At 42.6% G+C, this 123,602-nt stretch overlaps 2 protein-coding genes across 4 annotated transcripts; one reads left to right on the plus strand and one right to left on the minus strand.

Annotated features, from left to right (window-relative positions):
• Window positions 1–11,476: 11,476 nt before the first annotated feature.
• Window positions 11,477–78,298, minus strand: KIAA0319L (KIAA0319 like). 2 transcript variants are annotated; one of them, XM_087727720.1, is made up of 21 exons: window positions 78,121–78,298; window positions 65,299–65,467; window positions 48,609–49,303; window positions 42,353–42,626; window positions 40,255–40,356; window positions 39,892–39,989; window positions 37,955–38,042; window positions 36,283–36,375; window positions 34,132–34,264; window positions 31,592–31,820; window positions 30,376–30,499; window positions 27,270–27,402; window positions 25,436–25,584; window positions 24,805–24,959; window positions 23,945–24,083; window positions 22,360–22,519; window positions 20,057–20,199; window positions 17,417–17,539; window positions 15,844–15,934; window positions 15,063–15,154; window positions 11,477–13,295 (listed from the first exon to the last, which is right to left on the minus strand). In XM_087727720.1, the coding sequence occupies exons 2-21, from the start codon at window positions 65,438–65,440 to the stop codon at window positions 13,108–13,110; spliced, it is 3,351 nt and encodes a 1,116-aa protein (XP_087583846.1). In that variant the 5' UTR covers window positions 65,441–65,467; window positions 78,121–78,298; the 3' UTR covers window positions 11,477–13,107. The 2 variants fall into 2 exon arrangements, with proteins under 2 accessions (XP_087583846.1, XP_087583847.1); XM_087727721.1 differs by lacking the exon at window positions 15,844–15,934 and having other exon boundaries at window positions 13,157–13,295.
• A 507-nt stretch (window positions 78,299–78,805) lies between these two features.
• Window positions 78,806–98,907, plus strand: NCDN (neurochondrin). Of its 2 annotated transcripts, none has more exons than XM_087728445.1 (8): window positions 78,806–78,930; window positions 85,893–85,997; window positions 86,413–86,552; window positions 86,869–87,843; window positions 89,006–89,250; window positions 91,938–92,162; window positions 93,867–94,009; window positions 96,559–98,907. In XM_087728445.1, exons 3-8 carry the CDS (start codon window positions 86,427–86,429, stop codon window positions 96,993–96,995), a joined length of 2,151 nt encoding a protein of 716 aa, XP_087584571.1. In that variant the 5' UTR covers window positions 78,806–78,930; window positions 85,893–85,997; window positions 86,413–86,426; the 3' UTR covers window positions 96,996–98,907. The 2 variants fall into 2 exon arrangements, with proteins under 2 accessions (XP_087584571.1, XP_087584572.1); XM_087728446.1 differs by having other exon boundaries at window positions 78,824–78,930; window positions 85,898–85,997.
• The last annotated feature ends 24,695 nt before the right edge of the window (window positions 98,908–123,602 follow it).

Consider the following 123,602-nt stretch of genomic DNA (forward strand, 5'->3'; position numbering starts at 1 on the left):
AAAGGACAGGATAGAGCAGGGGCCCAGCTGATCATCAGAGTGAACTGGTTCACTCCCAGCTGATCATCAGAGCTACCGGTTTGCCCAAAGTGGTCTGAACTGGTTGAATCCCACCCTTGGCATCAGCATAGTCATGCCGGCCACATGACCATGTGTCTTTGGACAATGATGGCTCCCACGGCTAAGAAATGGAGGTGAGCCCTGCCCCACCTAGAATGAGAAATGATTGGACCGCGGAATCCTTTATCTGTACCTTTAAAAGCACCAAAAGTCTCAGGTTTGATTTACCTAGAAGGCTAAACCTCAGAGACCAGACAGTGTGAAAAGGATTGTTTGGGGTCTATTGGCCCATCCTTAAATGCTCCATGGATTTACTCAACCTAATTTCCTGGATTTAAGAGTGTCATAAAACACAAGACAAAATGTGGTTGATCCGTTTGCATTCAATGCATTGTGTAAAGATAATTTAGTAGTAGTATAACCTTTATTGTCATTGTACATCATCATGTATACAATGACATTGGTTTCGGTCTCACTTTACAATCCATGACAAATAATACAAACAACATAAATAGCATAAAGAATAATCCTTATGCAAGTAATTAGGGGGGAAAGAAAGAAAAATAAAAACTAGTCGTAAGTTTCCGCGTCTGCGTGGAGTGATTGTGGTTGTGTTTAAGAGTCTGACAGCCCAAGGATAGAAACTATTTTAAAACCTATTTTTTCAGCTGGCTATGCTTTGATGTCTTCTACCCAATGGTAAAAGAGCAAAGAGACACTGACCAGGGTGTGAATCATCTGAGTATCTTCCTTACTCTGCTAAAGCAGCGAGTGACACCTGGCGATGTCACCCAGTGGTGTTAGAGGGCAACCAATGGCTTCTTGTGCCGAATTGATCACGCTCTGTAGTGCCTTCCTGTCTGCAGCAGTTAAACCAGCATACCATACTGTAATGCAATATGTGAGGATACTTTCTAAGTTTCTTAAGGAAAATTTAAATTCCTTAAATTAGGAATTTAATTAAGGAATTCCAAAATTAAGGAATCTTAATTTAAGATTCCTCAAATATTTTTCTATCTCTCCATTGGGTTTGGGTAGATCTGTCACCTAAACAGCTAAAAATAAAGAATATACAAAACAGTTGACCTGGCAAGTCAGTAAAAGACCTACAGGTTACGCAGTATAACAAGCCTGGATTAATTTTAACCTTGATTAGTTTGAGAGTAGCTTGCTGTGTTGTTATGAACCTAAGCTATGTGGTTAGTTCATGGATTATGCAACCAGGTGGTGGGATTCAATTTTTTTGCTACCGGTTCTGTGGGCGTGGCTTTGTGGGTGTGGTGTGGCTTTGTGGGTGTGGCAGGGGAAGGATACTACAAAATCCCGGCTCTCTCCCCACTCCACTAACCTGCTTTCCAGCTCTGTTCTCCTGTGTAGGGCAACAAAAGAAGATCTGCTGGGAGGCAGAAGGGGCGGGGCCAGCCTATTTGCCGGTTCCCTGAACTACTCAAAACTTCTGCTACCGGTTCTCCAGAGCCTGTCAGAACTGGCTGAATAACACTTCTGATGCAACCCCACCCCAAACTGGCTAATTTGGGGAAAGAGTTAAGCATGGAAGCTGCTGAAAGGATTTAATTTGACTCATATATTAATATATTTACATACTGCCTTTCTAAGTGAGTTGCTTTTAAACTTCATGAGTAAGTATTCAGTTAGTTTTTATTAAGTGTGGAACAGGAGAGGTGGAAACAATGAGTCATGTCCTTTCACACTGCTTGATTAAGAGACGTCTTTGTGCAGAGCTGTTTTCGCTTTGTAAAGATTTTTCAGGCAGACAAATGAATGTCATCTTACCTTTTACTGGGCCTAAAGCTGAGTGTTTGCAGTTTTACAACAGTTTTACAATTCATACATACCCAATGATCATGGTATTCCCTTCCAGACAAAGCCGTATTATACAAAATATAGAAAAGGAGTAAAGAAGGACTTAAAGCATGAGATAAGAAAGCATAGCGAAATCTTATGCACATAAGGCAGAAATCTTACTTATGCACATTAGACCTCTCTACTACAGCTTTTAGTCCTAGGACAGTGTTTCTCAACCTTAGCAACTTGAAGATGTCTGGACTTCAACTCCCAGAATTCCCCAGAATTCTGGGAGTTGAAGTCCGGACATCTTCAAGTTGCCAAGGTTGAGAAACACTGTCCTAGGGAAAAAATCCTTGCTTTCAGATTTATATACAGGTAGTCTTTGACATGTGACTACAATTAAGCTTAACATTTCCATTACTAAACTAGACAGTTGTTAAGGGAGTTTTGCCCCATTTTACGCCCTTTCTGGCCACAGTTGTTAAGTGAATCACTGCAGTTATTAAGATGGTAACTCAGCTGTTAACTGAATCCGGCTTCCCCATTGACTTTGCTTGTCAGAAGGTCGCAAAAGGGGATGACATGACCCTGGGACATGGCAAACGTCATAAATACGAGCCAGTTGCCAAGCATTTGAATTTTGATTCTGTGACCACAGGAATGCTACAAACAGTTGTGTGAAAAACAGCCATCGGTTGCTTTTTCAATGCTGTTGTAACTTTGAACGGTCACTAAATAAATTGTTGTAAATCAAGGACTACCTGCACCATTTTATACATTGCCTTTTGCTCCTTGATCAGCTCCATCTCAACCATGCTTGTTTTGGAGTTCTTGTTCTTCCCCTGACCTCTTACCCATTTGCTCTTCCTTCATTTATTTTTCAATTCCTCCTTCTTCTCCTTCTGCCATATCCATCATCGGAGGTTGGCGATCATGTTGATGATCCTATTTTTGTCAACAGCCGCATGAAAAAGTGCTGTTGAGTTTTGTCCAAACCAGTCCGTTAGATCTTGAAGCCATCATGTTCTTCTTCTGCCTGGACCTTGTTTGCATTCAGTTTTTCCCTGGAGGATTAAGTGAAGGATGCCGTATTTTTCTGGGGATCATATCACATGCCCAAAATAGTCTAACTTTCACTTTTTTAATGGCTTTGATGATTTCCTTTGGCTTTCCCAGGCGGCTTATCACATTTGTGATTTTGTCAACCCAGCTTATATGCAACAGCCGTCTGCAAATCCACATCTCAAATGCTTCTAGTCTCTTCAAGTGGCTTACTCCATAGAGCAGGATAGAATAGATGTAGCATCTGACAAGCCTCATTTTCAGTTTTAGGCTTATGTCGTGACTGCAGAAGACCTTTTTCATTTTGAAGAATGCTGTTCGAGCTTTCTCTGTCCTTGCCTTTTCTTCACTGATCATGTCCCAGCTTTCATGTAAATTAAAAACAAGGTACATGATCCTTTAAAATTTTTATAGTGGTATTCCTTCCAAATTTATCAGTGGTAAATTAATGGGTTGTTTGCTGACGACCATGATCTTGGTTTTTGAAGTATTAAGCTTCAAGCCATATTTTTCAGATATTTCTGAGACTCTGTTGATGAGCAGCTGAAGGTCTTCATGCTTACTGGCAAGCAGAACTGTATCATCAGCATATTGTAAGTTGTTGATCTGAACACAGTTTACTTTGAGGTGATTCTCCTTGTATGTATATAAATCTGTATATTCTTGTGGATTCTTTGTATTCATTCTTCTTCCTTTATCACCTGTAAAGACCCCATTTATATTCAAGTACTTTTCAGTTCCTCCTATTGTACCCAACTCTCATTTCCATATAAGTGGACCTACATACCCTTACCATATTTTTCAGAGTATAAGATGCACCTCCCCCCCTAAAAGAGGGTGAAAATTTGGGTGCATCTTATACACTAAATGTAGCCCCACCTACCCACCTGCCCCCACCCTTTGGCCTTTGCCTCTCAGCAATTTACCTCCTTGCAGCAAACGAATAAAATGGAGCTTGCGGAGGCGGCAGTAGGTTATAACAATCCCTGCAGCCTGAAACAGCTGATCATCAGGAGCTTAAACTAAATTTGAAAGTGAAACTTGCTGTTTGCTGCAACAAGGCAAATTGCTGGGAGGCAGAGTCAGATTTTTTTTCTTCTAATCCAATTAAACTGAAATAGGCTGTTCGCTACAAGGAGGTAAGTCAATAACTATAAGTGCCTATAGAATGTTCAAATTATTAGACTTATTTTTTAAAATCTACTTTATTATTGTTCTAGACAACTTAACAAAATGAAGCAGCTTTCTAAAATAAATGCTTGATCTGATTTATGACCAAGATTTTCAGCCTCTTTTTTGAGGAAAAAAGGTGCGTCTTATACGCCAAAAAATACAGTACTACCTTTCCACCCGATTTGCAACTTCTTAAAAATATCTCAATTTTTGTTGTTCTTAGTGAACATTCTACCAATGTACACAAATTCATCTGTTTACTTATTTTTTGCTATTTCCATATAACTTCAAACAGTTGATACCATTATTCTTATTGATTTCAACTGCCTTGGTCTTTCATACATTTATTTTCATGCTGTTTATTTTATTGTATAATCTAACATTCCTTGCTTATAATTTGAAACCTCAGCCAAGAATACAAAGTATACATCTTCAACTAATAGTCTTCTAACATCATCATAGGCATTCTTTATGTGTTTCTCTATCAATATATTAAGTAACTATGGGAACATCTCTTAATCCTTTTTCAATGTTAAACTGTTCAGCAACGTATTCATTTATTCTTACCCACTTAGTTACACTCTTAATGCATTCATCAATTAACCTTCAACTTCATACTTATGCAAAACTTCCATCATTCAAATCTATTCACTTAATCATACATTTCTACTAAATCAACAAATGCACAATAAACTTTCTCATATTCATATAGTTCTTCGTGACCTAAAGAGGAAAACATTATTCTCACTTTTCTAGCCTGGCAGTTCCCAAACTTTGCTTGTTGTCTGTTCTCATAGGTTTACCATCAAAATTCTACCAAATATTTCCCAGACACACATAAGAAACTAATCTTCTGCTACTTTTTGCATTTTTCTTGCTACCTTGACTAGGGTACAACATTCTTCTGATTCTCAAGCACCAGTAGTTTAAACTACAAACACAAGCACTTTATAAGCAAACTACCTTCTTAATTTCCTGTTATTCTAGTTATACTGTGTACCACTGCAATCTTAGGTTTTGTTTTTTTTAACATTTTCACATCAGTAATCTTCTTTTTTAGAAACCAATATTTCTAGCAATAAACTTTAAAGTTATGACTATAACTTTGTTGTTTGTATCTTACGATTTATACTGTTTACTTAGTATCCTAGTATGATTTACGTTGGTTTTTATTTAGTATCTATGACAATTACTAAGTGTTGTATCCAATGTTTTATGATGAATGTATTTTTACAATGATTATGATAATGATCTATCGCTATTGTTGTATGTACACTGAGAGCTTATTCACCAGATCACACTTGGCCAATACAGAATTCTAACTTCTATTGTTCTTTTCTTCCAGCATTCCCTTACTTCAGTTGCATCTCAAATACCTTTCTCCTTATGTGTTTAGTTTCTAGAAAATAAACTCTTATAAAAAGTAATCTTTCTATTTAGTGCATGTTAACTCTGCCTTTATCAGTACAGTGGTATCTTGGTACTCAACTGCTTTGAACCTCATCAAATTTGGCACTCAATGCATTTTGACACGAACATTTTGTCCCAGTATTTATCATTTGTTAGGTAGTCAATGCAAAAGCTAGAACTTATCGATATTGGCTGCCATGTGATTCACGACAATATTCCTTGTGGGGAAAATTATTTTTTATGCATCATTTTTGGTATTCATCATACCTCCTAGAACCAATTAAGGATGAATACCAAGGTACCACTGTAATTCTACTTGTTTTAACCCTTTTCACCTACTTCTAATTTGCATAAAAATTGCTCTGTGTTTGTTTCATATTTTTAGTCAAAATACCTATCTATATAATTTACGATTATTTTATCTCTATACATATCATATAGTCTTTTTCTCTTTTCTTTGCAGCTATCATTCTTTTATATACTTTCCCCCCACCCATAGCCTCTTTCACTTCATCATCCTACCAACCTTTGTGCTTCTTCTGATTAGCGTCATTTCACATACTTCTATGGGAGTGACACATTATTCTTTCACTCTGTTCTAGTAAGCTTCAGTGCCATCTTTTTATGATCATTTTGTTTACTCCATTAGGAGGTTAATTAATACAGGTAGTCTTCCACAATTGAGCTAATTGAGAATTAATAACATTTCTGTTATTAAGTGAAACATTTAACTCAATTTTGACCCATTTTACGACCTTTCTTGCTACAGTTGTTAAGTGAATCACTACAGTTGTTAGTAACATGATTGTTAAATGAATCTGGTTTCTGCATTGAGTTCACTTGTCAGAAGATGACTCCAGGACATTCATAAATATGAGTCAGTTGCCAAGCATCCAAATTTTGATCCTATGACCATGGGATGCAATAACGATTGTGAGAAAGATGGTCATAAATTAGTTTTTTCAGTGCCGTAACTTTGAATGGTCACTAAATGAACAGTTGTATCTCAAGGACTACTTGTATTTTAATATATTTTTTCAGAGAGGAGTTGGGCACATTTTGGTCAATTGCTCACAAATACTATTGAAGCCAAGTCTGATTCCAAGTATGTTTCACTATTTTCTCCAAGCTAAAATCGCTACTCTGGAGATTATCTTGCAAGGCAACACAGAGTTGATCACAATCCACTTCCTAGCACGTAAATGGAGCAGACTGATTATTGCTAGAACCAAATGTTGCATTATTACCTGTTTCATCTGAAAACTGCTGGTCAATAAACAATAAAACATACTTTGGATGGAATAGCTTTTAAAAATGCTTGGTATGCATGTTTGCTGTTTTATGTTTTCCTGATTATTGATCTGTGACAGCAATAAATTGGCAAAAATCTAACTTTTTAAATAATAGAGCAGATTCAGAGAAGAACCAAAGTCAAAACATTTTTTAACCGTATGGAATGTTCTTATGGGACACACTGGCCCTGTGTAGTAATTCCACCTTTTGTTTTCCCAATGGATTTTTTTAAAAGAAATATCAGAAATCAAAGCATTAGAGAAGCAAATTCATATTACATATTTAAGTTAGCAATATCTGAACCCTAAGTAGGTTTAGTAAGTAGGAATAATAAAAAAGTAAAACAGAGGCACATTAAGTCGCTGGCTTCCAGCAGACATTAAAAAAAATTGAAACCAGGTATCAATTTAAAATAGGATTGTAACCAAAGTTTAAATGTATGTATGGTCACAGACGCAAATACAAGGTGCAAGGAAATGATGAAATATGATTTCCGGCTAAGGATGGCCTGTCGTATTTCAAGCTTACTCATACAAGAAAGTTATACCCTTTGAATCTTTAATTGGGGAATCATAATGCATAACCATGCAGAGCAAAATTTCAAGGTCAACATAGACTCTGAATGCATAGCAAGCGCTTCACAATATTCAAGTGTACAAAGCAATGTACATTTGGATTGCAAATGTAGAGCTATGAAGATTATTACACTTTGGCAGTGACGTGCAGTCAGGGGAGGCAGAACCTCATCACTGTCATCATGAAAAGAAAAAAAATGTTAAGGAAAAAGGCTGAGCTAGTTGCTGCCAGAATCACAGTGGATGACTCTGCTTAGTGCTTAACTGTTTAAAAAAGCCTCTAAAAAGTGCCCTCTACAGGAGGAGGCAGGAGAACCACGTGCCTCATTTAGTCTGACTTTATGATCACTCAAGCAGAGTTAAGCAAGGGTTAAAAGCCGAAAAATTCCTTATGTAGATGAGGAATCTCAAATGCCTGAGCATTCTCTCCTCTCCCCTGACACTCCACTGCCTAAAGCACTTTCTTTCGCCTGCCTGAGCTCTGACAGGCAGGCGAAAGTGCTTTAGACAGTGGGATGTCGGGGGAGAAGACTGCCTCACCAGCCATAAACCTCACCGCACATCACTGCACTTTGGATATTGCTGTGTCATTTCTGACATGTATTGTGAAACTAGGATTAAATGGTTAAATATTACTTCTTTCATAACTAAACTCACACATTGTGAGTCATGAATGATTTGATATTGGCCTTCGAATATTGCGTGACTCCATTGCTCTCCTTGGAAAACTATGAACAAACTCGGGTAATATGGTCAATAAAAACCCACAGTATTGTGTGATGCCTGAATCCATTTGCCATTGAATGCCATTCCTCAAATTCAATATCACTCATATTTACATTACACGATGTAGCTATCGTATTTTTCTGAATATAAGATGCACCAAAATTTTGAAGAGGCAGATTAAAAAAAAATTTTTTTTGCACTTTGCAGACCTCCCCAGAATGTGACTGTTTTTTGTCAAAAAAAGGCACGCATAGCCTTTAGGAGGCTTGTAGAGTGCTCCTGGGGGCGGGGAGGGGGGTAAAACGAGAAAAAAATGCCCCATTTTTTGCTCATTTTTGCCCCCTCCAGCCCCCAGCAGCACTCTGGAAGCCTCCTAAAGGCTATGCACCACCATTTTTGCAAAGGGGGGGGGAGGGTTGGGAGGCCAAGAATGCTGTATTCAGTGTATAAGATGCACCCAGATTTTCACCTTCTTTTGAGGGGGAAAAAGGTGCATCTTATAGTCTGAAAAAATACGATACCTAGGAATATGTTTAGGGCCAGCATCTGCTTATTTTCTGGAATTGTTGTTTTTGACCTTTTTTTGTTATAAGAACTGATAAGTTATAATAGCTATATACTTATGGATGAGAAATACCATATATCTATTAGGGAACTTGGAATACTGAAAAGGATACAGAACTTTCTATCATCTCTTACCTTTCCCAAGACCAATGACTTTTTTTAAAATAATGTACCAATATTTGCACATAACAACTCAAACTCAGAGCTGGAAATTTCAGTTGAGACTCGAAAAAACTCACCAACAGGACATAATGAAAGACCTACTTATATTTATTTAGGATATCAATGTGGGTGTCCAAGAAGTCAAGATGGTGGACTCATTCATGTGACTGGAGCCTCGTCATTCTTACATTGGCTGTGGCCGCCTAGTTGGTTGTGGCTGCCATCTTGAGCCCTGTGCCAACACTCCAGCACTTAGTAGATCAGTGATGGTGAACCTTTTTGGCACTGAGTGCTGAAAAGGGAGCGTGCATGCATGTGTGTGGCACCAAGTGCAAAAAAAGGAGCACTTCACATGTATGTGTGTGCTATGCACATGTGCTCACACTCGCTTGGGCCATGACCAGGAAGAGGAGCTGCCCAGGGGGCATGCATGTGCCAGAAAATTAACTTTTGGTTTCTGGCACGCACATGCGTGGCTGCCAGCAACTCTTCCGGTTTCTGGTGCACATGTGAACATGCTGATCAGCTGGCTGGCGTGCATGCTCACACTGGAAAATGGAAGACCAGCTCTTCCAGTTTCCAGCACTGCCCCCCCCCCAAGGCCAGCTGATTGTCACATGCACATGTGCAGCATGAAACCCAGAAGAGGAACAGGAGACCAAGCTTCATGGCTCTGCATGTAAGTTCACCATCACAGTAGATCATCTAGAGCAGGGGTGTCAAATTCACTGCTCGCGAGGTGGATGCCTCACAAGCTGGCCACGCCTAGTTTAGCAAAGGAGGGAAATGTCGCAATATGTCACGTGATGATGCGAATCTGACACCCCCGATCTAGTCATCTTCCCCCACCATCCATTCACATAGGGGCTACTCCCCCCTCGCATACAATAAAACTAAAGACCCCACTGAATCAAGCTCAGTTCCTGTGACTTTATGAAGGCATCTAAAGGGGTGGAATGGAATTGGAAGATCTTCTCCCACTGACTCATCCAGTGCAGCCAGTTGTCCTGGAATTGTGGTTTGCCACCTGGGTACCAACTAGACCTGCTTAGTTTTGTTTAAGATTGCATATGTCAACTCCCTGTGTAAAATGTATGTTAATTTTATTTCAAAGCTATCTTTATTCATAGCCAAAGCCTACTGCTCATGAATATAAATTGTCCTTCTCAGAGCCCCCAAACGTGCTTCAGAACCTTCCTACCCACCAGTCTTGACCCAAAGGGCGGGGCAGGGCAGGGGCCTGTTCCACTTTCTTCATCGGCTACATTTGGAACATCACTATAATGTGCTATAGAACCTGCACATCGGCTTCGAGTTAGGAAAGGCACCCAGCTTTTGAAAGCCATAAGATGGCTGGGAATGTCATTGTTTTCAGCAAAAGGGCGCTGAGAGCTAATATGATTATTTATTGGATGCTTATCTCATCTTTATTACTTTATGAATAATGCAAGGCAATGAACATACCTACCCTATTTCCCTGAAAATAAGACCTCCCCGGATAATAAGCCCAATCAGGTTTTTGAGTGCATGTACTTAAAAGTCCTCCCCAAAAATAAGACCTCCCCCAAAATATTGCAACACAGCAGCAGCCATGAGGTGACTACGCTTGCCACCTCCTGAACCTCAAAAATAATAAAACGTCCCTGAAAATAAGGCCAAGCGCTTATTTGGGGGGGGGGGTGTCAAAAGAAAATAAGCCCCTGTCTTATTTTCAGGGAAACGCGGTTAATACTCCTTCCTCCTCCTTTTTTCTCCGTAATATTATGACCTATATTGGGCTGAGAGGAGCTGATTGGTCCAAAGTCACCCAGCCAGCTATCATGCCTAAGGTGGGACCAGAACTCAGAGTCTCCTGGTTTCTAAGCCAGCATCTTAACCACCATACCAAGCTGGCTGTTATCCACATTGGCCTAAAAGGAAGTACATTTCAATACAATAAAGGGAAAGAAACCACTCAAACAGGCTTCTAGCTCCTTTTCCTCAAGAATAATTTAAAGCTGTGGCTGTCCATGTGGGCTCTAGAGATCAAGGACCTTGACCTTTGAAAAGGCATTTGTTCTGGACAGAGATCTTTATGTCCAGGCCCCTAAAAGTCCTCAGTACTATCAAGGAATTTCTCTGTGCTCAGTGAGGAAGCAAATCTTCCTCATCCCCATGGCAACTTAGACCCCATTCCAACCTTTGGTTTGCTGGAAATAGAACACCCAGGAACCTTCCTTTGCCTAGGACAGGGGTCGACAACCATAAACACTCAAAGAGCCACAAAGGTCCCAACAGGAAGCCCCCCGTTCAATTCTGGAGCCGACCGGAAGTCCAGTTCCCCCACCATAAAGTCTCCTCCTAGCGAGGCATCCTTTTTCCTCTACCTTCCCTAACCAAAAGCCCTATAATTTTGGAGCTGACTGGAAAACCTGCCCCTTACATGAGTCTTCTACTGGCGCACCGTGCTTCCCCGCCCCAACCGGAAACTCCTCCCAAAATTGTGGCACCGACTAGCGACAGGGAGCCGCAGCAGAAGGATGAAAGAGCCGCAGTTTGATGACTGCTGGCCAAGGAGAAGGTTGTTCATTTTCAGGGAACCATCAAATTCAAGAATTCCACCTCTGCTAGAAAGAAGGAAAAGAAGACAAGGACAACCATGATTCCAGTTGAAAGGGGTTAAGTGCCCCCACAGGCTGAGCAGCATATTTATTCTTCATCTTCGAAAAAATCAGTAGTGCAGCAATGTAAACAGGAAACAGGAGATCTTTAAAAACGATCCTTCACCAGAGACAAGCCTGGCCAACCTCAGTGTCCTCAGGGCCACATTTCCATTTATAATATTTTGGGGCCTACATAACATTATCAACTTTTTCTCCCTTACTTTCAAAGACTTTATTAAAAGAACAGAATATCGTAAACCATTCACCTGTGGCCTACTAACCTCCAAAGGACCACATGATTCTTCAGGGAGATATCTGGCTCCTAGGCCACAGACTGGCCATCCTAAACCTAAAAAAACCACCTGAACTTGCACAATTTTAAAATTAGGACCCCTCTCATAACAGTGTAAGCACTTAGAATGGTTTGCCCCTTGCAATTCATCAGTGATAGGACTAAGAGGAGGGAATTGGGGGAAGGGGGAGAGGAAGGGATAGTCAATTAAGAGTTCTTTTTTTAAGAGGGAAAAAGGATATTTGCCAAGTGTGAAACAGGGAGCATGGAAATGAATAAAGCATGTAATAATAGGAGGGAAAAAGAAAAATGAGCGAGAGTAAATCACATACCCCTAATTAAACTAGGAAGCATTTCCCATTATCTTAGAAGAAGAAAAGGGAGCTGGTTCTGACATGGGATAATCAACATTTTCATTGGGAAGCACACAATGTGTATGGGATTAACAACAAATAGAGGAGAGGCCTTGATCTATTGGGCAGTATCGGAATCAATTTGTCTTCATTTGTCTTTTGACCCTCTTCCTCCTCATTTTCCACTTGTGCAAAGGTGGGTTTGGGTGGGTTTTTTTTTTTTTTGCGCAAAAGGACTCATCAGTGTTTTTCACAGGCAAAGAAGCCTGTTGTTCTACAGTGTGACTGACTACCAGTGAGAAAAAACTTTCAGGGTTGATGCAGAGCCAGAGGAGGAAAAGAGCCAGAAGCAACCAGTGTTCTGGAGGCTACATCTCAATTCTCACCACTGGCAAAAACTTAAAAAGGGAATTTACCATCCTAGTCAAAAATGTCGTTTCTTCGCTTGCCATGGAGACAATTCCTTGGCTTCTTCCATTTCTGTAAAACGAAGCTCATAAATGATGGTGAATCAGGTAAGTTTTCCTAGGAGTGAAATAGGGAAAAAACAAACAAACATAGTTCGAGGCATCTCAGCTTTCAAGACAAACTACAGAGAGTGTTCTCACAAAAAATACAGAAGAGTGTGTGAAGAAGGTTGCCAACTCTGTAGCCAACAGACGCTGGCACAAGTAGCCTCAGATTTGTACTGTAGCCCTATGCCAATAGATGCCTTTCACAGGAGTGGCTGGGAAGTTCTGCATTGTTTTCAGAAACGCACCTGCCTTTCACAGTCTTTGTTTCACAGCTTCTTTTGCAAAATTAAATTTCCCTTTTGAGTCCAAATTCAAGTACTGGCAGTTTGACTCCACATTTTCTTAAAGATCATCGGTAAAGAGAGAAGGACTCTCCAAATAGTGGTACTCCCCAAGATTCCTCGTGCAACCGAGGAGGGAGAGAGCGGTCTTTCATGTCATTTGCCAACGCTTTGTGACACAGGCCTGCCGCTATAGAATCTCCTCCCGCTGGTTTTTCGGCTTCAGTATCACCTGCCCATTTCTCAGAAAGCCATTCTGGCCATGGAGGAGCTTTCCCTTCTCCCGGTCAGGCCAAGTGAAGATGGCTTCGTCGCTGTCCAGTTCAGACTCCGAATGCATCAGGCTGGTGTTCTGTGCTTGGGATTTCTGCTTGCTGCCTTTAAAAACAAAGAAACATAAAGAAACAAAAGATGGTTGCCTATGGAACCGTCTTCATTCTGTGACATCAGCACATCCGACCTGGGAAGGCATACTGCGGAGCCCATTGGTCAAAGAATTCTGACCAGCAGGGTCCAGGATGGGAGCCTTCCCTCCCACTGCCTCGTCCTGTGGAATATTCGCCCCTTCCCCGGAAGTGAGGCAGGCCCCCAGCCTTCTGGCCTTTTGGAAAGGAGCGAAGACCTGGCTTTGTGGCCTTGTGTGGGCAGCCCAGAGAAGCATGCAGCCGTGGGGCTGGTTAGCACTCTGAAAGCTCCCCCTTCACCTTTCAGTTAATTTTAAACAGTGTTTTAATCATCCTTGCCTCACCTCAATGTTTACTTTTATGTATAGCAATAGCAATAGCACTTAGACTTATATACCACTTCACAGTGCTTTTACTATCTTAAGTGATTTACAGCCTCTTGCTCCCAACAATCTGCATCCTCATTTTACCCACCTCGGAAGGATGGAAGGCTGAGTCAACCTTGAGCCTGGTAAGATTTGAACTGCCGAACTGCAGCTAGCAGTCAGCTGAAGTAGCCTGCAGTACTGCACTCTAACCATTGCGCCACCTCGACTCTTATATATTGTTTTTATATTTTAATATTTTATTGTGCATTAGCCGGAAGTGCTCTGTGAGGGAGATGGGCGATTTTAAAATGAGATAAATAAACAAAAACAAACAAACATGCAAATAGAAGAGACTCCAAGCCCTTTCTTTCTTTTCTATTCCTCTCCCAGAATAAATATTTCTTTGCAAAGACAAGAAAAGCATTCCATCTCCATCTCCACTTCACAAACTACGATGTATTTAGAGGAAAGGCGGCAAAGGAATCGCATGCTTGGTCCTCTATTTCACACACCAGCAGGAATGAGGAACTACATCATGGGGCTTTCACAACTATTTTTACTGCAGTCGTTAAGTGAATCACACAGCAGTCATTAAGGAATCTGGCTTCCCCAACTGACTGCTTGTTGGGACCCAGCAGATAAGGTCATAGGTCACAATCATATGACTGCAGGATACTGAAACCATCATAAATGTGAGTCAGTTGCTAAGTGCCCAAATTGCGAACATGTGACCTTGGAGGGGTATGACAGCCATAACTTCGAGGACTGGTCATAAGTCATTTTTTGAGGCCGTTGTAGCTTCAAACTGTCATTAAATAGTCATAAGTGAAAGATTACCTATAACAGGGGGTTCCAACCTTGGCAAATTTAAGACCTGGAACGAACTCCCCATGGAGATTCAAACCCTCACCACCCTCCAGACCTTCCGCAAAGCCCTTAAAACCTGGCTGTTCCGACAGACCTGGGGCTAAAGAACTGTTGCCCCCGTCTCGAATTGGTATGACTGTTGTGTTTTAATTATGCATTGTTGTTTATGTCGTTTTAAATTCTTGTTTGTATCCCCCTTCCCTGGTTGAATTGTGAGCCGCCCTGAGTCCCCTTCGGGGGGAAAGGGCGGCATATAAATAAAATCAACAACAACAACAACAAGACCTGTGGACTTTAACTCCCAGAATACCTCAGCCAGCTTTGCTTTGCTGGCTGAGGAATTCTGGGAGTTGAAGTTCACAAGTCTTAAAGTTGTCAAGGTTGGAAACCTCTGACCTATAAAGACCTAAACTGTGGTTAACACAGATGTTTAAAATCCCTTGGGAATAAAAAAAACAAGCTGCCTCAGTCTTCAGTCATGACTAACCTCTGCTCTCATGTCTCACCTGCTTTGGAATTTGGCTTCAGCTCCAGACTCTCTTGATCCGTGGCATCCAAGATCTTATACTTACTCTTCCTTTTGGGTTTCCCTTTTTTCCTTCAGGAGACAAACAAACAGGTTGGGACTCAGGGAAGGCAGAAGCAGATTAACAGCTCAGTTAGGGAACAGCAGCATCAGCACTTAGACTTATATGCCACTTCACAGTGCTTTCCAGCCCGCTCTAAGCAGTTTACAGAGTCAGGCTCTTGCCCCCAACAAGCTGGGTCCTCATTTCACCCACCTCGGAAGGATGGGAGGCTGAGTCAACCTTGAGCCAGTAAGGATTGAACTGCTGGCAACTGGCAGAGTTAGCCTGCAATACTGCATTCTAACCACTGGGAAGGAACGAAGGAAGAAGGAAGGAAGGAAGGAAGGAAGGAAGGAAGGAAGGAAGGAAGGAAGGGCAATAGCTCTTAGACTTATATACCACTTCACAATGCTTTTTAGCCATCTCTAAACGGTTTACAGAATCAGCCTCTTGCCCCCAACAATCTGGATCTTCATTTTACCAACCATGGAAGGCTGAGTCAACCTTGAGCCAGTCAGGATTGAACTGCTGGCAATTCTAACCACTGGGAGAGAGGGTGGGAAGGAAGGGAAGGAAGGACGGAAGGAAGGGCAATAGTCCTTAAACATATATATCGCTTCACAGTGCTTTCCAGCCCTCTATAACCAGTTTACAGAGTCAGCCTATTTCCCCCCAACAATCTGGGAATGCTGGCCAAGGGCAGGGGGAGTGTACTCACTTCTTGCAGCAACAGACCACCACCCAGGAAAAGATCCCAAGGGAGACCAGAATCACGAAGGATGCAATCACGACGTAGAGCACGCTCCATTCTGGAAGGACAGAAACGTTCTCAGATTGTCTGACTTTTGAGACTAACAGAAGAAATTTCACATGTCCTTCGGGCAAAACAAGGAGAAGATGAGAATGCACTGAAGGGTTCTCAGTGAGCAGGAAAAATGGAACTTTTGGATTTACCAGGATTAGGATCCTGAATTCCTGCCCTTGCTTGGCCATTCTTCTCAATTCCCTACTATACTTCTGACTCCGGATCAAAACCAGCCTTACGTATCCACCTTTTAGCAATCACACAAGAGAGCCTGCACTTTACCTCTGTCTTTAGGTAAGGTCTCTTTAGCTAACCACAGATAATTTTTAACTCTGGTTTAAATTCAGGAACTGTTTTAGGCATAGAGAGAAGTATGGATGTGGAAATTAAAAAGCAACCCAACTCTCTTGACTTCACCCATTCTCCTTGCGATTTCAGGCAAGAATGGTACACACAGGAATATTATGAAATTTGGCAACCTAGTGAATTTTTTTCCTTTTAAAAAAATAAAGAAGCCCCACTTCCCCCCCCCCCCGCCCAAAGATCAGACAGAAAAAGTTGGGGTATTCTGCTATTGTGCTATTTTTTAAATGCCCTTCTATGTTTGGGAGAAGCTTCAGCTGCCCTTTTGGATAAATACTGTAAACGAATTGGCTGAACTAAGGGAATAGCAGCAGACTCACAACCCCAGAGAAATTGTCCAGGGTATTTTAGCAGGAGACTGGACTAGAAGATCTCCAAAGTCCCTTCCAGTTCTGTTCTATTCTAAGGTAGTAGCTACTGTGGCTACTCTCCCACCTCCTTTTGGAAGGGTTATCCCTATTGACTTACCAGGATGTGCTGCTACTGACAGATTGTAGGTTAAACAAGGTGCAATTATTGTGGTCTTCCCTGAACATTCTTGTGGAACTGAACTGCCCCATTGACCCTTCCTCTCTTAGACAGCACTTAAAACATGAGATACACAATCTGAGAGGTCAACAGCAGGGCTCTAGGCCAACCATTAACCCTCCTCTCCCTATAACAGAGTGTAAGATTTAACATGTAAATGGAATCTAAGGTAAAGGTAAAGGTTTTCCTTGCACATATATGCTAGTCGTTCCTGACTCTAGGGGGCTGTGCTCATTCCATTTCAAAGCCGAAGAGTCAGCGCTGTCCAAAGACGTCTCCATGGTCATGTGGCCGGCATGACTAAATGCCAAAGGTGCACAGAACGCTGTTACCTTCCACCAAAGGTGCTTTCTATTTTTTCTACTTGCATTTTTAATGTGCTTTTGAACTGCTAGGTCGGCAGAATCTGGGACAAGTAGCGGGAGCTCCCTCCATTACAAGGCGCTAGGGATTCGAACCACCAACTGCCGACCTTTCTGATTGACAAGCTCATTGTCTTAGCCACTGAGCCAAACTGTAAGCAGCATCCTGACACAGCCTCTAGCAAAACTCACTCTATGTCCAACAGAGTCATGAAACTGGGATATCCACCTACCACAATTGCTTTCGCCATCACCAATCTGCACTTTGATGAAGTTCTCCATCCAAAAAGGATCACAAATGCAACGCTTGGTGAAAGAGTCGCAGAGACCGTGATCTGAACAGTTGAGCTGGCAGGCTGAGGAGGAGGAAAATCTAGTCAATATTTAGGCAGACACCGCCAGGGACAGGCACAGAGTACGAATTCTGTCTTTAGGTATATTTCTCATGGCTGTTTGTCCATATAGCACGAATGTATAAATAAAACACAAGTGCTGCCTGGCTGTTTGCAGTCTGTAATGATTTAGATGAAGGATAAGAAACTGTATCCAGCTTATATAAAAGAACTCAATCGGAAGGATCAAATTTCCAGTGAGATGATGCTTCTGCTAATTGTGAATAGGGTTATACTCTAACAGAAAACAAACAGATATGCAGTTTGAAGCAAATACTCATTTTTTCTGGTTTTGCAGATGGAGGCAATCATTTTGATCAACTTTGGTTGATGTACAATTCTTATCACTTCCCTATATATGCATTATGGGGATTTGATGGCTTCCATTTCATATGGGTATCTGATGTTTCAGAAACTTCAACTGGTCCAGAACTCAGCAACCAGGTTGGTCTCAGCCATAACTAAAAGATCACATTATATCTAAGCTGAAGAAATAGGCTGGCTTCCAGATTATTTCCAGATAATAGCCAGCATTGATTATTATTAACAATATAGTTTTAGTCCAGACTTTAAGATCTAGGATCATGATGACAAGCCTATGGCACGCATGCCACAGGTGGCACGCAGAGCCATTTGTTAGGCCACACGAGGTGTTGTGTTCTTTTAAAGCCATTTTTCACCCTCTGGAGCCTTCAGGGAAGCCTCCTGAAGGGTCCGGAAGGCCCTACGAGCGAACTGGAAGTTTGTTCCTGGTTTTTCGCAGTCGGGAGGCTTTAGGGAAGCTCCGGAGGGCCTCCGGGGGGGGGGCTGTTTTCGCCCTTCCCAGGCTCCTAGAAAGCCTCTGGAGCCCGAGGAGGGTGAAAAAAGTGTGCCAAAAGCAGGGGGGGGGGAGAGCACTGGTTGTATGCTTTATGGGTGTGGGCACGCCTCCCTGCGCTCCCCCTGCTTTTGGCACGTGATCCAAAAAAGGTTAGCCATCACTGATCTAGGACGTTCTGCTGACTCCCTTGTTCACAGAGTTCAACTGAGGAGTTTAACTAGAGTTACAGTGGGCTCATCTTGTGGTAATCCTTGTAGCTGGATTTCTGGAATCCAGTCACACAAACCAAACATCATAAAAACAAAAAGCAAAAAAACCAAAACTCAAAACCTGGAGCCATAATTAATCTCCTTCAATGCAGCCAATAGCAACATCTTCAAACTCTAACCTCACCCTACCCAGTGCTTGGAGGAAGAACCTTTATGGCTCCCTGGAGTTGGAGCCTGCTGGATCTCTAGAGGAATGGCATGCACAGGGCAGAGGCTGCCATGGAGAAGAGCCCTGTCCAAGGTCCTGCTAGGAAGCAAAGTGATTTCTGGGTGTGATAGACCAGTGGTCCCCAACCCCCGGTCCGCGGACCGGTGCCGGGCCGTGGAGTACCTGGCACCGGGCCGCGGAAGCCGGGTGTTCGCTGTCCCAGGCGGCCCCGCTGCGGGGAAACGGAAGCCCCGAGAACAAAACAGGCGTCAACGCAGAGAACGGGAGCCTCGCAGAAACAACCCTTCAGGCGCTTCCTCTGCAGCCGGAAGCTTCAGCGGCCAAGGCGGCTCCGCTTGAAGAGGCTCTTCGAAGCTTTTTCCGGCGCCGAGAGGAGGGCTAACCCGCCCTCCCTAGCCAGGGCTCCGGCTTCGCCACATGCGATGCTCGGCGCATCCCCCGCTGCTGCATGGCCTGCGAACCCCGGCAGCTCCGCTTTCCGGCTGCAGCGAAAGCGACAAGGCACCTGCTGAGCGGCCCCAGCCCAGTTGGCAGCGGGCATACGGTCCCACCCCAGCCAGCCTCATCGCAGCGAGGGGCTCTTGGGGAAGCCGCCTTGCTCGTCCCCCGACCGGCTAATTTGCAGGGCGAGGCTTCCCCGGATGCAGTCCCGGCGACTTCCCTTCGGCTCGTCGGAGCTGCCCCGCGGCCAAGAAGTAGCAGGGAGGGCGGCCGCGGGGCAGTGGGTTTCAGTGGGATCGCCGAGAGGCCGAGGGCAGAGCCGCTCCCTTCCTCCCCATGGAGCCCACCGTGGGGAGGGGGCGAGGAGGGAACCGCCGCCCGTCCCGGCAGGTGGGGGCGGCGGTTCACCGGGGAGACGATCCGGAGGTAAGCACGGCTGACGACCACGCCCGCCCACCCACCTCCTTGCGGGCCACTTTGGCCTCGGCGTGCCGGAACTTGGACACCCTGAACAGGCTCATGCACCTTTCCCCGCACCTCTGAAGGACGCCGACCAATGACCGCCCTCTGGGCTAGTGCCCAGAACCACTTCGCGGGAGCCCTGTGGGCGGAGGGGGTGGGCAGGCAGGGGTGCAGTGTCGCGAACAATGCCCCCCCACCCCTGCGCGCGCTCAGCAGGCCACGGTAAAATTATCAAAGGCTGACTGGTCCGCGGCGATAAAAAGGTTGGGGACCACTGTGATAGACTAAAAGCGAATCTCCTAAAATATCCTCTGACTTACTGACTGTATTGATCTCCAGTGCACGGAAGATAAGGAAATCTGATTGCTGCTTCCGCAATTCACTCTTCAGGGTCCATGCAATATCGCGTCCTTTGAAGATCTGGTGAGGAGGCTGATTCCGCACGTAGAACACCAACTTTGTGCTGCCCAAAGGACGTTGGGAATGGAAAAAGGTAAAGAGAAAATGGTTGACCAGAATTGCAATTCAAGAGAGGTAGAAAGGATCCAGGGAAGTATTTCCTTAATACACAATCTACAACAACTTGCCCAATGTTTCTTGCCCTATGACCACGTGGTCCCTGTGCTTAAGATAATCCTCTTTCCCCTGAAACCTAATGAAGAGCAAATGTATAGATGATCAAACTCCAATCTTACAAAACATACATTATGCATGTACAAAAGCCCACCTGCCATTCTGAGCTATTAAAACTATTTATATAAAACAAAAAGCTATTTAGCAATAGTAATAGCAGTTAGACTTATATACCGCTTCATAGGGCTTTCAGCCCTCTCTAAGCAGTTTACAGAGTCAGCATATTGCCCCTAACAACAATCCGGGTCCTCATTTTACCCACCTCGGAAGGATGGAAGGCTGAGTCAACCCTGAGCCGGTGAGATTTGAACAGCCGAACTGCAGAACTGCAGTCAGCTGAAGTAGCCTGCAGTGCTGCACTCTAACCACTGCGCCACTTCGGCTCTAAATTTAGAACTATTAAAAAAAAAAAGACTCAAACTGCAGACATGTGAAAACTCGCTATGTCTACTGAGGGCTGGACCCTTATTTATCAAGCCTGGGTAGGCGAGGCTGCAGATAACGAGAGCTACCTGTATATATGAAAGGAAGGTGAGGCTTTTTGTTAGCTAACTACCGTTTCCTCTGCCACCATATTGCTCAACAGAATCAGGCAGCTGATGCTGGACTGCGGCCCCCTTACCATGCCGCAGAGAGACCATCCCACATTGCTGTTGCTTCTTCTGTTTTAAAAGAGGAACCAAACAGATTATAGGCTTAAATATTTGATGTTCCTATATTTTTAAAGTTATTAAAAATCTGCTTGAAGGAAGCAAAGGTAATTTGAGAAAAGCACTTTAGGAGTGGATTCATCAAAACTATATCATGGAGGGTTTTTTTTACCATGTTTATTACATAAAACAAAATTGGCTGTGTTTAAAAAACACACTTACAAACTAGGCAGGCTGGAAACTATACAATATCCTAAACTACAAACTTCCAAAATACATTTTGGCTGGTAGCATCTATAAGCCCAATAGGCCTGTAGCCCTCTAACTTTCTCTGTATTCTCACAGTGCGAATGGCTGGGGGTAAAGGCATTAGATACAGATATAAGTGTGCATACACAATTGTGCCCACACAATACAGAACACCTGGGCCACCTCTGTTCCAAGAAACCCTTAACGCCCAATACTACATCACAGCCTTAAAAACAACTCAGCTGGAGCATGTCAAAAGAAAATGTTGCTTTGTATCACTTTATTTTGATGAAAAGGAACCAGGCTGGTGCCTGTCGGGATGGGCAATCATTAGCCATCTCGGAACGAGTCCCTTGCAGGGACCCTCCTAACCTAACTGGTGTCTGCATTCATCTCTAACCTCTTCTCATGAGATCTCAAAGAAGCAGGTATGGGGACATCCTCACATTTACTTCCCAAGACAAACCACCATAGAATAGAATAGAATAGAATAGAATAGAATAACAGAGTTGGAAGAGACCTTGAAGGTCTTCTAGTCCAACCCCGCCTAGGCAGGAAACCCTACATGACTTCAGACAAATGGTTATCCAACATCTTCTTAAAAACTTCCAGTGTTGGAGCATTCACAACTTCTGGAGACAAGTTGTTCCACTGATTAATTGTTCTACCTATCAGGAAATTACTCCTTAGTTCTAAGTTGCTTCTCTCCTTGATTAGTTTCCACCCATTGCTTCCTGTCCTACCCTCAGGTGCTTTGGAGAATAGCTTGACTCCCTCTTCTTTGTGGCAACCCCTGAGATATTGGAACACTGCTATCATGTCTCCCCTAGTCTTTCTTTTCATTAAACTAGATATACCCAGTCCCTGCAACTGTTTTTCATGTTTTAGCTTTCAGTCCCCCAATCGTCCTTGTTGCTCTTCTCTGAACTCTTTCTAGTCTCCACATCTTTTTTACATTGTGGAGACCAAAACTGGGTGAAGTATTTCAAGTGTGGCCTTACCAAGGCATTATAAAGTGGTATTAACACTTCATGTGATCTTGATTCTATGGAAAGGAAACTGGGTTGAAAGTGTGACTCTTCTCTTCTTACCTCTTCTCAGTGTACGCCTGGATCTTCTGAACGGTGATGTCTGAATCCAGGACCCCGAGCAGAACCCCAATCTGACGGATGAACATGCCCTTCTGCCGCTCCGTCAGGTGGCTGACATTCACATCTAGGATCATTTCCACGAGGTTGTTCTTCCTGGGATCTGGAAGAATGCTGGCGTTAAGTGCTAGAATGCATCGTGTGAATTGGTGAGCTTGGAACGTAACCTTGCTCGCTCCCAGAGATAAGGGTGGATCTCATTTAAAACAGGACAAGGAAAAATAAAATAAGATGCTGAGGTCATCTTTGTGTTATCTCAGTTTATTCTTTGGAAGATCTCAAGAGAAGGACATGAAGGGTGGCTCCTGAGAGGCGGCTGCTCCATTCCGGATGGAACCAACTTGGAGAACCTTTGTGTTGTTTAGAACAGGAGGCAAAGCTTTGATTTGGGGTGGGATGGTGGTGGAGATACTTAAACATTTCAGGAGGGATAGGGGAGTGGCTCTGTCATGTGTGTGTGTGTGTGTGTGTGTGTGTGTGTGTGTGTGTGTGTGTGTGTGTTTAGTTTCCACTTTTTCCTGGATTTGGAAAATGGTAGAGGCTTTTTTGCAGGGTTCCTTTGTTGGAGTAACTGCATGCGAGTTGGACAGCCATATACATCCATTTAATTAATACATATAATTTTGTGTGTTTCTCCAGCTTAAAAGGTAGCAGCCATGCAACATTTCAGCAGTAAAATTGAGTATCGCAGTTGGGAGAAAGATTTGTGGGTTGCATAAAACGATGGAAGAAAAGGGGTGCATGTCGATTGTACACTGTGTGCTGAGAAACAAGATCTGAGTAATGTAAACTTACAGAGTACTAACCCTACCATGTCACATATAGGTAATCCTCATTTAGTGATCACAGTTGGCACTAACAACTATATTCTTAAGTGAAGCTGTCGTGAAACTGCAGCTGTGCTTAGGATGTTCCTTCAGCTTTCTTTTCCTTTAATAGCACTTAGCAATAGCACTTAGACTTATATACCATTTCACAGTGCTTTACAACCATACCTAAGTGGTTTACAGAGTCAGCATATTGCCCCCAACAATGTGGGTCCTTTAAAGACATGCAAAGGTCATAAACTGTGAGGATTGGTCATAAAATTACTTTTTCATCGCTGTCATTACTATAAATGGTCGTGAAATGAGGCAGTCAGTAAACAAGGACTACTAGAAGTGAAACCCAATGTTAGGCTCTTAGATTTTAAAATGAATAAAGCATAGCAGCTGAGACCAGAGATTGTGCATCTTGAAGTTGTGATTTCATCACATACATGAAGGTCCATTTTTGCAATTGGAAGAGATGAATTTATCTCTTCTAATGATTATTAACATTGTGGGAGGAATAGTATGCTGAAGTATACTTCTTACTATCAAGCTTGCTCCTTCATTAGTCATTTATATTATTGTTACTTGTTATTAGCACATAATAATAAGATCCTAACCACAGTGTTTGCATTGCTTTCCCCTTTCCACATATAAGCTTCATGTGGACCCAATTATTTTCTGAAAGGAGACAGGAGGAAGGAAATGGATGCACTCACCAGCTTTTACTTCCACAGTGGCTCGGTCCACATCACTCTCCCCTTTGGCATCAATCACTTTTAGATGGAAGGTGTACGTTCCCTCCACCAGGTTGGAGAGAAATAGAATAGGATGATGATCCGAATTATTTAGCACCTCCTGTATGTCACACAAACACCCAAAAGCAGAAATTCAAGATCCAGCAAAGATCTTGAGGATCCTTCAAATTCTTAGAAGCATTGCACACAAACACATGAGCAAAATGGATTCTCTCTTTCATGTGGAGGAAAAATTGGAAGCAACCCAGGTATCCTTATGTGTTTTTGATCAACAACATAACCGGTAAAGCACCAGAAATGAATTTTATAGCATTCTGAATGCTTAAAAAAAAAAACACCCGAGAAGGAAGCACATGAAGTCATTCTGATTAAATACAGGCAATTGCAGGCAAGGTGAGCAAATATCAAAAGCCAATTAACACTGAAATAGATTTAAAAATTAAGGACAGAGCAAGGGTATTTCATAGATACAGCAACCATTATGCAGAGATAATGCTGTGTAGCTTCAGGATATGCTGTTTCCTTTCTGGTTATCTTCTGTTAAGAGAGCTCCAAAAGGCCCCTGGGGTTAATTAGTTTTATACAGATTTTACAGACTTCTCCTGTACAATATTTATGGGAGTTGTTTCCAACCCATTTAGAGGGCAACTGACTGAGGAAAATTGCTCTAAAGGAAAACAAAATTCAATATACTGGATTGTCCCTAGCTCATGAGCTGCTGTTATCTTTCATGCAGCTGTGCAAAATATTGCTAAACGTTCATGAGTCTCACATATAGGCATAAACACTGAAAACGTGGTAGCAGATCTCTCATTACCCACCCCAGCTGCAGGGCTGCTCTCATCCCGAGTCCACAGGAAGGTGACAATTCCTTTGTCATCCGTCGATTGGGACCCATCAAGCTCTGCCGTGTTTGTAGGGAGAGTGACGGTGACAGTGTTCCCCATAATTTTTGCCACAGGAGGCTGATTCATCTCTGGGCAACAAAGGAAGACGGAAAGATCAGAAGGCAAATGAGTCCAAAAGGTCCAGTAGGTGAAGATACTCCAGGAGAGGGATATTGGGAACATTCATTCCAACACAGAGTCCATCATTAGCCGTAACACCCAACTAAATTAACCATATACTTTACAGAGCTAGCCAGAATATGGTTAATCAGTCCCCTCAAACTAATCAATTCATTAATAAGGAAGGTGAGATAATCCAGAAATATGCTTTTTAAAAATTCCCATTAATTCTCTTAGAAGAAAGTAATTACAGAATACAGTAACAGCCAGGGTGTTGGTTTAGTTCAGTGTTTCTCAAACTCAACAACTTTAAGATGTGTAAACTTAATTCTCAGAAGTCCCCAACCAGCATGCGTGGACTTCCAACTCCCAGAATTCCTCTGCCAGCGTGGTCCATCTGATTTGATGGCCATTAAAATATTATGACTTTCTACCTGCTACTCACCTTCTTTCACAATGACAGTAACTGAACTTTGTCCTTGTAAGTTCCGTTCATCTTTGACTGTTAGCGTGAATTTGTACACTCCTACTTTAAGCCCAGAGACTGTGGCTATGCTGCTGTTGGCATTTTCCAGTTTCACACCATCTGGGCCCCTGGCACAGAAGAAATAAGTTGAACTTGACAGAATTGCTTGCACAGGGAAGGAAGAGAGGCGGTTAATAATCCTTTTGATACCTGAGGAAGAGCTAGTCTTCAGGTGATGCAAGGAAAATTATTTGGTGGGCTCAGGAAGAAAGAAAAATGCATTGAATAGTGTTTCTCTCTCTATGGTAGTCTTGATCATAATTCTTTTTTCCTTGTTCTATATAAGCGAATGGAGTAAAATCAAAATAATTTTATTCTTGGTGACATAGATTTCTCCAACCAAAAAAGACTGAATATCAATTTGTGAAAATGTGTGAGGAATTACAGAATTTCCTGATTTTCTAGAATCTTTGGCATTTTGCAACTCTAGGAAGCTACTTCTAGGCTAGGTCGAAGGACAGCATAGTTCTTCAAATACACAGGAGCAACGAGTGGCCTGAGACAAGCTTTTGTCCCAATCTGAGATCAGGTTCTTGTCAGGACTGCCAGGAAAACTTCCCAACGACTCCAGAAAAATGCCTGCCCCCATCAACATCTTATAACCCAAGGATTTGTTTCTCAATGTAGGTTTCAGGGAGCCAGAAGTCAACACAAATTATGTATAATCCCATGAAAGTTTTTAAAAAGATTATTTATCCTGTCCCCAAGATGATTGTCCTTAATTTTAGTCAGAAAAAAATTCTACCAGAGGATTCTCAACCCCGGTCAGTGGCCCAGTACTGGTCCATGACCCATTGGGAACTGGCCTGCACAAGCATGTGAAGCTCTGTTTGTGCAAGTGGCGGTCCCATACACAAAACCATCCCCCCCCCCACTGCCACTGCCAGTCTGCAGACCCAGAAAGGTTGGGGATTGCTGTTCTACTACATAGGTAAAGGTAAAGGTTCCCCTCGCACATATATGATAGTCGTTCTCAACTCTAGGGGGCGGTGCTCATATCCGTTTCAAAGCCGAAGAGCCAGCGCTGTCCGAAGACATCTCCGTAGTCATGTGGCTGGCATGGCTAAACGCCGAAGGTGCATGGAACAATGTTACCTTCCTACCAAAGGTGGTCCCTATTTTTCTACTTGCATTTTTTACATGCTTTTGAACTGCTAGATTAGCAGAAGCTGGGACAGGTAATGGGATCTCACTCCATTACATGGCGCTAGGGATTTGAACCGCCAAACAACTGACTTTTCTGATCGACAGCTCAGCATCTTAGCCACTGAGCCACCGCGTCCCCTGTTCTACTACATATTTTAGGTCTTATGGAAGGAGATCTTGACTGCTCCAGAGAAAGGTGCCTTGGTGGGAATACAAACTGATCCAAGGTTAGCAGCTTAGATACTGAACATCATACTCAAAATAATCTACAACAGGGGCGGGTTGCTGTCGGCATTACTGCCGGTTCGGTCCACACACAATTTTGCGTGCACAAACCAGTTCAGAGACGTGGCAGGCCTGGGTCACTTCCAGTTCCGGTGACCCATGCTGGCAAACCATTATTGGTTTGGCCGAACGGGTCCAAACCGGTAGGAACCCACCTCTGATCTACAACAGTTCAGTCTGGGAGGTGCCAAGTAACTTATGGATTCTCAGGCCTATCTCAAGATCCTAATGCAGAAGATCTTACTTAAGTAAGCGGAGCAGAGTAAACATCTACTCAATACAAAAGAACAACCATCAAGCGTGCGACAAAAGAGAGACATACTGTGTTTTCTCCCAAAGGAAGGAAGCAATCTTCTGGTCATCTGAGCTCTTGCTGCCATCCAGAGTGGTGCTGTCCACTGGTAGGATGAGTTCTTTGTCTGGGCCAGCATCTGCCCTGGGAGGCTTATTGTTCTCTGAAATGGAAAAGAACAAGAATGTAGCAGAATGCTTGCTGTAATGAGAGGTATACAGATGAATAAATACAGATGAAATTGATTTATAGGAAGCCAGACCATTATCTAACCCACTGGAATCTATCCTGGCAATGCCCCTCATCCCAATGTTCAAATATGACTCTTTTCTGTCCCTGCTAAGTCAAGATGCTTTAAGCAGAAAGGCTTGGAATCAAACAGGGTCCCTTTTACATGCAAGGCGCATTCAATGTCCTGAATTATGGATTTTTCATAAACAGTCTTAAAATGTAAAGTTAAGTTGCACATTATAAATTTATTCGGGTGCTGCCATATCTTATTTCACTCACTTTTTATGGGATTTATACATTTATTTAACATAATCAGCTTCTACTGTGTGAACAAGGAAGCATTCTGTAAATCCAACTGAGAAATTGTAAGTGGCCTAGACAACAGTGAGAACTTAAATCTAGATCTCCTTTTTTGGCGTTAGCAGAATAATAATATCCCACAAGACAGGCATTTATTTTGTTGGTAGGAGCTGCAACACACAGGCACACACACACACACACAGAGCTCCTGAGGGCCAAAGGGAAAAGGGTATGACATAATTCTGAGTTCCCTAGAAAGTACATGATCAATGTTTTTGGCATGTCTGTTGTTGGTTTATTTTTATTTTTTGAGGATTTGAACTGTTTTAAAAATAAAAATAGGTATGTTTTGTCTGTTCAGATACTTACTCATGTTCTTTTTTGTCAAAATATATATGCCATATTTTTCGGAGTATAAGACGCACCTTTTTTCCTCAAAAAAGAGGCTGAAAATCTGGGTGCATCTTATACATCGAATATAGCATTTGTGACCTCCTGAAGCCCTGCCGTCACCAAAATGGCCGTGCAGAGCCTTATGGAGGCTTTCAGAGAGCTCTTGGGGGCTGGGGAGGGCAGAAATGAGCAAAAAATGGGACATTTTTTGCCCCCCCAGCCCGCAGCAGCACTCTATAAGCCTCCATAAGGCCTCACCACCGTCCAGGCCTTCCGCACAGCCTTGAAGAACTGGCTAGCCCGTCAGGCCTGGGGATGAAGATAGTTGCCCCTCCCGAATGATGAATGCATGTTGGTTACTGTTTTTTTATTACATGTGTCTTTGTTATTGTCTGTATTTCCCCTTCCCCGATTTTATGTGAGCCGCCCTGAGTCCCCTCAGGGAAAAGGGCGGCCTACAAATGTCAATAAAATCACTAAAAATCACTAAAATCACTGTTTTTTGCTTGTTTTTGCCCCCTCCCCAGAGCACTCTGCAAGCCCCCTATTCATGCCTTTAAAAAAAACAGGCCCGTTTTTGTGAAAAAAGGGCAGTTTTTGGGAAGTTTGCAGAGTGCAAAAACTCCCCCCCCCCCCCGCTTTTGGAAAGCTCTTTAACTGATTGATGAGATTGATCAAGTGCTGTGCCAGCAGAAACAAAGTCTTAGGTGCTGCAGATTGTCAGCGATTTCCTTCTCCAGCACATGGATAAATACACCTGGAAACATCTACCTACCTACCTACTCTCTCTCCCTCCCTCCCTATTGTATTTCTCCTTCTCTCTCTCTCTCTCTCTCTCTCTACCTACCTACCTACCTACCTACCCTCTCCCTCTCCCTACCTATCTACTGTATTTCTCTCTTTCTCTTTCTCTCTATCCCTCTACCTACCTACCTACTGTATTTCTCTCTCTCTCCCCCTCTACCTATCTATCTCTCCCTATCTATTTCTATCTATCTATCTATCTATCTATCTATCTATCTATCTATCTATCTATCTATCTATCTATCTATTTCTCTCTCTATCCCTCTATCTACCTACTTACTTTTGTTTTTTATTTGCCTCTTCAAAACCTTGGTGCATCTTATACTCCGGTGCGTCTTATATTCCGAAAAATATGGTATATAAAAATCAAAATGTGCCATCAAAAATAGATAATATCCTGCTCAGGTTTGGGATAATGATCATAAATGAGGTGTGGCATATGTCCTATGAACTGCTCAGCCTTCTAATTCTCTATATATGTGAGATAAGATCTTGACCTAGAGAGTGGCATATCCGGCAAATGATACCCATTGTCTCATAGTATAGAGCAGTGATGACGAACCTTTTTGGTGCCGAGTGCACTAACCGGAACGTGTGTGCATGCGCATGCGTGTATGCATGCCGGAGCACTGGAAACATGATGACCAGCTGGATGTTGCACGCATGGCCATTTTTCAGGCTGTTTTGCGGGCTGTTTTTGGGCTGTTTTTGGCCTGGAAACATCCTGTTTGGGGGGCATTTTCTGGACTGTTTTCAGGCCATTTTCCAGCACCCGTGAAGACCAGCTGGCCATTGTACATGTGCATGCCAGAAACCAGAAGAGCAGCAGGCCAGTGCGTGTGCCCACAGAGAGAGCTCTGCATGCCACCCCTGGTATGTGTGCCATAGGTTCGCCATCACAGGTATAGAGTTTTCCATTCCACATCAGCGCTATATTTCAACCTAAGGTATAGCACCATAGCGAGCCCATAAAGTAGGTTAGCAGAGTTTTAACAGATTTCCATTACAGATCTCAATATACAGCATAGAAACTACTGTAGAGGCTTAGCTCTCCAACAAATGTTTAGGGTTTTTTTCTGGACAGTAATTCTTTGTGCTATGCAACGTGTCATTTCTAAAGCCCAAGGGTGTTTGAAATGCTACTTTTTATTCTTTAAGAGTGTGTGCATTTATTTGGGGGAAATGTTTTTTAAAAGAAGTGAAGGACTTTTAAGTTCCACTGGTTGCCCCAATAGCATTTTGAAAACATACACCCCTGTAGGATGATACCCAAGAAGTCTCCCAGTACTAACATCCCCGCTCTACATCTGGTCCATAACTATCTTCATAACTAGGTTTCTGGGATGTAACAGGGATTTGCATTTTGCATTCCCTGATGCAAAGCGGTTTGTTTTGAAAGGATACCTACCAGGTTGTACAATCACGGTGACCTCAGCAGTGGACTGATGGCCAGCAGAATCTGTCACTGTCAGTTGATAGGTGTAGTCACCTTCACGCATGGCTGAGAGCTGCAGAGTTGAAGTCCTTACCCCCTATAAATAGGAGGAGGAGGAGGAGGAGGAGGAGGAGGAGGAGGAGGAGGAGGAGGAGGAGGAGGAGGAGGAGGAGAGCAGCATTCAATATATTGTTAAGCATTTCTTTATTTTGAATCAACATCCTGGGGCAAGAAATAACAAGGTATGGCCTCCTTTTCAAGTTTCCGAAGGCAGCATATTGCAGAGGAGATGGACATCACCAAAGTGGAACTTGCCTACCTCAAATAGGGAACTGTTGTCATTGCTACCATCAAGCAAGAAATGATAGATTGCAGCTCCAATATCTCCAGCCAGTCTGTAGTCCACGAACAAAGAACATGTAATTCTCCAGATGTTGCTGAACTTCAATTCCCAACCACTAGCTGAGGGATGTCACAAGTTATGGTTCAGGATCTGGAGAACTACAAGTTGCTTATCCCTGCTTTGATTCCTCATCTCAATAGAGCAGAGAGATAAGGAATTAGAGATGAAAAGATTAAACTTTTAATCTTAGATGGCCAGAATGAATCCAAGGGTTTCACCTCAGATAAGCACAATTTTAGTTCTTATTTCAAAAGTATGGAATACTCATAAATGAAAGCTAATCTGGGAGACTTAGATATCATGCAGGTTTGGTGAAAAAAGCTAGCCTTGGGCACTTATATGCGTGCCAATTCTGATCTGGGAGAGGAACAGGAACCAATGCAGCCAGAAATGCAATGACATTGGCAGGAGAGAACCTAACCATCTACTCATCTTTTCTATAGATTGAACCAAATGTCTGCTATTTGAGAGAGTGCATGAGAAAGGAGTTCCCACATTTACTTTCATTACATTTATCAAAAAGCAGAGGGAGATGGATATTCACTAGGCCATAAAATTCCTTGAAAATAAAAGGGCCAATTTAAAGCCTGCCCACTAGGGTGCCTTGAACACAAATGTTAACATTAAGAACCATATTATTTCTTAATATTGTAGAATCATATGGACACTAATTGACAGCTGTTTACAAAGATTAGTGCTTTTTTTTTTCCTTTTTTTTTTTGAACTGCCAAGTGTATTAAGAAAAGATTTAGGGCCTCACTGAAACGGGAGTCCTGGCGATCTTACCTGCATTTCTGCTACCTTCACTTTGCTGTTGGGGCTGAGGGACCATTCGTAGCTGATGATGCCGTGGTCATCTGTGCTCTGATTTCCATAAAGGGTGATGGAATTTTGAGGCAGAGTGATCACTTGGTTGGGGCCTGCATTTGCCACAGGGGGATAATCCACCGCTTTGTTTACCGTCAGGCTAGCGGTGGTGGAGTTGGTAGCCCCATCAGAATCTACCACAGTGAGGCTAAAGTGGGAGAGATAATGAGGAAATGTAAAGATCAAGCCTGAAAGGGAACAATTTCAGAGGCGGCGATCAGAGATGAACCTGGCAATCAGAAGCATGCTACCTCTGACGTCTTTCACTTGCATCTATTAGCTCCTGACAGAATTGACTGAAATGTTGAGGCAGTGTTTATCTGAACATGTGCGGCAGCAACATCCCTAGCTATAATGGTTATTTATTTCCCATACTGCATGAAACTGAAATTTAAGTAAATATTAGTGCTTCTGGGAGCAGCTCTAACTGCTGGCCAGTTGCATGACACACAGTTTCAGAGTGACTCTGAAGCCCAGCATTTCTATTCACAGGAAAGTTAGGACCTGCCTAACAAGCAGTATGAAATTTTCCACTCTTTGCATTGAAGATACATCATTTGTGATTCCACAATGCACCAAGAAATTCTACAAGGCACCAAGCCTCAATTAGCGAAGTCTGGCTGGCCTGCAGGGACTCGGGGGACTTCTTAACAGTGGCCGCTATTGAACAGGTCTCTTCCCTAATGGATATGCAGTTGGCTAGTTCAAAAACCTATCTCTACCAATGATCTTTTAATCAAAGCTTTTATTGCACTTTCTTGCTATGATCTGGGAGATTGCCTTGTACTGGCAGAATTATATCGAATGCACTGCTATTTTTTAAATGTTATTATATTAATACCAAGCTTCATAATGGTAATTTTTAAATCATCTGTAGCACTGGATATTATATTAATAAATCTGTTAAAATATTAATGCCATAAATCATTTTTAAAAAATATCAGAATTCACTGCCAGAGGGCATAAGGCTTGTGTGATGTGGCGGTTTTATAGCATTAAGCATTTGCCGATGCACTATAAATAAGGTGAAATTAAAGGAACAATTTGGATAAGGTGGGTAGAAGAAGTGACCGAAAAGGTTTTGTGAATAATTTGGTTTTAGCTCTGTGGCAGCCTAGTGTGGGCACTTCTGTGTATATGAGTCTCATGAATAATAAGGCTTCGTTGCAATTACCAGTTTCAAGCTAGTATTCACTGCCAAAGTAAATACATTTTTAAAGTGTTCCTCAAAAGTGCCAAAGAAATCCTTTCAGAAACAGCTGAAAAGCCTTGCTAAGCATGAAAAAAAGAAACATAAAGGAACAACTTGGCAATTAAGGCCAGCACACGATCCAAGATTCACTGCTGGTTTCAAATGCACAGATGAAATCTAAGCCGTCACATTGTATAGGCTATTTGCTATTTGATAATCTGTCTGTTCACTTATAGAGGGCTCTGTAACAGAGCCACGCAAACAGTTCATTATTTAAAATCATTGGCAAAGCAACCCAGGAAACAGCTTTTGAGAAGAGAACATCTGAAGCATATCATCCTACCACTGATCAAAAGGGGAAAAGGCTTTTTAAGCTTAAAACATTTCTTCTACAAAGCAAATAACAGCTATACCAATGAGTAACCCTTAACCTTTAGCTATTAAATTGAAGCCAGCTAGACTAAATACAAAGAAAATTGAATAATAGTATTTATTTATTTATTTCTATTTATGACCCAGTAATCCCTTTTATTGGGGTACGGGCCGGACAACTGAATGGAGCTTAGAGTTCATTAGCCGGATGCCCTTCCTGATGCCTCATTTATTTAAATTTATTACAGCTGCCCACAACCGATGGACACTGAGTGGTGTGCAATTCCCCCATCCATAAAAACAGATAAACCTAGAACTGTAGATAGCCCAAACAACAGAGAATTGCTGCAGAATATCTCTAGAAAACTTGACCCTTTTACAAAAGAAGCTAATTGAAAGATATCCTCATTGTTTTATTATTCATTTGCTGTGTCTTGATAACCCTTAAGAATATCCATCTGAAACTTCAGTTAAACAAACAGGCATGTAAACACTATTTTTTAAGAAAATAGAAGCCAGCCAGGTAGAGGAGAGGAAGGATGGGAGAAATTTAGAAAGAAATAATGAGGGCTGATGAGCCATTGGATATGCTTTCACTAATGTTCATAATTGGCTGATAACAACATAATGTGGGACCCAACTGTTTTATGAATGCAGCAACAGCCTCCTGCATCCAGAATGATGCTAGTAGCAGCTTTGCCAGATTATGTTGTGAACTGAGGTGTATATGCTTATATAAGCAGACCACCTACACAGGCTAACAAAAATAAAATTACATTGTGGGTAAAAACAGCGCTGCTGTTCTTAAAACTGATTTAGTTGCTAAGCTTATTATGCAATTTCAAGTAACACTGTATTTTGGACTCACAATTAGAGGTAGGATTCCTTGACTTACCGGAATGTGTAATTTCCTGGTACCAGGTTGGTTAGTTCCAGAATATCTGTATCAGCAGGTAGTTTCTCTTCTCGAAGAGGCCCCTTTAGTTCTTCCCAGTGATAGCTGACTATTTTGTCATCATCCGTACTTTCTGGTCCAGTGAACACAGATAATATGTGTCTTATTTTACAAGCCATTTTCTCCGTAAACATGCAATAACAATAGTCAAATCTATTTAAAATTAATCCAAAGTTGATGTGTAGTTACAGATCCTTTCACAAGACACAATAATGTAATTTCCAAGAATGATGCTATAACAACCATTGGATTTTCAGGGGATGATCAAAAGCCCTTGGAGAGAAGCTGTGTTATAGATATATTTGATTCCAGTTTCAAACTCCAGAGTGTCATGAGGAGGGCAAGGAAAAAATGAAGATGAGACTCTGAATGGCCCAGCGATCATTGTAGCCAACATGTCCAACAGGCTACATCTTTGTAAAACAGCCTTCCCCAAACCAATGCCCTTTGGAAGTGCCGAAGAAGCAATCTCCAGAATTGTCTGTGGAGATTCTCAATCATCCAAGTCACAGTTGTCTCAAAGGAGCTTTTTCTCCCCCCAAAAAGCAACTGGACTGTTTTTTCCTTGAGGAAGAAAATGTTTCACTTCTTATCCAAGAAGCTTTATCAGTTCAGATGGCAGGGGAATGGAAGGATAGATACTGATAGTTGAAACTGGATGGTGGGGGATGGAAGGGAAGGTTCTGATAGAATGGTAGAGGGGATATCGAAGGCTTCTATTTCTTTACAGTCACCTGGTCATTAGCACTCTCCCTGAGTTGTGTGTGGCCACTTGGGGTTTTATCTGTGCTCTCAGGCTCATGTGAATCAGGGTGCAATTTGTTGTGGGAACTTCTTGGAACAGTTGCAAAGGCTGCATTGTAGACTAGAGATAAATGGTATCTTATTCCCCCCCACTCTGTTGAGGGAGGGGTGTTCAATTTTAACATAGATGGATTCTTTTACTCCTGCTTAATATTTTCTTCTTCTTCCTCAAGGAAAAAAAAGTCCAGTTGCCTTTTGGGGGGGGAAAGGCAGGTTTGGGACAATCGCCAGAATTCTTTTGTCTGAGCTGGTTGAAAAGGCTAGGAGATACAGTCCCAATATACAGGTTGTCCTTGACACATCACCACATTTGGTTTCTATTGAATTTGCTTGTCAGAAGCCAGCTGGGAAGGTAGCAAATGGTGATCACATGATCCTGGGATACTGCAACCAATGTAAATACATACCAGGTGCCAAGCCTCTGGAGTATGATCATGTGACCATGGGGGTGTGTTGCAATGATTGCAAGTGCAAGGAAAAAAGTATAAGTCACTTTTTTCAATGCTATTGCAACTTTGAATAATTGCTAAATGAATGTTGGTAAATCGAGAACTACTTGTGCTTAGGGGAGATAAGAGTATAGAAGACTGGCATAAAATACTTTGAGGAATTAAAGCCATTTAGTAGAAAGAGCCAACATACAAGTTGATGATCTTTTATATCCTCATCCTTTGCAACCATTTGAATACAGAAATCCTTTATGATGGCTTTCTTTGTTATTGAAAAGGGAAAGTAGTGCTTATTTTTGAACAGGTGTCGGAATCTCTTCCTGAAAATATGGGAGCATGAAGTTTAGGACTAGAACTGGAAAACTGAAAAGCAGTGTTTAATTTTGTGTGTGTGTGTGAAAGTAGCATAAAGCCTTGAGTCTTTCAGACATTAAGTTATGCATTTGGCATATGGCTTGTAGATAGGAAATCCAAGAAGTGAGTAGCACTTGAAGGGCTCCAAGGGATAACTCTCATGCTCCCTTTTTTAAATGAATCATTGTTTCCTTCCCTAGCTTTTCCAATGCTTTCAGGAGCAGATTGTAATGGTTTTGTTGATACTGGGAAACTGCCAGTTAGGCTGCAAGGAGGGGTCAAGAAAGGGCCTAGCTTGGAGTCATTGCACAGTTGCAAGTGGCATAAGGTTGACCTCCCCCAGGATTCATGAAGCCTTGTCTTGTTGTTCCCAGGGGAAGGGAAGCAGTCTGGAGAGATTCTTATAACACCAGTGGTAAACAATAAACTAAATAGCTATCCATGAGGTCTCTGGTTGCCTGTGTCTGACGTTTTGAGTACTTACGGCTGCCATCAATGACTGTTGAGGTAGTTGGAAGAGAGATCTCCAGGAATGGGGGTGACACAATGGCCACAGGTGGCTGATTTACTCGAGGCTCTGCAGTGAGAAAAGAAATATGACAATTTCCCTAGGAACATATTAGAAGATACTTGTGGCACATGCCGTCTCCTTTAGAAATCCACTTCATTCAATTGGAGCACAATGGTAGAAATAAGAACTACAAAAACTCAATGTTGCTTCTGGATTGTGCTTGCTAGACAACCTTAAGACAAACCCTTGGAGCTCCAAGACCCTTCCCTGTTGACTGTGCAATGTGCTATTCTATCTTTAAAGGCTATTGTAAGGATTAATTGAAGAATCTATTAAAAAGTCTGAATTATCTAGAAATGTTTGTAAAATGTAAAATCATTAGGTGGCTACAGCAACTTTTCAGCTTCAAAATCCTGGTGGCAAGGCAAACAGCCCCACCATTAAGTAAGGGTAGTATTATAACTGTAAAATTAATTCTCTACAGACTCTGGATGAAGCTTCTAACATTTCCCAAAGAGTGGACAGGGAAGCAAGAGTGTCCTCAATTTGCTGCATATATTTAACATGTTCTCATATTCATGTTTGTAGTATTCAGATGTTAAATTACTTTCTAAGTACAAAATAGGGATAATTTGAACATAATAAGTCCTAAATTCTGGATTAGCAATGTTGGCTGCCCACTGCAATTCATTAGAGATATCCACTCTGGTTGCCCTTATACTAAGAATCGTCTTTTGCAAGTAATGCCATGCAAGTACTCCGATGGATAATAGGGAGTATTTAAAATAAGACAGAAAAAAAGCTCTATAAAGCTTTTGCAGTTCATAACCAAGGCAACGCCATTTATTCAATGCTGTATTGCCTAACTGAAAATAATTAGTGGTAAACAGTAAACACTTCCAAAAGCAGGCAGTCTTATTAGACTGCTGGTATAAAAAAAACAGTCTGTTGCATCCTAGATAACTGATTTTCAGATAAGCTTTATGGAGCAAGCCCATTTCTTCAGACAGATGGAACAAAACCCCTGAGAGAGATTCTCTTGAGTACATGCAAAGGAAGGGAATAAGAATAATTCCTAAGAGGATCAGGACACAGAATAGTTAGATGTTGGCCATAAGAAGATTTCAGAGGCCTGTGTTTTGCCTCAAAGGGCACTAAATCCAGTATGATGTGAGTTTTGTGTTGTGAAAGTGGTGGCTTGTCAAAATTTAACCTGTCTCTTTTCAAAGAATTACATCACTGGATAAATCCAGGAGAGCAACTGCAGTTCAAGACAAGTCTACAGTGTTTTCAGAAGGGCAGAAAGTGGTTTATAGTTATTATTCATGCTCAAATTGCTCCCTGGGTATGATTTCACATCATGAAGAAGCATGCCAAAAAATTATATAACCACCACCAACAGAAACACTGCTGCTGCTCACACAAAGTACAGAAAGGGAAAAGAGGTGAAAAAAATGTGATAATGACACACTCCTTTTCCCTCTCTCAAAACTGAGTCAAACGTTTTGCTTAGAAAAATATTCAGGTCAGCGATAATTTGGGCCACCTAGCTTGCTTTTCAAATGTTTACAAAGACAGGAAACGGTAGGAATAAGACCTGGGAAAACAATGCAATACAGGAGTTTGATGCATTAATTGAGCATACCTGGTTTAACCGTCACATTCACCATCCCTTCTCCGTGGGCGTTATCACCATCGACTATCACATTGAATTCATATAGGCCAACTGTGAGCTGCCAAACAAAACGAGGAGGAATTGTTAAGAAAAGGGCAAGGCTATGATGATATGTTAAAAAGAAAATCTATCATAAGGAATATTGGCAGCATGTCTGAGGCAGGCCTTGTTACAACACTGTTCCCGTCTCTTTCCACCACTTCCAACAACTCTTCCATCATGAGCTGTAATCACCAAAAGATGTTGCCATCCACTCAGGGAACTTTTAGGAGCCAAGGAAAGGTTCAGATAAAATGGGATGAAAATATTGAAAAGCTTCAAACTCATGTTGTTTAAAAGCATTCTTCACATACACTAAAAAAATAATGCATGTTAAAACTAGACTGCATTTTCATTCTGCAATTTTTATATTCTCATGATCCTTAAATCTGTTGCTCTTGCATTCTTGTTTCATTCATTTAACCTTTTGCAGGTGGGGCTTCTACAATGAACAGATAAACACTTTAGATTAGCATTAGAATAATAGAGTTGAAAGGTGCCTTGTAGGTCATCTAGTCTAACCTGCCCCCCATCCAAGCAGGAGACCCTATACCATTTCTGACTGATGGCAGTCCAGTCTCTTCTTCAAAACTTCCAGGGATGAAGCTCCCACAACCTCTGAAGGCAACTTCTGTTGGCAACTTCTGTTGGCAACTTCTGTTGGCAACTTCTGTTCTGTTGATCAATTGTTCTGTCAGAAAATTTCTCCTTATTTCCAGGTTGAATCTCTCCTTGCTCAGTTTCCATCCATTATTCCTTGTCAGGCCTTCAGGTGCCTTGGAAAATAACTTGACCTCCTCCTCTCTTTGGCAGCCCCTCAAATATTGGAATCTGCTATCATGTCTCCTCTGGTTCTTTTTTTCATTAAACTAGACATACCAAATTCCAGCATCTATCCTTCATGTGTTTTAGCCTCTGTCTCTTTATCATTTTTGTTGATCTTCTCTGCACTCTTCCTAGAGTAGAATCTGTTAAAATTCTAAAGTCCCAGAGCAATTTAGCTTCTTCATTTTCTATTTCTTTCTCTGTTTTATGGTTCCCCACCCCCCACCCCAAGTTCTTGCTTGCAGGCAAGTGATATTTCTTGCAGATCTTTCAATACATCATTGTTGCTACTTTTTCATGCTGTTGTTTGGAGTCAGTCTGTATGATCTTCTTACAGCAGCTATCCAGGTGGTCCATTGTTTCTTCAGCTTCTTTGCAGAGGCGGCACTTGCCGCCTCCACAAGAGCCAAGGTGGCGCAGTGGTTAAATGCAGCACTGCAGGCTACTGCTAGATCAGCAGGTCAGCGGTTCAAATCTCACCGGCTCAGGGTTGACTCAGCCTTCCATCCTTCCGAGGTGGGTAAAATGAGGACCCAGATTGTTGGGGGCAATATGCTGACTCTCTGTAAACCGCTTAGAGAGGCCTGAAAGGCCTATGAAGCGGTATATAAGTCTACTGCTATCTACTGCTATTGCTGTCTTTTTAACAGAATTAACAGAATCACAGAGCTGGAAGGAACTTTTGAGGTCTTCTAGTCCAACCCACTGCTCAAGCAGGAGATCCTATACCATGTTGGACAAACAGCTGTCCAATATCTTCTTGATTTCAGTGGGGCACTCACAACTTCTGGAGCCAAACCATTCCACTGTTTAATTGTAATCCATTATTAATTGTATTTTTGCTACCCAGTTCACAGTTGCAGCAACTCTGAGTGGCTAGATCCACTGACAGAGAACTAAGTTGGCTTATTAGGATGGGAAGCACAAACAGACCAACATGATTCTAACGTTACTTGAACAGCAATGTTTTTATTTGTTGCCATATCCATCTAAACCTTATACAATGATACTTCCTACCTATAGTTCTTTCTAGAAAGACTCACCTTGGACAACTTTAGAATCTGTGAATGCTGTCCTTCCATCTCTCCGCTATAATCCTTTGGATGCGTAATCAATCTCCAATCATAGGAATAGCTACTTCCTGGTGGAACAGATGGAACAGATGGATCAGAGATTATGGGAAGGCCTTACATGTCAAAAATTATTCAAAATGTAATGCCAATGCGGAAGAAACTTATGCAAAACAATGGTTTTCTTTAAGCTGCCATATTTATGTGAATAAGTCTTGATTCCCAAAATAATTTGGCCAGGTTTCCCAGCTTCATCATCCATCTTGAACTTACATGCATTTATCAAACAAACTCGCAAGAGCTACCAAATTCTGAATAGGACTGTTCAGCTCCTACCTTTAGGTGATGGAGGTAGAGCATATGCATTCAATTCCACTTCATTCTTCGGCAGGGTCACCTGGACACTGTCTCCAGCAGAAACTGTCAATTTCTTAATAACTATGGAGGAAAATTAACATTCAACAGACCAGAACTGGGGATAATTCACATTTTATATTTTTTCATTATAATATGTACAATAGGTTGGATTAAAAGGGAAAACAGAGTGCACAGATGGTCATGTAGCACCTACTGGCAACTTCTAAAAGCAGCTGCATCTTTCTCTGAAAATACTTACCTTCCCTTTGCAGCTGCACAAGAGAAAGGGAAAAGGGTTGTTTGCTTTAAAGGGTTGCTAACAAGTGCTATGCTTCTGCTTTGACATCTGAAATTCTATGCAGGACTAATATATGAAGACTTCTGCAACAAATGATTAACAAACATGGTTTACAATGTACATATGAACCATTGAACATTTGGGCATGTATGTTCCCCCTCCTCCATCTCTTTAGGTAAAGGTAAAGGTTCCCCTTGCCCATATGTGCTCCCAACCCTAGGGGGCGGTGCTCATCTCCTTTCAAAGCCGAACAGCCAGCACTGTCCGAAGACGTCTCCATGGTCATGTGGCCAGCATGACTAAATGCCAGAGGTACACAGAGCGCTGTTACAAAATGCCCCAATTTAGGCATAGGTTTTACGAAGGGATCTAAAATGTATCTAAAATATCTTTTTGCTTTTATACAACTAGAACTGCTGGTTACAGATCACTTGTTATAGAGACTGGCTATTAAATTAGAATTTGATACTGGGTTGCTTGTCTTAAGCTTGCTAAGATTGCCACTCATTTTAAAAAATAAAATAATAAAAATAATAGGTAATTGTAGACACAACTGCTTCACAATTAATATGCTGCAATATTCTGGAACTGTACATTATGGTCTGAGATTTGTAGATAATACCAATCTCTCAAAACATTTTACTGCCCCACCCCAAGCTAATACTGAAGATTAAAAATTTTGCTCTTCTGGAGAAACTAGTTTGAACACTGTGCCCTGAACCAAGGAGGTTTATTAGGAAGTGTGTGACAAACAAGACTAGTTAAACTAGATACATTTCAGAAGAGAATATGAGTTTTATTTCTCAGACAAGGAAAGGCAGAAATCTTGATGCATTTAGTGTGAACTTATTTATTTAAAAGACTTGCATGGCTTATGTTAGAGAACAACTTAGTGTAGTTCTAAACAATAAAATCCCAAACACAGTAAAACACACAAAAAAGAAACAAAAAAATGGCACCTCAGTCACGTTTCTGGGATGCTCTCCCAAAACTACCCACAGGTTCTCATCCCTTTCTACCTTGGTGCCTGCATCTCAGACTTCTATAAATGTGCAAAGGGTCAGAATTCTGAGTTGGAAATTGAGAGGCATTTTAAAGTCCAAGTATGTAGTCAGAGCTCACAGAACCATGACTCTGTAGTATTTTGAATATTTGGGTAGAGACAGTTAGCACTGAAGCTGATAATCAAATCTTGTCCCAATTTAAGGAAAGCAATACAAGCCTCTTTAAATAGCTCCCTTGCAACAGCCAGATGAAGAAAACAAATAATAGCCAACATTTGCAAAGAAAGAAGAGCAAGACATATTAATAAGAATATATCTGGATTTTAAATAGCTTAGTCAGGCCACCATCTATATTCCTAGGAGTACTGAATAAATTCGTGGAGAAAGAGTTAATCTTTTTTTATTATTATTCAGTGTTTTTTAGGAGGCTAAAATGAGGATAATAGTTGCACACAAGACTTTTTAAAACATACTGGATCAGTAGAGACTGAAACTATAATTTAATCAAAACATTTCCCCCTTAATTTGTCGTCAGATCTGGTACAACAGAATCCAAAGATCTGTTTTTGAACTAAGATAACAAAATTTGCTGTTTTTTATAAAAATACTGGGAAAAAGTTATCTTCCAAATAGTTAGTTCAGTTAGTTTAGTTTATTGATTAGCTCATAGGCCATATCAAAATTATTTTCCAAGCATTGTTGACAATACCAATGTTAAGAGAATCCAGAATTTGGAACCTGGTTAAGAACATTTAAGGAGGAGGTTTGCTCTTACCTGGTGTTGGGGCAGGAGTACTAGGTACTATAGCAGGATCCGAAAGAACTGCAGTAACACTACCATTGATGGGAATGCCAGTTGGAACAGGGATAACTTGTGGCACCTCCCCCAAATCTTTTCCCAGAAGACTGCCAGAAGTTGGGATGGCTTTTTCTAAAGAGAAGGTCTGGATGGAAACATTGTTGGATGGTCTGGTTTTCTCAGAGTTCCCAACAGGACTGGGGAAGATGGTTGCTGAAGAGGGATATAGTGTGGAAACTCCTGTAGGGGCCTAGAATTTATATGAGAGAGACAGAAAGTTTGTAATAAATAACAATTCTCAATTCTTAAAAAGTAACTTAATTCTCATTGGTTATTTCAGAGGATTTCCTCAGTTTTGCTGCCCAGAAATTATATCCCATTCATGAATTATAGAAATACATATTGCCATTAGTCAGTAAAATTATTCCTAAATATTATCTAGTTAATAAATGTTTTGTTGCTGTTTATAAATCAGATTTCTAAAAACATTAATATTAAATTAAATTAAGCATACAATACAGCTATAACAGTGTATTGTGGGAATTGTAAGAGAATTTGGATTTTATTTTTTAGGACTACAGCAAGGATTAGGGTTAGGGTTTGTACTTTTATTTGTACTTTTGTACTAGAAATACTTAATATTTAAGCATATGGTATACAGTACATACAGTATCTTTTCAAGGACAGAGTTATAAAACTGAGGATCACCATTGAGAAATCCTATTTAGAAGACCTGCCAGTCAGCCTAATAGCGAATATTCAAATTGAGTATATATTATAGTATCATAGATGCAACACATTTCAAGAAATAGAATTGGGTCAAGTGATTGTTGATTGTTACACAACAGGTGAGTTACATAAAATTGAGGTCCTGTAGAGCACACTGGTTCTCAACTAGGATTCTTAAAGGAAGCTAAGTATATCAGATTGCAAATACTAATTGCTGATGTGAGAAAATGCACCAGGTATGTTCCATATCCATGTCCAGGCCCTGATGGGGGACATAGGAGAAAAAAATTTGAGAAACATTATTTTAGAGGATGGGGATCACTAGGATGATGATGATTAATGTTGGGATAGCAGAAGTATTGAGATTATGTTAGCTATCTAAAACATGACAAATAAAATTTTATTTTCTATTCACTCAACATTTATCTTGCTTGCAAGCAGGATTTCCATCTTCATGGTCAAGAATGTGAGTGAGGGGTTTGTTTTAGTAATATATAATATTATTTTACTCAGAAACTGATCAGACTGGTGTAAACAAATCTAAGGAACAGATGGAAACAATTTCCTTTCTTTCATCAGGAAATTCTTTCACGGACCTTCCCCATTCCAATAAGTTGCCTGGAGCAGCAAGAACCGGACATTTCAGTTTTAACTGGGCTTATCTGTATAATTGCATATTTTCTTGATCCTTTTTATATAGCATCAATCAAATTCTTAAACTGAAGTATCCAGAAATATCTACGATCTAGATCATGTTTATAAGGAAAAATGCAGCATATATTATTGCGGTAGAAATAAGTTATTTTTATTATTAAGTGTGTGATTTGGGAAGAGAGTTAGAAGATAAAATTCTGGGCCCCCGTCTCCTATGAAAAAGCTTGAAATAGCCAGAAATGGAGATTTGCTACAAATGTACTACAATTAGAACCAAAACACTGAGCACAAAACAGACATTCAGTTACAGATCATAGAGTAAAAAAAATAGCACTTGAAAGCTGCTAGCAGTTAGAACTGCCAGAATCTGATATGAGTTACTCCAATCTATAATACAGTCCTCAACTTAAAACAGTTCATTTAGTGACCATTCAAAGTTACAATTGCACTGAAAAAAGTGACATGATTGTTTTTCACACTTACAAGCATTGCAGCATCCCAATATTTATGCCATCAAAATTTGGATGCTTGGCAACTTTATGACGGTTGCAGTGTCCCGGGGTCATGTGATCGCCTTTTGCGAACTTCTGACAAGCAAAGTCAATAGGGAAGCCAGATTCACTTAACAATTGTGTTACTAACCTAACTATTGTAATGATTCACTTAACTGTGAGAAGAAAGGTTGCAAAATGGGGCAAAATTCGTTTAACAAATGTCTTGCTTAGCAACAGAAATTTTGGGTTCAATAGTGGTCATAATATTCACCACTAGCTTTAATATAGATTAGCCTGATTAGCTGGAGCAAAAATGGTTTCTAACTTCTCTAAGAGGCTATTTATCTCTCCTATCTGTTCTGCCCATCAATCCCTTGGAGAAATCAGAAATCATAGTATGCCCCTTGGTTTTTAGGTGTTTGATTTCTATCGTCAATTTTCATAAGCGAGTTTATGAAAACCAGTCTTAATATTTTTTTCCAGTCAAGTCTATTAAAACATTTCCAGCAAGATTGTCTCTATTTCTATAGAGGAAGCACCTTCTCCTAGTCAGAGCATCTCCTAGTTGGGGCATCAGAAGTGGTGCTGAAAGGGCTTTGTCTTTGAAATATATCCCAACTGTTACTGTGTGAGAATTGCACTTGCTTCCCCACAATCACCAAAGCAATTAGAGAAAATAGCACCAGGAAGACAAGTTGGATAATCTCTGGTATGTCAATACAATAGAACAAACACCTCTATAGATCCAGAGCTAGTGACAGAAATAGTCTATTTGGTGAATTAAATATTCAAACTGCTTTTTCGCAATTTTTCTGTAGCTTCTTATCAAGATATAAAAACCTTCTGTTGCTCCCAAATGGTTTTGGCGTTGAAAGCTATACCAGTATTATTCAAGAAACTGAGCAAAATAATCAAATTAAAGGGGTGTTTTATCCAGCTTTGATTTAGATAAAGTCACAGTGGTATCTTGGTACTCATCATTAATTAGTTCTGGGAAGTGCGATGAGTATTAAAAATGATGAGTACCAAACACTTCTTTCTCATAAGAAATAATGTAAGTGAGTCACAAGGCAGCCAACACCAACAAATTCTAGCTTGTGCGTTGAGTACCAAACAATGAGTACTGGGACAAATTTTTGTGTCAAAATGCACTGAGTACAAGGTACCACTGTACTGATAAAGTCACAGAGTTAACATACACTAAACAGAAATATTACTTTTTATAAGAGTTTACTTTCTAGAAACTATATTTTTCTAGCTCTCAAATTGCAGTATTTCATTACTGGTAAAACTCAATTCCCTTTCTTTTAATTTCTCAGCATTATCTTTTGGATGAACAGCGTTCCCTGTCATTTGTCATATCATCAGAGGTTCAATGCACATTCTAACGTACCCAGAAAAAGACAAATGCAGTGTAATTATGGCTTTTGAAAAATAGAAAAGGAAAACAGGATAAAATAGACGTGTTTTGGTTATCCCACAATATGGAGTCAGAAAAAACTAGTTGGTGAAGAGTAGAAGTGACGGCTGTAATAAATATTAGGAATAAAACTAAAGTTACTATTTTTCTATCTTAGCAACCATAGAATTTTAATAGGTTGCTTCTGCAGTCTTTCTGCAGTGAAACAGCAGTTACTTTGATCAGCAAGCTATGCTTCACTTTTCTCTTATTGAATCAGTTTCTACTGTCGAATTCAAGCTCGCATACTGATATTTAGACTTATTTTATTAATCCTGTTAGGTGCTTAATTTTTTTTTGTTAATTATACTGATGCAAGACCAATATTTTTAAAAATAGCAGTGTGGAAGTTGATATCTACAGAATCTCCTGAAATCTAAAATTATCTCTTGTAACACATGGTGAGATTGCTTCCTCAAATGTTTCTGTTGCAAAGATGTTTTATTTTCTCATCTCTGAAAATTCAGTTTTACACTATAGGCCAAAATGTGACACCTTCTGCCTCCCACCTCAAATGAATGTGTTTATTACACCATTTTGGACAATCGTTCTATTAAGGCCATGCAGAAGCTTTAACATGACTATGATAATTAGCTGCACATATTAAAGGTCTCCCTCCTTTCTTAGGCTCGTTATGTGAAGATTAATATCTGTGGAGTCCTTGGTATCTCTCCAATGATAACATAATAATAGTTTTAAATTTTCTTTATTTCTCTCAATTCAAAAGACAGAGAGGGAGGGAGGGAGGGAGGGAGGACTGGCCCAAGTTGACTTGGGCAGAACCAGAACTCACCGGGTTTCTAGTCTGATTCTACTATACCAAACTTGCACTTGAGAAAACATTACTATTATATGTATACGATTGGTTTTAAAATATATACATATTATTTTCTTCTCCCTCATTCTTCAGAATTACATTTCTTTTCCACCACTTCTACAGCTATAAGATGCTCAGTTTCAGACTAGCAGCTTCTATAGCAGCAGGGTAAAGTACAATGAGGAAAAGCAGGAACAGAAAGGTTTTTATAATCCTTCAATCACTTTTGAAAATGTTCTCTCCTGGCAACAGATCTAATTAACTGTGCAAGATGCTTTTTTCCAGGCTCATTGGAGCAATGAATCAGATAACTTTTCCTAGAACATAAAAATGGCACAATATTGTGCTATAAGGCCACACTTTTAAGTTACCCTGAGAAGCAAAATAGCAACCTTGCAAGACACTTAAAAAGTCAGGATCACAACTGACTCTTACATAAGGATAAGAAAGGCTGATTTCCACATTTTCACATTATAAAGGATTTTGCTTCTGAAAACCTTACATTCCTCCAAAGCCTAGCTTTCGATAACTTTGAAAGAGATAGAAATTTGCTATTAAAAAGGCATAAAGGAGCCTTTGCCAGAGTATCTTATGAACATGGGCTGGAATTGCAGCAAAGTCATTATCAGAATATTGAGAGAAAAGTGACAATTCAGGAAGCGGTTTTAAAAAAAGGATGCAGTATGCTTCAGTTGAATTCAGCTGAAATGTATATTTACTGCTTAGTTCAGGAAGGATTCAGCCCAGGGAAGATGGTGTTATTTTTCTGTCATACCAAAGTAACAAACTCTTGTGAGGGGCCAGATGTTTATAATTTAAGGGACATGTTGTTAAGACATTGCTAAGACAGAAAAGCTGAAAAGCTGGGTGACTAAAAAGTCAAGGGACAGCAAAGGGATAGAAGGGACAACTAAGGCAAGGCAATGCCACATAGCTATTTCCCATATAAAATGGGCCATTTCCAAATTTTCCGGAATGTCCTTTGGCTCTGGTCTATATCCTGTTCTACAAGTTTAGCAGTTCTCCTGTCACAGCTGCAAGGTGACCAAGGCCTGTAAATACTGCACCCAGCTATATGGGAAGATCAGATTTCAAGAGCTACATTCTTTTTGCAATAGGTTAATTAAGCAGGATATGACACTGATCCTACTGAGCTTCTCCATAGTTGCAAAACCTCACTTATTTTGTCATGTCCTGAGCTAGGAAAGAGACGCCTGCTCCTCAAAGAGAGTTTTTAGGAATATCTTTGAATGTTCTCCCAAATGTGCTATGGACCGTTTTGATTTTGTCTGTTGCTGGTTGTTACTGATCTGATGTTTTAATGCTGTGATATAAGCCAACTATGGTCATCCTGTGATTGAGGCCATGCAAGTTGACAAATAAGTAATTTTATTTCCCAATTCAGGAAACTTTTAGTGAAAGCTTTACTATAGAATGGTTAACACCAATACAATGGAAGAGTACCTCAAACATAATTTACAATAAGAAGCTATATTTTGACACAATCTGTTTCAGTAACAACTATCTGCAACATTTGAAGCAATATGCCAAAGAAAAGGAAACATATTTATAGCTTTTAATAGTTCTGTTTGCTATTATTGCTGTGTGAAGAGACACGTTGATAAGCAACAAGCTTTATTCTCAACCTTGCAACTGCAGAGGAGAGTGGAGAGCATTCTGATGGCTGCAAATTCATCCACACTTTCTCTTTACCCTAGAGTTGAAAATAAACTTGGTAAATGTGTAGCCAAGGGTCTGGGTTAGGATCAGCCTTAACTTTGGAGAGCCGTTGGGTCAAACCAGCACAGTCTTCCCTACTTCAGGACTTACTTATGTACTTAGATATATGTATGGTTTACCCAATTTTGTCAGGTTAAAAGAATACAGATGCTACTCTAAAAGTCTACTATTGAAAACAAACAATTCCCTATACATATATAGATCAACAGAATGTGGACTGATCGTTTAACGTCAAGTGAAAATTGTCAAGGTAGACAGGCAAGAAGAGAACAAGGTCATAGAAGTTCTGCACTGCCATTGGATTGAGTAGCATTACTGCCATTCCAGGGATTCACTTACCTCCAAGGAGCCACTCCCACCAAGGCCATGCTCTCTGTTCTTGGGATCACTGTTGGAAGATGGGTTTTGGGGTTTCAGTTCTTTTGAATCTTTATCATTTGTCAGGAGGATTTTTTCTACTTTAGTATGATTTCCTGAAAGGTTTGCTTCTGGCCTTGAAGACTGCGGTTCTGTAAGATCCTTGTGAGTAGGTATTCTATCCAAGGCTTCTGATGGAGCTGGATGGTTTATAGAGCTTCCAACACTGGAGTCCACATCTCGCTTCAGAGAAATTCCCCTGACATTTCCTAAATGCAATGTGTGAGCAGGCAGCTCTTTGAAGGATCTCTGTATCCTTGATTTACTCTGATGTCTCTCCTTCCAGTTCAACCACTTGGGAAGATGGGCTTGCCTCTCTTTGGCAGGTTGGGAATCAACATCATCAAGATCAGATTTTGTTACAAAGACCATGATGGGATCCACCATGTCAGTTCTGATCTCCTGACACTTGTGAGAGTTAGTACAGTTCACCTGGATGCAGAGAGTACCCATGAGCCAAAATGCATCACAGGCTGGAGTTTGACAACAAGCAGCTTGACAAGAGTGGATAGAGTGCAATCCTTCTAGCAGCTGGAGTTGGACACTATCTGATGACCTCAAATTGCCCTCTTCCAAAGGCTTTCCAGACTTGCAAGCACTTCTGCTCCAGCTTCCATCTGTGCAAAGAGAAATAAAATTACAACAATTTTAAAGAAGCAGTTAAAAACAAAGGCAAAATGATCACCAGTGGTTGGTTTTCTCATCTGTACAGCAACAGCAAAGGTAGTAAATCATTCAGTTACCATTTTCTTATCCAGAAACGTGATGGTTGTTGCCATCATTATATTTTTACCTGACCTTTTAATATATTTTGGCCAACTCAAGGTGGAGAACATACCTGGTACATCTGCCTCCTATTTTCCCCACAACAGCAACCCTATAAGTTGGGTTGGGCTGAGAGGGAGTGACTCACCCAATTGGTTTGATGCCTAAGGGAGACCTAGGACTCGCATCTCCTTGTTTTGAGGCCACAATGTAACCATTATACCAAATATGCTCTCTTATATTCAAATGTTTGTGTTTAAAATAAGAGGGAGAGAAAGGAAGCAGTATACCAGCTGCTCAATGAAAACAGCAAAATGGTAAAAGATAACAAAGAAAAGGCGGAACTATTCTTTTTTTAAAATATATTTTTATTATTTTTACATTTAAAACAATGCAGTACCGCAGAGTCGAAGTGACCATACATTCACATTATACATAATTAGTCTCAACCATTAACTATTAGCCTACTTAGTGCATTATCTATCCTCCTGTCCAATCACAATATATACAGTTTGTTCCAGTCTTGTCACCTTGTCTTATACCAATCATAAAATCTATCCAAGCTTCAAAATATTCTGATTCCCCCCTTTTTTTTAAGTTCAAGAGTGAGCCTATCTGCTTCCGCACAGGCCAACACTTTTCTGATTATAACTAGCTCTGATGGTGTATTTTCTTTTTTCCAATACTGCGCAAAAGTTACGCAGTTAGTACATGTATAATTAGATAGAATATGTTTTTCTTAAACCCCTCCAGTATTATGCCTAGGAGAAAAATGTCTGGTTCCACCATTTGTTCCAACCATGGTTGAATCATTTTCCAATATCTTTTGGCCTCATTGCATGTCCACCACATATGATAAAAAGTGTCTGGTGTTTTTTTACACTCCCAACAATTTGGGGCTAGATTTTTAAACATTTTGGAGAGCTGTCCTGGGGGGAGATGCCATCTGTAGAACATCTTATAAAGATTTTCTTTATACACCATAGTCAATGTTAGTTTCCGATTAAGTATCACAAGTTTTTCCCACTTAGCCAATTCCACATTGTAACCAAAAATTTTCGCCCAGGCAACCATAGTTTCTTTGACATGTTCTTCCTTGAGTTTATATTCCAATAAAAATCTATACAGCACTTTGATCAACTTGTTCTCTGTCTCTATGAAAAGTTTATCTAACACTGTGTAATCTTTAGCAATACCTTCCTTCTTCCTGTCCTGTGCAAACCTTGATTGTATCTGTAAATAAGACCATCATTCTACTTGTACCCCTTGTGATGTCAATTCTAATCTAGTTTTAATCTCCCCTGTCTGTTCAATAACTCTTTATATGTCACAATATTTTCTATTTTAATTAAATTTGTGTATATATGCTTCCATCGTAGATAGCCAAATGGGTGTTTTGGTATAGTGGTTGTGTTTAATTTTGCTCCATATTAATAACAGGGACTGTCTGATATAGTGTCTAATGAAATATTTATGTGCAGATCCTTTTTCATACCACAGGAAGGCATGCCATCCTGCTTGGAGGTCATGATCTTCCAATTTGACTAATCTTTTATTTCTCAACTTTATCCATTCTTTTAACCATGTTAGGGTGGCCGCAATATAATAAAATTTCCAATCTGGTACGCCAAATCCTCCTTTTTCCTTATATCTTGCATGGCTTTGAGTTTTATTCTTGGTTTTCTTCCCTGCCAAATAAAATTTGAAACTAATTGATTCAAATTCTTTAAAAAACCTTTTTCTAATTTAATTGGAATATTCTGAAATAGGAAAAGAAATTTTGGTAGTACATTCATTTTTATGACTGCGATCCTACCCATCAGGGACAATTGTAGGTTTCCCCACCTTTCTAGGTCTTTCTTAATTTTGTTGAACAGATTAGTATAGTTGTCTTCTTTGATGGACGCACACCTCGCAGATAAGTGTATACCTAGATATTTCACTTTTTTAACAATTTGGATACACAATTTTTTCATTACCTCCTCTTTCAATTTGGATGCCATATTTTTAACCAGCATTTTAGTCTTTGTCATATTTATCTTTAAACCCGCTACTTTCCCATATTCTGTCAATTCCTCGATAAGTTTCATACCAGACTTTATAGGATCGTCTGCAAAAGCCTGTAACTTAAATTGTTAGAGCCAAGGTGGCGCAGTGGTTAAATGCAGCACTGCAGGCTACTGCTAGATCAGCAGGTCAGCGGTTCAAATCTCACCGGCTCAGGGTTGACTCAGCCTTCCATCCTTCCGAGGTGGGTAAAATGAGGACCCAGATTGTTGGGGGCAATATGCTGACTCTCTGTAAACCGCTTAGAGAGGCCTGAAAGGCCTATGAAGCGGTATATAAGTCTACTGCTATTGCTATTGCTATTGTTCCTTTTTAATTTCTAATTCCTTTATCTGTTCCTCTTAACGTACATTCCTGGCTAAAACTTCTAAGGTTAATATAAACAGCAGCAGGGATGGGGACAACCTTGTCTTGTACCTTTCTGGATTGCTATACTTAGTGTTAATTCACCATGAATTATTACTTTGGCTTTTTGGTTTGCATATATTGCTCTAATTGTGTTTATGAATTTATCCCCAAATTCCATGTGTTCCAATTGTTGATGCAAGAATTCCCAGTTCACATTGTTGAATGCCTTTTGGGCATCGAGAAAAAATAGTGCAACCTGTTTTTCATTATGTACATAATATTCGAGAATGTCCAGCACAATTCTCATGTTTTTAATTTGTCTTCTGGGGAGGATCCATTTTGATCTGTGTGGATAAACGATGTGAGGAATTTTTTCAACTGTTCTGCTATTATCAGAACAAAAATCTTGTAAACTGCATTTAGCAGTGAGATTGGTCTGTAATTTTGTATGAACATCTGATCTGAGTCCCCCTTAGGTATTAATACAATGTTAGCCTCCGTCCATGATAGCAGTGTCTTTGCCTCTTTCAACACAGCATTATAAACTTCCAACAGAGTTGGAACAAGCATATCCTGGAATTCTTTATATATTTCCGCTGGCAGTCCATCCGGCCCTGCAGCTTTATTAGTCTTTTGTTTTTGTATGGCCTCAATTATCTCTGATGGTTTAATTTCTTCATTGAGCATATCTTTTATTTCCTCTGGAATCTTTGGCAGATCTGACTTTTCCAGATATTGTAGTATTCCTTCCTTTGTATAGTCTCAGTTTTTTCTATATAATTGTTCATAAAACTCTTGGGTAATCCTTTTCTTTTCCTCTAGTTGATAGCAAATCTCGCCTTTTTCATCTTGTAGTTTATTGATCCAGTTCTCTTGCTTCTGCTTCCTCAGCCTATAGGATAGCCACCGCCCCGGTTTATTTGTATACTCAAAGAAATTTGTTTTGCTTTTTTTATAGACTGTGCCAATTTTGCTTTTTCAAATATAGCCAATTCATGTTTAATCAGTTCCATACTTCCTTTTATACTTCTATTTTGTCATTTCTTTTGAAGTTCACTCTCTAAGTTTCTATACCTTTCTTTCAACTCTCTTATTTTTTGATTCTCAATTTTTTTCTTCCTAGCTGTAGCCGATATTATGACCCCTCTTATAAATGCCTTAGTTGTATCCCATAGGTTTTGTATGGATGTGTCTCCTGGCCAGTTTTTTTTGAAGAAAAATCTCAATTCCTGATTAACTCTTTTAATATATTCCTGATCCTTTAGGATTGTTCTATTGAATAACCAACGATAACTACCCTTTTGTTTTTTCCATGTAATCCTCATAGGATTATGGTCAGCTCATGAATTGGGTTCTATGTCTATCTCCTTCATTTCCAAGATTAACTCCATCGACATCCAGACCATATCTATCCTTGACCAGGATTCATGTCTATTCGAGTAAAAAGTGTATTGCTCTCCCTCTGGATATCTTTCTCGACATACATCATAGATATTTAATTCTTCGGCCATTTGGAAGAATGACCTGGGCAAAATTTTCCTAGCTCCTCTTCTCCTCTTTCCACTTTTATAGTCCCACTTCTGGTCAACTATAGCATTGAAATCACCCATTAGACAGACATTTTCGTTTCCCATCTCTTGAATAATGCTATGTAGTCTATAATAAAATTTCCCCTGACTTTCATTAGGTGCATATATTACAACTAATAACACCTTTTTTGGTTTAACATTATTTCTACAATTAATATTCTCCCCTCCTCAACATGATAAATTAATTTAGTCTGGATCATGTCAATAATATATAGTGCTATTCCTCTTTTCTTTTGATCAGCCACTGCTGTGTACAGTTTACCCAATCTAGGATATTCCAAGGTCTGGATTTGTCGTTTAGTTATATGAACCTCTTGCACTGCAATTATATCGTAATTCAAACGTTTTAGTTTATTAAAGGTTGTTTTCCTTTTCTGGGGCAGTTTAGACCATTGATATTCAATGATAAAATCTTGATTTCTCCTGACATGATTCTATGGGTATTTAGGTCATGTGCTTCTTATTGCCCTTATCTCTCTCACTTCTCTTGGTTCTTCCCTTTTCTCTAAAACAACTTTTCTCCTTTCTTGTCTCCTCTAGTTCTTTTTCTCTTCTTATTTGTGCCCTGAGACCTTGTATCCTTGTTTCCAACAGTTCTCCTTCGTCTTCCTCATCCTCCTGCCTAACCAGATTATTGTAGAAATCTTCTGCTTGTTCCACTGTGTCTATTCTGAATCGGTGGAACTATTCTTGAACATACTATTGTGGAGTCAGAACACCAACACCCACTAACAAATCTGCTGCCTCAAATATGATACTTTGTTATGAAGTTGGGCAGCCTAATCTGTCAAATAAAGAAATAATCAATAAGTCAATCTTGCCTAACAGTAATTGAATTTTTCCAATATAAAAAAAATGTTCCAGAAAGTTTATTCACTAGCTATATTCCTGAAGCTGCAACATAATGCCTCTCAAAACACCTTGTGCTTGCTGAAAATATTGTCAAATATATTACACTAATTATTGCAAATCTACTGAGGTATATAAGCTTATTTAGTTCCCAAATGAAACTTGCAATAACGGCAATATATCACTAGAATTATAATTAGTTCCTTTCTGAACCAAAAAAATGTCATTGCCACTGCCATTTTTAGGTGAGGTGATAAACTCCATCTATTTAGTGACAAACAAAATACCTCTTGATTTGGATTTTGTATCAGTGACAAAACTATGCTTCTCTTTCCTCATTACATTAAAAAATGATGAGCTCACACATGCACATTTTACACTCAGTAACACTGCTTTTTCTCACTGCACTACGATATTAAGAGGACTAGAATCCAAGAATAAAAACTAAACATAACTCTCCTACTCTTCAATATGAATCAATGGTGGCATTTCATTGGGATACATGATGTTAAATGATAAGTAGAAAGAAATGCAAGTTATCTAGGGAACTCTGACTAAACAGGGCTGGTTTGAAATATCTAATCTAGGCTCCATCAGAAGGCTCCTTATCTTCATGCCATCCCAGGGTTGTTATTGATTTTTTTTGCTTTTTTTTTTTTTGCAAGACCTCTAGTCTATACAATGATTATAAGGTCATTTTGCCCCAGGTCAGGAATACTATCAACTAATTCACCTATCTTCAACTGATTTTAGGATTCTGACTGTACTAGCATAAAGACTTGTTACTGTATTACATATTATTATTTAATATTCTATGTATATATAACTATATTACTACCATATAAAAGACTATTAAAGAAAAACATTTAAGCACTATGAATTTTGAGCTGGCATGTATCCAATTAATTGTCATGACACATCATGTCGAATTAATTAGCTTACTAATCAGAAAGTTATAAGATGCTTTGTCAAACCAAAATATAAATGTATTACATCCATAGCATTACAATAACTAACCCAAAAAATAGGTGTTAGCCTCATAAGATTTTGTCTTGACAATGGAAGCTGACTTCTGGTTTTTAATGCCTAGGGTATAGTTTCTTAGATCTTCCTTTCAGGATACAGATAATATTTGTCTTTTCCTAGTCCCTCAGAATTACTCAAAGAATAACATACCTAAAAGTTTGGCAATTTTTTTACTCCCGCTCAATTAATAAATCAGTTAACTACCGGTAGGTCCTGGAGATTTAAACCAAAAGGAAATAGAAGGTTTCTGACAGTCTCAAACTAAGCCCTTAATCCTGTTTTTTACAATTGCGTAAACTCTTCTAGAAAAACAAGCAAGAAGAGAAGTTGAGCAATTCCACATTTTCTTTCTTATCTTTTAGCATTTTGCCATTTTCACTAAGCAGCTGGTATACTGCTCATTTCTCTTCCTCTTCCATAAAATTTTGAACACAAAGGTATTTTGGTTATTTTTCTCTTCCTTTGTTAAACTCAACTGATTCTGCATTCTGGCTTTTCTAGCACCTTCTCTACAATTCGAAATGTCGTCATCTGTCACTCTTCTACCTTTTGCATGTAACTAACTCATTTATTTGCAGATTAGTGCTAAATTTGTCATTGGTTTTATTTGTATTTCTTCTTCCCTCTCCCCTTTTTTGCCACAGTGGAATTGGGCTTCTTAAGGCTTTCCTGTTCATATTATATTTGGCTTCAGATTTTTTTTTAAAATGTGAACATTCCTGTGTTATTTAGACAATATTCTGTAATGTTCATGCAACTTTTCCTCAGTTAAATCTTCCCTGAATAAAATGCAGTTAAGCTTGAGTTACGTACATAGAAGGAAGTTACATGTCAGGAATTGGAACAGTGGGCAGCCTATAAATTTTGGTAGAATATAATGAATTTTCTAAAAGGTCTGTATATGACAGATCTTCCTTTTAATATTTATCAGGGTAATAAAAATTACCCATCACTACTGCTTCATGTCCTTGAAAGATTTAGTTTGGAAAGCATCCTTCATCCTAGCAATAGTGTAAGCAACAGTCGCTAACAACAAACATGTAATTTGAACAGTACAGTACATGTTGAATAATTTATACATTTTTGAAAGTGTATTCACTGATTCTTTTGGGGACCATAAATATTTTTTAATGCACAGTGCAATTTCACCTCCCTTTCCATTGCTTTTGTTCTTTTTAACAGCTGTATCCTCCAACTGCGATTTTCACAAGCACTTTCATTGCTCTGAAATCATATTTACTTTCCTGTACTCAAGAGTTCAAGCTCATCCTGCTTACTTCTTGTATTCTGAACGTACAGAAAACAAAGGTATGAAGCTGGTGAGCCAATGTTATTCCTGATATATATTTTTATAGTTAAGTAGGTCATATTAAAAAAAAACCATATCCAAACCTTTCCTCTGTAAAGTGCAAGGCTTTATCCGAGTTCCTTACATCACTATTTTCTTTTTCACAACACTATAGAATTCAGTTTAATGCCCTCTTGATTAAGCCCAATTTATTTTTATCAGTCCTGTGAAATGCAACTCATTTTGTGCCAGCAGTCCATCGGGTGTCAGGCAGAAGGAATCAGAAGCAGAACGTGAGATGATGGAAAGTTATCACTTTATTGTTGCAATGTTCATTTACAAGAATCTCGCCAGGTTGACTGCATTCTCTTGGGAACAGTCAGATAAGGTGCCAGCCATGCTGATGCTTTCTGCGATGTACAGACTCTAAACTCAATGACCTCTTCATATCTCCCACCACTCTAGCTAGAGATTCCACCATATCAGAGTGTCTTCAGATCATAGTCCTGAAGTCAATTATCTTCCACTAACATCATTTGAATAGTTTCAATCTTTTACCTGCACCATACTTCTGTTGTTTCCCAATTCTCTACTATGGCCCAAAAGTTGAATAAGAACAGTAACTGGTTGAGTATCCTTCCTAGATTGTCTAAATCTACAGTGATAACACTATATCTGCTCTGGCAGTATCACTGGTATCACATCTATTACTTAGAACTGATAATTGATAGTGGAATATGTATGTATGTATGTATGTATGTATGTATGTATGTATGTATGTATGTATGTATGTATGTATGTATCTAACCCATGCTTTTGGCATGAGGTATCAGACATATTTGTTCCATAGCTCTTCTCCTTATCTTCCTATAGAATATCACTGCATCTCCTCTGTCTTTCAGGGATACATTAGCCAAGCCTATTTTTCTTTCCATGAAAACTCAAAAGACCCAGTTTCTTCTCTGAGGCCTCAGAGCTTTTCTGATTTCCAGCAGTACAGAATATTTATTAAATTATTTGTTTCTGGTTGTCACTTTTATTAGCTGGGCTTGTTCCTTGTTTGATTCTTGTTCAGATAATATTAGAGTTATTACTCGTATCAACTTATGTTGCAATATCTCCAGTGTTTGAGCTAGTAACTTCCAACCTCTCCTATAAGGTTGTGTGGCCATTCACTGCACCAGTCCCCCAATTTTTTTTTTCAGGTGCCCATTCTAAGTTGCACTTACTCAAATAAGTAATTTCTGGAGTCTGGAAACAAGACTCAGAAAAGAGTGCAGAGAAGAGCAACAAAGATGATTAAGGGACTGGAGGCTAAAACATATGAAAAATGGTTGCAGGAATTGGATATGTCTAATCTAGTGAAAGGTAGGATGCGGGGAGACATGATAGCAGTCTTTCAATATTTGAGGGGTTGCCACAAAGAAGGGGGGGGGGAATCTATTCTCCAAAGCAACTGAAAGCAAGACAAGAAATAACAGTTGGAAACTAACTAAGGAAGGAAGCAATCCTGATCTAAGGAGAAATTTCCTGACAATGAGAACAATAAGCCAGTGGAACGGCTTGCCTTCAGAAGTTGTGTGTACTCCATCACTGGAGGCTTTCAAAAAGAGACTGGACAGCCATTTGTCTGAAATGGTATAAGGCAGTGATGGCGAACCTTTTCGGCACCAATTGCTGAAAAGGTTGTGTGAAAATGTTGCGCGCACATGCACCGACTCGTCAGGACTGCACTCCAGAGAAGCTGAACTTCCGGGTTCTAGCACACATGCACCCCTGACGATCAGCTGTCCAGTGCACATGCGCAGACAGGTTTTTGGACTGCCATGCATGTGAAGAACAGCTGATCATCGCGTGTGCATGTGCGCCAGAAACCCAGAAGACAAACAGGCAAGGCCACATGTGCCAGGCAACATGGCTTCGCATGCCACTTTGGGTACACGTACCATAGGTTCGCCATCATTGGTATAAGGTATCCGGCTTGAGCAGGCATTGGACAAGAAAACCTCTAACTCTGTTATTCTGTTAAATATACAGGAAGGTTGGTTTCAGGCAAAAATATAAACACAGTGCAAACACTACAAGTCATGATTACAGAATCCTATTGATTCATCTTTGGAACACCTTTGAATTCTTATCACTAACAGGAGGACAGTTAGATCTTGTTTTCTACCCAGGTTCCCAGGATAGCCAATTACACACTGAATTTGGGAGTGGAGAGAAAGACTAAGTGATCTTATCTTGAACTTCATTGTACTGCCAAATCCCCACTGAACCATCCTGGGATCAGTTTTCACCTGACACTAAAAGAGAGGAAAGGGATTTTTTCCCCCTAGTTTAACAGAAATAGCAAGCACCTGAATGTTTTCTCTTCTCCTGTCTTGCAGTCTTTATTTCTGAATAACAGGCATTTTCCTTCTTTGCTACAGAAATAAGCATTATAGATTTTCCCTGCAGTTTTCAGTGTTGTGCTAATTATTTCACCATAAGTTAGCATCAGAAGATTTTGACTGCATCAAAATGAAAGGCAAAAATAGAAAGGCAAATATTAAATAGAAGGGCACAGTTTCTATGCTTTTCTTTCCCTTTCCTAATCTCAAATATCCCATTGTAATGAACTGGGAAATTCTTGTATCAAATGTCACTTCAATCAAGTTGTAATTGGGAAAATCTTTCAGTATCATCCTTTATCCTCATTATAACACTTAAGAATACGTATTTGTTTATATTTCACCTTTTGATAGACAAATCAAAGTGGCTAACACAGCAACAGCACTTAAGACTTATATACAGCTTCATAATGCTTTACAGCATTATCTAAGTACTTGACAGAGTCAACATATTTCCCCCAACAATCTGGTTCCTCATTTTACCAACCTTGGAAGGACGGAAGGCTATGTCAACCTTGAGTCAGTCAGGATCGAACTCCTGGCAGTGGGCAGTCAGCCTGAAATACGGCATTCTAACCACTACAACACCACAGACTCATAATACATATTTTCCCCTCCCATTTTATTCAGAACAACAACCTTTTCAGTTGAATTTGGCTGAGAGTGACTGATCCAAAGTCACCCAGCTGACTTTCCTGCCTAATGTTGGACTAGAACTCACCTAGTTTTTAGCCGGCGCCTTAACTACTACATTAAAGTGGCTATTATGACAATAAAAGTGAGAAAGTAATATAAAATGAAGTTAAAGTGCCCTGGGACTTGGAATTGCAACAGACAGGCATCTACCACATAACAGCCCAGACTTAACAATTGTTGATAAGAAAGGAAAAAAAGTCTGGATGATGGACGTGGCAGTATTTGGAGATGGTAAAAGAGAAGAGAAAGAATTGGAAAAGAGATCAAAATACAAAGACCTGCAAATAGAAACAGAACATCTGTGGCAAAAGGAAGCAAAGGTAGTACCAATAGTAATAGGTGCCTTGGGTACAATCCCAAAACAGCTGGGTTTGAACACCATTGGCATTGACAAATTTATCATCAGTCAATTGCAAAAGGCAGCTTTACACGAAGCAGCTTACATTCGGTGATAATATTTCTAACACCTTAAACGTCAACTTCTGTCTATTGTCCTTGGGAATGCCTATTTATCCTTGGGAAGGACTTCATAGGCAGACAAAAATGCCAAATCTAGTCTAACATCTGGTTGACTTCAATGAACCGTAAGAAGAAGATATTGATCATATCTTACAGGACTATTTTAAGGATGAAAGGAAATTAATGAAAAGCATTTGAATATAGCATGTTTACAATGTGTTTAAATATTGCAAAAGAGTACTGTGAAATTCACAAATTTATTATTAATATTCATTGGTCAATAAGTGCTCCATAACCTTTTTCAAAACAAGGAAAGGAAAGGAAAAGAAAAGAAAAGGAAAATAAGGCTGTCTTCAAAATTCACCTGAAAGACAATAGTAGAATAAAAGAATGCTCTTAACATTGGGGGAATGGACAGCCAGAATTTATTGCAAAGGCTCTTTTGAAATCTTTCACCCCAGGGCCCCAGCACACACAGGGGCAAATTTAACTTGCAGCAAAGAACAATTTAAATTCTTACAAGATGTTGTATTTGCCAATTGCATTGATTAATCCATCAAGCATCCTAACAATTCATTACTGCGTAATTAAAAAGAGGACACAATATTCTTGCCAGCTTGAAGAAGGAATGGTAGAGAGGAAATGAAAGGAAGAGCATTTAACTTCTGAATATAGTTAGGCAAAGCAAAATATTCCTAATTATATTTTCTTTGCCAGCTGCCTTATATTTAAAATGCTTAATTTTAAAGTTTTCAGTTTGCGGCCATTATCTCTTGTGCTTATGTTAGCATTTGTCTCATTAAGTTCCAGTTTGTTTTGCACTGTGCTCTCTGAGTAAAATTTATCAACGCATGAGGCAACAAGGGGGTTGTTCTTCAGCAGGCTTATTCCAGAGGAGAGAAAATGGCTGGCACAAGGTCACCCAGCTGGCTTCTGTACCTAATGCTGGACTGCAACCTGAGCTTCTATGCCCCTATTCCAGCATCTTAACTTTTAAACTATTTGGCCACAACAGAGAGTATTTTTTCTCTCTTGTGTTTTGGCTGAAACAGCATACTAAATTACAAACAATAAAACCATATTATAAAACAAATAAATTTTTGAAATTTGCTCCAGTTTTGAAAAAGATGTTAAACAAACACCAGAAAAAAATTCAACAATTTACAGAGTTGGTCTGTACAGAGGAGAGCATCAGGAGCATCTGTGAATTAATGTTCAACTATATCTCATCAGGATCTAATCTGGGTCAGTCACCAGGACCAGAGATTTTGTCTTCCGAGCTTTCTGACTCATGCTGGAGTCCATCTTCAGGGAACTTTGCTCTGCTAGAAGAACCCTCGAAGACAAAAGTTCTGATCCCAGTGACCGATCCAGATTGGAACCTCCAACATTATCCTGGGACATGTATATTTGCCTTATATTTCATCACTCCACCAATGATGTGCCTGATTTTCAAGCCTTATGCTTGAACTGTAATAGTATTTAATTTCTTACATAAACTCTCAATATGCTTTAAAAGCTTCTTAAACTAAAGCAGTTTTGATTGCTTTAATATGCTGCGATCACATAATGGTATGTTAGACGTCCTGAGTAACCACCAAGCAGGAAGTAAGCTTGTCTATTAAAGAGTCACATCATAATACTCTACAGATTACATGACAGCTTTAACAGAGTCCCTTAAAGGAGAGACACTGAGGAATCTTTTAGCACTGAAGTCTACATAAGCTATGGGGTCAGGTTTCAAGAGCCTCATCTGCCAGTATGAATGCACAACCTGCACACAAATGTATACTATCTATTTGAGGCTTCCTACTCATTTTCAATTATAATTATGATATACACCTCTGCTGGGATCAATTAAAAACCCAGCTCAATGCCTGCAGGAAAAGTCAGAGTTTTACAGCTGTCCAGAAGACCAACAGGATTGGGGCTATTGGGGCTATTCAGATCTCTGGGAGGAGGGCAGGCACTGCACAGAAAATAACATATCCACTGGGTCCTGCGAGATGGCACTGCTCTTCTGAAAAGACCCAGACCACACCAATCCTGCTAAATCTGATCAGATGGGCAGAAACAATTGGAGATAAGCAGTCCTTCAAGTATCTTGGCCTTATGCCACATAGAGTTTTAACAGGGTGAAAACCAGCATCTTGGAAGTATACCTATAAGCCTATTGGGAGCCAGTGCAGCACACAAAGCCAGGGTTTTACACAATCAAACTTCATTGCATCTAAAACTGTGCACATTGTGACATTCTAGAGCATTTGAAGCTTCTGAATGATCTTCAAGGGAAGCCCCAAGCAGAGGACATTGCGATCATCCAGATGGGAACTGACTGGGACATGAGTGACTAAGAGCAGTGTCTCCTGATCCAGGAACAGGCACAATTGGCACCCAAGATGGATCAGTGCAAAATCCCTCCTAGGTTGCCATCTACTCCTTTAGCAGAAGTTGTGAATCGAGGCTGACCCCCAGATCATGCACCAACTCTGTCGAGCTCGAGAACTAGAGGAATCAATCTTGTATCCAGTAGAGATCACAGCTGGATACTACTGGTATAATGATAATAGTTCACCCTGTGTTATTACTTTTGTATTAATTCTAGATTAAAATAAAATTCTAGATTAAAAGAAAAAGCAGTTGGGCACATTAACAAATTCCTCCTTCACATAAGTATATTTAATTTCAAGAGAGGAACCACCTGGAAAAATGCTGAGTTTAACAATGTAGAATCACATCACTGTTTGAAAACAATCAGGACTTTTTAATTTGCAATACACTAAGCGCCAGACAATATCCACTTGTCCAGGAAGGAACAGAAGTTTGTCTGTTGCAAGAATACATTTATTCATTTTGAAAGGAGAGAGGTTGAGACAGACTGTGCCAGTACAATCTGCTAGAAAAACCCTTCTCAAGTAATTTTTTTAAAAAACTGAAACTTTATTAAAGTTTCCTGGCTTAGCTTGTCAGAAAACTTTTGGTATATATTTTGAAATGTGCACAAAATTTGGAACATAGTAGTCTGGAATAAAAATTTCATTGTAAGAATTTTTTTTGTAAATATGAAACAGGGTCATAGTTGTGAACATTTTCCTCACAAAAGCTTAAATGTTTATAGAGAAAGGGGAAGAATTAAAGAAAACAAGGGAAAGGGGATTTGCAAGGTAAGAATTGTGACAACACTTTAGTACAAACAACATGCTTGAGAAGCAGGCAATAGCATTGTAGTATAGGGTATTTATTCCTTCAACTGTTTCTTAGTTCTGCATTTAGAATATTCCTGAAATATGGTACGATAATTGCTTTGCGTTTTAAAAAAACACCAAGAAAAAGACAGCACTTAAACATAATTTTGTGGAACTTGGGAAACAGAAAACAAATCTCGGAGAAACAAACAGAGGCATTCAAACTAAATAATTAGTGATTTCTACTTTTACTGTGTCTCTGTATCCCAACCAAAATAACGATAATAAATCCAAGAGACTTTAAAATCAACTGTTTTTGTACGTGAAATGCTAAAGATCAATGACTCACTTACTGCATATCAATTTAATCAATTTTACCAGTTAAAAAGAGACACCAAATAATTTACCAGAGGTACTATCTACTAACATAATGAGTTCAAGTATAAGTGTAAGTTTAAGAGCCTTCTCTAAAGATATCAGTTTTCCAGTTGATAAGATTGTTTTAGAAGAAATATTTCTGAAAAGCCAATTAATTGAGATAAAGTGCTGTACTATTTTGAGAAGGGTTTAACAAATTATCCTAGCAATTTTCCATAGGCCATAAAGTTGACTTATTCTCAAGAGTTCTCCTTGCAATACCTCTTTTTTTTTAACCCTGCAAATACCGGCTAAAATCTAAAGCTCCTTCTCTTCCCCCCCCCCCCCGAGTCCTTGATCTCACTTCTCTGACTGCTTCAAGAGAAAACTTTCTCCCACTGAGAAGTACCTGCTAACTCAATATCTAATACAAGCTCCTCCTTCCATTTTCAGAGCCACTTTGGGAGTCACAGTTTACAGATGAGTAAACCAATGGCATTATATAAGGAAGTTTGTATTAAGACTCTTGAACCAAACACAACTACTTGACCATTTTAACTCTATTCCTGAATCATATGATTGCAGTGCCTTAATAACTTAGTTAAGTCTTTGTACAATGTCCTTATCGTTACTAAAAGAACCTGTTAAAATTTTTCTTTATATATTTCATCTAATTTCCCAATATTTCCTATGTGCCTTAAAGCTTTTTAATCTCTTAGTTATATCAAAATTATTTACATGAGAACGTAGAGGTAGCAAGTGTCTATGGTATCTTTCTAAGATTCTGGAATTAATTTGAAAGTTAAATATTTCCTGTTAAGTATTTACCTTTTTTATTTCTCTCCAAAACAATCTTACATATCCTTATAGCCCCTCATCAGAGTCTTGTGTGGCACATTGTGTGGCACTGTCCTATTTAGAAATGGTGTGTATGTGTATTTATTTATTAGTGGAAATAAGTACCTGGAATAGAAAAGCACTACATATTAGTTACATACAGCATATATAATTGGCATCATATGCCATGTATTTTATATTGGAAGATGTGCACCCAAACGCTCACAAGAAGCAGACACACTCATTTAGAGTTTTGTATTTCAAAAGGAGAAAAAACACTGTGTGAAAACTCAGAGCACACAGATGGTCCGAAGGCGTAGGTAGATAAAGCGCCAACTTAACAAACCTTGGCTAAAAATCATATAATGTGGGAAGCTCTATGTCTAACTCCTGCTTAAAAGTAGCTCAAGAGACAATTTCCAAGATAATGATATTTAAGGTGCAGTCATATTTACAACATTTATTAAAAGGCAACACCTTTCAGGAACAACAGCTCACTTTAAAAAAACATATGAATATGCATTTAATAAAATTTCTTACTGTAACAAGATGTTAACAGATGCTTCTGATTTTTGACTACTAATAGACCAACATGGCTTTCCTCCTACAATGTCAATCTTAGCAATTAGGTGTTCATAAGCTTTACATTGATAACAATTCATAGAACATAGATCAAATATGTTTACATAGCACAGATTGATATATCCTTTTTCATTCACAATTGTAAGTATCTTGGAAAGAAGCATAGAGTCTCACCTGTACAGAAAGAGAGGGCACTGAGGCAGATAAATATGTAGATTAGAGGAAGATGGCCCAGACACTTGGCAGATTTTCTAAAGAAGAGTACCAGTGGATTCAAAAAGTTGATGCTGAAACTGCTTTCCAAACTCTTCTCCATGGCCTTTGCAGACAGACACAGAGCTCTCTAAATATAAAAGACATACAATTTCCTTTTAAATATTCTGATCTCCAACTACAATCACTTTTGGAAAACAATTGTATCTAGGTATTGAGATAATAAATACACACACCAAGTATATAAAACAGTTTCTACTATTTGTCATTAAGTTCTAACATTTGCTCCTGAATTTATCTTTAAAAATCCCATACCGCTGTCTTAACTAGTATATAGTTTAGAGGTTAAAGACAGGGTACCCTCTGGCCAGATGATGAGTTATAAAATCAGTTAATCTTCAAACATGAAACAAATACATGAAAGGAAAACTACATGTGGCAAATTCTATTTTTTTCAAAGTAGTTGCCTACGTAATTCTAAAGGCTGCCTGCTTGACATTTGTTTACTGATGGCCAGCTGTGTTCACATATCAAAATTCTCAGTACTGAAACCGGCCCACATTTGGGAACCATAGCATATTATGAAATTATGCAATGCAAGCAAAGCAAACTCAAAGCAAAGCACGTTAATTCAATGGCTTTTAAATGGAGGCTATAGCCACTGTTTGAAAGTTAAAAGCATCCATGCAGAGACTTCTAGTTCCACCTATGCTTCAAAAAATGCAGTCCATCTGCTAAACAGGTGGAACTAAATGTTACCACTTGCTTATTTGTACTTCCTAGCACCAGCCAGAAAACAAAATAGAAATTGGAGCGAGCAACCAGTTGAACTGCAATGAAAAAGTAATATTAGCCAAGTAAAACCTGAGTTTTCTTTCTACTAGTAAAATGAGAAACTGAAGGTTAGATAAAGTTGCAATCCTTCGCTTCCAAGTACAATTAGTCTTCAATATATGCCCATAATTGAGCCCAGAATTAATGTTGCTAAGTGAGAAATTTGTTAAGTAAGTTTTGCCCTATTTTATGACTTTTCTTTCAACATTTGTTAAATGAATCACTGTTGTTGTTAAATCAGGGTTGTTAAGTGAATCTGGCTCCCCAGTGAATTTGCTAGTCAAAAGGTCGCAAAAGATGATCATATGATCCCTGGGCAGTGATGGATTCGGACTGTAGCCTGGCGGCCTGGGTCGCTGGAACCTGCAGCGACCCAGGCCTGCCACGCCCCCAAACTGGATCTCTGATCATCTTGTTTTTTGCTTCTGTGCATGTGCAGAGCAATTTTAGTTGTACTGAGCATGCACGCACAGCACGCTTGCGCAGCGCATTCCTGAACAAACCAGCAGTAGTCTCTGCCAGAACCCACCCCTTCTCCTGGGGACACTGCAACTGTCATAAATATTAACCAGTTGTCAAGCATCTGAGGGTAAATCATATGACCATGGGGATGGTCATAAGTGTGAAAAATGATCATAAATCACTTTTTATCATTGTAATTTCGAACGGTCACTAAGTGAACTGTTGTAAGTGAATGACTACCTGTACTGTATAAATTGTACTGATTTCAGGCATATTCCCTTAATTTAATTTAAATGGAATTCTGCTTAGCCTGCACCTACATTTATCTCAGACTTACATTGGACATTTATATTTTGCCTTTTCTATGTATTCATTACAAGGGATCTGAAGAACAGAAAGAATAATTCTATCAAGAATGATTCTACTTTTATTTTAACTCTCAGTGAATTTCCCTAGTCTTATGCCTATACAAAAAATAACTTCAGTTAGTCCGCAACTTACAACAGTTCATTTAGTAACCGTTCAAATTTACAATGACATTGAAAATTGTAACTTAGGACCATTTTTCACAGTTATGACCTTTGTAGCATCTTCATGATCATGTGATCAAAATTCAGATGCTTGGCAACTGATTCATATTTATGACTATTGCTGTGCCCCAAGGTCACGTGATCACCTTTTGCAACCTTCTGACAAGCAAAGTCAATGGGGAAACAAGATTCATTAACAACTGGGTTACTAATTTAACAATTGCAGTGATTCACTTAACAACGGTGGCAAGTAAAGTTGTAAAATGGGGCAAAACTCACTTAACAAATGTTTCACTTAGCAACAGAAATTTGTGGCTCAATTGTAGTTGTAAGTCGAGGACTACCCATCCTGAAATAATGTACAGAAAACAGATTAACAAGCAGCAAACAATCAAGGAACTACCATCTCAATCAAGCAGTAAACAACTGCCCAACTAAGAAACAACCAAGGAGAAAGGGCGTTGGTACTTACCTGATACGCCTCTTCTCATAGTGGGGGGAGGAGTATCCAGGATGGGTGTTGACTTTGTCCTCTCATGATTGGATGAGTCAGATAAGCTCTTTGGGTAACGCCCCCTGGCCAGCAGGACTACCCATTCTTTTGACGAAGAGCTCCATCCGACTCGTTGCACATTCACTCCAGACTCTTAATTCAGTTCTTAGCTTTTATCGTCTTCAACATCAATATTTATATAACTTCATAAAACTGTGAACATAAAACTTAGTCATACAAACATAGTCAGGGAGGGACTGGATACTCCTCCCCCCACTATGAGAAGAGGCGTATCAGGTAAGTACCAACGCCCTTTCTCCATAGTGAGGGGGGAGGAGTATCCAGGATGGGACGTACCAAAGCCTGCACGTCCCTAGGGAGGGAGACCCCAGAGGCCCCATGTCCCCCGCTTGTGCCAGTTGAGGCGTGGGCTCCGCCCTGTGAACCACCTGCAACGCCCTGCGTCCAAGAGGCCCTGCGTCCAAGAGGCTTTTGCCCTGCGGGGTAAAAGAGTCCAGTTTATGGTTCCTAGCAAAGGGAGAGGGGGAAGCCCACGTGGCTGCCCTGCAGATTCCGGCCAGGGCTGTCTGCGTGGCCCAGGCCCTGGATGTGGCTGCGCTCCGCGTGGAGTGAGCTGTGATATGATTGGTGTCTGAAAGCCCTGTGATTGGTATGCAGTGGCAACTCAGGTTTGCAACCACCTACCTATTGTGGTGGAAGTCACCCTGTTACCCAGGCCCCTATTGGAAAGAAACAAACAGAGCTTCGGATTTCCTGACTGGCCTGGTTCTCCTGAGATAATCCTCAGGGCCCTCCTTATGCCCAGAGTGAGCCCCTTCTTTCCCCCCCGTCTGGACAGAAGTTGGGCAAATCAGTTCCTGGGTTTGATGGAAGCAGAAGCCCACCTTGGGATGAAGGGCGTAACCCCACTCTGTCTTAGTGGGGGAAGCAGAGACCCTCCCCGGTGGAGAGCTTGCAGTTCATATATCTGCCTGGCGGGGGGGGATGGCCACCAGAAAGGCCACCGTGAGAATCAGGAACTTAAGGGAAGCTGTTCGTAAAGGCTCAGATGGAGCACCTATTGTAGCGTCCCCTACCCTGTGTAAGTCCCAGGAATGGTACTTGAACGCTGCGTGCGGTTTGGGGTTGGAAGCCCCCTTGAGGAATTGTCTGACCACAGGAAGGTGAGTCAAGCTCTGGTTCCTGCCACGCAGGACAACTGGCGAGAAGTCTGGGACCTGTCTCCTAATTGTGTTAGAAGCTAACCCTCTGTCCCGGCCTGCCTGGAAGAGGTCCAGAATCTGAGGCACTGAGGCCTGGCTAGGATTGTGCCCCAGGGAATTACACCATGAGGCAGAGGCCTGCCACATGGAGCCATATATACGCTCTGTGGAAGGTGTGCGGGCAGTCTGGATAGTCTGCATCACCCTGGGGGGGGGGGGAGGGTCTTTCCCCAGGATGCTCCGTTCCAAGAGCTAAGCGGTCAGCTGGAGCCATTGACGGTCTGGGTGCTCCAGCGACCCCTGGTTAAGGGATATTCCCTCCAGGGGGAATCTCCATGGCCTCTCCGTTGAAGGCGACTGGAGCTCTGCAACCACAGTCTCCGGGGCCAGAGAGGCACCAAGAGAACCCCTTCTGCCCCCTCCCGAAGGGTTTCCCATATGACCCTGGGGATCAGGGGTAAGGGCGGAAGGCATACCGACAACCCCTGGTCCAGGGGCTTCGCAGATCGTCCGCCCCTTCTGCCCCCCCCCCCATGTCTGGTACCTGGAGATGACCCTCAGGAGCTGAGCGTTGAGGGCGTGGCGGATAAGTCGATCTCCGGGTGTCCGAAGCACTCTGCCATTTCCTTGAAGATTGCTGGCTGCAGCTTCCGCTCCAAACTGTCCCCTTGGTCCGGCTGAGCCAGTCGGCTCTGATGTATCGCACCCCTGCTATATGTTCTGCCCTCAGCGAAAGTTGTCTAAATTCATAGGCTATCTGAGGTGCTTCTGCGATCTCTCATAGTCGGGCATCCCATTCTGAGTTTGTGGTGGGTTCTGGCATGGGGACCAGCCTATCTGACCCTTTTTTCCCCCCCGGCCATAAGGGTGCTATGATTCTATGGCTAGGATTAGCGCAGAGATATTCTGAATGTAAACACCGATGGAGTTTAATGGGCGGCCACTAGAGTGTGTGTAACGATGAAGAGAGGGAAGCTAAGGCTCACAATAAAGGCCTGCCACAAAGGTAAAATAATAATAATAACAAGAATCACAACAACAACAATAATAATAAAATAAAATACAAAAAGGGGGGGCATCTTCCCGCCTGATAAAACCAAGAAAGATTAAGGAAACAATTGGTCCCTTGCTGGGAGAAAGTGGCCCGAAGGTGACAGGCAGCAGGGGTAGAGCCGAACTATTTAACTCGTGCTTGGCATCTGTCTTTACCAGCAGGGATAAACTATCCAACCTATCAAAAACAGCACCCCAAATTCAGATTAGGGACCCAAGATGAGATAGGGAAGAAATGGTAGCCTGTCTATCTTAGGCAAGGTCCAATTCCCAGGACCGGGTTACACCCCAGGGATCTGAAGGAGCTGGCGGATGAGATCTCCAAACAACTGAAACTATATCTATCAGAGCTCCTGGAGTACCGGAGAACCACTATAGAATTGCTGATGTGATTCCCCCCCTTCAGAAAGTGAGAAAACCGGCTCGAGAGCCCAAAGCCAACATGGGTTTGTCAAAAACAGATCATACTAGACTAGCCATAATGAATGTTGTGTTTTATAGTTAATTTTTTATTCACGTTTCTTTTATGTCTTGTTTTGCACTCCCTTCCCCCATTGTTGTAAGCCGCCCTGAGTCCCCTCAGGGAAAAGGGCGGCCTATAAATGTTCAATAAATCTAAATCTACAATCTTCTTAGATTACGGTGACAACCCTAGTGGACCATAGGAATGCCATTGATATAGTTAACTTGGACTTCAGCAAGTCCTGATAAGGTAGACCATAACCTACTACTAGCTAAAGTAGAAGACTGAGGATTAGACCTAGTCACACCAGGTGCCTTGGTAACTGGTGCACACACCTATACTCCTCAATGGGACTGCCTCTTCATGGAGGGAAGAGTGCAGTGAGTCCCCCAAGGCTCAGGTTGAGCCCAGTACTCTTCAACATCTTCATCAGTGATTTGAATGAGGGTGTTAGGTGTGTAAGCTAACATTTGGGATAGCAAAATAAATGCCATGATAGTAGTACTGTTTCTTTAAGAACTGCTGTTATCTCAAGCGGTCATGAGAAGGAGCCAGAATGACTGTTAGCTCTCTGTTTGTTAAATGCTGATGGGGGGGGGGTCATCAGGTTAGCAGGTGACCCCAAGCTGGCAGGAATAGCCAACACTTCAGAATACAGGCTAAAGATACAGAAGGATCTTGGTACCCTTGAACATTGGGCACTACCTAGGGAAATGGGATTCAAAGAGGTAAGGTTCTACCTTTAGGCAACGAAGGTGAAGTGCACAGGTACAGAATACCTTGCTCCACAGTAGTAACTGTGAAGGGGATCTAGGAGTCCTGGTGGACCACCCTTTAATATGAGCCAGCGGTGTGCAATAGCTGCCAGAAAACCTAACACAGTTTTTGGCTGCATAAACAGAGGAATAGAATCAAGCTCCCGTGAAGTGTTCATTCCACCTTATAAGGCCTTGGAAAGGCCAGATTGGAATTCTGCATTCAATTTGGTCACCATGATGTAGAAAGGATGTGGGGGTTCTAGGGAGAGTGCAGAGAAGAGCAACAGAGGGATCAGGCTGGAGGCTAAGGCCTATGAAGAACGGTTGCAGGAATTGGGCAGGTCTAGTTTACTGAAAGGAAGACTAGTGGAGACGTGATAGTAGTGTTCCAATATCTCAGGGGTTGCCACAGGGAAGAGGCAACCTGATTATCCTCCAAGGCATCTGAGTGCAGAATTAGAAGTAATGGGTGGAATCTAATAAGGAGAGAAGCAACTTAGAACTGGGAGAAATTTCCTGACAGTTAGACAATTAATCAGTGGAACAACCTGCCTCCGGACGTTGTGAATGCCCCAACAGTGGAAGATTTTTAAGCAGCTGTTGGATGGTAATAGCAATAGCAGTTAGAATTATATACTGCTTCATAGGTCTTTCAGCCCTCTCTAAGTGGTTTACAGAGTCAGCTGTTAACCATTGAGCTACAGGGCTGACTAGTAATGATAGCCATTTGTCTGAAATGGTGTAGGAATTTCTGCTTAGGCAAGGGGTTGGGCTAGAAGACCTACAAGGTTCCTGCCCCTTCTGCTATTGTATTGCATAGTATTGTATTGTATAGCATTTGCTCTTTGCCTATTCACCCCCACCCTTGGAAAGCCTTGGGGGAGGGGGGTAATCTCTAACCTGATTGGAGGTTCTTCTGTCTCTCCCTGGGGGCTGAATACTCTTCCTTGGCTTGGCCACGTGGGGCCCCTCCCCCCTTCTTTCCAAATGGTTTTGCAAGGCAATTGCCATCGCCCCGCCCTCAGAACTTAGCCACAAAAAACAGCTTTTGTTTTGCCTCCTACTCAGGGACTTCCCGCCCCTCCCCCCTCCTTCTCCTACTCAAGGAGAATTTTCTTAAGGGTGAAGGAGACTTAGCCCCCCCCAAAAAACGCAGCTCTTGCTGGAAGCCTTTTTCTGATGGCATTCTCGCCAAGTCTCTTTCTCCTCCTTAAAGGAGAGTGTCCTTAAGGGGGGGGGGGCTTTTCCTGTTACTATGCAGTTAGAAAGGGAGAGAACGGGCTTTTAGGCAGGATTTCTGAAGCACCAAGCCGAAGGGAATCCTCCTCTGGGAGGTGAGGAGTTCTCAGGTTGGGGGGGGGGGGTTTCGTGCAGTCTTGATTCATCTAGGAAGTAGGGGGGGGAGATCCACCGCCTGCCTCTAACTCCCTTAACAAGCCTCCTGTTGGCCCTTTGATGCATCCCCCGCCCTTGGCTAATGCCTCTGCGATGGTTTCTCACCTTTCAAGGGCTCCACAAGCCTCCGGTTGTGGCTGGAGGGCTGAGAGTTGAGGCTCTGAGCTGCTGGGGGCAGCCATCTTGGACCATGTGGTTTCAAGATGGCCCCGGCTCCAAATTCAAACGGCTCCTCCTTGCTGGAGCACATGGAAATGGCTTTTGCCTTTGCAGGCTTGCCATGGCTGCAGCTCTCTCCCCTGCCTCCCAGGCAGCTCTTTCTAAGCCTTTCCGGCTCTCACCTTGTCGGCTGCCAGCACAGGTGTTCCAGGGTATTTTAGCCAGCTTCGTGGCTCAACCCGAGGGGAGCAGAGGAGCGCTTCTGCTCCTGATTAGCCTCTGCATCAAGGGCTGCTTCTAGGAAGCATATTGCCCTCTCCTCCTGCCTGCCCGGCAATTGTCCTCCCTGAGTGACTCCGTCTCACTCAGTGGCCAGGGCAGCGTGCCGCCCCAGGGGGCTTGTGGCAGTCCAGTCCTTGCAGGAGGAGGCTGTGTTCGATGAAGGGAGGCAGGATTCGCCGGATCCAAGTTTATTTTCCTTACTCCTTTGTAAATTACTGGAGTTACTGAGTAGTGCAACTTTTCCTTGAGGAGATGAGTCAGAAGAATGGGTAGTCCTGCTGGCCAGGGGGCGTTACCCAAAGAGCTTATCTGACTCATCCAATCATGAGAGGACAAAGTCAACACCCATCCTGGATACTCCTCCCCCCTCACTATGGAGTAAACAACTGCCCAACTAAGAAACAACCAAGGAGAAAACAACAACCTCACTTACATTGTAAATAAATAGAGAGCAAATCCCACTCCCTTCTAGCACTGAGGATAGTTGGGTAACAAAAACGTAAATATGTAAAGGAAAACAACCAAACTCAAAGTTGAACTCTACAGTGCAACCATGAGCTATATTCTCTTCTATTGGTAAAATAACCACAGTACAGTCCATGGGTTACAAAAGTGTATACTTTGGTGAGGAGATCATAACATAGATGAAGAAATTATGCCTCCACAAAGGTTTGCATTGTCTGGTAGGGTCACTAGCAAAACATTGCATTTAGTTGCTGGAACCGAAAACCTGATGTAACTTGAAACTTTGGCTCTTTCCCAAAACAAAGCAAATTTTATAATCTGGTTATTGTATTTCACCATGGAAAATGAACAGTGGAGGGGAAAACAAGGCAAAATTATAATAAGAGGCAGCTACCATTTAGGTAACTTCATTACTGCATTTGAACTGCCTCACTAGTAAATTTTGCTGGTTCCAGAATCTAGTAGCAATTTAGCTCCGGATATTGTTAAATCAATTTAAATTCTGAAACATCATAAAATTCCCTTTTATTTCCTATATAGAATAACCTATCCACATGACAATAAGCACTGGGTTAGATTGGTATTATTATCCTAGAAAAACAGCATAGAAGTTTGTTCCTGATGACTTGGATAGCCTGTTCATCACATTATTGGATTACATAAGGGATCGGCCATGCCAGAATCAGTGTAAAGCTTCTGCAGTGGCTGCACATGAACAGAAAGTTCACCTGAAAAGCTCCTGAATACTGCAGAGGATTCTCGGGTACATTTTCAGCTTGAATTAGGAGTCAACAATGCTGGAAGACATATGACAGCCTGAACTCCCATGTATGGCAGGTAGTCATTAAATTATGACAGCGAGCTGTCTAGTCTACCTATATCACAACACTGTTGAATTCATCTATGCCTTTTTTACGTTTTGCTCTAGGATGACTAACAGAATTAGGTTACTACTGCTACTATGCTCACCTTTGTTAAAACACCTTGAGAACATAGGAAGAGATCAAAGTTCAGTTCTCTCTTCTGTAAATGTGGAAGTCTGCAGTATTTACGTGGCACTTTGTTGCGAAACCAGATATCCATCTGGTACAATAGCTCATATACTTAGGTTACATAAAAAGGCCAAATTTAAGTACAGTGTTTCCCCAAAAATAAGAGAGGGTCTTATTTTCTTTTGAACCCCCCCCCCCGAAATAAGCACTTGGCCTTATTTTCAGGGAGGTCTTATTATTTTTGAGGTGCAGGAGGCGGCTCATGGCTGCTGCTGTGTTGCAATATTTTCGGTGGAGGCTTATTTTCGGTGGACGGCTTATTTCAGCACAGGTGCTCAAAAGCCTGATTGCGCTTATTATCCGGGGAGGTCTTATTTTGGGGAAAACAGGGTATTAATTGCAATCATATATCTAGACCTTTACTGATTATAAACTTTAACTCCAGCTGTTTTTTAACTCTTTTTATTACTAATGAGACAACAGGCTGTTATTAAAAAATCAGTTGTTTGCTTCTTGTAATGAAACAGTTATAGCATGATTTAAAGATACATATAGGAGGACAAACTGCAAAAGAACTCTTGGAGGATTTTTTTTTTTTTTTGGCTGCTGGATGTTTTTAAGTATGGGCCATATTCTAAATTACTCAGTAGATTCAAAGTATGAATAACTTAACACCAATTTTTCTTTATTAAAATAATAGTATTTGGGATCTCTCAGTCATTTTTTTTCTTAGTCACTTCCCCCTACGCTACCTTGCTGGTGAAAAGCACCAGCAAAAAGAAATTGCTACTAGAACTAAAGTGAGGAGAGAATCACTGAGACTTTTTAACAAATAAGAAACAAACATGTTGCTAAGTGTATATATGCAACTATAGCCATAAAGTTTTGGCTTCTTTTAAAAAAATAAATGTAATAATGACCTTTCTGTGACACAAATGAATTAATGCATCATTGATCTACCAAGTACGAAACAAATACTTCAAGCATGGTCTTCTATTACAATTTGCTATCCAAGTAAAACTGGAACTATCATTTATGCTCACTGCTGATTCAAAGGAGATGTTAAATGTATTCACTGAAGATATATAAGATGTATAGTATTTCACAATGTAAAGGTATACTTTCATATATAGCATATGAATATGTTTATCAACACGCCAGATATTTTTAATAAATGAAAAGGACTCCTTCTTATGCACAGTTTAAAAGCTTCCCTCTGTGTCTATGAAAATGGATGCATATTCATTATTTATCAATATACCATTGCTCACTTGACTCAATTTAGGTTCATTACTGTTTTAGCAGAACACTCTATTTCACAATTGTAAAGCTCTTAATACAGCAAATATAATTTACTGTTCAAAAAAAAACCCTTCCAAGTTACCTCTTTTAACAAGCTTTTAACACTCTGAAATATTTAACCAAAAAAGATATTTGTATCCAGTAAAATATCCTTATTTGAAAGGTTTGTCTTAAACAGCTCAAAGTTAACAGTTGAGGGATGCTACTTTTGAAATTTCTAATATTCAAAGTGATTTTTCTCAGAATTTAAGATAAAAGGCTAACTTAAAACCAAGAAGTTCCTTTCTTCTCAAAGAAATTAAATCATTTAAAAAAAAATCTGATTTCTAAATTAGAGCTGGTCCTGTCTGTTACAGAATCTACTATTTGGGCAAGCTTTGATAGGATAAATGGAAAGTCCATAAAAGTAACTCATAAAGAATATCAAAATATAATCCCACTGGAAAACTCTACTGCAACAGAAGTGGATAAATATTTCCAGTAAAAATAGTACTATCCACCTCCGACAGATTGCTTGGACAAAAGCAAAGCAAAACCAACAGTCTACAGAGACATAGTCTCCTTTGATAGGTAGGTAGCTATCTAGCTAAATAAGTATCTACCTATCAAAATAACAGTAGACAGTATAAGTTATTTAGCTAAAAAAAAGCAGACTCAGATATTAAATCTGACAATTTTAAACCATAAAAATAAGGTCTCAGCTTCCAGCCAAAGTGAACCCTAGCACTTCTGAGGACATAGAGCATTTCTGTCTTCCTACTGATATTCAGCTAGTAACTACATAGATTGTATTAATCCACTCAAGATGAATACAGTCAGTGGCGGGTTCCGGATCCCGTTGCAACCAGTATGGTGCAATGGGGCCCAGCATCTCCCACATGCATGCGCGCAGCATGCGCACACACATGTGCAGCACCCGCATGCATCCTTACCTCTGCGACATTCCAGCTGCTTGGCGGAGAATCGCACAGGCGGCGTACACTCTGTGCACATGCGCAGAAGTGCCAAAGAGCTCAAATACAGGTCAGGAGCTCAGGCGTGCAGGTGGGCCCTCCGGAGCACCATACTGGAATGGTACCCAGTGCTCCCAGCAGGCACTGGTACGCCCGTAGCGGGGCGTACCGCCTGCAACCCACCACTAGTGTGAACAACACAATTTAAACAAATACTTAATTGCCCCATAGTCTATACATGGCACAATACCTTACTCTACTTTTACACACACACACACAGATTCTTAAACTGACCATTTTACTTGTATTGTTATATGATTTTATAAATGGTTTAGTCAATTTCTGCACTGAAGAGCAGGGGTTTTCAGACTTGGCCACTTTAAGACTTGGGACTTCAACTCCCAGAATTCCCCAGCCTGCTGACTGTGGAATTCTGGGAGTTGAAATCCCCAAGTCTTAAAGTGGCCATGTTTGAAAACCCCTGCTGTAGAGGCTTCTATTGATGGTTCAGTAAGCTAAATGTGGCAAAAAAAGCAAAAAAGTGGGGGGTCACTCCTGATTTGGGGCAGAAGCTGTTCCAATGAGGGGATCAGCCTCCCAGGACACCAGCTTCCACCTGCCCTGGTCCGGTCCCACAGCAGGCCGGTGAGAGAAGTACTCAACTCCTCCTCTCGCAATAAAATCCATTATACCACCAGGCTTGAAATTTTAGGCCTGGAGAACTTCGAAATTCGACGCCTACGTTCCGATCTAAGCAAAGTACACAAAATTGTCTGCTATAATGTCCTACCTGTCAACGACTACTTCAGCTTCATCCTCAATAATAGATGGGCAAACAGTCGATACAAACTCAAGGTAAACCACTTCAAACTCAGGTGCAGAAAATGTGACTTCAGCAACAGAGGTCAAGGCCTGGAATGCTCTACCTGACTCCATCGTTACATCCTCAAATCTCCATAACTTTAACCTTAAACTGTCTACCGTGGACCTCATCCATTCCCAAGAGGTCTGTAAAGGGGGGCGTGCATAAGAGCACCAAGGTTCCTACTGTCCCTGTCCTACTGTATGTATTTATTTTAGGCGTTCATGGTCATGTTATACTTTTTTATATCCATCTATTTGTACCAATCTCATGCGATAACATCCATGTCTATACTAATACCTGTTACAGGCCCACAAATAAATAAATAAAATAAAGTAGGCAGGCTCTGTTGACAGTCGGTCCTAGAGTTTGTGGGGTGGGGGTAGGGAACACACGTGAACCTGGACCGTCTCCCTCTGCGTCTCAGCCGCTCCGGGGACCCTGAATCCCCAGCGCTCCCAGCCACGGAGGCCCCAGGAGCTGCCCTGAGGGAGCCCACAAAATCTTGAAGGCGCCGAGGAAGCGCCAGGCCACCCAACCCATCAGGCGCTACTTACCAGGAGAGCATGGCGGGCCGCGCTGAGGGGACAGGTGTTCTTGGCGGACAGGTGAGAAGACGGGGAGCGGGCCCCTGAGGTAAACGGCCGGAGGGAAGAAGGGTCCTCCTGCCCATGGCCCTCCTCAGGGCTGAAGCTTTACCACCGCCATGACCGGGAGATAGGCCGCAGAAGCTTCTTCAACGCCCCCCCTCCCGTCCTCCACCAAGTTTTTTTAAAACAGCCCCCCCCCCACTCGCCTCTAAATCCTCCAATTTCGGAGGCTGAGCAACCTCAACGCCTCACGCTCTCTCCCCCTCCCTCCGCTTCCCTTTAGCCGGAAACGCAAAAAAAAAAAAACACGTACGACTTGGCCGGCCTCTCCACCAATCGGGACGAGAGGAGGCGGGGGCAGAAGAAGAAAAAAAACACCCTCCTCTCGCCGTTGCTACGGTTGCCCGAGCGAGCGCCTTTCCCCCCGCCCTTCGTTTCCTCAAAAGGGAAAGCGGAAAGAGTTGAGGCGGGGGAGGAGGCAGAAGAGCAGGGACCCCCCCCCCTGTCGTTGCCCTTAGATGGCATGGCGGCAGCGGCTTCGTGAAGAGGTCGCAGCAAGGCGAACGGGGATTGGGAGCCCGATTAGCAAGCCATCAAGGAATTGGCTAACGGGAGAAAGACAGGGGTGGGGGAAGTAGAGTTGGGGGGGGGGCGGAGAGGGGAAAGCCGACAGGCGTTGCGTTGGAGAGAGCGGCAGACGGCCCTTCGGCGCGCGCGCTCGCTCCTGGCAGATGCCATCCGGGAGAGCCGGAGGAGAAGCACGCTGTCGGCTGGGAGGTAATGAAGGGGAGCGAGCGGCCATTCGGAAGGCAGAGCCAAGCAGGAGAGAAGCCCAGAGGCATCGAAGCCGGGGGGGGGGAACAGGACGGGACCCCAGGCCACCCTCCCCCAAACTGGGCTGAGACGGGGGGGGGGGCTGAACCTCCCAAAGGGCGCCCTTTAGTCTCGCGCACGCGGTTGCCGCGGCGCGTTTCGGGGAGGAGGGGAGGGGGGGAAACGTGGCCTCTCTCCCACCTGATGTCGCAGTTGGGGAAGGCGTGCTGGGGCTGGGGAGGCCCCTTCGCAATCCCCCTCCATCCGTCCCCCCCACGATCGGCTCGGGCTGAGAGGCAGCCTCCGTCCCGTCCCGTAACCGGGGAGGGGCACAGCGAGTCCTGTGCGCGGACCTTCCCTCCCAACTATCTCGATGTCCCCTTTGGCAGCCTGGGGCGGCCGTGGGAAAAATTGAAAACCGCCCCCCACCCCCGCCTGGTGTATTGGATGGAAAGAGTTTTTGCGGTAGATTGCTGTCCTTTCAAGCGCTGGATGATGTCTCAGAGGGGAGGGCGGGGGGGGCAGCTGGGTGTCAGAGGGGCAGATCCCCCCCCCAAAAAAAACTCTCCACTGCTTCTTGGGCAGAGTGTGCCCTGAGCGGCATCTCTCTGTTGGCATCAGTTTTGACAGTGGTTAATCATCCTTGCTGGACATCTGTGGGCTGGGGGTTGTGGGCTCTGCAGGTGGGCTACTGGGGATCCATTTGGGACTGGTTGCCAAGGGGAAGGAAGGCAGCTTGGAAGGGTGGGTGGCTAACCCTCGCAGCATGCCATGGGTCGGGTTCTTGGATGGCATGAGCCCGCTGCCTGCAACATCATTTAAGAATCTCCTTGCGCCACTGATACACATCCCCCCCCCCCAACCTCAGATCATAACTGGGAGCGAAAAGGGAGCAACTAGGTTTTTTGTTTCTCCTGCAATTGCAATTAGCTGCATTCCTGCTGCGAAAAATTGGTGATTTTAATTAGGGTCACTGAGTGAAGGAAGCGAAGGCTCCCACCAGGCAAATCTGTTTTAAGATCCCTGATTGCCTGCTGGGTGAACAATGGGAATGCAGTGGTTTTGCATAGAGATGCTGGAAGGAAAATGATGGTTTTCTTCCTCTCTTTGCGGGCTTGCCTGTAGTTAATCTACCCATCATTAACCTATTTGTAACTCGCCACTGAACTAAAAGCGGTGGCTATATGAGTAGGTTAATACACAATTGCTAGTTTGTTGCTGGTAAGGATAATTACTGAGCCATCTTCCAAGCCATTTGGTACAAATTGCTGATTTTTCCCCCCAGCCCTTACCAACAGTAAAGCAGCAACCCAATTTTTGACTGCTCTGCAGAGCAACTATTTAGAAAAGTGAGCAGAGGCTCTGCACAAAGGAATTTTTTCCCCCGTCAAGTGCTGGATGTAAGCTATAAAATTATTCCTGTGTTGTTCTTACTTGAATTGTCCAGTCCCTAACATGGATCTCAGACCATCTTCCTCTTAGCCCACCAAAAATCTGATTAGAAACATCAGCACCATGGACAGCAACTCTTTGTGATGGTTTCACATTTGTGACATTCTGCTTGTCCTATTTTTACATGGGTATCTTAAATGCTTTCCCCAAAACACATAATTGTTCTTACTGTTGACCCTGTTGCTATATGTACGTGTGCATATGTATGTATGTTTGATTTTGCTTGTATTGAATAGTTTTTGTTTTTAAAACATTTGCCTTCTGAGGGCTTCCTTTAAAGAAGAGTAAAAATCCACTAAAAGCGAAGGGAGGCGAAGACATACTTATTAATTTATTACTGCAATTTATATGCTGATCAGTTCCAAGAAGGCTCTAAGTGGCTTAGAAATTATACAAAATTATATAGGGGAGAAAACACCAGGAAAAAAAACATTAACCCAATAACAATCAATCTTGCTTGCCATTAAGGCACCAAGTCAAACATTCATAGCCGTAATAATTGCATACTGCAAGGAAGACACACACTGTATCATAAATCTTCAAAGTATCTCTCCAGAATAGGTGATGATGACTTTCCTGAGCGGCAAATAGGGTTGGTGCTGACCTGACCCCCAGATAGAGCACTGTTCCAAGTCGGGGGACAGACACTTACATAAAAAGACTTCTGGTCCTTCAAAGATGGGGTCTCCCTACTAGATCTTGTTGGATGAGCAAACAGCTGGAAGAAAATGATTCTGTAAACATGCCAACCATGTACAGCTTTAATGGTGAAAACCAGCATCTTGAATTGCACCTAAAATCGAATTGATCACCAGTGCAGTTCTGACAGGTGTGCTGTGACTTGGGCACATCTGGAGATGCCCTTAATTACATGATACAAGAATGTTCCATTGGTTCCTGTTGGTAGAAGCAACCTAATTAGAAGAGGATGGTCCAAGGTTATATATCCTCAGCAATTCCAGTCTGAATCTGGGTTTGATTGTGGCCACGGATAGAAGACTTTCTGCCTTAATTACTCTCGCCATCCTTTTTAGAAGCCATCCTTCCCTCCAGAATCTGGATTCTAGTGTTAGAATAATAATAATGTTGGTGTTAATTTCTTCACATTTTGTCAGTCTTGGAGCTGCCAGGCAGCTTTTTAAAGATTCATATTTTTCCTGTCAGGAAGACCTGAATTGAAAACAGCCTACATTTCTGTCTTTTCTCATGGTAGAGAGCTGAGGCCAGAGCTACTATTTCTGCACAGATGAAGTCCTGGATATTTTTATCATCTCTTAAATGTGTCACATGATTATTTGTTCCGTTCTTTTCAATTAGAAACATCCAAGAATAAAGTGCGTGTGCTCTCACACCTGGATTGAGCAAATAACAACATTTCCATCTTCCAAGGGTGAACCCTATTTTTAAAATGGGCTGGAGTTTTACATTCCAAATTTGTCATTAAGCTAACAACAATTAAAAAAAGACCAAAAGATTTCCTTTCTTATCTATTTAGGATTTTATGCTTTAATAATAATGTTGATTCGTTATTGCTTAGACTTCCATTCAGTCTTTCCCTGAGCCTATCTAATACTCCCTCTCCAGTGTTTTAAAGTTATATTTCACAAATTTCATTCATAAAATTACAGGATTGGAAGGGACCTTGGAGGTCTTCTAGTCCAGCTCTCTATCCAAGACAGGAGTCCTCATACTACTTGGAACAAATGATTGTCGATGTAAGGGTTCCAAATAGCATCCAAAATAAAATAATAATCCAAGGCAAGAGATTCCTCAAAGTTTATTATTAAGAGAGCCATGTTGGCTCATCTGGGAAAACCAGAATCTGAAAGCTTCCAGGTTTTCCCACCCAGTTGAAGCTCCTGCCCCAACACCCACAATGGTCCAATCTTTCACTGTCACGAAGACAGATTCTTCCCATCTAGATCGGCCAGGTGCAGAGACAAAGTCGACCTTGACTTTCAGAGAAGAATGTTATTATGGCTACACATTACCCAACTCCACATAATCCCCCCTCCCAGTTTCCCATGATAGAAAGTGTGGCAGGCCTGAAGTCCAAAAAGAAAAGATGGCTTGCAGGCCTGACAGTCGAATCTTTTGAAAACCTCCAGTGATGGAGCAGTCACAACTTGCAGGAGGCAAGCTGTTCTGTTGCTTAATAGTTCTCACCGTCATGAAATTCCTCCTTATATCTAGGCTGGCTCATGAGCTGCCACAGCTTCCCTTCCACGCTCCGTTCTTAAGGGAGCTATTTCTATTTTAGTTGGTCTGCTGTGAAATATGCTGCAGAACCATTATACATTGTAGAATATTTTATAGCGTGCATTACAGCAAGGTTGAGAGAAGCAAAAGAGGAAAGAAGGACTTAAATATTAGAAAAAGAACATTTTTATGTTTCCGTCGACACTTTGCACAGCTTCATTCCTCATTTGAGCTATGTTAAAACATTTTGTCTTCGATGTTGACTTAATTTCCCACCTGATTAGCCAACAGCCATCCCTCAAATGTCTGAAATAAAACAGTTGATTGCAATTGTATATTGCTGAATTTTGCAATTTTCCAAATGGTGTTTGAAGGTTTTCGAACAATATAAATCAACTTGTTCTGAAGACGTTATAGTGGTTAAGGCCCAATATACTGGCAACATTTTATATGTAAAGGGAAATGAAGTAGAATCTGAATTCTACGTAGCAATAATGACAATCCTTAAATCTTAGGCTAGTTTTATTACACTGTTCAATGGTTCGCGTAGAACATCATTTTCAACAATCTTTTGCAGAGATTTCTAGGTGAGGAATGGGCAGGAGATCAGAAGTGGCAGATCAGGGTGTCATGCAGCCAGTGCAAAAGTTTATGACTCATGGTTGTCTAACAATAGAACCAGTTGAAAAGCGCTCGCTCTTCCTCCCCACCCCCCAATTATTCTCCTTGGATTAGTTTGCCGGAAAATAACTATTTGGGGTTGGGAAAGGAAACAGGTTTTCTGAATATAGCCTCATTCTGCTTCTTTTGATGAATTCCTGAGTTTCTGCATATATAAATATTTATTTATATATAAATATTTAAAAGGCCACCCACTTCTGAGAAGCCAAGGCCCTTTACAGCCAAATGAAACAGTAATGGACACAAACGTTATATGACTCTTATCTAACCAATAGAAGGCAACCAGTTTGCCTTTCGTGTCCAAGTGCCCTGTGGAATAGTAAGGTGGTTAGTGGCTTCTGAAAGACCAAGAGGCTGGGTGCCTTCTGTGTCTTGGCAGGCAAGAACTTTTAGAACAGTGATGGTGAACCTTTTAGACCCCAAGTGCCCAAACTGTACCTGCGTGCATGCCCAAACGTGTGTGCATGCGAATGCATGCATGTGCGGACATGCACATGTGTAGATATGTGCATACATGGACATGCGTATGCATGGACATGCAGCAGAGACCCAAACGCCAGCTGTCCGTTGGGAGGCGGGGCATCCCAACACCGGCAGCGTGGCAAAACGTAAGATCTTTTTCTTTCATGAGCTTCTGTGTCCTGTGCAGGGAAACAAGCTCACGAAAGAAACGGCACTGGGAGATCTGACCTGGGGCAACAGCATGCATGCCAGCAGAGCAGGCTCTACATGCCACCTCTGGCACGAGTGCCATAGATTCACCATCACGGTTTTAAAAAATGAAGAAAGCCACGAAGAATGTACCTTCCCACTTTCCACCACACGTTCATTTGGGTGGGAACCTTCCACTCGTGTGATGGGAGTGTGCGCTTACAACAGCATAGGGGAAGGATTTGACCAACTCGAGAGTTGTCCCAGGAAGAGACTCAGATGAAGACACTGGGCAGCCTGGAGTTGGATGGGAGAGGGGGGAAAGGCGTTCAGGTTAGCCACATCCTAGAATCTGTCAGGATATATTTAATAGCTTAGAAAGCTTATAGCTTTAGTTTGGCAAGATTCAGTCTACTAACTAAGTACATAAAAGATTGGACTCTACTGGATCTCTCTGTCTCTTCTCTGGGCTTGGACCTGACAACAGGCCCTGCTTTAAAGACAGTGTCAGAGAGACTAAATTAGGGCAAGAAACAGTCCTGCAAGTGTCAATGCATGAGGAGCTTTAAAGATGGTAACCAACAATTTGAACAGAACCCAGAAGTAAACCAATAGCCAGTGCAGCACAATAAATGTACACTACCTCTAATTGATAGACCAAGCCACTAGTTGAAGCATCTGAGTTACCTTCACAGGTGGTCCTACACCGAGCATCTATCTATAGACTATAGTCTACCTGCGTGGATGACCAGAGCTTTCTGGTTTAAAAAGGCCCACAAACCAAAGAAAGTCAATCTTAATAAATGAGGATGGGGATCTTTCTTCCGATTCATAGGTGGCCTTCCTGTCAGCCCTTTAAGGGAGACTAAACTAGGAAACCAATGCCATGTAGGTCAATGCTGCTTTTATTGGAAAGCTATAGTAATGGGACTGAACGCACCTCCCTCCCTTTTATCTTTCTCCGTGCCTTTCTTCATCTTCTAAAAGTTCCTGCCTGCACCCAATCTCTTGGTCTTTCTCCTTCTTCACATGTTTCCCTAATTTTCATGAAATCAACCCACATGCCCCGACCGGCTGCATGAATAGTCCAGTTGGATCATGAGTCAAACTTGCAGGGGGCAAAGCTTCTATTGCCACAGCCCCACTCCACATCCTTGGTCTGCACAAGCTCCAAATAATCCCTTGCCAGAATCTTTTGCCAATATTCTTTCCAAGAAGAAACCAGCTGAGGAGAATACAAGCAATTTTATCTGCCAAAATAATTTGTAAATATGTCACAGCAGCCTCCCAAATCAGAGGCTGAACAGAGTCACTGGATGCAACTCTGCAGACCCAGGAAGTTAAAACTTTCCCATTTTTATGGTGCATTCACAAATGTGTACCATGAGCCATCAGATTTAGTCTCTCCCCCCCCCCTGCAATTCCTCAGTAAACCAAGGAATTTACAGGGATCTGCAAGGAGAGGCCACTTGGGGCCATCCTTATCTACTGCTCTTGCCAGCACCATATTCCAGAGCTTGGTGAGGGGCATAGAGCTGCCTGCAAGAGTGCTGGGAAACTCCAATGAGACCTCTGAAATCGGCCTGGGGGTGGAGGCAGGGAGTTGGCACTGGGACGGACAGTTTAACTGGGCCATCACATCTCCAAAGGTCTGGTGAGCTGGCAATGTGTAGGTGATACAGAAAGTCACCTGGTATGATAAACGACTGGTCCTTCACCTTCAGTTCACATTGCAAACAAATAGTGTCATCGTGTTCCTTAATCCATAACATAAATCTGTCTGCACGATCTGCAGATCCCCAGATCTATTTGTAGACTCAACGCTGAAGGTTGGCTATCATAATCTACTCTATTTAATTGGACAGCACTCAATTCTGATAACCCAAAAATTCTTTGTCATTGTTTTTTAAAAACAAAACAAAACACGGGCCATTGTTTTCCAGAGCAGCTCACATCAAAGGAGAGAAAATCTCTACCATCAGGCCTGCAAGCAAAAATCTAAAAGGAAGAAGGAGGAAAAGAGCAAGTCTTCAAAGCCGGATATAGTGGTGAGCTATAGGTTGTTATTTCAGGCAATTTGGATTGGGGTGGGCTGCCCTGCTTTCGCTTGTGTTGTTCCTTAAATAACAATTGACAGTTCTCGTTCCTTTGGCAGATGGGTGAGAGACCAAAGTGCTCTTTACTTTGACAGTAGTAGGATGGTGGGGTGTTGGAGCTAAGTGTTCTTTCTGGCAGGATGGAAGAGGCAGGCTGCCTGCAGCTGCTCCTTCTCCTGATAATAGCTGGGCCAAACCTGTTGTTGGTTTGATGGCCATCCCAGGAGATGAAAAGGGCCACTTTCAGTTGGCACCCAGTTCCTTCCTGACAATGAAAGCCAGATTCATGATTGATTTTTCCAGTATTACTTTGGAGTGGAGCCTCCCTGTCTCAGTTATTCCTCTTTTTCTTTTTCTTTTTGGACAGTCAACATTGGCACCATGGCCTCAAACTCGGGAATTGTTGTTGATGATGGTGAGAGCAGCAAGAATTGTACCCTGGAGAGATGCCTGAATGTATTTCGCGATGCAAGCAATGATAGCGAACAGTTTGCAGCTCTGCTCCTGGTAAGTCCCTGACCTGGTAGGCGGAGGAAGGAAGGAAATCAATCCTTGTTTGTTTTAGCTACTCATTAGTAGTTGGCTAACTACTCACCTGGGTCCCATCTGTAAAATGTGGTGGTAGTGGTGATAATGATGATGTCCAGGAGTTTTTGAATGTTATTTAGGTCATTTATTGAATTATAGAGTTTAATCTTCTCATATAAATCAAAGATGGACAGCATGAGGGGAGAGTGTTAATCTAATTCATTTCTTAGCCCTGGCAAAAACTGGAATCTCTCTCCGCCCCCTCCCTTTTGATACCTCCTGCTACTTTTTTCAGGTGACCAAAGCCATCAAAGCAGGAGAAATCAATTCCAAAGCCCGTCGAAGGATTTTCGATGCCGTCGGTTTCACATTCCCAAACCGGCTCCTGACTTCCAAGGATCCCCCTGAGGGCTGCCCCCAGCACACTTTCCAAGCCCTGGGCCTCACTCTGCTGGCCTGTTTCTGTACAGATCCAGATTTAGCCCGGCATCCGCAGATGCTGAACAAGATTCCCATCTTAAGCGACGTGGTTTCTGCCAAGACCAGAGATGCTTCTTACAGTGCCATGATTGATGACGCCTACCAATGCCTCCGAGCCATCTTGGCTACCCCCAAGGGTCCCAGAGAGTTGATCAACAGGGGGGGCCTCTCCGCCCTCTGCCAGGCCTACGTGAACCACAGTTATGGCTACGACCAGGCCCTTCAACTGCTGGTGGGGCTCCTGACGTCGGCGGAAACCAAGTGTTGGCAGAGAGCTACTACTGACCTCATGGGCGTGCTTAGTGTCCTCAGCGCGGAGTTCCAGAAGGCCGAAGACATGACCAAATTCCAGCTGTGCGAAGTGCTGGCCCGCTTTGTGCCTCCTCTTCTCCCCCCGGGCTCCGAATGTCTCTTGCCCCTCTACCGAGGCCTGTCGAGCATCTTAACAAGCAAGCTAAGCGCCTCCCAGCGAGACCCTGCCTTGAAGCTTTCGGCCTGCCTCTCCCAAGCCTGCAGCTCAGCCTGGATCCCAACCGGCAGTTCCGGCAGCAAATTTTTTGCCCTCTTGGTCAACTTAGCTTGCGTGGAGGTCCGCCTGACCTTGGAGGAGCTGGACCTGACGGAAGTGGATAAGAAGCGGGAACTGATGGCCGCCTGCTACATCCTGATGGAGCTGGCCATTGTGGAGTGTACCCGTGAGAAAGGCTCTCTCCTGCAAGAGACCCAGAAAGTGCAGCTGGTGGGGATCCTGGAGGAAGCTTTGGGGGCTGTCATACATTACCTGAGACAGGTAAACAAAGAGCCTATTGCATGGGGCTGATTCATATCCTTTGAAGGTGGGAGGTTGAGGCTGGGGAGTGGATCAGATTAGTAAAGTCCTGTTCTGACCCAGGCTTTCCCAGCAGCATGAAGCCAAGTCCTCATCCTGACAAAAAAACCTTTTATTAATTGACTGTGAATTCTGCTCATTCACATCCAGCAAAGTCTTTTGAGGGAGGATTTACAGGCACAGATCTTATCTGGCTTGGAGAGCTGTCCGACAATATCTGCAAAATTTGGCAAGGAGTCTTGGAGAATCACGAACCAATTAAGCGAACTAATAGTCTCCTGCAAACTCCACTCGCCTTTTGCTCCTCTTATTTCCTCTGGGAGGGGCCATTCATCGTCCACCTGTGGCTTTACTCCCAAGTTGACCCCTGTTCTTTAGCTGTTCCCTTCATCTGGCAACTCTGCTTATGTGTTCACTGGGAACAGGCTCCAGCTGTTCATCTGCCTCACTGATGTCTGACTCTGAAGGCAGCTGATAACTGGCATACGGCCCTGGCCCCCTCTCTGCCTCCGACACAGAGCCCTCATCAGAGCCTTCCCCAGCCTCCAGGACTGGCCCATGTCCCTCTCCAACCTCTTCACTGAATCTGCTGCTAGTTCTACTAGCTGCTGGTGGGTCACAACAGCCCGATTTAGAAGAGGCCATTCTTTAGCATACAAGAGAAATAGAACATAGGACTGGTCGGGAAGGGGAATTTTAAGTGGCATTCCTTGGCAGTTTTTCCCAAACATGTGCTGTTAGGACTTCGGTTTCAGTTGAGTTGTCAGTTGGGGAGCCATTTTGGTCCTGAAAAATCACTTCAGTTAAAGCAGAAGGGTGGGAAAGTTCAGAGGTTTTTCTCAGCTGATCGCCTGAGCTGTCCATTCAAAAAAACCTTCGTTGCAACTGCTTAATTTTAGTAAAAGAACCTATCCCTTCAACCAAATGGCGTCAAGGGTCTTTCTTTTCTAAAGATCTAAGTTGGGGCAGGTCTGGCATTTATTGTCCGATAGGTGCCAGCTCTTTCACCCTCCTTGAGGCGGCCTTTCTCGCACTTCGGCTTCACAAGGCCTCTTGCCTCAGCCCTTTTCTGCCTTGTCAACGTGGGATTTGGAGATGTCTTTTTTCTTCTTCTGTTACTCAGGTGGGGCAGAAGAAGCTGGAGGATCCTTTCATCTTTGCTTCTGTTCGAATCCTGGGTGCCTGGTTGGCTGAGGAGACCTCTTTCCTCAAGCAGGAGATCTGCGACCTCCTCCCGTTCCTCATTTATTACGCCAAGGTGCAGTTCGAAGAAGAGAGGAGAAGCCGGAGAAGTGCTTCACAGTCTGAAAAGGAGCAGGCCGGACAAGGCCCCATCCCAGAGCCTCTTTGGCGGGGAGACGCTCTGAGGTGAAAAATACTGAAATACAAGAATTGATAGGATTTCTCTCCAACTGTACAGGGGTCTCCAACCTTGGCAGCTTTAAGATGTGTGGACTTCAACTCCCAGAGTTCCTCAGCCAGCAAAGCTGGCTGAGGAACTCTGGGAGTTGAAGTCTACACGTCTTAAAGCTGCCTGGCTGAGGAACTCTGGGAGTTGAAGTCCACACGTCTTAAAGCTGCCAAGGTTGGAAACCCCTGCTCCAACAGATCAATACACCTCCTGTCCTTTTGGCTCACAAACCTCTTGTTCCCAGTGTTAGAACTGAAACACAGGTAGTCCTCGATTTACGCCCACAGTTGAGCTAAGTGAGACACTTGTTCAGTGAATTTTGCCCCCATTTTATGAACTTTCTTGCTACAGTTCTTAAGTGAATCACTGTAGTTGTTCAGTTAGTAACATGGTTGTTAAGTGAATCTGGATTCCCCATTTATTTTGCTTGTCAGAAGTTCGCAAAAGGGGATCCCGTCACCCAGGGACAATTGAGGGCTGCCTGCAGTTCTGTCTTGTTTGCATTTGAAGATTAAATGGAGTATCTGAAAGTGTTCTGACCTAGGCTTCCCCCAAAAGGCACGAAGCAGAGTCCTGGTCCCAACAAAACCTCTTTTATTAAACGAATAATTCCTCTCATTCACATTCAGCAAAGGCCTGGCAAACAGTCTTTCAAAGGTAAATTTATGACCACAGACCTTATCTAGCTTGGAAAGCTGCCATGTAAATATTTTTCAAATGCAGTGCTGTGCAAGGAAAGAAATCTCTTGAGATTCACGGACAGATCTTCACACTCCTGGAACGAATGAACGAACGAATTGTTTCCTGCAAAAACCCACTCCCCTTTCTCTCCTCTTTTATTTCCTATGGGAAGGGCCATTCACCATCCATCTGTGGCTTTACTCCCTAGTCGACCCTGATTTCTCAGCTGTTCTTTTCTTCTGGCAGCTCTGTGCATGCGCACACTGGGAACAGGCTCCAGCTGTTCCTCTGCCTCACTGCTGTCTAGCTCCAAAGGCAGCTGAGAAGTGCCAGACGGCTCTGGCTCGCTCTCTGCCTCTGACACAGAGCCCTCATCAGAGCCTTCCCCAGACTCCAGGACTGGCCCATGTTCTTCCCCAACCTCCTCGCTGTCTGGCTCTGCTGCCAGCTCTGCTGGTGGGCCACAACAGAAAGGTAGAAAAGACTCTGGTTCAAATTTGCAGCCTAAACTTACAGCTTCCCAGCCTCGGATGCACCCTTTGTAGCACAATAAAGCTACTCGCTACTCTGTTTTTGAAAACTTTCCCAAATGTTTTGACCAAGTTTTGCTTCTTGAGGGCAGTAAAGTGAAGTTTCTTTTTAGAATTTTAATTATGGATGATTTGCCTCGCCTTGGCCTGGTTCCATCCTGTGCTTTTCAGGATGCCCAGAGTGGTGATCTGAGAGATTTGGCTGCCCTCCATGGAAGAGACAGGGCTGTCTTTTACATTTACGAGTTGTTTGCTTGAATCTCATGGGAGAGATGCTCTGGCATTTGGACACCATGGATATTGTGTTGGATGTCTGGTACTCAGATTTCTCATCCAATCCCAGGGCAGATTGTCTTCCTGATGTTGACTTCTATGGAGAGTCTTCCTTCTATTAATGTCGCAACTAGCATCTGTGTGCCTGGTTCCTCTTCTGAATATAGGATGAGGATTGCGTGTCCTTCCACCTCATGCCGACCTACAGCTCCCAATACTCCTTGTCATTGGCCTAATTTTGTTTTGCAAAACATTCAGAGTATTGCTTAATGATTTCTTCATACTTAAGCTATTGGGTTCCTTGTGTGAAGACAGCAAGACTGGCTAGGGAATTCTAGGAGCTGCCAAGATTGAGAAACGGTGTGTTTTAAGATATCTAATAGTCTTGCTTCTGTTAACTACCTTGTTTCTCTGAAAATAAGACCTCTCCAGAGAATAAGCCCAGTTGGGCTTTTGAGTGCATGCGCTAAAATAAGCCCTTCCCAAAAAATAAGCCCTCCCCGAAAATATTGCAACACAGCAGCAGCCATGAGGACCCTGCTCGCTGCCTCCTGCACCTCAAAAATAATAAGACCACCCCAAAAATAAGCCCAAGCGCTTATTTCGGGGGTCAAAAGAAAATAAGACCCTGTCTTGTTTTCGGGGAAACACGGTATAACAGCTTGTAATCACTAGCAGTGGTTGTATGATAAAGGCAGGAAACCTCCAGAGGATTGTGCAGAGCAATTTGTAATGATGATGCGAGACCCACAAATAAAGAAAAGGTCAAGGCATTTATTTCTGTACCCTCCATATAATTTCTTGCTGTCTCCCCGGCACTCTGCTAAGTGCTGGATTGGAGAAACCATGTCTGTAACGACTCCTCTAACTTTGGATGTGTTGAATTTCAACTCCTCCTAGTTTTCTGTTCTATTGCAGCTTGAGAAGTTCTCCAGTGCTGTATTATCCTCAAACCCCTGAGATGTAGGTAACCATAATTTGACTGAGCAGCTTACCAACACACCTTGCTTTGAAACACCCACAGGTCTTTTAGTTTTGCCTTTAAATCCGGAACGAAAGTCCATTGGGAAGGCCGTTTGCAGGCTTTCGGATCGAACCATTAATTCCAAACTCTCTGGCTTTAAAATTCACTCCCAGGGCCTTGTGTTTCCCCCTTCTAGATTCCTGTTACCTGGTCTGAGCCACCTGACTGCCGAAGATCGCCCCCGTGAGATCCTAATTTCGGAGGGGGCGCCTGTTCTCTTGTGCCAATATTTCCTGCACCGTTGGGAGATCTTTGTTTCGAACACCGAATCCCAGTCTGCTTCCAAAGTTATTGAAGCCAGCCTTCAAACCTCCTGCGAGATTTTCCTGAATTTCGTTGTCACCGCTCCCGATCTAATCAGGTAATGGACGTAGGTGGAGGTGTAAGCAACTGCTTTCCTTGTTAGAAAGGTCCGCTTCGGTTTGTTGCTTAAGCGAAGCACCCTGCAGGGAGTTGATGCTAATTGCTCCTGCGTAGGCGTTTGCCAGCAATCCGTGTGAGAGGGAGAGAGAGAGAGAGCTAGTGGGCACACGACTCCCCATGTGCCTGGGCTGCTCTTAGCGATCTTTGCACATTGAACACCGAGATCTAAAAAGCATTTGTAGCACATTCGGCTGCTGCGATTATGAAACTCTGTGTTTGGGGTCTGATGTTTTGCAGGCTTTCTGACAGCAGGCAGTTTTGCAAGCCCCATTGACTCCCTTTGCGCTGAAAGCATCTGGACGTGTTGCTGTGAACACCTCCATCCCCAGGCATAGAATCCTCAGGCCAGGAAAGAACATTGAGATCGACCTATCCAACTCCTTACCCAGAAAAAGATCTGGACTACAGAATTAGTTAGCCCTGACAGAACTGCTTTGAATATTTCCAGTGAAAGAGGAAACATCCCGCTGGGTAATTTGTTGTGGGGCCAAACGGCTCTTAACAATGGGAAGAAATTAGAAAGAGTGCCAAGAAGAGCAACAGAGGTTATTGGGGGGTTTGGAGACAAAAACTATGATGAACAGTTCCAGGAAGTGGGTATTTCTAGACTAACAAAGAGAAGGATTAGAGGTGGCATGATAGCAGGACTTGGGGGGGGGGGGTCAACCTATTCTCCAAAGTACCTGAAAGAAGGACAAGAAGCAATGGGTGGAAACTAATCAAGGAGAGAAGCAACTTATCCATATATAGAACAGTTGCTGGAACTGGGTATGGCTAGTCTGATGAAAAGAAGGACTAAGGGTGACATGATAGCAGTCTTCCAATATATTCGGGACTGCCACAAAAAAAAGGCAGCCAAGCTATTCTCCAAAGCACCTGAGGACAGGACTAGAAGCAATGAATGGAAACTAAATAAGGAGAAAAGCAACCTAGAACTAAGGAGAAATTTCCTGACAGGTAGAACAATTAATCAGTGGAACGACTTGCCTCTAGAAGTTGTGAATGCTCCAACACTGGAAGTTTTTAAGAAGGTGTTGGATAGCCATTTGTCTGGAATGGTACAGGGTCTCCTGCTCAGGCAGGGGGGTTGGACTAGAAGACCTCCAAGGTCTCTTCCAATTCTGTTACTCTGTATTCTGCATGATGGCTTTTAAAATATTTTAAACATTTGAAGGCTCCTCATGCCTGCCCCGTCTGTTATAGACCTTGGTTTCCACCCCAAATGTGTATCCTGGTGGTTTTTCCCTGGAAGTGTTTGACTTTGTGAGATTCTGTTGAAATGTGGTCTATTAGGAGAAATGCCAATGTATGTGGCTGCTTCTAAAAACCCATCTTCCCAATGTTTTTTCCTTGTCACTCTTGGCATGAATTGATCTATGTGCGGTCCAGAATTGGACAGGATTTCAATGTAAAGATAAAATACAAAGCATGAAAAACCAACTTACACTTTGGCTTTCAACTGATGAAATTCCAGGAAGAGCTGGCTTTGGGCCCGTCTTTCTTTTATTTTAACCCCTTCACCAAATCCTTCCAAGTGCTGCTGAATCAGAGAGCAAAATTTAGAAGTCCTAAGAATATCGCGTAAGGAGGGATTGCAAATAACTCAGGAAAACATCACCTCTTCTGCTCTCCCCTTCCACAGCCGAGAAGATTGTTTCTCAGCCTTGATGGATACAGTGCTGAAATCTCTTTCGTCTCTGCTGCCACAGAGGGAACATCTCATTTTGAGTGCCAACCTGGCCACGCTGGGGCTAATGATGGCCCGGAAACTGTTCGCTTATGCAGGCAAGTGTTGCTACTTCCGGTTCTATTGATTGAGCTAAATCATTTGAAGCAAAGGGGGGACCAGGGCAGTGGTGGTTTTAATCTTGTTTCAGTGCTTAGCTGGCTGGGCTCCCATTAATGTAGGTGGGTACTTGCATAACCAATACACATTCCTTGTATTTAAAACAGTGCGTAGATCACTAAAGCAGTGCCAAGTACAGTGCTGCCCTAGACTTCCTATTAACTAGTTGCATTTTTCCCCATGCCATCTGAAGCCTCCTGGGACCAAAAACGGGCCATGGGGGGCACCCCCTCACGTTCCCCCCGCAAGTGCGCATGCGACACCCTCACCCTTCACATGCATGCATGTTTCCCGCATGCGCGGCAGACCCCAAAATCAGCTGGCCGGCAGGAGGTGCATGCGCAGTGGAGCTGAGCTGGTTGACGGCTCGTGTCCCCACAGAGTGCCATAGGTTCTCCATCACAGGAACAGGGTTTCCTGCTTGAGCAGAGGGTTGGACTAGAAGACCTCCAAGGTCCCTTCCAACTCTTATTCAGTGCTCTGGAAAGGAAGCCAACCATGATCTGGGAAGTATTTTCCCGAAGCAGGAATAGAAAACTATTTCTTCTCTGCCTTGGATAGCAAAGGATCCAAAGTCTTCCCAGCCATCCAGATTTTAATTGGGGGACGTTCTTATTTCAAATCCTTTTCTTTTCTCCATCCTCACCTTTCCTCCTCAGTGCTCTGGAGAGCAGAAGGAAGGCTAAAAATGAGCGAAACGGATTGTGCTGGGAACAGTGTCGTTTCCCATATCCCACCCCCCACCCCACCCCCCGGACAGGCTAGAATCACCTGAGCATTTCAAAAGGTGATGGAAGTGGATGGTCTGGAGCGAAAAAAATCATTAACGATGTTCCAGAATTAGGCGTGCCAGTTATTTCCAGAAGGTTCAGACAGGCCAATTCAGGAGGGAGGTTCTGGGAGTTAGAAGTCCACACATCTGAAAGCTGCCAACATTGAGATTCAAATGAATGTTGAAAATGTAAAAAGTAAAGAAGGGACCTTTTACCACTTAGGGTGGATCTGTGACAAAGCAAAGAAAAATTGGAGTAGGATTCCCATCAGTGGTGGGTTTCAAAAACTCTTCGAACCTACTCTGTGGGTGTGGCCTTCTTTGTGGGAGTGGCTTGCCACCCATGTGACCGGATGGGAGTGGCTTGCCGCCCATGTGACCGGATATGAAGATGCCGACGACACTTGTCAGGATCACCTTAAATTACCTCACACACAGCACTGGCATGCATAGGAATATGATGTAAACTTGTTTTTTAAAAGGCATCTTTGGTTTGCATTAAAACAACTTCAACACACGCAATGTTCTGATTGCACCACAAACGCAGTAGTCATCCTTACCTTTCACAGAGGCACTGAGTTTTATAAATAGGAGCATGATAGTGTAGAATAATCATATCCAAGGACCAGTGGTGGGTTTCAAAACATTTTCGAACCTCTTCTGTAGGTGTGGCCTGCTTTCCGGGTCCACTGGTGGAACCTCTTCTAACCGGTTTGGTAGATTTGATGAACTGGTTCTACCAAATAGGTGCGAACTGGTAGGAACCCACCTCTGATTCCCATCCTAATACAGAAGATTCTCAAAGTGAATATAAAGATAAAACCAGAAACTTTTCTTTTGGGGAAAAAGAAATTTGGAACTTTGATAGTATATATGTTGACGGCAGCAAGATTTTATGCACAAAAATGAAAAGATACTTTGATTCCCACAATGGATGAACGAATGGCTGCAGAAGTTGGTGGAGTTAGCAGAGATGCTGAAACTGACTGCTTTGATTAAGGGAAAAAACACGATTATTATTTTTCATACTTGGAAACCACTTCTGGATTTTCTGCTTGAAGTGGGGAAAAATGAAACTTTGATTTTGGATTTTACTGATTAGATAAGCTTTTTGTTATAGAAGTGGCTAGTTTATAGTATTAAGTAAAAGTAAAGGTTCCTCTTGCACATTATGTGCTAGTCGTTCCCAACTCTAGGGGATGGTGCTCATCTCTGTTTCTAAGCCAAAGAGCCAGCGCTGTCCAAAGACGTCTCCGTAGTTATGTGGCCAGCATGACTAAATGCCGAAGGCCCATGGAACACTGTTACCTTCCCACCAAAGGTGGTCCCTATTTTTCTACTTGCATTTTTTATGTTCTTTTGAACTGCTAGGTTGGCAGAAGCTGGGACAAATAACGGGAGCTCACTCCATTACGTGGTGTTAGGGATTCGAACTGCTGAACAAGCTCATCGTCTTAGCCACTGAGCCACCACATCTCCTGTTTATAGTGTTATGTAAAAGTAAAAAATTGAGATTTGATGTTATTATCACCCTACTGCACCAAAGGAAGTCAAAAGTCAATGCTTTTTCTTTCTTTTTCCCCTTTCTCCTGCACTTTTCTCTTCCCTAACTTCCCTACTATTTTATTTTGTACTTTTATATATTTCTATTTTAAAGAGAGAAACACTGCCCTGGATCCATCTCATGTGCCTGCTTCTTGCATTTTCCCTCTCCAGGTCTCCAGGGGACTCCTGAAGCAGATAGTTTCTTCGGCGCTGCCATCCGTTTCCTCGGTGACGCTTACGTGGCCCAAGCCAGCACCGAAGGGGGGATCGTGACCCTTGGCGTTTCGCCCACCTACAAGGCCGCCTGGCCGGCCATCCGCGAGTTGTGGTTTCTGGGGATGCAGGCCTTTGCTAGCTGCGTGCCTCTCTTCCTGTGGCTGCCCCAGGACGTCCTGCGTTCTGGCTGGCTGCAGGACCTCCTGGCTTTGCTGGGCCGCGTTATCCCATCCTCCGTGGATATGGAGGTGGCGAGGGCTTACCAGGGGGTCTTGGTGGAGCTGGCCAGAGCCAGCCAGCCATGCTTGGAGAGAATCCAGCAGCACCGGGGTTTGGAGCTGGCCAGTCTGTACGGCATGGCCGCCTTAGAACAGTGTCTCTCCGAGCAGTGAGCGTGCTCGGGAATAGGTGGTGGGAGAAAAGTACGTTCTCCCGGAAGTTGCAGCTTCCTTCTGTGTCCTGCAGGGGGCAGCTTTGTGGTAGGGGGAGATAGTGTATGTCCGGCCTCTCTTCTTCCCTAAGTAGCTTGCACAAAGTTATACCGTGTAATAGGGGCTGGTTTATTTCTTTGCCATTCTTTGTATTTTATTTATTTATTTATTGGGGGGGGGGGTGTCATTCTGCCTTCTTTCCAGGTGGCAGAAGACTCCCAAGGCAGCTCAGATCTAACACACACACATACACACACACAAACAAGAGGCAAGCTTTTGCAAAGTTTAGAGATGATCACAAAGCAACTCAAAATCCATCAAAGGGCTGATGATGATGATCATGCAACGATTAAACTATCCAGCCCCCCACCAACATAGTGTTCATTAAAAGATTGGGGGGGAGATATGTGTGTGTGTGTTGGCAGGGTGGGTTGGGGGTGGGGGAGTCTTTAAAGCCCCCTTTTTTAAAGAGAAAAAGAATAAATAAATAGCTGAAGAGGTGCCAAATATTTGTCGCTCGGAGTTCCATGAAGACGGGACCACCACTTTTAAAAAAAAAGAGGAGGGGGGGAAAGGGCAAACGAGGTGTCTCCGTGCATGTTTTGTAGCTCTCTGTGATCTCGTAGAGTAATATGAAGCAAAAGTCTTAACTTGCTGGCAGTAAAAAAAAAAAAAAAAAAGCATCAAGCATAATGTATTGCAATGCACATTAGTGCTGCTCCGTTGACTCTTTTAACGCACTGTGAAATGAGATAGATGCTTCTCTGGAGAGAGATTCAACAGATGCTAAAGGAAGTCTGGATTATTATTGTTTTTTTTCTTTTCCTAGCGTGAAGATGTAAAGATGACCTCGGCATAATGTTTGAACCCCAAGTGTCCTTTGCTAACCTCCGTCCTATTTGGATAGGCTCCAAGAATTTCCTTAAGTGTGGGAAGTCCTCAAAAAGAAACCAATTCTTGTCTCAGGTCTCTGTCATGGTTGAAGCTTTCCTCTCAAAGGAAGAGGGGAAACGCGGCACACCTTTATTTGAATGTAATTACGTCTGTCCCACTTCGAATAGTACAAATCTTTCCAAAATAATCTGCAGGGGAAAAAAAAAAATCAAATGACCAAGAATGATACTTTTCTCAAAAGGCAGCTAGTGCCAAATTATATTTTCTTTGGGTTGTGGCAGGGGAGAGGGTAGGTGGGTGGGTGGGGAGTGATTTCTCGGATGTTTATAATAATAACTTGCACACAACAGCTTACACAAATTTAAACTTTGTGTGATTTTCAAACTTGAAGGTTGGGTGGACTTCAACTCCCAGAATCCCTCAGCCTATGCTGGCTAGGGAATTCTGGGAGTCGAAATCCGCTCGCCTTAAAAGTTGCCAAGTTTTGAAAAGCACCGATTTGAACCTAGAACAATCATGAAAATCTACGGAAAGCAATCCTGATTGGGACTGGTTTTATCAATGAAAAGCAGGATAAGAAGTTTTTTTTCGTTTTATTTCTTTTTTTAAAGAAATCATCCTACAAAGAAACGGTGAGCAGTCCGGGGGAAGGTGGGTGAAATACCTGTTTCCCCTCCCTCTCCTGCCCCACCCGTAAGGGGGCCGGGTGGAGGAGGGAGGTTGGCCACTAAAGCAGCCTTCCTGTGAAAAGAACACGATGGGTTCCCTAGGGCCAATATATCAAAGTGGGATGTAGACTCTCTGGATTGTGGTTGTTTGCTTCTTCGTGTTCTTCAGCATGTGAGCTCTTGCATGCAGCTGGTAACTATTGCAGTACCGTGTTCTTGAATTGGAGGATGGTTCAGCCTGTGAAGCTGTGGCCTTGAGTTGTTCTCCTGGTGTTTTCCGGTTCCGTAAATAAAAGTGGTTTGTCTTGTTATGAGCGCCTGGCTGTCCCTTCTCTTCTTCATCGGGGAGATGTCTCTGTGGAGCCAACACTCCAAACTTTTGAAAGTTTCAAGGGGTTTGTTAGATTTTTATCCCATTTGCAATTCAAGGGGTGGGGGAGGTGTGAACCAGTGGTGGGATTCAAATAATTTAACAGCTGGTTCTCTGCCCTAATGATTTCTTCCAACAACCAGTTCACCAAACTGCTCAGAAAGTTTAACAGTCAGTTCTCCCGAAGTGGTGCGAACTGGCTGAATCCCACCACTGGGGTGAATAGATGTAACGCAGATAGTCCTTGACTTACAACAGTTCACTTAAGTCTGTTCTGACCTAGGCTTCCCCAGCAGCACAAAGCCGAGTCATTGTCCCAATAAACCCCTTTTATTTAATTTACAGTGAATTCCTCTCTAGCAAAGTCTTTCCTCTCCCACAATCTTTCAAGATAGTTCATAATTACCAACCTTTATCAGGCTTGGAGAGTGGCCAGGCCGATATCTTTTAAATGCCGCAATACTTGGCAAGAATGCAGGAATGAACTAATTGTCTCCTGCAAACTCCACTCCCCTTTTGCTCCTCTTTTATTTCCTCTGGAAGGGGCCATTCATCATCCACCTGTGGCTTTAATCCCAAGTCGACCCCTGTTCTTTAGCTGTTCCCTGGCAACTCTGAGCATGCACACACTGGGAACAGGCTCTAGCTGTTCGTCTGCCTCACTGATGTCTGACTCTGAAGGCAGCTGATAACTGTCAGATGGCTCTGGCCCCCTCTCTGCCTCCAACGCACAGCCCTCGTCTGAGACTTCCCCAGACTCCAGGACTGGCCCATGTTCCTCCCCAACCGCCTCACTGTCTGAATCTGCTGCCAGCTCTCCTGGCCACTGGTGGGCCACAACATAGTGGCCGAAGTTACAATGGCACTGAAAAAAGTTACTTAATGGCCATTTTTCAGATGACCCTTGCAGCCTCCCTGTGGTCACGTAATTTACATTTGGATGTTGGACAACTGATTCACATTTATGACAATTGCCATGTCCTGGAGTCGCGTGTGATCCTCTTTTGCAACTTTCTGACAAGCAAAAGTCAATGCAAGAAACCAGATTCACTTAACAAATGTGGTAGGAAAAGTAAAATGGGGCAAGATTCACTCAACAAATTCCTCACATAACATAAATGTTGGGCTCAATTGTGGTCATACATTGACTTCTTTTTCCCCATAATAACAACCCTGTGAGATAGGTTGGGCTGAGAGAAGGACTGGCCCAATGCCACTCAGCCAGGATTCACACCAAAGGTGGGACTAGAACTCACAATCTGGTTTCTAGGCCTAAATCCCTACACTAAACTGGCTGTCTCTTAAAAAGAAGCAACTAAGGGGCCTGCCAACACAAGTGCGTATAGTCAAGGCTCTGGTTTTCCCAATTGCAATGGATGGCTGTGAAGGTTGGCTCATAAGGAAGGTTGAGGCCTTTGAACTCTGGTGCTAGAGAAGACTCCTGCGAGTCCCTTGGACTGCAAGGCAATCAAATTGGTCAGTCCTAGAGGTCATCAATCCTGACTGCTCTTTAGAAGGCCAGAGCCTGAAGATGAAACTCAAATACTTTGGCCACCTAATGAGAAGGGTTAGGGTTGTACCCACGGCAGTACTAGAACTCCCAGTCTCCCTGTTCTACCTTGATGCCTTCACCGTTAGTTAAACCTCTTCTCAGTTAGGACAGGAATTCAAGTACAGAGATAAAGTATGACCCCTGCCCCAAGCATTGCTTTTCCTTTCTCTCTTTATATTTTATATCCTGGACATGCCGCTTTATGGGTGCATTCTAGCATTGTCTTCTATTTACTTGCTTTTGGCCTTGTGCCGAGTTCTCTACCTTCCCTATAAAATAAATAAATCCATGCCCTTTGCAGAAACCCAGCCTCTCCCCATGGCTGGGCACTTCGCCCTGCCACACTCCAGACTGCAGCAAGGACCCAAGACAAAAGGCTGTTTGACAGCATGTATGGACTCATGGTAGAGGTAAATGCTCTGCCCTTAAACTGACAGACATGGGAACACTTTTTTAATCAGTTGGCATTCCTTGAATTGGGATGCCATAGATGCTTTTGCTAGACTAGAGGTGTCAAACTTGATTTCATTGACGGACACATCAGAGTTGTGTTTGACCTCGGCAGGCTGGGGTGGGCGTGGCCAGCTCAACGTCACTGGTGTCAGGGGCATCTGTGGTGGGCCGAGTGCTTTGCCAGCAAAAACGAGCTCCTGAGCTACTCACAGTAGAATTCCCTAGGCCACCAGGCTCAAAATTTTGAACTTGGGCAATCTGGAGCTGCGCCGCCTGAGGTATGATCTAAGCACAGTATGCAAAATTGTCTGCTACAACGTCCTACCTGTCAACAACCTCTTCAGCTTCAATCACAACAACACACGAGCACACAATAGATACAAACTCAAGGTAAACCGCTCCAAACTCAATTGCAGAAAATGTGACTTCAGCAACAGAGTGGTCAATGCCTGGAATGCCCTACCTGACTCCATTGTTACATCTTCAAACCCTCACAGCTTCAACCTTAAACTATCTAGTGTGGACCTCACCCCATTCCTAAGAGGTCCATAAAGGGGGTGCGCATAAGCGCACTAGCGTGCCTTCTGTCCCTGTCTTACTGTCGCCATTTACTTGCATTTATTTCTTTTGTTCATGTCCATGTTTATATTTAATCCTGCTATCTTGCACATGTTTGACAAACTAATAAATACAAAATAAATACAAATACAAAAATGGAGCTCGGGAGCCCTATTTCGCTAGCCAAGGCACCATGGGCCGGTCCTTCGCTGTTTCCAGGGCAGCCCCATGGGCCAGTTCCTCCCCTCCCCCCAGGCCTCGAGTTTAACACCCTGTGCTAGACCTGATTTATTTTTTAAAGAAATCACTGAGCTTATCTCGGCTGCTCTCAAAAGCTAGCAGGGGTAGCTCTGGTTAATTCGGATGGGCATGTATGTTGCAATTCCAGACTAGTCATCTAGAAGTCGTCTTAAAAGTCCTGAAAGAAATCCATCCTAGAATCAGAGAAACTAAGAGAAACTAAGCAGCATCTGCCTGGATGTGATGAAGAGTAAAAGGGGGAAATGCTGAAAAAAGATGGGAGGACTGTAGAAAAAGGATCAAGATGGATTTAAAGGCCACCCGGAAAAAAAACTCAGTTGGTACCCAACTGTTTGAACTTGGCAACAGGAGCTAAGCAACTTCCAGCCCAGAGTGGGAGAAAGGAAAATGCTTTTGGCTGTTCATGTGAGGATGGAGGTAAAAATAGGTTGCAAGTTGTCTTGGTTGCTGTATCCGTGAGATGGGCAGGAATTTGATTTTAAAAACAACAGATTATACCAAGAGACATGATGGCTTGGTGGCTAAGAAGCTGAGCTTGTCAATCAGAAAGGTCGGCAGTTCAATGGTTCGAATCCCTAGCGCCACGTAACGGAGTGAGCTCCTGTTACTTGTTCCAGCTTCTGCCTACCTAGCAGTTCAAAAGCATGTAAAAATGCAAGTAGAAAAATAGGAACCACCTTTGGTGGGAAGCTAACAGCATCCCGTGCGCCTTCGGCATTTAGTCATGCTGGCCACATGACCACAGAGACGTCTTCGGACAGCGCTGGCTCTTCAGCTTTGAAACAGAGATGAGCACCGCCCCCTAGAGTTGGGAACGATTAGCACATATGTGTGAGGGGAAACTTTACCTTTACCTTTTAAGATTATACCACAAAAGAGACCACAGATTTGGAAGCCTGTTCTCAGTTGCTAATCAAAGTCTCCAAGCTACAACTGCAGGAACCCACCTACCTGGCTAGAAATGAGAAGAGAAGCAATGATTCTGCAAACAACTTTATTTTATCTTTGACCAACTTGATAAAAGTGTAGGCTGGCTTCCCAAGTAGCAGCAGATTAACCAACCACGCGGGCTGTTCTTGGCCTCTAGTCTAAGCTATGTAGGCAGTAAGTACAACATTGCACAACAGTGGCATAGAACATAAAAACCATGGTTACTGTGGAGCACAAAACAACAACAGTTTATTAGGTGCCAATTATAGAAAATGAAAACTACTGTAAACCAACACTTAGTCTAAAACAATAACTGTAATGAAAACAACGAATAACAGGAATATCTCAAAGCTAAAAACAGTAGGATATACCATTAAGAACTATGACACTAATAAAGGACAGTATCAGATGACAGATATGGGATATATCAACTCTGATTAATACTTTCTATCATCCATTCCTGTTGGATTTTGCCTGAACCTATCCAGAAGTTAGCAACCTGGTGAAGACATTGTTCTCAAAAAGTAAATAATGTAGAATTTGTCTTTGTGGCCTGAAAAATAATAGGAAAATAAGAAAGCTATGAAGGATAGATCCATAGTTTTAACTGGTCCATTCTTGTAAGGGCACAGGACTATAGTCTCCCTCTTACCTTTATTTTATTTATATATTTATTAGCAGGGGTAAGATTCAGCCGGGTCAGACAAATCAGTAGCTCCGACGATCAGCTGAGAGCGAACCAGTTCACTCCGACCATCAGGTTGGCCAACCCATTGGCCCTTGTGCTTTACTTATCTATATCCTGTCAGCTGATTAGCACACAGAGTGGATTGCCGTGCACCAGCTGTGTTACTCCCCAAGAAGTAACATGGAAGGTTTGGTAAAACTCTGCACGTGATCACCTGCAGGATCCCATCACTGTTTATTAAGATTTTTATCCCACCTTTATTGCTTTCTAAGTAACCTAAAGGAGGCAAACGTACATAATACACCTTCCTCCTCTATTTTTCCCACAACAACAACCAACTCCCTGTAAGGTAGGCTGGTCTGAGAAAGATTGGCTCAAAGTCATTCAGCTGGCTTTCATGCCTAAGGCAGGACTAGCACTCACATTCTCCTGGTTACTAGGTCACCGCTAACCACTACACTACACTGCAGTGAGCCAGTAAAGACCTTCCTGGGATGAGATGCTTCTAGTCACACCAGGAATGCCACAGGTACCGTGTTTCCCCAAAAATAAGACTAGGTCTTATATTAATTTTTGCTCCAGAAAATTCATTGGAGTTTATTTTCTGGTTAGGTCTTGTTTTCTGGGAAATACAGTACTAAATGCATGTGTCTGGTTGACGATTTTTAACTGGGTCTTATTTTGGGGGTAGGGCTTATATACTGAGCATCCTGAAAAAATCATGCTAGGGCTTATTTTCCAGTTGGGTCTTATTTTGGGACACAGGGTATTATTAATCTACACCTTTGTCTTGCATTAATGGAAAGGATAAGAGTTCTGCCAAGTTTTGCTGGAGTAACTGAATTCAGAACCAGTGAATGCTCTCTGGTTATCAAATCTCTGTGGTTGGCCTTTGAGGCATCAGAATAGGAAAAATATTGACATTGTTGGATGTTCATATTGGAGAAGATTCCTGGGAACACCATGGATAGCCAAGAAAACATACAAGTGGTTCCCCAAACAAATCATCTAGATCAGGGGTCTCCAATCTTGGCAACTTTAAGCTTGGTGGGCTTCAATTCCCAGAATTCCCCAGCCAGCTGCCAGGCTTAAAGTTGCCAAGATTGGAGACCCCCGATCTAGAGTTTTCATTGGAGGCACAAATGACCAGGCACAATGTACTTCCTTGGGACACAAGACCCAGCTGTTTTAGGGAAGGCTCTAATGCAGGGAAAGGCTACCATGGTGCCTTTATGACCTGTGAACATCAACTCCCAGAATTCCTGAGCCAGCCAGGAGTCGAAGTCCAGGTCATAAAAGGGCCATAGCTGCTCACCCCTCTTTAAATGCTAGGAAAGCCAGAAGGAAAGAGAAGAGGCTGATCAGCAGCGAGAAGGAGGGACTTCGTTACAGCATGGATGGGAGCATTATTGGAAGACTTGTTAGGGACATTGATGGAGAAAATCTGCCAATTGCTAGAACAATCAGCCAGTGGAACGGCTTCCCTCCAAAAGATACGGGTTGTTCCAATGCTGGAGGTTTTAAAGAAGATATTTGTCTCAGACAGTATAGGGCCATGATGGTGAACCTGTGGCATGCGTGCCAGAGGTGGCATGCAGAGCCCTCTCTGCTGGCACACACGCCTTCACCCCAGCCCAGCTCTCTGTGGCATTTTTTTTTCGTGAGCTTCTGTTTCTCTGCAAATGACAAAACAGAAGATCTTACCTCTTGCCATGCTGCTAGTGTTGGGATGCCTCACCTCCCACCGACCAGCTGATTTTCGGGTCTCTGCTGCGCATGCACTCATGTCTGCACATGGGTGTGCGCATGTTCTCTCATGCATGCACATCTTTCCATTTGGGCATGCACGTGCGTGCACAGTTTGGGTATTCGGTGTCTAAAAGGTTCACCATCAGTGATATAGGGCCTCCTGATTGAGTAGGGGGTTGGACTAAAAGACCTCCAAGGTCCCTTCCAGCTCAGTTATTCTGTTACCTATGTGGAATCAGCACTGACTTGGCAATCACCAAGTCCAGGGCTAAGCTGGCAAAACAGTAGCTCAAAATAGCAGCCAAGCAAAATGTCAAACTCAGTACTGTCAGAATCTACAAAAAGTAGCATTGCCTCAGGGAAGGCATTGCAAGAAGCCACATTTTATTTTCTCATCGTTTGCTAAAGCAAGATCAATGGATGAGTTTGCATAATACCTGAACCAGTGGTGGGTTTCAATTTTTTTTAGAACCTCTTCTGTAGGTGTGGCCTGCTTTGTGGGAGTGGCTTGCTGGTCATGTGACTGGGTGGGAGTGGCCTGCCAGCCAGGTGACTGGGCGGGAGGGGCCAACTTGTAAAATTTGGTGAAACTCACTTAACAATGCTCTTGCTTAGCAATCAAAATGTTGGCTCAGAAACTCTGGCATTTGAAGCACGCAAGTCTTAAAGCTGTCAAGTTACAAGACCCTTGCACCCCTAACCCATAGAAAAAAACCCCCAGGGGTGTTCAAAGTTGACAGCTTTAAGACTTGTGGACTTCAACTCCCAGAATTCCTCCTCTCACTCTTCATCTTGATGATGTGTGGACGGTCGGGGGGAGGGAGCTGGAACCGGTTCTAAATGGCACTGTAGATTTGTGGAATTTCTTCTATAGAAGAGGTTAGAACTGGCAGGAACCCACCCCTGACCCGAACCCAAAGAAACCAGATTACAAATAATCTTCACCTTACAAATCGCAATCAGGACCAAAATTTCCAGTGTTAAGCACAGTGGTTGTTCAACAGCTCGTGCCTGATTTTATGACCTTTTCTGCCATGATTGTTCACTGTTCACAAATCACTGCAGTTGTTAAGTGAATCACACAGTCGTTAAACAAATCCGGCTTCCCCCATTGATTTTGCATGTCAAAAGCTGTCTGAGAAAGTTGCAAAAGACAATCACCTGTTGATGGGATGTTCCAAATACTTGCCAGTTGCCAAGGGCCCAAATTTGGATCCTGTGACCATGGGGATGCTGTAACAATTGTAAGTGTGAGGACTAATTATATAACTCACTTTTTTCAGTGCCACTGAGGTTGCTAAATGTATGCTTAGCTATACAACTTTCAGTGTGGGGGAAGCCAAAATCTGCACAGTTCCCCATCCCCTCTGTGAATTGATGCTAGTAACGAAGAACAAGAAGGAAAGAAAGAAAAGAAAAGAGGGAGGGAGGGAAAGAGAGAAAGAGGGAGGGAGGGAGAGAGAGAGAGGGAGAAAGAAAGAAAGAAAGAAAGAAAGAAAGAAAGAAAGAAAGAAAGAAAGAAAGAAAGAAAGAAAGAAAGAAAGAAAGAAAGAAGAAAGAAGGAAGGAAGGAAGGAAGTTTAGGGGACTCATGGTTAAGACCCCAGGCTAGAAACTGGGTGACTGTGAGTTCTAGTTCTTCTTTAGTCATAAAACCCAGCCTGGTGACCTTGGGCCAGTCCTCCTCTCTCAGCCAACCCACCTCACAGGCTTGTTGTTGAGGGGGAAATAGGAGGAGGAAGGAGCATTAAATACTTCCCCCTCCCCTTGAGTTATTTATAAAAATAAAAAGACAGGATAAATAAGTTACTTGCGAACATTTACCACAAGAGGTCACTCTTATGTTAAATAAAGGCAAAACCTTCCTTTTTAAGCCATTGGCCATTTCAGTCATGCAGGAGGAAGCTTCCCCAAACAATTTCCATAATTCACATCCTGTTGGGAAAGGCCACCCCCAACTTTTTGCAGATTTCCTTAGTTGCCACCTCTTCCCTATTCAGAGGTTTAGAGAGAAGGAAAGGGGAGAACTGTGAATGCTGCCCTGACATTTACCTATGGCACAGCTGAACTCTTTGATCTATGGTGGGTCCAGAGATGATATTCAGCAGGTTCTGATCAGTTCTGGAGAACCGGTAGCGGAAATTTTGAGTAGTTCGGAGAACCAGCAAATACCACCTTTGACTGGCCCCGCCCCCATCTATTCTCCGCCTCCCGAGTCCCAGCTGATTGGGAGGGAATGGGGATTTTGCAGTAACCTTCCCCTACCACACCCAGCAAGCCATGCCCGCCAAGCCCCACCCACAGACCCGGTAGTAAAAAATTTTGAATCCCACCACTGGGTGGGTCTGCTCAAAACTTTCTTTTGGCTGAGTAAGTTGTGTGAACCTAACCCCTGTGCTATATAAGCCATGGTTTCTGCCTAAGTAGGATATAGGAAGCCAACTGCTACATAGCTAACCCATCATACTTAAATAAACCATAGCTTAATCCAATCTGTGAACCAGGGCCCAAGCTGAAACCATACATGCCATCAGCCGCAACATGATTTATGGCTCAATATAGCAATAGTAATAGCACTTAAAACTTATAAACCACTTCATAGTGCTTTTACAACCCTCTCTAAGCAGTTTACAGAGTCAGCTTTTGCCCCCAACAATTTTGACTCCTCATTTTACCCACCTGGAAAGATGGAAGGCTGAGTCAACCTTAGTCAATATACTGCTGGCACCTTGGTATTGTGGTTTGCAAACTACAATTTGCACATTAGTTCACTGACTAACGTTTACTTAGACATTTAGGGAGAATTCAACAAACCTCCGTGAAGTTAAATCCATTGACTTGGTGCAATGGATAGGATGACAAGATCTAGTCCGCAAAAATCCAGAAGGTCATAAGATCACAGCAAAGAGAGAGGATTTAATTCCTTACTTGTTTGCCCATCAGGATATATAATTTTGTCTGTACAGAAAACAAAAATTTGAAGCCTATAGTTTTTGGATTTTAGCCCATGTGCTAGTACTATATAAGATTTTTTCTTCTGTTTGGGGCAAGTAAGGATATATAATTATATAAATATATTAATGAGAATAGCTGGGAATTGTAACCAGGTCTACATCTCGACCAAAATTAGGCTGGGTGGGAGGAATTAAAAGCACAATAACTATATATGTATACTTTTTTGTTCTATTTTTTTAAAAGGAGGAAGAGGAGGAAGAAATTAAATATGTATATTGAAAAGGAATTATAAACACCATAAACATAAAATGGAGCTTGCTCAGAAGCTGAAATACACCAAATAAATGAAAGGAAGAATGTGAAGTAGAGGAGAGAGGTAAGGAAAGAATAGAGGATAGGAGAGGGGGGAATATATATATATATATATATATATATATATATATATATATATATATATATATATATATATATATATATATATATATATATATATGTCTGTCTGTGTGTGTGTGTGTGTGTGTGTGTTTTATTTGTGCTGATAAATAAAATAAATAAAATAAAATAAAATAAAATAAAACACAAATATAACAAAAGGCAACAGTAAAAATATTGGGTTTCTGTCATGATGGACTCTTGTGACGAGCCGATTGACAGATGATGGAAGCAGTTAGCTTCCTCCCATAATTGGGGCTTACCAGGGGTTGTGACTCTAAATATATACTTTCTTCCCTGGCTTCAGCTGATAAGGAGGAGACCTGTGGCTTAATGGCTAAGACCTTCGCCTAAGATGCAATACAGCACAGGTTCGAATTCCAGTAAGGGTATGGCTAGCTGATGAGAGCTAAATAGCTTGAAATAGATCTATACTAGTCTCCCTTTATTTATTTATCAGCACAAATAAAAAACACAAATATAACAAAGGCAGCAGTAAAAATATTGGCTTTCTGTCGTGATGGACTCTTGTGACGAGCCGATTGACAGATGATGGAAGCAGTTAGCTTCCTCCCATAATTGGGGCTTACCAGGGGTTGTGACTCTAAATATATACTTTCTTCCCTGGCTTCAGCTGATAAGGAGGAGACCTGTGGCTTAATGGCTAAGACCTTCGCCTAAGATGCAATACAGCACAGGTTTGAATTCCAGTAAGGGTATGGCTAGCTGATGAGAGCTAAATAGCTTGAAATAGATCTATACTAGTCTCCCTTTATTTATTTATCAGCACAAATAAAACACACACACACACACACACACACACACACACACACACACACACACACACACATATATATATATATATATATATATATATATATATATATATACACACACACACACACACATACATACATATATACATATATACACACATACATATCTTCTGCAAATGGAAAGGCTCATGAGCAATAACTGAAAGAGGGATCTAGGAGTCCTCCAATGCAATCCTAGACTGCATTAACAGAGGGATAGAATCAAGATCACTTGAAGTGTTAACGTATCACTTTAGAATGCCTTAGTAAGCCCAAACTTAGAATATTGCATCCAGGTTTTGTATCACCATGATATAAAAAAGATGTTGAGACTCTGGAAAGAGTGCAGAAAAGAGCAACAAACATTATTAGGGAGCTGCAATTCCTGCATGGAATGGATGCAGGAATTGGGTATGACTGACGCTCCACCCATTCTAATTATTATTATTAGTGTATGGCCTTACATTAGCCAGGAGACCAGAGTGCCATTGCAGAGAAATAGTTTCAGAGGTGGTATTCAGCCGGTTCAGACCGATTCGGGTAAACCAGTAGCGGAATTTTTTTTTTTAAAAAAAATTATTTTAATGGAATAAACATTAAAAACATTGGATATAGAGCGACCTTTCTGGCTTTTGTCATTTCCATACATATTTTAACATAACGACAAATACAGTTTCTACTTATCATGCATAACATTCATCTTATTAACACATCCCTCATCCTCCTTTATATATTTATCTATGTATTATCCATTTCCAATTTTACAATCCTCATACTTCCTGTTCCGACTCCTTTTCCTCATTTCCAACCATTGATCCATTTTGTTCCAAATTTCATAATATTCTCTCTCGTCTCTATTTTTGATTTCTAGTGTCAGTCTGTCCATTTCTGCACAGACCAAAATTTTCTTTATTACCTCTTCTTCAGGGCATCTTTGTTTTTCCAATTTTGCGCATATCCCAATCTTGCTGTGGTTATCACATGCAGTGTTAATGTATGTCACTCCCTTACTATATTTTTCTTTTATTATTCCTAATAGGAATAGTTCTGGATTTAAATCTATCTTTTGAATAACATCTCTTCCAACCATGTCTTTGTCTGACACCAAAAATCCTTGGATTTGTACATAACCGCCACATTTGATAAAATTTCTGGTCACGGAAATTTTGAGTAGTTCGGAGAACCGGCAACTTACCTCTGGTTAGGCCCACCCTCCCCCCCCCATCCATCATTACCTGTCCTTTATTCCCTTGTTTTTTAGCTCAGTTGATTCGCATAGCAGAAAAGATTGCCGCACCTCAGCTGACCTAAAAAACAGCTCAGCTCACCAGTGCTGACACCGAGGGCGGTCTTTGAGTGCTGCGCATGTGTGTTGCGCATGCGAAGCGCTCTCTCATAGAACCGGTAGGAAAAGATTTGGAATCTCACCAGTGAATAGTTTGACTGCCAATTTACCAGCTCTGTTGTAGGAAAAGCTTGCATGCTTCCCAAGATGCGCCACAGGAGGGCGAGCTGGCTTAGCAGCAGAAAGAAAGATGAGTGGCTCTTCCTTCAACAGCATCCAAGGCCCCCTCCCTCCCCAGAGCCACCTGGCAAACAGGCGAAAGTTCAGAGCTTTCTCGTCACCCCACCAAAGTGATACCTATTTATTGACTTGCATAGAACAAGCTCTCGAACTGTTAGGTGGACAAAAGCTGCAGCGAGTGACAGGAGCTCACCCTGACAAACCGCGTCAGGGCTCAAACCACTGGAGCAGAGATCATTCCAGCATCATTAAGTCACTGAGCCACTGCACTGTTGTGGCCCGCCAGTGGCCAGTGGAGCTGCCAGCAGATTCTGACAGTTCCCATGGGGAAGAACATGGGCCAGTCCTGGAGTCTGGGGAAGGTTCTGATGAGGGCTCTGTGTCAGAGGCAGAGAGGGGGCCAGGGCTGTATGCCAGTTATCAGCTGTCTTCAGAGTCAGACATCAGTGAGGCAGATGAACAGCTGGAGCCTGTTCCCAGTGTGTGCACGCACAGAGTTGCCAGACAAAGGGAACAACTGAAGAACAGGGGTCAACTTGGGAGTAAGGCCACAGGTGGACGATGAATGGCCCCTCCCAGAGGAAATAAAAGAGGAGCGAAAGGAGAGTGGAGTTTGCAGGAGACTATTAGTTCGCTTAATTGGTTCGTGATTCTCCGAGACTCCTTGCCAAGTTTTGTAGATATTGGCCTGTCAGCTCTCCAAGCCAGATAAGGTCTGTGATGATCCTCTAAGACTTTGCTGGATGTAAGTGAGCAGAATTCACAGTAATTTAATAAAAGGAGTTTTTGTCAGGACAAGGAGTTGTTTCATGCTCTTGGGAAGCCTAGGTCAGAACACGCACCTTCCACTCATTCTAACATACCCTACATAACTGTGGTGGAATGCAGACTGGATTCCCAGGAGGGAGAGCCCGAATTCCAGAGGGCAAAGAGACAGCAAAGCTTAGATAATTTGCTCAGGAGGTAGAGACTTAAGGAGGTTGCTTCCTAGCAATGCTCAGTGTACACTTTAGTGATGCAAGTAGTTGCTTTTAGTTTGGCAAAATTTCTCTCTATAGGTTGGGAACGATAAATGGAAGTGCTCAGAAGTCATTCTACATGTCTTTCTTGATTCTCAGGGCCTGGTAATAACATACATAAAAAAACAGACAGAGCTTCAATCTTAGAGTCATTTTTTAAAAACCATGCCCTGCAGACCCCCCACCCCCTTGATTTGCACAGTTCAGGATCTGAGACATACACTCTTCCAGATGCTGTCAAACTATCATTCCCAATGTCCCCAGCTAGCATGGTCCATAGTTGAAGGATGCTGGGAGTTTTAGTTCAGCAACATGGACAGTCTCATTCTGACCAACAGAGGCGGCAATCTGAAAACACATCAAGGAATCCCTTCCCCTGGTATCCAATTGGAACAATTCCCTTGGAAACCACTGAAGTTGTATATAAATGGCTGCTGGTTTGGATAAAGGTAAAAGTAAAGGTTCCCTATGCACATATGTGCTAGCTGTTCCCGACTCTAGGGGGTGGTGCTCATCGCCATTTCAAAGCTGAAGAGCTAGCACTGTTCGAAGACGTCTCCGTGATCATGTGGCCGGCATGACTAAATGCCAAAGGGCCACGGAATGCTGCTACCTTCCCACCAAAGGTGGTTCCTATTTTTCTACTTGCATTTTTATGTGCTTTTGAATTGGCAGAAGCTGGGACAAGTAAGAGGAGCTCTCCGTTACATGGCACTAGGGATTCGAACCACCGAACTGCCAACATTTCTGATTGACAAGCTCAGTGTCATAGCCGCTGAGCCACTGTGTCCTGCTGGTTTGGATACAATCTCCCAATTGCTCTGCTCAGAGCCTGATATTTGGAGAGTACTCAGAGGTGGGTTTCACATAATTTTCCCACCAGTTTGCCACGCACTGAAAATGTGGGTGCGTGTGCCTTCCGCACAAGTGTGTGACGAGATTGTCGTCTTTTCTCTTTTTCAAGAGAAATCGTAGGGATGCCTCCTTTGTGGCTTAGCTTACGGAGGATGCCATCTTGACTTTTCCCGGGGACTCCTGTGTTAAAGCTCCTCCATCCCCTTTCAAGTTCATTTCAGCTCTTTCCCAGTCAATAAAGATCAGCCTTTATGCAGCCTAAATGGGCAACGGGTTTTAAGAACGATGTGGAAAATCACTGCAAAATACAGCATGCCTGATCCAATTTTAGCAAATGAAACGGGTCTGCTGGAAAATAGACTTCCAACGGCCTTCCGTGAAAAACTATTTCTTTGTCAGAGGAAGAGACAGGGGAGGGTGGTAGGAACAGAGCAAAGGCTCTTCTAAATGCCCCCCCTGGCCTGGTGAGGCTGTTTTCTCCCCCCCCCCCCCAATCTTTCCCTTCCCCCAGCATGCTTTTGTGGTTCCTTACACCATATTTAATAGAAATAAATTAGAATAAACAGCCAGCCCTCCATGTCTAAAGACAGGTGGCAGAGTAATATTAAAAGAAAGGAATAAAATTCATTTAATGAGCATTGTTAATTAAACCTGGAATTCAAAGAGGCTGGAGTTGTGGGAATTCAGAGGAGGGGAAAAATGAAAATGAAGGGAATCGTTGCTCCAGGCGGGCAGAGTGGAATGAAATTAAATTTAATGTGGGATCCTATTTGCTAATGTCTATCACACATCGTGCAATATTACAGCTGAGGGTAAAAAGGGGTTCTTACTCACACATACACAAACAAATAGAATTGTTTCAACTCCTACCCTCAAAACGACGCTATAGGGCACTGCACACCAGAACAACTAGACACAAGGAGTTTTTTTTCCTGAATGCCATCACTCTGCTAAACAAATAATTCCCACAATACTGTCAAACTATTTACTAAGTCTGCATTACTATTTATCTTCTCATCGTTCCTATCACCCATCTCCTCCCACTTATGACTGCAGGATTGTAACTTTGTTGCTGGTATCCTTATATGGATTTATATTGATATTGATTGTTTCTTGATTGCTTATTTGTACCCTATGACTATAATTAAGTGTTGTACCTTATGATTCTTGACAAATGTATCTTTTCTTTTATGTACACTGAGAGCTTATGCACCAAAGACAAATTCCTTGTCTGTCCAATCACACTTGGCCAATAAAGGATTCTAAATATCTCTAAATATCTCAGAAAGAAATCTCCACATTGTTTTCATCAGCAGGAAGACGGCTGGGATGTAGTGGGAAGTCTTGAGACATCCCCAACCCAGAAGGAAATTCTTCAAGGGAAAACCATCTCCTATTAGCGACCAATTTAACCCGGGCTCAGATAACAGCACAGTACAGGTAGTCCTCGACTTACAACCATTCATTTAATGACCGTCCAAAGTTACAACGGCACTGAAAAGAAGTGACTTATGACCGTTTTTCACACGAACGACCTTTATTCCCATGATAATGTGACCAACGTTCAGAGGCTTGGCAACTGATTCACATTTATGATGGTTCCAGTGTCCCAAGGTCATGTGATCCCCTTTTGCAACCTTCTGACAAGCAAAGTCCATGGGGAAGTTGGATTCACTTAACAACCGTGTTACTAATTTATCAACTGCAGGGATTCACTTAACAACTGGGGCAAGAAAGGTCGTAAAATGGGGCAAACCTCACTTAACAAATGTCTCACTTAACAACAGAAATTTTGAGCTCAGTTGTGGCCGTAAGCCGAGGGCTACCTGCATCAGCTGATCTTTAGTTGTGTGGTGGGGAAGGTGCCCTCTTCTCAATTCTGCCTCAATCCCTTTGAAGTCTGCTTCATTGCTAAATGCAATGAAGTAGACTTCTGCTATCCAGGAGTCAGCAACCTGCGGCTCTGGAGCTGCATGTGGCTCTTTCATCCCTCTGCTGAGGCTCCCTGTTGCCAATCAGTGCCACAATTATGAGAGGAGCTTCCGGTTTGGGGTGGGGTAGGGAAAGGACAGCGTGTCATGAGAAGACTCTATGACAAGGGGCAGTTTTTCTGGTTGGCTCCACATTTGATAGAGCATTCGGTTATGACAGGTAGAGGAAAAAGGATGCTGGGGAGAGACTCTATGGCGGGGGAACCAAACTTCCGGTTGGCTCCAGAATTGCAAGGGGGGGGGCTTCCGATTAGGATCTTTGTGTCTCCCGGTGTTTTCTTTTCTGTGGGAAACGGGTCCTCATGGCTCTTTGCCATTGCCAACCCTTGTGCTATGCCATCTTTGTTGACTACAGGCAGTCCTCGGCTTACAACCATTCATTTAGCAGCCATTCCAAGTTACAACGATATTGGAAAAAAGTGGCTTACATTTGTGATGCTGACATTTATGATTGTCGCAGCGTCCACATGGTCACCTGATCAAAATTCGGGCACCAGGCAACTGGAATGTCTCTACAATGGTTCCAGCATCCCAGAGTCATGTGATAGCAACCTTCCCAGCTTTCGGACAAGCAAAGTCAATGGGAGAAGCCAGATTCGCTGAATGACCGCCTGATTCAGTTAACAACTGCAGTGATTCGCTTAAGAAAAGTAGCCAAAAAAGGTTATACAATCATTTTGCAAAATATAAAAAACGTCTCTGAGCACTTATGTACAACCACAATTGGAGTTGTGCTTAAGAAGTTAGAACCAATGTTTGCGGCCCTTTCTCTCTCCTTCTCCCCTCCCCCCCTCCCCCCCTTTCCTGTCTATTAAATGTATACACTGCCCATCTTGCAGACACTATACAGCCGAGCCTCTACAATTGCCCCACTTTTCAAGATCAAGCACTTTCTTAAGAAGTCCCTAGACCAGTGTTTCTCAACCTTGGCGACTTTAAGTCCACAGGACTTAAAGTCGCCAAGGTTGAGAAACACTGCCCTAGATCATCCACTCCAAAGAAGGAGAGAGAGGGGAAGGGAGGGGGGAAGGAAGGAGAGGGGAGGGAGAGAGAGAGGGAGTGGGAAAGAGAGGGAGGGAAGGTGAGAGAGGGGGAGAGAGGGAGGGAGTGGGAAAGGGAGGGAGAGGGAGATAGGGAGGGGAAAAGAGGGAGGGAGAGGAAAAGGGAGAGAGAGAAAATAAACCTTTGTCTTTCCAGAAAGAAGTTTCCATCTGCTTTGGCCAGTCCCTTTGGTATGAGCCCCAAAAAACACAAACCAAGGCTCAGAGTTCAATGCACCGTTTTTTTTCTCCCCAAAGGGGCCTTCCCAGGCGCTCTGCTTTCCAGGTGGGGGCCACCCCTCCTCTCCCCACCGGAGGGAGAAATGAAGAACTGAAAGAGGTGCCTTCAGCCCCACCGCCTTTTGCGCCCCCTACAAAACTCCGCTGGCATCGACAATAATGGAAGTGTGACACCCACCTCTTACGGGACCCCACCCTCCCCGTAGGGCTCTGTAAAGGCGACCCCGGCCGCCCCAGGGAGCCCGTCGTCCAGCATTCTTCGGCATCCCCCCTCCCCCGCCCGACGGGTTTAAAGGATGCCAGGAAGAGCTGGATTTAGGCTGGCTGGGCGGGGGCGCCTGGAGGGAACCACCCCCGTTCGGACGGCCTCGCCGATGGCAGAACAGCTGCTGTGAAATTCCGGAGGCAGCTGCGGAAGAGTTTCGGCGGGCGGCTGCGGAGGGGCCGCTTTTTTTCTCGGCAGAGCCCGGGGAAGCGCCGGCCGCCGGTGGGAGGCTGAGCTGCGAAGCGGGGAACGAGACTCAACGCTCGCTCGGCCTTCGCCAACCTAAAAGCCCCGAGCGACCTTGAGCCGGCGGAATTCCACTCTGAGACTTTCGCTGGTCGGGATTCGGGTGGCGTTGGCGCCCTTCTGCGTGGGCGTCTTTCTTCCCTCCCCGGTCAATGGGCAGAGGGAATCTAGGCACTGAGCCCCCCCTGCCTGCCCCCGTTTTGCTGCGAGGGTGTCAAGAGGGGCTCTCAGGGGGGGCTTCTTCCCAGCTAAGGGATTGTACGCCCCCCCTTTTTTTGGAGGGATAGGAGTAAAGGTTAGAGCAGTGTTTCTCAACCTTGTCAACTTGAAGATGTCTGGACTTCAACTCCCAGAATTCCCCAGCCAGCGAATGCTGGCTGGGGAATTCTGGGAGTTGAAGTCCAGACATCTTCAAGTTGACAAGGTTGAGAAACACTGGGTTAGAGGGTGGAAGGCTAAATTTCATTTATATGCGGATATGGGGGTATTTCTTCGATTTCTGGATATATTTCTGGGCCTCAAAAAACGGTCACGTTAATATTACAGTACCAGCTATTGTATTGCTGGGTTCAGAAGCCTTCCTAGGCAGAACACTCCGGTTGTTTGGGGCGGCAGCTGCCTTAAAGCCGTGCATGATGGGCTTTGAAATCCCACTCGCGTGGAGAGTGCCAGGGCGCCATTTAAAAAGACATCGGAATGGAACATCCATTTAATTCGGATGAAATCGAATTTCTTTTACTTCCTTCCTTTTTCTTTCTTTCTCTTTTTTTCTTCCTTCCTTCCCTTTTTCTTTCTTTCTTTTTTCTTTCTCTCCCTCCTTCCTAGCTACTTTTCTCCCGAGCTTGACCGGAGCCTTCTGCGAGTCTTCTAGTAGCCGTCCTGCTTTCAAAGTGTCCAGAGAAATGCAGAGAGTGGCTGAAACGTGCCCCCACCCCCACGTCAGGCGTTCGTTTTTCGAACTAAGTTGTCTTCAACTTTCAACCTCTTTGTCATTGTGCCTGATTTTCACCAGTCACGATTATTGTTGTTAGTATTATTACGGGTATCTATGTTGAGGTTGGCTATGCTACCAATATTCGTGGCATGACATAACCGAGAACGTCAAAAGTGCGCCGACAACACCGTGGTGCTAAAACCGCAATGTCAAAAGCGCGCCGACAGAAGCGCGATTTAACTTAAGGTAAGGTTTAGGGTTAGGTTTAGGGTTAGGTTTAGTTAGGTTTAGGGTTAGGTTTAGGTTTAGGCTTCTGTCGGCGCGCTGTTGTCGCGTGCTGTTGTCGCGCGGTTTTGACGGCGCGGTTTTGTCACCGCGCTTTAGTCACACGCGCTTTAGTCGACCGCGGTTTTGTGGTGGGACCACCAATATTAATTTGTGTCATTAATGTGAATAATGGAAGGGATGTGGTGGCTCAGTGGCCAAGATGCTGAGCTTGTCGATAAGAAAGGTCACCAGTTCGGAGGTCCGCATAACGAGGGAACTCCCGTTACTTGTCTCAGCTTCTGCCAACCTAGCAGTTCGAAAGCATGTAAAAGTGCAAGTAGAAAAATAGGAACCACCTTCGGTGGGAAGGAAACAAGTTCCCGCTTTTAGTCACCACCAGGAGACGTCTTCGGTCAGCACTGGCTCTTCGGTTTTGAAACGGAGACGAGCATCCTCCCCTAGAGTCGGGAACAGATATGGGAGGAGAATCTTTACCTTTACCTAATGTGGATAATAAAGATAACAGAAATTAAGGGAAACCAGCAGGAGCGGTGATGCGCTCCCTTCAACCCGCCGATTCCCGGACACCTCTTTGCCGCGCAAGAGAAAGATGTGAGCAACGCCTGGCGATCCCGGCCCGAGCCTGGTTCTGATTTATTGACATAGGGCGAGAGACTCGGGGAAGCCCCTACAAAGGAACGGGGAGTGGGGGGGGGACGGACTGAGGGTAATCGACTGGCAAAAAAAGTGGCCGGCCAGCTGACTTCAGCGGAGATTGTCTCGGTGACGGCGCAGTTCCGGCTTGCCAGCTCTGGGATCGCTGCGTGGTGCTTGTGCCGATAGAAAGAGAAGTATGTTGAGATCCAGGTCATGGTTGTCCGAAAGATGCTTTTTCAAAAGACGATTTGGATTGCCTTTGGGTTGTGTGTGTGTGTGTGTGTGTGTGTGTGTGTGTGTGTGTGTGTGTTTGGCTTGAAGGCGTTTTTCTCATCCAAAAAGCTCCTTCGATTCCAACTGAACTGAAGAACAGAAGAAGCTTCTTAGCTGAGAAGCGAAACATCTTCAAGCAAAAACAAAGAAAGTCCAGTTGCCTCTTGAAAAAGCACCTTTGGGATGGAAAGAGGTTTTTATTTTCTTGTTATTTTATTTTTTATTTTTAAGGAAACCCTTCGTTTTCGCCCCGATTCCGAAAAAAAACCTTTGTTAATTCGGTATCTTGATATGCTACTAGCGCCTTCCGATGCGTAGAATGCACGGAAAGCCACGCCGGAAGGAATCCGCTTAACTTCAAAAGGGATCCCGCTTGAAATGGGAGCTGCTGGGCTTCTCCTTCGGACTATCCAGGGGGCCTTGAAAGACCAGAAACGAAAGAACTTTCGGAGCTTTTCGGAACTTAAGTTTTCTACGCGCCCCCTCCCCCCCCGCGTCTTGTTCAGCCGAAGCTTTATTTGGATCCACAAATCAACCACTGCGTGTCTTTTAGTGTATTTCGGATGCTTTCTCCAAGAAGACCTCAGGATGACGGTGGACGTTGGTATTATTTTACTTTACTTTGTTTCCTTTCCGTAATGCAGACGTCTGGATTACGGCTTTCTCCGATACAGGATTCCCCTCCCCTCCCCAGATGGAGCTCGTTGAAATAGCTGATGACTTAGCCCACCAACCCATTGAAATGGAAAAACATTATAAGGCCGGGACAGGTACAAAGAAAAGCCATCAAAAGACACACGGATAAAAATTATCTAGGAGGGAGGGAGGGAGGGAGGGAGGGAGGGAGGGAGGAGGAAGAGAGAGAGAGAGCACGAGAGAGAGCGCGTTAAGTGCTGTTCAGAACAAGGGGGAAATATGGAGTGTAAACTAATCACCCTCACTGGAGAAGAGCCTCATGCTGGGAAAGATTGAGGGCAAAAGAAGAATGGGACGACAGAGAAGGAGGTGGCTGGATGGAGTCACCGAAGCAATAGACGTGAGCTTGAATGGGCTCTAGAGGATGGTAGTGGACAGGAAGGCCTGGAGGAACGTTGTCCATGAGGTCGTGATGGGTCGGACCCGACTTTGCAATTAACAACAACAAATAATCACCCACCACCATTGGTCTTTTGGTAGCCCCAAACCAAGACTGAAGCAGCTGGGGGCTGGTTCTTCAAACTCCTCCAAAATAAGCAGGTTTCCTAATTAATGTGCTGCAAACTTCATTCTGCTTTCCAATAACCCCTCACGTGACGACTCAGCATTGATCCACCATTGGTGGATTCGGGGCGGGGAATGTGCCCGCCCCGCAAAAGAGGAGGAGGTGAGAATACAACCCATTGGCTACTTATCACCCAATCAAATCCTCCCAATTTTCTCTCTCTTTCATCTCACCGTCAGGGCAATATATTTTTGCTAGCCAGTCAAAGCAGCGGGGAAACGCCGGTAACAGCAGGGCTCCGGTTAGGAAAGACTTTCATAGAACTTAGTCCAAACTAGCCACGCTATTTTTGGCATAAACCAAGCTCACTTAATAATGCCAGGCTTATTTTTGAATTGAATGCCATTCGCTCAGGTCAGAAGCTTATTCCTAGCTGAGTTCCCTCACATTTAAGTCATTAAAAAGGGTGGGGGGGGGGCAAGGTAAAACCTAACCAAGAGGAGAGTATTGTACAAAAATTGCATCCATTAGGACTTTGATAGGTCTGTTTATGTATGTAGTGCAGGCGCAGTCTATCTGTGTGCTGCCGAATGAAAGCATGGGGTACCAAATTCAAGGAACCTCCTGGTAAATGAACGACTGAAGGCTGCATTCAAATCTACTATATCTACTCAGATGTAAATACCTCCCAGCATTAGCTTGCACCCCATTAAATTCATTGGGACTTCGTTTCCATTGGATAATTTTATAAAAAGTCTTCCGGGAGAGGATGGTCTTTTTCTTCCTTCTCCCAATCCGGAAATCCCTGCTTGAGATTTCAAGACTGTTCCTGCGAGGTCCCCCAATGATTTTAAAGTCAAAATGCCAAGCAGAATTTAAATTCTGGGGCTCCTCATTAAAAAGAAATAGTGCGTAGAAAGGTAAAGGTTCCTCTCGCATATATGTGCTAGATAGTCGTTCCCGACCCTAGGGGGCGGTGCTCATCTCTGTTTCAAAGCCGAAAAGCCTATGCTGTCCAAAGACGTCTCCGTGGTCATGTGGCCGGCATGACTAAACGCAGAAGGCACACAGAACACTGTTCCCTTCCCACCAAAGATGGCTCCTAGTTTTCTACTTGCATTTTTTACGTGCTTTCGAGCTGTTGGGTTGGCAGAAGCTGGGACAAGTAACGGGAGCTCACGCCATTGTGCGGCCCTAGAGATTCGAACTGCCGAACTGCCGACCTTCTGATCGACAAGCTCAGCATCTTAGCCACCACTGTCCCTCATAAATGATGGGTACCCATTATCTAAGAGAAAAATAACTATCCGAGTGTGTAACCACCACACTCGGCTGGGTTGCTTGCAATCTTACTCTCCCTGCCTACTACCTGGAAACCTCCATGTTAAGAAACACTGTACCTCAGTATCATTTTAAAAAAAAAATATTTGCAGAAAGGCATCATCTCTTGATCTTCCAGATATGTTGGACTCCAGCAGGCACACAAACCCATAATTCAAAACAATTCTGGTTGGCAAAAACTGGGCCAAAATATCTCTAAGCTCTCCTTCTTTGTAGATTTGGAGCCTGATTTTTTGCTGAGGGCTAGGAGGATGGTTAGATTTGAATCTTTGAAAAAACACACATGTAGATAGGTGGGTGGGTGGGTGGGTAGAATAGAACCCAAGACTATTTCATTTGGACCGGACAGAGAAAATGTGTAGCTCAATCAGGTAACAAGCTAGCAGGTGACTTCCCATCAAGGGCTAATTTTGGCTAGTTTCAAATTTACATTTCTATGTGTTGGGTGAGACCAGCCCCTCTGGCTACTTTATGGTTTCACGGATTATGCAATTCCAGAAAATGATTAAATTCTGGAGTTAAATTACACGCTGTATGCATGTCAGTTCCTGCAGCGTGAACATCACTGCTCTATCTTCACCAATGAAGGAGGACAGATGATGCCTCTCCCAGGTGGAGCCTCTTGGGTTAGCGCGACCTTCCACTGGCTGCCTCTTAGCCCGCAGATCACACACATGTACAATTATGTACACGTCTGTACGTGCAAATGTGCTGGAAAAGTTGTCTTGATATGCTGAAGATTCAACCGACAAGGCAGCCAGCCTCGGGACTGGAGTCGGGCTGTTTTGTATGAAGATCGTTCTTAGATTCAAATTGTGGTTTTTAAACATTTCCTCCTTCAGCTGTCAACACAGTATGGTCTGAATGGTCTTTATATAGTTCGTTTTTCAGCAGTTAAAAAATGAAGCAATCAAAATCTTGTCCCTTTTAAAATTAAATCTTGGAGCCTTTCTCCTAGTGCTCAGAAGCTCTTAAAAACTTTCAGAGCCTCTGGCTGATTTTACCCATTAGAAAGACTTGGATTTCCCGTGGGAGTGGATCAAGAGAGAGAATAAAGAAGGAAAAGACACATTCCAGACCAGGAGTTGGATCTCCTTGTTTCTGTTTCCCTCTATTGTTGCCAGATAACTTTCCTTTATTCCTCCCCTCCTTCCCTACTTGTCATTTCCTACCTGTCATTTCCTTCCTCCCTCCCCCTCCCTCCCTTCTCCTTGCTAGTCAACTGCAATGGAAACAAAAGGCATTTTGTGATTGGCCACCACACACAGCACATATCTCCAGTTCTTTGCAACATTCTAACATAGGTTTAGGCGTGTAGCCTGAAGCCAGCTGTGTTTGATTCTGTGCCTTGTGCGTCGACCCTTCCTGGCACCGAGTAATGTGTAAATTGCACCTTCTTTGAGTACCATCCCCCTTCTACCATGTGGCTAAAATAACCAGGAATCATACGGTTCTCAAAGGTGAATTGAGTTTGAACTGAAGCTAGGACTTTTCTATATATTTTGTCTCTCCTTTCCCAAAAACCTTTAGCAACAATTTCTCAAAGCACATAAAACAGGGTCCCCATACAGCTCTAAATCGGGGTTTACTTAAGTTTATTGAATAAGCCACAGTGTTTTGTCTTAACTTAGTGGGATAGCCATATATTGTAAGTTACAAAGGACAATAGCAAAGCTCATACACTCAACCAAAGTATCCCACTCGCCACTATGATGGCTTGACCCGATGTCCAACTCAAAGGACAACGAAGTTTATTTCCACTGGAAAGCAGGTTCCCAGGACAGCGGATCGCGGCTTCCCTACTTACACCGCTGCAATTTAGAACTACTGCGTCGGTTCCTTTTCTTTTAATAACCCGTGGCGAGGGAGTTGGGAACGGGAGAAACTTTTAAATCCCGAAGCATGTCCGATAACTGAGAAATCTCAACCGAGAGTCGCAGGGATGAGATGGTTAAGACGATTGCCTCTCTCGGCACTTTTCTGAGATGGGTAGAATGAGTACATTTCTTCAAAGTTTGTTGAGCACCAGAAATGATGAAGGAAGGAAAGGAATCCCTGCGGGTTTTACTCGGCCAGTCGCTGCTGAAGGCAGAAATGATTAAATGGATGGGGAATTTTTCTGTCAAGGTAGGAAACCCAAGTCCCACCAACGACGTCGGGTATTTTGAACCTCCAGGCGCAATTTGGGTGACAAGCTTGTTGAATTTAATGGTGGGAGGAGGGGGGGCGATCTTTAATACCGAGATAAGAAAGAAGACTCCCCAGACAAACCTAGAGGCCCCGTTCGCGCAACTCGGTGACAAACACGCACATTTTTAACCTCGGTTGTTTTGTGGGGAGGGGACTCTTAGCGTGTTGTCCTAACCCAGCCTGCTTGTAGTAACTATTCT

This window comes from Thamnophis sirtalis, unplaced genomic scaffold (assembly GCF_051295495.1).
Source record: "Thamnophis sirtalis isolate CommonGarterSnake01/CBP01778 unplaced genomic scaffold, rThaSir2_p1.2 scaffold_13, whole genome shotgun sequence".
Lineage (NCBI taxonomy): Eukaryota > Metazoa > Chordata > Lepidosauria > Squamata > Natricidae > Thamnophis > Thamnophis sirtalis.

Coding starts and splice junctions, on each gene's coding strand:
- KIAA0319L (XM_087727720.1), bottom strand. CDS start 65,440: ATGGAGAAGAGTTTGGAAAGCAGTTTCAGCATCAACTTTTTGAATCCA. Junction 34,265..36,282: donor AACAGTCATTGATGGCAGCC/GTAAGTACTCAA, acceptor TCACTGGACCAG/AAAGTACGGATGATGACAAA. Junction 27,403..30,375: donor CACCGTGATTGTACAACCTG/GTAGGTATCCTT, acceptor TTTCCATTTCAG/AGAACAATAAGCCTCCCAGG.
- NCDN (XM_087728445.1), top strand. CDS start 86,427: ATGGCCTCAAACTCGGGAATTGTTGTTGATGATGGTGAGAGCAGCAAG. Junction 92,163..93,866: donor ACCGCTCCCGATCTAATCAG/GTAATGGACGTA, acceptor CCCCTTCCACAG/CCGAGAAGATTGTTTCTCAG. Junction 94,010..96,558: donor GAAACTGTTCGCTTATGCAG/GCAAGTGTTGCT, acceptor TTCCCTCTCCAG/GTCTCCAGGGGACTCCTGAA.